The sequence below is a fragment of the Podarcis filfolensis genome (assembly GCF_964270895.1).
Source record: "Podarcis filfolensis genome assembly, chromosome: 16".
Classification (NCBI taxonomy): domain Eukaryota; kingdom Metazoa; phylum Chordata; class Lepidosauria; order Squamata; family Lacertidae; genus Podarcis; species Podarcis filfolensis.
The window spans coordinates 3,266,365-3,376,522 of NC_139620.1; the positions used below are offsets into that span (position 1 = coordinate 3,266,365).

The 110,158-nt window shown below is 47.8% G+C and overlaps 2 protein-coding genes and 3 long non-coding RNA genes across 5 annotated transcripts; 2 read left to right on the forward strand and 3 right to left on the reverse strand.

Annotated features, from left to right (window-relative positions):
• The first annotated feature begins 23,663 nt into the window (after positions 1–23,663).
• On the forward strand, positions 23,664–31,633 carry LOC310752040. Its single transcript, XR_014542815.1, has 2 exons — positions 23,664–23,710; positions 28,460–31,633. It is a non-coding gene; the product is annotated as an uncharacterized lncRNA (long non-coding RNA).
• On the reverse strand, positions 31,393–39,177 carry MCL1 (MCL1 apoptosis regulator, BCL2 family member). Its single transcript, XM_083591442.1, has 3 exons — positions 37,389–39,177; positions 33,304–33,551; positions 31,393–32,865 (listed from the first exon to the last, which is right to left on the reverse strand). The coding sequence occupies exons 1-3, from the start codon at positions 38,149–38,151 to the stop codon at positions 32,749–32,751; spliced, it is 1,128 nt and encodes a 375-aa protein (XP_083447568.1). The 5' UTR covers positions 38,152–39,177; the 3' UTR covers positions 31,393–32,748.
• A 3,371-nt stretch (positions 39,178–42,548) lies between these two features.
• Positions 42,549–46,784, reverse strand: LOC310752028. The gene is made up of 2 exons (XR_014542803.1): positions 46,587–46,784; positions 42,549–46,544 (listed from the first exon to the last, which is right to left on the reverse strand). It is a non-coding gene; the product is annotated as an uncharacterized lncRNA (long non-coding RNA).
• Positions 46,785–51,746: 4,962 nt separating this feature from the next.
• On the forward strand, positions 51,747–56,096 carry LOC310751996. The gene is made up of 2 exons (XR_014542771.1): positions 51,747–52,443; positions 52,711–56,096. It is a non-coding gene; the product is annotated as an uncharacterized lncRNA (long non-coding RNA).
• Positions 55,902–70,837, reverse strand: ENSA (endosulfine alpha). Its single transcript, XM_083591642.1, has 3 exons — positions 70,522–70,837; positions 61,466–61,594; positions 55,902–60,888 (listed from the first exon to the last, which is right to left on the reverse strand). The coding sequence occupies exons 1-3, from the start codon at positions 70,582–70,584 to the stop codon at positions 60,718–60,720; spliced, it is 363 nt and encodes a 120-aa protein (XP_083447768.1). The 5' UTR covers positions 70,585–70,837; the 3' UTR covers positions 55,902–60,717.
• Between the last annotated feature and the right edge of the window lie 39,321 nt (positions 70,838–110,158).

Below are 110,158 nucleotides of genomic sequence, written 5' to 3' on the forward strand. Positions count from 1 at the left end.
TGTTTAGAAAAAATAAGGATAAGACAAGAATTTGTATTGTTTGTTTTTCTGTTTGTGTTGTTTAGTTGTGTTATAAAATGAATAATTTTTTTTTTGAGAAAACAAAACAAAAGCTTAACAGAGCCCCCATGGACAGGGGCAGTACACCTGCAAAGTCGGCAACATGTCATAGCATTTCTGCTTGTCATGTCACTGCTCGGAGCTTTCCATCGGTCAAGGGGAGTTGCCTGCGGCTGGACTCAATTCTGGTGCTGGAGGAGACTCTGGAGAGTCCCATGGACTGCAAGAAGACCAAACCTATCCATTCTGAAGGAAATCAGCCCTGAGTGCTCACTGGAAGGACAGATCCTGAAGCTGAGGCTCCAATACTTTGGCCACCTCAGGAGAAGAGAAGACCCTGATGTTGGGAAAGATGGAGGGCACAAGGAGAAGGGGACGACAGAGGATGAGATGGTGGGACAGTGTTCTCGAAGCTAGCAGGATGAGTTTGACCAAACTGCGGGAGGCAGTGGAAGACAGAAGTGCCTGGCGTGCTCTGGTCCAGGGGGTCACGAAGAGGCGGACACGACTAAGCAACTAAACAACAACAGACTCAAACCCCACTTTGTAAGAGTGTAAGAGGAGCCCTGCAGGATCAGGCCCATGGCCCATCAAGTCCGGCATCCTGTTCTCACAGTGACCAGCCGGATGCCTGTAGGAAACACTCAGGCAGGATCTGAACACAAGAGCTCTCTCTCTTGCCTCCTGCAGTTTCCAGCAACTGATATTCAGAAGACCATCACTGCCCCAAACTGTGGAGGGCAGAGCAGAGCCATTGCGGCCAGTAGCCACCGATTAGCCCTCTCCTCCTCCATAAACTTGTCCAATCCTCTTTTAAAGCCATCCAAGTTAATGGCCATCGCTGCCTCCTGTGGCAGGGAGTTCCACAGTTTAACAGGGCCCTATGTGAAGGAGGGATTTCTATGATCAGTCTTCCAACATTCAGCTTCATTGGACGCCCAGGAATTTCAGTGTCGTAACAGGGAGGAAAACGTCCTCTATCCACTTTCAACACGCCATGCGCCGTTTTATAAAATTCTATCCTGCTACCTCTCACGCTGGCCTTTTCTCTAAACTAAAAAGTCCCCAGATGCTGCGACCTTCGCAATGTGGCAAAACGACACACAAAATGAATTATAACCTTTGCCACCCACCCAAAAAATGGGTCTGGGTTTCCCCAGACTGGCCTGATTTAAATGTGTGTGTGTGCGCGCGTGTGCGTGTGTGTACGCACACACCCACACCCACAAACACCCACCCACAAACACCCACACCCACAAATGCAGGGCTTGTTCTGCCTGGCAACAGAGACCGTTATAGCACGCATTTCGGAGAAACCCTGCGTGTCGGTTCCTCTGCGAGAAGCCGCAACTAGTTTCACAGTTTCCTTGCAAAGCAGAAGAAGTTTTGCAAGACATCCTGCATTTCAGCACAGCTCTCTCTGGCCTGCCACCCCATGTCCCCTCCATGACCCAGCCCTGCTACCCCAAGACAAAGCCACGTGGACTTTCCTGGCACCTTAAAACGAGCAGTCAGATTTCTCCATCAAGGAGACCTTGGGATAAGGAGAATGCCACAAACAACTGTTAAACTGATCCATTTCAAAGTGCAACATTTTTTTTAAAAAAAAGAAAATAACCTCTCCAGGCTTTCAGGCAAGGGACAACCCCAGCTTGTTCCTGGAGGTGAAGCCAGGGCATTCTGTTGTTGTTGTTTAGTCGTTTAGTCGTGTCCGCCTCTTTGTGACCCCCTGGACCAGAGCACGCCAGGCCCTCCTGTCTTCCACTGCCTCCCGCAGTTTGGTCAAACTCATGCTGGTAGCTTCGAGAACACTGTCCAACCATCTCTTCCTCTGTCGCCCCCTTCTCCTTGCGCCCTCCATCTTTCCCAACATCAGGGTCTTTTCCAGGGAGTCTTCTCTTCTCATGAGGTGGCCAAAGTCTTGGAGCCTCAGCTTCAGGATCTGTCCTTCCAGGGAGCACTCAGGGCTGGTTTCCTTAAGAATGGAGAGGTTTGATCTTCTTGCAGTCCAAAAAGAATACTGGGAACTGTAGTTTCAGGGTGTCCTGCAAGGGCTTAAACTACTCAGTAGTGATGTACGGAAGTGAGAGCTGGACCATAAAGAAGGCTGATTGCCGAAGAATTGATGCTTTTGAATTGTGGTGCTAGAGGAGACTCTTGAGAGTCCCATGGACTGCAAGAAGATCAAACCTCTCCATTCTGAAGGAAATCAGCCCTGAGTGCTCCCTGGAAGGACAGATCCTGAAGCTGAGGCTCCAAGACTTTGGCCACCTCATGAGAAGAGAAGACTCCCTGGAAAAGACCCTGATGTTGGGAAAGACGGAGGGCGCGAGGAGAAGGGGACATCAGAGGACGAGATGGCTGGATAATGTTCTGGAAGCTACCAGCATGAGTTTGACCAAACTGCGGGAGGCAGTGGAAGACAGGAGGGCCTGGCGTGCTCTGGCCCATGGGGTCACAAAGAGTCAGACACGACTAAATGACTAAACAACAACAGTGTGCTTTTAAAGTGCAGTGGGTGCACAGCCTTAAACCACCACCTGCCTGCGGAAGAGGCGTCAATAATACACAACGCCGCAAGTAAGATTATTTCTCAAGGCCGGGCTCTGCTATCAAAATGTGCTCTCGATAAGCCCTCCGGAATTGGCATCATTCACAGACACAAGGAAACAGGCCATTTCGAAGCCAGCTTCCTGCAGCCGAGACAGCAGCGGTTCTAAACCCATAGGCGACAGGCGGAAACACTACAGAGACCTCTTGACTACCCTGAAATACCTTCTCTCTCTCTGAGGGCTGAGCTCTGCCTCACATTGCCTCAAAACCGCTTATTTTCTGCTGCTCAGCTGTTGTGGCAAATTTAGAATGTAACCTCACTGGGGCAAAGAACACTTTTCTGGGTGTGTAGCTTATAGATATATCGGCGGCCTTTTCTCTCCAGAGCTGCTGGTTGCTCACGTAATCCTCAACCAGAATCCTTCTGCCTTTTTTCATATTCCAAAAAAACCAAAACCAAAAGAAAACAGTATGGTAGTGAGCTGAGGGGCCATGCCAGACCAGTGTTTTACTGGGGACGCATCCTGCAGCGTGCTCTTGGCCCAGTAAGAGTAGTTCAGCGGAGGATTTATTCCACTTTTTAGGGGATGTTCTGTGCAGCTTCCCAAACGATTTATACAGTGCCATCACTGTCCGGAGGAGCGACAGCACTAGAAAAGCGGGACAAAAATTCTTCTTCTTCTTTGGCGATCCCTCGTAGCCGAGTAAGATTGTCTTCCATAAACACAGTTTTAACAATGAGTCTGTAAGTGACTGTGGAGGCCAATTCTGGATCCACACGTCTTTCCACAGTGGGGACATTGGTTACCGGGCGGGAGTTGGTCACGGTGTGGGTTTGCCAAGCGTGCCTTCCTCCTAGCACATTTCTCCCTTGCGTCCTGAGTTCGAGTGTCTTCAAAGCCCACGACACCTTTGGTAAAGACTGTTCTCCAATTTGAGCACTCGCAGGCCAGTGTTTCCCAGTTGTCAGTGTTTATACTGCATTTTTTAAGATTTGCCTTGAGACAGTCTTTAAACCTCTTTTGTTGACCACCAGCATTACACTTTCCATTTTTAAGTTTTGAAGAGAGTAGTTGCGTTGGAAGCCAATCATCAGGCATGCGCACAACATGACCAGTCCAACAAAGTTGACGTTGAAGAATCATTGTTTCAACACTGGTGATCTTTGCTTCTTCCACTACATTGATAAAATAAAGCAGAGCTGTTGTGGTACGAGGCACTAAGAGATTTCAACGGGAAGTTGCAAGGATATTTGGGAATGAAGCTGGGTAACCGCCCCAAACCCTTTGCCTCTCAGGGATGCAGCGGGCAGCATCGGAAATGTGCAAAGTTGTGCTGGCTAGCCCGGTCCTTTAGGGGCTCTGTTGAAAGTGGTGGTATGGACATTTAACCTTCGTCCACACAGATGATGATGCTCCAACTCCAATCATCCCTGAATATTGGCCTTGCTGACTGGGGCCGAAGGGAGTCTGGAGAGAGCGATTGATTGATTGATTGATTGATTGATTGATCGATCAATCAATCAATCAATCAATCAATCGTGAAGGGCCACCAGGCTCTTGCCCCTGTTTCCATCCTGCCTTCTTTCCCTCTTGGCTTCCTCTCCACCCCTTTGGCAGGCATATATGTTTGTCTACTCTAGAGGGAGGGCGGGGTGAATAAATCATTGCTTCCCCCCCCCAAAGGGCTCTTTCATCCCTCCTCTCCCAGGGTCAGGGGCGAAAGCTCTCGCTTTCCCAGTAGTGATGTATGGAAGTGAGAGCTGGACCATCAAGAAGGCTGACCACAGCCAACTTTCACACTGTAGGTTGCAGCCTGCCAGGATATCAGGCTCCAGATTTTCCCCTAAGTCAGACTCTTTGCCCACCAAGCTTAGTACTGTCTGCACTGACTGGCAGAAGCTGCCCAGGGTTTCAGACAGGGAGTTCCCCCCCTCAGCCTGCTGGAGCTCTACCACTTAGCAACAGCCTGTCCCCAATAGGAAGTGGCTTTATACTGAGCACGAACCATGTCCATCCTTACTCCCTTTATTCATTTTTGTTGTTGAGTCGTTTAGTCGTGTCCACCTCTTGGTGACCCCCTGGACCAGAGCACGCCAGGCCCTCCTGTCTTCCACTGCCTCCCTCAGTTTGGTCAGACTCATGTTTGTAGCTTCGAGAACACTGTCCCACCATCTCTGTCATCCCCTTCTCCTTGTGCCCTCCATCTTTTCTATTAGATTTCTTTCTCACCTTTCCTCCAAGGAAGTGAAATACTAGCTCCCCCTTGTATCCTCACAACAACCCTGTGTGGTAGGCTAGGCTAAGAGACATAGACTTTTGGTCCTGGGCCAGCTGTGTTAGCATCCAGCCCTCACCTAACCAGACTGAGGGGCATCCCCCTGGCTGTCCGCTTCCTGCTGGCTAGCCTCAGTGTTGCCCTTGTGAAACACAGCAGAGACGAGGAAGGAGAGGAACGGAACGGGGCTACTCTATGATTGGGGAACATGGGTGGGCCGTGGGTTAAACCACAGAGCCTAGGACTTGCCGATTGGAGAGTTGGCGGTTCAAATCCCCGCTACAGTTGACCTATTCTTCATTTTTTAAATAAAAATGTCTTGCTCTTTCCGGATCTGAAATGGTAAAACAGAACAACTGTGTGGGAGGAAAGGTCTTTTGTCTGATCTGTATTGTTTTGCTTCGCTTGTCTGTTAAACGGAAAAATTATTTAATATTTTTTTCCAACAGAGATGGCACAAATGCGTACTTTTGAAAATGGAGCTTCACCTCAACATGCCATTGCCAGGAACAAGCCCCAAATATTAGTACCTAATGGAAATTCTCAGTTCTAGATCTGAGTCACCCTCACATCAGCCGCAAGGGCAGGTGATGGGCGCATGGCTGTGGGTTAGCGAGTCAGCCGCTGATGACTCAGAAGGACACCCTCATAGCCAGAGACTCTGTGAGGAAACTCTGGACAGATGTGGCTGTGAAGAGGGAATAGAGAAAAGGTCAGAAGAGCCTTCCTTGATCAGAGCAAAGGTCCTTTGAATCCCAGAAAGGAAGTAAAGAAGTGAACCATGCATCTTAACGACCTGGCATTCCCCAAAGAAGACCCTCGTGGGTCCCTTCCAACTATACAACTATACAACTCTGTGGTGATGTGTTGCATAATAGAATATTAATTTCAGAGGGGCTACTCTATGATTGGGGAACATGGGTGGGCTGTGGGTTAAACCCTTTTTAAATGTATAGCGCTGACCTGTCCTGGGTATCGGGGTCCCCCATGCAGCTGATATTTACCCCCCCCCCTTGGTTAAGGGACGTGGGTGGCGCTCTGGGTTAAACCACAGAGCCTAGGGCTTGCCGATCGGAAGGTCGGCAGTTCAAATTCCCGTGACAGGGTGAGCTCCCGTTGCTCGGTCCTACTCCTGCCCACCTAGCAGTTCGAAAGCACGCCAAAGTGCAAGTAGATAAATAGGTACCGCTCCGGCGGGAAGGGAAACGGCGTTTCCGTGCGCTGCTCTGGTTCGCCAGAAGCGGCTTAGTCCTGCTGGCCACATGACCTGAAAGCTGTACGCCGGCTCCCTCGGCCAGTGAAGCGAGATGAGCGCCGCAACCCCAGAGTCGGCCACGACTGGACCTAACGGTCAGGGGTCCCTTTACCTTTACCTTTGGTTAGGGGGTGAGAGGACTGCGCAGGGGGGCAGATAAACACCGTGTGGTGAAAAAGAAGTTTAGAGGCAAAGTGCAAAAATAAAAATAAAAATCAGAACCAAAGAGCATTGGATTGTTCTTTTGACTTCATAATAAAGTCTTGATGAAACCAAAACCCAAAAACTAACAGACGCGAGCATGTGCAGAGCGCACTTTCCTTGCCAGTGATGAACCTCTGTATTAATGAGGGGATTCCCCAAGGAAACCACATTTCTTCTTTCTTTCTTTTTTTAAAAAAAGAAAGAAATATTTATTGTCCTGTTGTTAGGAGAGGAGAGGCGCAAGTTGCTTGGAGACTTTTCACAATGAAAGGGCAACAAGAAAACATAAGAAATCAGGAAATGGGGAGGACGGAACCAGAACATCACGAAAACACGCTATAAAGCTTTACATAGCGATCGTAAATAGAAAGTACCGGGAGGGGAATAAGAACGTAGGCATTTCTTATCTGTTACGATGCCTCGTAATGACGAGTGAGGATCAACAAACGCTGATCGCACATTGCTATTTCTTGTCTTTATTTCATTTTCGTTCCTAGGGATTTGGGATTTGACACAGCACACATTTAATCGGGAGGATGGCACTACTCCCCCCCAGAGCTACAGTTCCCAACACCCTTAAACTACAGTTCCCAGCTGCTTTCAATGTGCTTTAAGTGTATGGTGTGTGCGTGCAGCCAGGAAGGATAATTTGGAAATAAATGGTGGTTTTTTTTGCAAAGATGGGACTGCCAGCCTCCTTTAATGTCAGCTGTTCTTATGACTCACTGGTGCTGTGTCAAGAATTTGCAAGCCTTACATACACTGACTCATGATGTTTATGGATTCCCAATTTCCGCAGCCTCTAGAGAAGAGGCAGAATACGGGCACTGTCCCCCCCACCCCTTTCAAGCCCCAGCAAAATTTTACTTTAAATTAGAATACAGAATTTGAAGGAAAGCCTAGGACGATCGGGCAAACAGCATCGACAGAAACCTGTTGTTAATCACGGTTACTATAATTAAGCTAACGTTGCAAAAGAACACATATAACGCAGCCTAACAGGTTTACGGGGAAATGGGTATTTTTTGTAATGTTTTGGAACGACCGGTTCAGCGGTAAAATGCAAACCTATGCAGCTTTCAACCTGCTGTAACAGTAGTTCTTTTACTCCTTATCTTTGATTTATTTTGCTTATTGTTGTGGAAACTTTTACTGTCCAACTCCCTGAGGGATTCCGAGTCCTCCTAAGTCCAGGATCGGTCAGAGAAGAATGGATGGAGGCAGGAACCGGTCAAAGCAAGGCAGATCTTCATTTTTCTGTTGCAACAGAGTCCACCCACCTACCCACTCTCCTTGCAAGGAGGCAAGAGACCAAGAACAAAGTGTGCAGGAAACTTTGAAGACTTTAGACATCACCAAAGACCACCCTAAGAGCATCACACTTACATCACAGAAAGAGGTGGTCTCCTGAAATTTGAGCATGTGGCTTCTCTCCTGTCTGTCAACATAGCTGAAAATGTTTTACCGATTGCATTACGTGAGCAGTCTGGCCATACTTTTGAGATGGCAAATACTGAAGTTCTTGAATCCAGGTCACAGGCCCACCCTATTCCTACACAAAATATGCCTTTAAGACAGGAATTGTAAGTGAAAAAGAAATAATGGGAAAGGTGTCTCCAAGATATTGCCTTCTGGAGAGTAATTAGGAGAGCCAATATGGCTTTTTTTGGATTGTTCTGTGTGCTAAAATAATGTGTAGTTTTCTCAGGGAATATTTCCTAAATTTTGAAGGGTGAAGGACTGGTTTTCTGTGGAATATGTGTCTGCTATGTGTGTGTGCCCTAAAATTTTATATTATTAATAAAATACAATTTATTAAGAAAAGAAAGAAAGAAATACTCTGTTAAAACAGAAAAACTCATATTATAATGACAGAGTAGGATTCTCTCCTTTCCTATAACACAGCACCAAAACTTGGATGGGAAATAACAGTAAAAGCTGAGCTATAAAAAGTAAAATGGCAGCTATAGAAACATAAAAGAAAATGATAGTCATCACATGTGTGGATTGTAATGCAGTTGAGTTCACACCCTCGCATATCTGTGCTTAGACACAACCTCGCATCCAGAACATTTCAGCTGTTAACGTAAAAAAAAAAAAGACGCAAGTTTCTAGACCTCATGGTGACGAAGAGGCAATGCCTGAGGCAAATGTGATGATGATGATTCCCGTAGTCCACATACAAAACCTTAAGAGGGCAGTGCAATTGAGGGCAGCAGGATTGCTTATGGGGCACAGAGGGCACACAAAGCTCTGTCCTTCAGCACCTCAGTGGGGCAGATAGAGAAGCCTGGAGTTGGGGGAACAGGTCTGAGATTCACCACTTGCGAAGTGGAGGGATAAAATACTTGCTCAAGGCCACAGAAAGTGAGGAATAAGCTTTGGAGCAGTTCTGATCAGTATCTAAGATAGGGGTCAGCAAACGTTTTCAGCAGGGGGCCGGTCCACTGTCCCTCAGACCTTGTGGGGGGCCGGATTATATTTTATGGGAGGAAATAATGAACAAATTCCTATGCCCCACAAATAACCCAGAGATGCATTTTAAATGAAAGGACACATTCTACTCATGTAAAAACATGCTGATTCCTGGACCGTCCACGGGCTGGATTTGGAAGGTGACTGGGCCGGATCTGGCCCCCAGGCCTTAGTTTGCCTACTCATGATCAAAGAAGCCAAGAGGCCTTCTACTTACCCACTCACCTCCAACCCGCCCCCCCAACTCCTTCTAAATATGGTTTACGGGTCCACTTTGGAAGAGAGAAAAAAATCCAGCCCAATCAGCACCCCAAGATGTCAAAAGATGGGGGTGCCATTTCTACGAGGCGGGGGTCTCCTCCCGCCCAATATGAGACGTAGAACAAGATTACTTTTGGTTCCAACCAAATTGGGATTGCCGCCAGTTTTATTTTCCAGAAGCAGGCTGGTCCGGACAGCCTTTGGTCAAATCACACAAGTGGAGATAACCAAAGGGAAAACATTTATCTCAGCCACTTTTTGTTTTCTGAAATCTGGAAAATGTCAAGAGCCCCCACTCCCCACCCCGGACACAATGAGACACACTTTCCTGAGTGCCGCTGTAAGATCTGGTCATAATAATAATAATATTATTAATAATAAATAATAATAGAAGGTCGCTTCTGCCTCTGAAAGCATACATCAACATCATCCTAAAGCCAGACCCTTGATGGATGAAGGGCACGTGGCTTAACTAACCTTGTTTTGCTTTCTCACCAGTTCTGAATTCTTCCCTTTAAACACGTACACAAGCTGGGGGGGGGGGGTGGAGGGGAGAGAAAGGAATGCAGCCTCCCCTTTGTCCCGAGGGCTGCGGACGTGTGGTGGCGCATGATTTGGGGTGGGGTGGGGGGCTGTGTGTCCGTGCTCTGCGTGCGGAGGGAAGCTCCAAATCCAGACAGGGCAGGGCGCTGTGCTAAAGGTGTGTTAGGCACTTAATCCCCTAAAAAAACCACCAAAAAACCAAGACTGCAGAGGGTCAAGCCCTAGCCATAAAATAAAAATAAAGAGTTTGGTACCCTGGATGTGGTTTGCCTGGCTGTAGTTCCTCAAGCACGCGGGGACATTTTTACTCTGTGCATGATTTGGAGCTCGGGTAGCCGGCGTCGTGTCATCCGAATGTCTCGCCCGTCACAAAATCGTAGAGCTGTAGAGTTGCAAGTTCAACCCATCACAAAGTGGAAATCACAGCCAAAGCGTCCATGACAGATGTCCATCTAGCCTCTGCTTAGAAACCTCCAAGGAAGGAGAGACCACTGCCGTCCTAGGGAGTTCATCATCACTGTCGTCCCTGACCATTGGGCCATGCTGCCTTTGAGGTTACGGGAAGCTGGGGTGTGCTTCCTCAGTGGCTGCGGGAGAAACTCTCTTTGCACATGCTCAGAGGTATCTGATCCGGGGGTCCATGCTTCCATGTATCTAGGGACTGAGCCCCGGCACTGAGGGCTACTTCCGGTTTGCAGCATCCTTCCCTAGGTCTTTGGATTATCAGCAGTCAGCAAGGTTTATCTTGCCTGGGCCGGATCAGTCCCGCGGAGATCCCTGCATGGGCCGGATTTTTGGCATCTGCGCAGACGCGATTTCTGGTGCCACGGAAGCAAGTCCCCGCACCGCACTGCGCCGATTTAGCGCATCACTCGCGCAGGCATCTCGGTTCAGGGGCAGCTCGTGGGCTGGTCAAATAATATAATAATAATAATATTATAATTTATTATTTATACCCCGCCCATCTGGCTGAGTTTCCCCAGCCACTCTGGGCGGCTCCCAATCAAGTATTAAAAACAATACAGCGTTAAATATTAAAAACTTCCCTGAACAGGGCTGCCTTCTGATGTCTTTTAAAGATAGGATAGCTGCTTGTTTCCTTCACATCTGAAGGGAGGGTGTTCCACAGGGCGGGCGCCACTACTGAGAAGGCCCTCTGTCTGGTTCCCTGTAACCTTACTTCTCGCAATGAGGGAACCGCCAGAAGGCCCTCGGCGCTGGATCTCAGTGTCCGGGCTGAACGATGGGGGTGGAGACGCTCCTTCAGGTATACAGGGCTTTAAAGGTCAGCACCAACACTTTGAATTGTGCTCGGAAATGACCTTCGCGGGCCACTTCCGGCCCATGGGCCTTAGGTTGCTGACCCCTGGATTATGCCGTCCATCTGCCTTGGCAGCCCAGACTGGCCAATGGTCAGTGAGTGAGGACAATGAGAGTTGGGAGTCCAGCAAGAAGTTCTCTATCCTTGCCTTCTTGCAGCCAGACCACTTGATGTCCACACGAACAACGTGGTCCTGGGCGGAGCCTCACAACCGCACTCCTGGAACGGAAAAGCTTGCCTCCTAAAAGCACCAACAGCTGGGGTCTAGCTACGCGACAGGAATGGTGTGGGTGAGACACTTTGCACGTGCTCAGAGGCACTCAACTGGTCTTTTCACATTCTGGTTGTTTGAAATAAGAAGCAATGCATGTGTGGTTTGGGAGCTGCACAGCCAGGGAAAAAACAATGCTGTCCAGGGTTGTAAAGACTGCAGAGAGAATAATTGGGCGCACTCTTCCCACCTTAGATCAAATCTATGCTGTCAGGTGCCATAAGAAAGCGGCAGATAGCGCAGGATAGTGCGCACCCCGGAAATGATCTCTTTCAGCTTCTGCCTTCTGGAAGAAGGTACAGGGTTTTAAAGACCAGGACTAGCCGCCTGAGAAACGGTTTCTACCCAAATGCAATTCTGGTTCTAAACGCAGCATAAGGGGTCTCTATAGTATAGTGTATTTTAAAATGGGGTTTCAGAGTTTTTAGGGGGTTTTGAATGTTTTATGTAGTTTTTCAATTTCATTGTTCTGCATGGGACAATGACAATAAAGATATCGTATATCATATGAGAGGACATGGAAACCCTTCTTGAGGCAAGAACTCTATTGTCAGGGAAGGGCCCAAAGCTCAGCGATAGAACAACTGCTCTGAATGCAGAAGGCCCCAAGTCTGACCCCCAAAGGTAGAGCTGGGTACGACCCCTGCCTGAAATCCTGGGGGGCTTCTGCTGACCAGTGTTGGCAATACCAGATGGACCAAGGGTCTGGAAAAGACATCTTCCTCCCCTCCTATTTTCTTCAGAACCATGAGGACTGGAACCTTACTATTGTTTTTAACGGCTGCAGCTCAGGGACAGAGCATCCGATTCGCCCGCAAAAGGTCCTTGGTTCGATCCTTGATGGCAGATCGTCCCTTGCCTGAAACCCCAGGCAACTGCTGCCGGTCAGTGTCGACAATACTGAGTTCTGCCTAAGGCCACTTCCTAAATCCTATGCAAGGTTGTTGTGTGCTCTCAGCCCACCCCTCTCTCCCTGAACAGGCCTGAGCCAGCTGTGCTCTTCGGCAGGGTTCGTTTCCACCCAGGGAGGGGAGATCTAATCGGCTCTGTCCTGGTGCCAAGATCCTTGAAAGCTGAGGGGCAGACAAAAGGAGCAGCTGCCGCGGAAAGAGCTTTGGGGCAAAAGGGCCTTCGGAGGAGCAGATGCAAAGGACCAGATGGCAGAGCGGGGGCTTCGTCATATGTTTCTCCCCCCCCCCCAGCCGCTCTCAGCTTCCTCTTGCCAACTGCAATCTGGCTTTGGCCAGCTCTCCCCAAAATAAGCTCCTTTTGTTCTGCTTTCTATTCGCTCCCCTCCTGGGTTTCGCCAGATCTTGCTCTCTCGCTCTCTTTTTTTCAAAGCTCCCAATTAACCGCTTTCCTTGCAGGTGGGTGGCCAAAGCGGGGAAGGACGCAGCAGCGAAGGAAATCCGGAACAAGACCAAAAAAGGATTTTTTTTCACCCGTCTGGTGGTGGGAAACACAGAACCAAGGCAGTGGCAGGAGTGATCTCTCAGGTTGTCTCCAGCTCCCTTCTGCCCAGAGCAGAAACCCACTGAAACCAGCCAATTTAAGTAAGCCGTGGACATTGATTTCGGTGGGTCTACTCTGGAGCCTGTTGTCTTTGTCCATGGAGTTTTCTTGGCAGGGATACTGGAGTGGCTTGCCAGTTCCTGCTCCAGGTGGATCACGTTTGGTCAAAACTCTCCACTATGACCTGTTCATCTTGGGTGCCCTGCTCGGCATAGTTCATAGCTTCTCTGAGTTACTCAAGCCCCGGCAAGGCAGTGATCCATGAAGGGGATCACTGCCTTGGGAAAGGAGTATGGCAAGTGTGTATATTGTCTCCCTGCTTATTTAACTTATATGCAGAATTCATCATGCGAAAGGCTGGGCTGGATGAATCCCAAGCTGGAATTGAGATTGCCGGAAGAAATCTCAACAACCTCAGATAGGCAGATGACACAACCTTGATGGCAGAAAGTGAGGAGGAATTAAAGAACCTTTTAATGAGGGTGAAAGAGGAGAGCGCAAAATATGGTCTGAAGCTCAACATCAAAAAAACGAAGATCATGGCCTGCTTCTTCGGAGAAAAGCAATGATAAACAGCATCTTAAAAAGCAGAGACATCACCTTGCCAACAAAGGTCTGTATAGTTAAAGCTATGGTTTTTCCAATAGTGATGTATGGAAGTGAGAGCTGGACCATAAAGAAGGCTGATCGCCAAAGAACGGATGCTTTTGAATTCTGGTGCTGGAGGAGACTCTTGAGAGTCCCATAGACTGCAAGAAGATCAAACCTCTCCATTCTGAAGGAAATCAGCCCTGAGTGCTCCCTGGAAGGACAGATCCTGAAGCTGAGGCGCCAAGACTTTGGCCACCTCATGAGAAGAGAAGACTCCCTGGAAAAGACCCTGATGTTGGGAAAGATGGAGGGTGCAAAGAGAAGGGGACGACAGAAGACGAGATGGTGGGACAGTGTTCGCGAAGCTACCAGCATGAGTTTGACCAAACTGTGGGAGGCAGTGGAAGACAGGAGGGCCTGGCGTGCTCTGGTCCAGGGGGTCACAAAGAGTCGGACACGACTAAACGACTCAACAACAACAACACTCTGGAGCAGGATTCGGTCAGATAGCGACGTAAGAAGAGCATGCTGGAATGAGGCCAACAGCCCATCTAGTCCAGCCAACCAGATGCCCCAAAGAGAAGCCCTCAAGCAGGATTCGAACACAAGAGCAACTCTCTCCCCTCCAGCCGTTTCCAGCAACTGGTACTCGGAAGCCTTCTTGCCTCCGTCCGTGGAGGCAGAGCCCAGCCATCGCGGCAAATAGCCATTGATAGCCTTATCCCTCCACCAATTTATCCAGACCTCTTTTAAAGCCATCCAAGTTGGTGGCCATCACTCCCTCTTGTGGCAGGGAGTTCCACAGGGCTTTATCTGTCTTGAGTCTTCCCAGCATTCAACCGCATGGGATGTTACACTCTCGCTCTGGGGTTGCGAGGGAGGGAGAAAAAACTTCCCTCTATCCGCTGTCTCCATGCCGCGCATATTTTTATGCGCTTCTAACATGCCACTCCTTACTCACTTTTTCTCTGAACTGAAAAGGCCTAAATGTTGCAACCACCCGCCGCATGCGGTCCAAAAACAGGCTTCATGAGAAAACCTCAGTTTCGCCCTCTGTGAAATGGGAAGAGGTCAAGGCAGTTCCCCAACGTGACTCATGAGGCCCTGTTGCAAGAGTGTGGATTCCGACTCCGGTGTCTAGCCAGGAGGGAAGTGACGCAGAGTCACACCTCTCTCCTTTCCTGTCCGTGGGGGGCAATAAACTCTACCCAACTCCCAATAACACCCCATGTACGAAGCACAGGGAAATCAGCAGAGTTGCTTCTGCACACATCAGGCGGAATGTCTCAGCACAGCACTGCACCACAACTTGGGGCAATTCGGGGCAATAATGTATGCGCTGTTTTTTTTAAGCATTTGGACGCTGCGATTTGCTCTGCTCTCAACTGGTGCGTTTTGTAAACTCTCTCTAAGCAAACAAGGGGTTTTCCAGTTGCCAGCTTTTTGCCTTTCGGATATTGCTGGCCTGTGGCGGACCTACATTGGGGGGGGTGAAACATGGAATGTTAGGGGGTGTTATGAGAAAAAACTGCTCCTTTTCCCTTATGGGGTACCCAAGAGCCCATATAGAATCCTTGTGTAGGTTCCCTATTGGTAGGAGAAGATAACAGAGGCCAACCAGAGAATATTGAGAAGCAAAGCAGCTAGTAAGCCTGATCTTTATTAAAGCTGTTGCAACAAGGTGCTCCCCACACACACGGAGGGGGGGACCCAGAACAAAGGTGTGCCCACCCTTATATAGACTTTTAAAATTGCATACCCTCAAACTCTACACCACCCCCAGAAACATCATACATACATCACAGGAGGGGCGGACTACAGAAATCTGAGTGCGTTGTTTTTTCTCTCTTGTCTGCTAGGTTGCCTGATTGGATTACCTGGGCATCCTGGCCACTCTCTTGTTACTCAATTCCCCGCCACAGGGTGAGCTCCCATTGCTCGGTCCCTGCTCCTGCTAACCTAGCAGTACGAAAGCACGTCAAAGTGCAAGTAGATAAATAGGTACCACTCTGGTGGCAAGGTAAACTGCATTTCCGTGCGCTGCTCTGGTTCGCCAGAAGCGGCTTAGTCCTGCTGGCCACATGACCCGGAAGCTGTACGCCGGCTCCCTCGGCCAATAAAGCAAGATGAGTGCCGCAACCCCAGAGTCGGCCACGACTGGACCTAATGGTCAAGGGTCCCTTTATGACAGGATATGGGAAAGAGACAATGTGGAGATTTCCCATTTCCTTCGACCTTGCAGAGAAATATTTGAGGTCATTTTGGGAGAGAGAAAATGGTTTCAGGACTTTTCTGTGGGTTTCAGACATGTGGTTTACATTTTTGTATGTGTTTGCTTGGTACATTTATGAACATCTATTTTATATATATAAGACCTTAAAATTCTTATAACAGGGGGGTGGGCCTTTCACAACCAGCAATGAGGTCTGGGGAGCTAACCACTGTTATTGTTACCCGAGAACTGGCCATTGCGTGTACCTACCCCTCTTGCCTCTAAGGTGTCAAATCAATAAAATAAATGTTCATAAATACACAGGGTGTGTATGCATGAGCCACATTCTGAAATGGTCTAGGTGAGCAATCCTGAAGCTGTTTTGGCTCTCCCAAATAACCCAAAAACTTTTATCTGCAGTAGAAGGAAGGAAATGGGCAATACCTTTCCAAATTGTCTTTTCAGTTGCAAATCTTGGTAATTGCTAAACTGCCTGGAATGCAGGGATGCAATGAGGAAGGGTATACGGGTTTGCTAGCTTGCCTGCGGCCGGATGTGTCCAGGAGAATTAAGTAAGGAGCAGAAGTGGAAAGGAAAGCAGTTATGTCGGAGGAGCATAGGAAACTCGCCTTATATCAAATCAGACCCTTCGTCCATCAGTTCACACATCAGAGATGCGTTTTAAATAAAAACACACATTCTACTCGTGTGAAAACACCGGGCAGGCCCCACAAATAACCCAGAGATGCATTTTAAATGAAAGGACACATTCTACTCATGTAAAAACACGCTGATTCCCGGACCGTACGCAGGCCGGATTTAGAAAGCGATTGGGCTGGATCCGGCCCCCGGGCCTTAGTTTGCCTACCCATGCAACCCCTCTCTATCCTCCAGTCAAAGAAGCAAAAGGGATAAACAGAGTTCCAGGACACATTCCAGCCAGGCAAAACAAAAGGGGGGCAGAGAGACATGGGCGTAGCCAAGATTTTTTTGGGAGGGCAGGCCTTTTGTTGGGGAGAGGAAGGACCTCTATATACCTGTATACCTGAAGGAGTGTCTCCACCCCCATCGCTCTACCCGGACACTGAGGTCCAGCTCCAAGGGCCTTCTGGCGGTTCCCTCATTGCGAGAAGTGAGGTTACAGGGAACCAGACAGAGGGCCTTCTCGGTAGTGGCACCCACCCTGTGGAACGCCCTCCCTTCAGATGTGAAGGAAATAAGCAGCTATCCTATCTTTAAAAGACATCTGAAGGGAAGGGTTCAGGGAAGTTTTTAATATTTAATGCTGTACTGTTTTTAACACTTGATTGGGAGCCGCCCAGAGTGGCTGGGGAAACTCAGCCAGATGGGCGGATGGGCGGGGTATAAATAATCAATTATTATTGTAACCTCCATTTGCTGTGTATTTTTGTTCATTTTTATTGATTTAGGGAGGGGGCAGCTGGCCTTCCCTGACCCCCCCCCCCCGCTACCTCGATGGAGAGAGATAAAATCTAGTTGGTTTTTAGCACCATGAGTCTGCATTCAGTCTAACCAACAGACTCTGGTGAAGAATGCTGGAGGCTGCTGCAAGCCTGCACACAGCTTTGCAATGTTCCGGTTGGCCTAATTTTTGCTTTGTTTTGTTTTGTTTTAAAGCCCTGATATGGTGTTTAGAATTTGACTTATGGGCTGTCAACACTTTGGGGTGTTGCTTTTTGAATTTCCGTCTCTCTCTCTCTCGAGTCAGCATGCCGTTTTCGGCTGCTACCCACAGGCGTCAAACCAAAGGCCAGCCCCCACTTCCCCCCACTCTTGGTGTGCGTGGGGCTGATAAGATTCCTCGGTGGTTTTTATCTCCGCTGTTCTGCGAAATGAAAGCCCAGTTCCTTGAGCTCGGTTGGATTTCGTGTACTGCATCCGCCCCCCATTTCTCCGTAATGCAGTAAATGTTCTTTTGGCTCATCGCAAATTCAAGGAAACGCTATTCGCTTGCACCCGAGAGATTTGATAGCAGAAACAAACAAGCCAGCTTTGAAAGATGATGTGACAGCTCTCCCTAGAAACTCTCAAATAAATGCAAGGCCACACATCAATTCCTCAGTGTGCCCCCATTCTGTACGCCCCCTGGCCCCCTGGCAATGGCTGAATCCTGAAAACCGAAAAGGGCCAGCCAATATTTTTAACACCACCCAACCACAGGTAGCCCTTTAAGCATGGGAACAGGTTAGGACTATGCTACATTTATCATTTAGGATGCTTGCACCCTGATCTTGCAGCCAAAAAGGCTCTAAGAATGGCTTCTGGACCAACAATCAGTTAAAACAAGGAGAGCCTGCAGATTTGCTATTGAAAAGACACAACAGAAAAGGGAAAAGGGACAGAAAAAAGGGGGGGCAAGCACAGGAACTAAATCTTAATTTTTTTATGATCAACTGGATTGGGGACTGTTTGAGGGTAGAGACTGCCCTATGGATCTATGGATCTAGTCTTTCAGCAGAGCCAGAGCTGATAAAACTTACCTCTCTGTTTTGCCTGCCTTGACTTAAGCCACATCTGAGCTGGAAATTCAAAGCCACTATGATTGTAAAAGCTATGGTTTTCCCAGTAGTGATGTATGGAAGTGAGAGCTGGACCATCAAGAAGGCTGATCGCCGAAGAATTGATGCTTTTGAATTCTGGTGCTGGAGGAGACTCTTGAGAGTCCCATGGACTGCAAGAAGATCAAACCTCTCCATTCAGAAGGAAATCAGCTCTGAGTGCTCACTGGAAGGACAGATCCTGAAGCTGAGGCTCCAAGACTCTGGCCACCTCAGGAGAAGAGAAGACTCCCTGGAAAAGACCCTGATGCTGGGAAAGATGGAGGGCACAAGGAGAAGGGGACGACAGAGGACGAGATGGTGGGACAGTGTTCTCGAAGCTACGGACATGAGTTTGACCAAACTGCGGGAGGCAGTGGAAGACAGGAGTGCCTGGCGTGCTCTGGTCCAGGGGGTCACGAAGAGTCGCACACGACTAAACAACTAAACAACAACAACATGATTGTTTCCCTCCCCAAAAAGGACCCTGGGACATGTAGTTTTGGGAGAGTGAAGACTGTTTTCTAACTTGGACTCCCAAGCGCCACTTCAAACTGGAATTCCTAGAGATCGTTGGGCAAGAAAGACTTTCCAGTGAAACAGCCTGACGTTGATGATGATTATGATGATGATGCCATGGACATGATGGAAGGAAAAGTGAGTCAAGAGCGTTAAGGGGAATCAGTTCTTCAACTGATGCAAAGCAGATCTGGGAGATGTCTGACTGATCTGATGGTTATTAGACCAGCCAGCTGTGTCAAGAAATTGTGGTAAGTTAAAACGCCTTCAGGGCTCAGCTGAGGAATCACCCACATGTATATGCAAACACACAGTCTCAAGACATTGCCTCCTGAACTCCCAGCCCTGCCCGGTATTTATTTGTTAAATGAATATCCTGCCCTTTTCCTTCCAAAGGAACACAGGATATCCAACAAGAGATAAAAGAATAGCAGACATGTTAAACATCCTAAAATGATTCCAGCACAGACGCGGTTTGGGAAAGATCTCAGCTTTAAAGGCTTAGAAGGTCTTCAGCAGGTGCCGAAAATACAACAGAGATGGAGCCTGTCTGATATACAGTGGGAGGGAGTTCCAAAGGACAGGGGCCAACCCGCTAAAGGCCCGCTTCCTACCTTGTGTGGAATGGACTGCCTGATAAGATGGTATCTGCAGGAGGCCCTCAGTTGAGTGATAGACTGGTCTGTAAGAGGTAAGGTACCCTGGTCCCAAGCTGTATAGAACTCTTTACACCAGGACTAGCACCTTGAACCCAGGCTTGCCTGTAGCTAACTGGCAGCCCATGCAATTCTTTCAGCCCCAGCAAGCAGTCAGTGACAACAGACGATGACTCCATCCCTGTTTCTGACAGTCTTCCAAATTCATCATTGAGACTTCATCTTTCAGGATGAATGACTTGTCCTCCTTTTCGGATGTTTACAGGGGAACTGACATTTGCAACTCAGCTGTTCTGCACAAGGTTTTGCCACAGTTGGTCAACTGTAGAGGACAAAGTACTCAGATAACTCTTTTTTGAGACGCTGTGACCTATGTTTCCCAGTCTCCAATTTCGACGAGACTTTAGCAAAAGTCCGCTGGTTCAGCAGAGAGATGTCAGCGCTCAAGATTTGTGGTGAATCCACTCAGCTCTCCGGAAGGTGAAGAAATTCTGGGATCTTTACGGACCTGTTTGGGCTGTGGGAGGGGCAGAAGAGACACTAACCTCCTCCTTCTCACCCAAGAAAACCCCAGCAGCAACTCAGAGCCCCTCCAGACTAGTGTTTTATTGTGAGTGTGTTGTGCTCTGCAGGCTGCAAGTCGAAAACTTCACGCTCCCTGCCCCACCGTGGACGGGAGGAAAAGGCAGTGAGCAATGGATTACAGTCATACCTCATGTTATGTTTGCTTCATGTTATGTTTTTTCAGGTTGTGTCCTGCGGTGACCCGGAAGTACCAGAAAGGGTTCCGGGTTTCGCCGCTCGCGCATGCGCAGTAGCGCTACATCACGCCGCACACCTGTGCAGATATGGCGCTTCAGGTTGCGGGCTTTTCATGTCGCAAACGGGCCTCCGGAACGGATCCTGTTCGCAACCAGAGGTACCAGTGTAATAAACACAGAGGGGGAAAGTCCAAATTTCAATGATGCTTCTTCTGGAAAGAGGTCACCACATAACCAGCCAGTGAAGAAATCCAGAGGAAAAATTATAACAGAATCTGAACTAAAAGCAGGAATACAAGCCATTGTAGGGGCTTCTCTGGATTTAGGAAATGGTCTGCGTTGTAAATACCTGTTTAATTGTGACCAGAGAGGCAGTATCAAACTATCGTTTTAGGATCCAGATGTATGGCATAAATGTTGGGTTTCCAATTCTTACGTTTGTTGACAGGCAGCTGTTATTAGAATTGAAAGGTTTCCCAAATAACCCCCACCCGCCCAATGGCAATTTAGAAATATCCATTCCCTGTACCGGCTATTTATTTGTTTATTAGATTTACGTACTTGCCCTTCATCAAAAGATCTCAGTGTGGTTCCCCAAGATAAAAATACAAGATAGAAACGCAAATAAGTTATTAAAACGAAAACTACCAAACAATAGCCCCCTCCCACAAACACATGGTTGAAGAGGGACATTTCCCCCTGAAGATATAGAAGCGAGGGGAGAGCATTCCACAAATGGGGGGCTACTGCAGAAAAGGCCCTATTCTCATGTTGCCACCCTCTGGAAATCTCTTGGAGGAAGCACACGAAGGAGGGCCTTAGACGGTGAATGCAGAGTTCGGCTCAGTTTATACGGGGAGAGGCGGTCCTTTAGGTACCGCCGTCCTGAGCCTTACTAGAGAAAAGGAACTGCAGTCTGGAAGTTCCTGCTGAAAGGAGCAGGAAGTTCTCAAGCTGTAAGACTCATGCCTTTGTCACATATCCTAATAATGTCTGGATATGCTCCAACAGATAAGAAGGGAAGATTGGCCCAAATGCAGGTGTTGGAATAAATACGTTCTGGTTAGGGGCCCAAAATTCCTACCCTGCTAGCAATCTATTTTCCAGAAATCAAAGAGATTATCCATTAACAAATGCTTATGATAAGCCCAGGCCTGTGGGAGAAATTTCAAATTGCCAACATTGAGTGCAGACTTCTGTTATTGATCCAAGAAGTATACAGGGTCAGAATAGGTTTAAAAGGTGGTGTGACTGGTGCTTTTAAAACACTGTTTTAAGCCTTTACTGAGCTGCATTTCCAAGTGATGTCCAACACAGCCTTGGATGGGCCACTACAACAAGGCCCCGTATGCAGACAGATTTTGTATTTCCGTCCAACCTCAGGTGGGAGACATCACTCATTATCTGTTAGCCTGTCCCTCAGATAGAGACCCAAGCGATCCCTTTCTGAAACCTTTGATCACACAAGGAAGCAGGTACGCCCTGGCAGAAATGGTCCAGTTTCCTTTGAATGACAGCAGTAGCTTCGTAACACAGGGTCAGGAGCTAGATAAAATCGCTATAAATTGTTGTGGTGATTCAGAGGTTTAAATGAAATCAAGGTGAATTTGAGTTTGTCGGTGTCTCTGTAACATCCCTATGACATCAAGGATGTTGGCTCGTATTATGGATCTCTATCATTTTATTGGCACTGTTGCTGTGGGCTTGTCATCGCCTTTGGCTGGAACAATAAACTTATATGGCTTGAATGAATGTGTTCTTGATCTAGCAATAGGGCTGCCAGGTTAAGAGCATCCCAGACCCTGAGATTTCAGGGTCTAAACCTGAGTCCTAGGGGTGGCCCCTGGTGATGCAATGGGGGCAGGGCCTGGTGATTCTTCCTCTGCACTCTGTCCCCCTACTGCAGGGGTAGGCAAACTAAGGCCCGGGGGCCAGATCCGGCCCAATCGCCTTCTAAATCCGGCTTGCGGATGGTCTGGGAAATCAGCGTGTTTTTACATGAGTAGAATATGTGCTTTTATTTAAAACAAAAATTTTTTTTTTCTGCCAGTAGCACCTTAAAGACCAACTAAGTTAGTTCTTGGTATGAGCTTTCGTGTGCATGCACACTTCTTCAGATACACTGATGCATTATTTAAAATGCATCTCTGGGTTATTTGTGGGGCCTGTCTGGTGTTTTTACATGAGAAAAATGTGTGCTTTTATTTAAAATGTACCTTTGGGATATTTGTGGGGCATAGGAATTCATTCATTCCCCCCCCCAAAAAAAATATAAAATATTCCCCCACAAGGTCTGAAGGACAGTGGACTAGCCCCCCTGCTGAAAAAGTTTGCTGACCCCTGTCCTACTGAGTCCTGGAGATGGAGATTAATTGGAACAGGAAAGAGGGAGGGGGGAGGACAACTCCCCCAAAGCCTTTGCAAAGATTTAGAGACGGAGGTTAATTGGGAGGGGGAAGCAGCAATCATTTGCATCTGGCTCTTACCAGGATGAAGCCTGCAAGCTGCATGCATAGTCTTCTTAATTTAAAAAATTTGAAGGCCCTCTCAGCCACCTGGAGATTCAAACCCTCCCCTTGCCAATTGGAGGGGGCCAGTCAAATCTGGAGATTTCAGGTCAGCTGCAATTCAATCAGATCCCAATGCAGCAAGGGCTGATGGATGTCACCTCAGGATCCAGAAAGCCCAGAAGCCACTTTTATGACACCTTGTGTTCTGTGATGGGAAGTCGGAATACAAATGTGAGACAACTAACAAATAAATAATAGCCATATTGGGGGAAGGCAATTAACATGCAAACAAGGGTCCTGCCTGCATATGAACTATTTTATTTTGCTTTTTAAATGCAACAGCTGCTTTGTCATCTAAAAAAGCAAGGAGCGTAATAGGAAGAGTCGCCGCAATCCCTGTGAAAGAAGGAAAACGGCTAAGGTTCTTTCTGAAAAGCCCAGCAACTACTCAGACCACCAATTATACTGAGAAAAACAGATTTTCTTTCTTGGGGGGAAAAAAAGAGAGAGAGAGCTGTTCTCTTTTCAGACCTGGACAGGACCCAAGAGTGAATTCATGTCAGTGGAATGCCTGTCTCCTGCTGTCTGCTGAGAAAACTCGATCGAGACTCTGGCAGCCTCATTCAAGGCCTTTTCCTACATGCCCATAGTGCTGCTTCAGGCCTTACTATCGCTGGAGATATGAAGACTCCTCCTTACCCTTCCGCCAGTTTCAATAGGGCCTAGTAGCAAGCCAAGAGGTCTCGGTCCAATGCAGTTTGATTGACATGACTCCAATACAACAGCGACAGTCAGGTGGCAACCCATGCCTGGCAAATAGGATCGGTCCAGTTGAGGTGGAGGGGCAGAGTTACTCCCCCCTCACCACACACACACAGATTTGCACCTTGGTCCTACCACCTGAAGGGAAGCCCAAAGAGAATCCAATGCATAACAGCTGTCATTTTTCGTTAACTCTGTGTGGCAAGGTCAACTGATGCCACGTCCGTAGCAGAAAATATTTCCGATGCCAAGGCCCCGCAAGAACTTGATTTGGAACACAGAAACCATCGTTTGTGCCTTCCAACCCTCTGGTCTGGGATGAGGAAGGTTCCTCTGGAGGGTCACTGCCGGCCAGAAATAATTGATACTGAGCAAAACAGATCAGTGGTACGGACTCAGCAAAACGCAGGTTCATCTGTAACCACTTTGAGCTGGGTTGTTTGTTTTTACAGTCAAGTTGTAGATTCATTTATGAAATACATGGAGCTTTGTCCCTGCTAGCTCTGCTTACCAGCCCGCTAGAGCAGGAATCCCCAAACTCAGCCCTCCAGATGTTTTGGGACTACAACTCCCACCATCCCTAGCTAACAGGACCAGTGGTCAGGGATGGTGGGAACTGTAGTCCCAAAACATCTGGAGGGCAGAGTTTGGGGGTACCTGCGCTAAAACTTCCCCTACCCGCCCCATGCAACCACTAAACTCACCTTCCACCTTCCCAACCCCATTTCTTCATAAAAGCCAGGACTGCGATGAAGCGCGGCATATCCTCCAACGGGGGCTATGGAATCACAGCTGTACATTTTTATGTATATGGGAGGAAATAATAAATGCATGCCAACACATGGTTGCCCCCAAGGACTGGGGGTGGAAAGCCAGGTGCATGTTATATATCTGAGTGCAGGTAACTGCTTTGGTGTCCTATAACCTCTGGAACAGAAGTCAAAACTGGACCGGTCAGCTTGGATGCCAGTGTGCTGAAGTGGCTCAACAGAAGCGGGCAACCTTCAGCCCTGCGGTCACATGAGGCTTAATTTCACATAGCCCTCAATCTTCTTCCAAAAGCCCTATAGAAGCAATGATCTTCCAGAGCCACTACCAGGCAGTCAATCCCATCCTCCTCTCTGAGTTCTCCAAGGGGGAACCATACACAGAACAGACCTCTTTGAGGTATATACATCTAGGGCAGCCAAGTGAGTCTTCCATGACAGCTGCTTGGCCATTTGAAACCTCTTCTTGCTCCCTCCTTGGTTTCACGAGAGGCACATATGCAAAAGGGCTTTCAGTCTCACTTTCAGATTTCATCGGGGCAGCAGATACTGCAGGAACACAGTTTGGAACTGAAACGGCAGTCCCTGGGTGTTTCATTCGATGTTTTAAACACGCAACTGAGCTTATGGAACTCAAAGCAAGACGGTATTTGGAGTGTGGGGGATCTGTAAAAGGAAGTACTGTTAGCCATACCAGTTTAGTGGTTAGAGATGAGATGCTTCTGAAGAGCAATTGCTGAGGGAGGACAGCAGAAAGATGCCCCTGGGAAAGGACTTGCAAACGGAAGGCTGACCAGATGGATGCTTAAATCTCGACAGCGCAGAGCAACTATGGAACTTGCTCTCCCAAGAGGCAGCGATTCCCACCAACCTGCTTGGCTTTTAAGGGTCGACAAAATTCATGCAAGATAAGGCTATCAATGGCTAATAGCCACAATGGCTATGCTCTGCTGCCTCCACAGTCAGAGGCAGCAAATGTTTCTGGAAACCAGTTGCTGGAAACCACAGAAGGGGAGAGTTGCTCTTGTGTTCGAATCTTGCTTGTGGGTTTCCCACAGGCATCTGGTTGGCCCCTGTGGGAACAGGATGCTGGACTTGATGGACCACTGCCCTGACCCAGCAGGCTCTTCGTATCTCATCCAACAGGACTATTGCTCCATTTTTACAATAGCTGGAAACAGAACTTCCACGTTTAGTGGTAGTATATCTTTAATATCGGGTGGCGCTGTGGGTTAAACCACAGAGCCTAGGACTTGCCGATCAGAAGGTCAGAGGTTCAAATCCCCGTGACGGGGTGAGCTCCCATTGCTCAGTCCCTGCTCCTGCCAACCTAGCAGTACGAAAGCACGTCAAAGTGCAAGTAGATAAATAGGTACCACTCCGGCGGGAAGGTAAACGGCGTTTCCGTGTGCTGCTCTGGTTCGCCAGAAGCGGCTTAGTCCTGCTGGCCACATGACCCGGAAGCTGTACGCCGGGGACACTTGGCCAGTAAAGCGAGATGAGCGCCGCAACCCCAGAGTTGGCCACCACTGGACCTAATGGTCAGGGGTCCCTTTACCTTTAATATCAAGATGAGGGAAGGAATTAGAGGAAAGCTATTGCTTTCGTTTCATTATACTGGGCTTCTCTCAGACGTACGTATCTGGTTTGCAGGAGATTAGGAGTGGCTGACTGGTGGCTCTCTAGATACTGTTGAGCTTGCAACTCCTATCTGCCCCAGCCAGTGCGTGGCCAACGGTCAGGGATTACAACATCTGGAGGGCAGGCAGCCCCAGACCAGAGGAACATTCAGCCTGATCCAGTTGGCATCCACCAAGCAAGCCCTTTCAGGTGCAAAAGCAACGGAGTCCTCTGGTGGAAAATCTGTTGGTGCCTCAGCTACCCAAAGTTTGGGGGAAACTGCCTGCGTATCTGACAAACACACTTCCCCAAATACTGCAATTAAAAAGAAAATGAAAGTGTTGTGTGCAAACATTGACAAGTACAAATAACTGAGAGGAAGGCACACTAGCAAAGAGTGCTTTTCACCTCGTCAGGCCTGTGAAGGAAACGCTGCCTGTCTGCTCGCCTGGATAAAAGCTTCCCTTTCATTTATTTATTTGCAAGGCCTCTTATTACAGGAAAAGCCACAGCAATGACTTCACCGGGGAGGAATGGCGTTAACATTTGGATGGCTTTATTTTTTGCTTTCGCAACCGAGAGCTAAAAGCAGCTGCATTAAGTTAGGCTCCACGGAAAGGGCTGGATGGCTTTATGAATCAGCTAGATCCCAGACAAGGTAGGCAAAAGAGAAGGAACAGCCCAAGGCAGGGATCCTCGACAGACTCTGCCGAAATCCCTAATCAAGCAAATCGAAGGGCTGCTCCCTTTTGGAGTCTTTCCTTGAGACTTCGGTCAATTGTTTCAAAGGAGTCCAGCATCCTTTGAAACAGATGATGCCCTTGACAGCCATCAACTCATGTTGTTTGCAAATGAATCACAAAAAAGCCTAAGAAATCCATTTGCAAAAGGCAGCTGCAGTTGGGTCACCATGGACCTCTGAGAACCCGACCTTCGGAGTAAGCATCTAGTCCCCATGGTTACAGGAGGGCACTTTGAAACATGATAGCTATGGTGGTAAACTCTGGAAGTAAGAATAACTGGAACTACAAGAGAAGACTGTATTCCTAATCCAGATTCTCCCCTGACCCCCATTCATATCAACACAGACCCTGGGCTGGATCAATGCCACACAGTGAAGTTGATATGTAAACAGAGAAGGCTGATACTCAGTGCTGCTTGCCATTATTTGCCTAAACAATTCAGCCAATGTTGAAGTGATTCTAACAGGCAAAACTGATTTTCGTTTTTGGCAAGAAAGACACACAGTTTAGTTGAGACCCAGTTTTGTTTCCCTCCACAGGAATATCATTGTGTGTGTGTGTCCTTCCCTTGGGTTTTTGTTTTTCTAAAAAAGCATGACCTCCTCCTTTGCTTTGAAGAACAAGCCATTGAATTAAGCACCACACCCAACCTGATTTCCAAAACAGCCACCTGTGTGTATTGCAAAACTGAAAAAAAAACATTTGCTCAAACTTACAAAGGCCTGCTTTTGGGGAAAGGTGCAAAAAGAACTCCCCTGTTAACTAGTCTGGATCAATCAAGGCTGGGAAATTATGACTATGTGCTTAAGGGCAGAACATATTGGGCTTTGTTTATTTTTTGATAACTGGGAATTCCCTGGCAAAATACCCACAGCTACTTTTTATCATATGTTACGAAGAATAAACCCTCCCCAGGGCCTTCTCGGTAGTGGTGCCTGCCCTGTGGAACGCCCTCCCACTAGACGTCAAGGCAATAAACAACTAGTTTATTTTTAAAAGACAACTGAAGGCGGCCCTGTTTAGAAGTTTTTAATGTCTGATGCTGTATTGTTTTAATATTTGGTTGGAAGCGGCCCAGAGTGGCGGGGGAAACCCAGCCAGATGGGCACGATATAAATAATAAATTATTATTAGGAGTTATTATAGTTTAAGATGAAAATGAACTCCATTAGGCCCAATTGTTATGTAGTTTCACTGCATTTTTTCACAGGAGATTCATGGAGCCCTTCCCACTTTAACACCTTCATAGCAGGGCAGAATGTTTCTGAACTCCAGCAACTATTCCTGTGGGTGGGCATAGGCCAGCGGGCTGCATTAGGTAACCATTTCAGTGGTGTATTTATGCTTCAAGTCTAGTACCATGGAAACAATGCATTCACCCACCTATTAAAAGCAAATGATCTTGACATTATTAACCTTCCAAATGGCAGGGAACGGATCTTCTGGGGGGTGGGGCAGGGCGGGATCTTCTGGCAGACACAGCAATTGTGAATCACTCTTTCTAGAGAGAAATTATTTCCAGGCTGAACATACCAAGCTAGCAGAAACCCCAAAGGTAAACCCTGTTAGGTAACAGGACTACCCAGCAGCAGCAGCAGCAAGCTTATGAGCAAGAATTCACTGCTGGTTGGCTGGAGATGTTTGAAACATATGAAGAAAATGTGGGCGGTTCCGGAGCAAATATGTTTGTAATGCTAAAGGATGCACAGCAAGGTTAGCTGAACTACAAAGCTTCCTTCCAAAGAGGAATTCTGCTGAGAATAGGGGCATTTTAGATCCTGTCCTATTCTTATGATCAGGTATGGGGTATGCCTGGATTAGAGAATACTGTGGCCCTACAGGTGCTGTTGGACTCCCCAACTTCTATCACCCCATGGCAGCATAGTCAACGGTCAGGAATGATGGGAGAACTGGGAGTTCCATCATTTGGAGAGCTAGATTCCCCATTACTGACCTAGATCACAAGTAGAGGGGTCTGTGCTGAGGGATGGGGAAACTTTGGCCCTCTAACTGTTCTTTATTTTCTAGATCCATTTCAATCAGGGCTTTGGTCTGGAAAGTGCCCAAGGCGCCATATATGATAACCTCTGTCAGGAGAGAGACGGGGCAATGTATCCGTTAATCCTAATTGAACTCTTGGCGACTTTCAATACCAATAACCGTTACCATGACTGGGAGCGGCCGCCGAGACCATATAACACTGGTCTTGAAAGACCTACATTGCCTCCCAGTACGTTTCCGAGCACAATTCAAAGTGTTGGTGCTGACCTTGAAAGCCCTAAACGGCCTCGGCCCAGTATACCTGAAGGAGCGTCTCCACCCCCATCGTTCTGCCTGGACACTGAGGTCCAGCACCGAGGGCCTTCTGGCGGTTCCCTCACTGCGAGAGGCCAAGTTACAGGGAACCAGGCAGAGGGCCTTCTCGGTGGTGGCGCCCTCCCTGTGGAACGCCCTCCCACCAGATGTCAAAGAGAACAACTACCACCAGACTTTTAGAAGACATCTGAAGGCAGCCCTGTTTAGGGAAGCTTTTAATGTTTGATGTATTACAGTATTTTAATATTTTTTTGGAGTGGCTGGGGAAGCCCAGCCAGATGGGCGGGGTATAAATAATAAATTATTATTATTATTAACCACTGTATCCTCCTGGAAAGGCTTTCTGAGTTGTGGGTGGGCAACACTGCTTTACAGTGGCCCCAGTCCTACTTGGATCGTTGTCTTCATCAGCTGATGCTTGGGGAGTGTTTTTCGGCACCACGGGGTCTTCAATGTGGGGTCCCTCTGGGCAGTTCTATCCCCCATGTTGTTTAATATCTATATGAGGCCGCTGAGTGGAGTCTTCCAGTTTTGGAGTGTGTTGCCAGCAGTATGCTGATGACCCACAGCTCTATTTCACCTTTACATCTGCAGGGGAGGCAGTGGGTGTACTAGACTGGAGCCTTGCCTAGGTAATGGACTGGTTGGGAGCCAACAAACTGAAGCTCAATCCAGGTAAGATAGAGGCACTATTGATGGGTGGTCCCCTAGACCGGATGGATGGGAGATTGCCTGCTCTTAAGGGGGTTACACACCCTCTTAAGGAGAAGGGATGTATCTTGGGGGTGCTCCTGGATCTATGGGTGTTGCTTGAAACCCAGGTGGTCTTTTATCAGCTTTGGCTGGTGGCCCAGCTATGCTCGTATCTGGACAGGGATGAACTAGGTTGAATTACTGCAATGCGTTACATACGTAGGCCTCTGAAGATGGCTCAGAAACCTCAGCTAGTACAAAATTCAATGGCCAGATTGCTCACCAGAACAAGACTGTTTGAGCATATAACGCCAATCCTGGCCCAACTGCACTAGCTGCCAATTTGTTTCCCAGCCCACTTCAAAGTGCTGGTGTTGAACTATAAAGCCGTACACGGTTCAAGACCTCGATACCTTGGGACTGCCTCTCCCTATATGAACAGACCGCACTTGTCATCCATGGCCCTCTTCTATGTACCTGCTTCCTTAAAGGTTCAGAAGGGTGGCAACACAAGAGCAGGGCTTTTCTGTAGTGGCTCCCCATGTGTGGGGACATGCTCACCTGGCACCAGCATTACATGTCTTTAGGCACCAGGCAAAAACATTCCTCTTTACCCAGGTCTTCAGCCATTAAGTAATCTATGGCCTGTTAAAGGGATCTGTTATTAAGATTATTTTATTATGGCATTATTATGCTTTGTATTATTATTATGCTCTGTAAAATGTTGTCCATGGCCATGGGATCTTTTGATATAAACTGGTATATAAACTGAAATAATAATAATAATAATAATAATAATAATAACAACATCAGCCCCAGCTAGCACAGCCAATGGCCAGGGATATGATGAGTTGTATTCCAGCACAGGTTTCCCTCTCTGGCATTAGAAGCATGAAATGCTTGATTTTCCTCAGGATTCCCTTGAAACAGAGCACAGGGAATTGGCTTTTGTCAACTTTTGCCAAGTGCAAATTAGCAGAACAGAGTCCAATGAAACATCTAGAACTGTGTTTAAATAGTTAAGTGAAGGGTCTGGTTATAAAAACCCCTCCCTCTACTTTTGACAGAGAGATTTCCTGTTATGTGAAATAAGTTGCTTCAGAAATTGCCTGATCTACCCTAACCAGGGAGGATCCACCTTTGACACAAACACTGCACCACTAACTAGAAACAGAACTTTGCAGAAGGTGCAGATTTGCATATTTCCAGGGCAAAGCTTTGCATAGGGCCAGAGTGCACCACCAGCGCATTCAAAGGCATTGCAAAGTTGGTGTGGAGGATCGTGAAAATGGTTTCATACCTCTTGTCTTAAGAGTCACAGCACTTAGAAGGGGAAGACTGCTTCTTATATAAATTCAGGACCCACCCTATTCCTATGACTGTAATCTGTTTTCAATTCTGAATTTTAAATTGTTGCAATCTACCTTGAAATCTGCTAGTTAAGGGTGGGTGGTGGTGGTGGTAGCAGTAATAAAAATAATAATGTAAAATACAGCACTTAATTTCAAAGAGACTACTGCAATATTGCACTAATATAACTCTCACCTTTTTTTAACTACCGTTGAAAAATGCAGTATAGGCATAGATATGCTAAGAGAGCTATGGATAAAGGCAGTGCAGTAGGGAAACTGAAGCACTCCTGATGCTGTTTGACTGCAACTCTCACCAGCACCTAAGGTTATAAACTTCACCACCACCGATACAGGGATACCAGTCATGGCAACCCCAGGGGCCTAATCCAGGACCCAGCAGTAACTGGCTATTTTTCACAAGCCAACCAGGGGCGCTCCCCTCCAGAGCCAGCTGCAAGACTGAGTGACAAAAAGGAAAGAAGAGAGGCAGCAAATGGCCAGGCCTTCCAGTAGAGTTTGGCCACAGAGAAGACAGGATGCATACAAATATAGCTTCAATTGTTTCATGTTTCTGCCTTAACAGAAGGCACACACTGCAGCCACCTGTGAATTGTTTTATTGGACAGTTTATGTAAACAAGAAAGTCTGACCATAGCACCATGTTGAGTCTATGCTTTGTTTTAGGTTTTCACATCTGCCACAATCTGGTCTAAACAAAGCTAACAGTACAGCGAAGACTAAACGCAATCTAGTCAAACTGCAAAAACAACTTAACCTCTTGCTCCTATACTGAACCCTTCCGCCTAATAAAGGGTTCAAGAAACCCAAGTCTACAAGCCTCTCTCATATTCTCCCTCAAAGATTCAGATTTATTCCGTGCATAGGCCATAATGTCTTACATTGCTAACTCATGTGAGAAATTTTATTCTTAGAGACAAGTATGACATTCTTTTGTAAGTTTAGCATAAAATAGTTGGCTTTAAAGAAAGCAAGAATCAAAATAAAGAAGGTAAAAAAACTTGATTTGTGGAAATGCCTCCCCTGGCAACCATGAAGAAAGGAAAACATTTTAAAGAACAAAAAGGAAGGCGCTCAGCTGTACTTAGATGGTTGTTCAGTAAAGTCACCTGGCAGAACCAAGTTGTTATTGAAGTACATAGAAAGGTAGGCCCAGATTATGTGACATTTAGAGGGCTAAAGAATAAAGAGCTGCAAAACCTGAATCTAATTACATTAAAAAAAAACTCTTTTACAACCTTTCCCAAAGATAAATCTCTTTTAAGAGTATACACTTTGTACAGTTTCAGCTACAAATGTACATACATTTCTGCTGACTTCCCTGTGAAGGTTTATACATATTTACACTATTGCGCTCCATGTCTTGTGATAACTTGGGAGCTATGGCAGTGTACGCTTCCAAGGGGAGGGCAGAGGAGAACAGGAAACAAAAACTGAAGGGAGTACATAGAACAGGATCAGCCCTTGATGCAATGAGATGGGTTCAGATTTTGGAGTTTTCTCTCTCCACAGCAGACACAACACACACCTGTGCCAGCGAACAGATAAGGCATTTGCAGTGTTAGATACCCCGTTTGGGTGTATGGTCACAGTTCTGTGCAAATAGAACACTACCTAGCACATCCAACAGTTCTTATAAGCCCAATGTGGCTGTGGGTTCATAGTCCAAGCCCAAGACTGTGCTCAGGTGGGCTTCAGTCCTCTTAGCTCCACCACTGGAGGAAGCGGAGTGCGTGTTCCTTGGCTTGAAGGATCTACTCCCAATTTGTAAAGACATCCTTGTTGGTGACATTCTAAAACTGACAGTTCATACCAAACTTTCCATGGGATTTCGAGGTGTTTTAATTCTCCCGTCAACTTTCAAAGAACGGCTCAGTTTTCTAGTCACAGTAGAACAGGATAGTCCAAGCTAGCTCCTCACTGGGAGCACTCCTTGACTCACCGGATCATGTAAGCCAAACCTGCTCCTATTCCAGCCACGCCTGCAAAAGCCATCAGAACGCTTCTGATGCTGCCTTCTACGTCCTCTACATGGAAGAAATTAACAAATCCCTCCTAGAAAAAAGAATTGCATTGTTAATTGCTTTTAAGTACTGGCAGCCATGTGTGTCTGACTGCTTCAAAGAGAATTCGCAGCAAGAATGGAAGGTAAAACCATGTACTGAGCAAAGTCCAACATCCAGCAATTCTGAGTCCAATCCACTCCCCATTTTCAACAACCGCAACCACGCACACACAAACAATGTTCCCTTTGTGGGAAACCAATTTTAGCGTAGCTCTTTTAAACATCTCATGACAGATATTCACTCTATTTATGGAGAGTTAACACAGGGAGGCAGCCCTAAAATCTGATGAAGCATGCATTCACTTCCAGAAAGATCAGCTACAGGAAGGTATTGGGGTCTCCAGGTTTGGATTTTGACTGTGAAGAGTTACAAGGGAAAGGGGCCGCACAACAACATCTACCATTCAGCCCCACCATGACTCACTTACCCAGGCATTATTGTTGAGGATCCATTCCCGCTTGTCTGTAACCAGAACCTCAGTGATGAGCTCTGCCAAACGACCGATGGCACTCTCCTGATTGATGCGCTTCAGATGTTTGGCAACAAAGGCACCAAAAGAGATGAGAGTCACAATTCGACCCCAGTTTGTTATGCCGTCACTGAAAAGGTGCTTTGCAACTTCTGACACAGTCTTCAGGTCATCCTCTTTCTTTATTTCAATCTTCCTAAGCATTCCTGAAGAGGGGGTGAGCAATAAGCAAGGAACACAGGTGAAAATACTGAAAATTCCACATTTAAGTGTGCAAGAAGTTTTAACAATCAAAATCATTAACAAAGCAGTTTAGTTTTCTCCCCCTCCCCCACTCTTTGCTCTTTGTTTTTGGAAGGATTGAGGTTGTAGTACTTGGTTGAATGAGCAATGGATGGTGGGTGGGCACTGATGTTTAAAACTCAGGGTCAGAGCCTGAACAGATGGAATGTTGATGGGATAAGCTTGCTCAGAAGTCTTATTGGCAAGAGCTTCCCCCTCCCCAATGAGACAGGGAGTGTATGTGCTGTCCTAGGTGGGAGGCAATTATTACTTACTTGATTCTGGAGCTATATGAGTTTTTATCTGGTCAGCTGTCTTTGTCGTACAAAGTGATTGGTTGGGATTTTGTAACTGTAGGCTTTTATTTGATTATTCATATACTGTATTGCATTTGATTTCTATTTTGTGCTGTTTTAAAATTCTTTTGCATTGTATTTGCTTCCCATGTTGTACATTGCTTTGAGACTCGTTTAAATGGTTTTCACTTCCCATTTTGATGTTCTACTGTTTTTTTTTATTTTGACTATCACTTTATGAATTCATTTGAATACAAAGTGATTGTCTGAATAAAAATAAGTTCTAGCACTTCCTGAGAAGAACATTAAAATGTTCTAGAGCTGCTTTAGACTTGCAGATCAGCAGCTGCCTGTTTCAAAGTCCAATACTCAGACAAACTTAACTCCTACTTACAGCCACTGATATCTGCAGCCCTAGACCAAAGCCCAGCTCTAGCGTCTAAGCAAGTGCTGCTTCAACTATTTTTAATACAAAACAAGAAATCCAGCAGTCGTCATGCTTTGAGCTAGTGGTTCAAGACTTGAATCCTGGCAGTAGAATTCTGTCCTTAAGGGTTAAGCAGCCTTCAACTATTAGCCACTGATACTTAAAAGAAACTTGAGGAAGCTGAAATCCAGAAGTCAACAAGGAAGTGACTATAGCTAGTTCATTTTCATGATTCAGGAACAAGGATGCTTGCATCCGCATTTAGGAGTTGCCCCAAAGCAGTCTCTTTATTGTACTGTGGAGAGGCAATGATTCAGAAGACTTAAAGCAAACCATTAAACATAAGTCTAATGAAATTTGTTCTTATACACTAGATGAGTGAGCCAAGTCCTAACTCTTCCTAACCCAGAAAACAAACAATACCTCTGTGGGAAGTCTGTGCCATTGTGACTTCAGTATATGCAGGACGTAAGGAATGTTCTACAGGACATCTCACAAATGGCTACTGTCAAAGCTTTTCTTGCCCATCCACATTACAAAAACCTGAGCAGCTCAGCCACAAGGGTAGCTGGGAGGGGATAGACAACTGGAGGACACTGACTTAGAGGTGGCAAACCATAGAGGCTCTCTAGGAGTGTTCAAAATACTGGTGGTTATTTTAAGGCTACTTCCCAACTCTACATAGTCAGTGCCCTAGCTAATGTAATATACTAAAATAAAGTCAAATGAGAATGGCAAAGTGCTGGTAAATAGCAAACCTGCTCCAAAGCAACTCAGAAGGAAGTTAGTCGTTCACAGCAGGAGCCAGCTAATCTTTTATCATCATGTTTACAATGAATTATATTTCACTTGCTAGGCAGGAGCAGGATGTCAGCAAGAGCTAATCTGTACCCAGATTATCTTCTGCCTGCAAGAGTTTCTCCCCACCCCGTCAAGCGAACTAAATTCAGTTTCGTTTCTGCTGGGCTTGGTGCTTTCACAATGACTCCTTGCAGAAAAACATGGTGGGAAGGCAGGCTGGGCCACCCACAAACCTCTGGCTGCCAGGGTGGCCTCTCAAGAAGCCTGAACTCTACTGGAGATCAGGAATCTGGCCCAAACTGCACAGAACTGAAGTCAACCAACCAGACTCAAATGTGCAACCTTTCAGTCCACGGACACATCAGGAACTTTCCCTACAACATCCCTGTTTACTCTTTTTAAACTTTGGACACTCTTCCAATTCTTTTTCGTAAGAGCCCCACCATTTCTCCCCTTTACTTGCCCCTCCAACACATTCCCCCTTCCACCCATCAATTTCCTTTGCTACATTCCCATCCCAAGGACACCCTGATCCACTATGTTTAGCTCCTCACCTTCACTTCCCCCCCCCTCAGGCCACCTGCTTTCCTCCCTCCCCTCTCCCAACCCCTACTCTAGAACTTCACCAGCCCTACAGGTGCTCGCTTCCACTTCCATTCTCCCCTTACAGCTGACACCCCCAACTTTTCTTTGCCCCACACAAGCTCCTTTCATGCTCTTCCCTAAACACACCTTAGTGAGTGCTTCCCGTCCTCCTCCTTCCCCAGTCCCTTTCCACTTCAGTACCCTGCTGCACTTCCTACTTCCTGTTTTTGCTTTTTTATAACAATAAATCTTGTATTAGTTTTTTGTGAACCACCTTGGCTGCTTTAAGAGAAAGGCAAGATACTAAAATGTCAGTAAATGTGAGATGCTGATAGTTTCCTCCTCTCCACACCCCATGACTTAAGCCCCCCATCAGTTATTACTCCTCACTGTGTCCTCCCAAGCAAGCAAACACCCCCATTTCCTTCCCACACTCATTCTAAGAAAGCCACACCTCAACTTCAGTGCATGTAATTAGAATAATTTTATTTTAAATGTTGCTTTTCTCTTCAGCCACCCAGGAAACATTGCTGGGGAGCGTTCCAGTCTGTCAGCTTGCCTGACTGACTTCAACTAGCAATCAGGCACTTGGTGTCATAGGTCCCAGGCAGTGGGGTACACTTCCAGAAGATTAGGCAGGCATCCTCTTGAAAAACTGTTTTATGCCAACGGGCCTCTGCAGAGGCTTTTATATTCTTAAAATGAAGCAGCCATTGTTATGGCTATTCTGTATTTTTTATCTCATCCATAAATGTTGTTGCATCTGTCTCTGGTATTTTGTATCTGTAAATAGTTCCCACAAAAAGGCTGCCCAAATGTGGCCCATGGCCTTCTGCTTCGGGCTTTCCTCACAGGATAAATGGGTCTTTACCAGTCTGTTAGGCCTATGGTCTTTGCTTGCATGTACTTCCTGTTTTTTTGTATATGTTTATCATCTTCATTGAAAACAACTTCTGTTTCATTTATTTAATGAGGCATCATCATAGCTCAAGGACAAATTCCAGCCAGGCAAAGAACACTTAAGCATGCAAAAGTCAGAGCCTGGGAAAAGGGGGTGTGATCTCAAGAAAAAGCACAATCCCCCCCCCCACTTCGCATCATCATCATTATGGACAGAAGCTAGCTTGGGCTGCTTTGGGGGCAAGTTATAATCCCCCCCAGCCCTTATTTCTTCTTCTCTTGCCCTTTTTCCATCCCCAATGTAGAGTGTCAATCTGGGATGGAGGGGGCGTGGCCCCCAGAAAAGACTCTTCCCCCACTATTCATTATTATGGCTGTCTAGAATAAGAAATGATTCATCATTTCTTCCCCAGCCCTCTTTTAGGGACCCCTTCCATTTACTCATTCCCCCCCAATTATGACCCCGTAAAAGAGGGTGCCAACCTGGTCCCGTCGAGGGCGGTGCGCGGCCTAAAGAACTGGCACCACGCCCACCTCCTGCTGCTCTTGTAAGCCGCCCTGGCCCTTTTTAGGGGGCGGCTTGCAATAACCTCGACACAATGATTAAACGACGAAGAGGCAACCCTCTTGGCCCTCGTCTCCCCACTTCCTCCAACCTCCTCCCACCTTGGCCCAACTGCGATTCCGGCCCCGAAGGGGGTTGGGCTGGATGACCTCGGGGTTCCCCTTCCCATTCTGCCCCCATCACCCACCTTGGAAAGCCAGCTGGTGCTTGTCGAGGATGTTGTCCCCGACCCGCCGGAGGGTCTCCAGCGCCTGCGCGGCGCCCGGCGAGGCGGCGGCGGCCTCCTCCTCCTCCTCGTGGGGGGTCCCCAAGCGGCCCAGGAGGCCCTTCAGGATCTTCTTCCCGCCGCCTCCCGACGGCCCTTTGGCGTCGCCGTCGCCCGAGGCGGCCTCGCGCAGGTACCGGCTCACCAACTCCAGCGTCACTTTGCGCAGGTCGTCCGGGGCGGACGCCGCCACCGCCACCGCCACCGCCGCCGCGTCGTCGTCGTCCCCCTGCGAGGACGGGATGGACTCCAGCGAAGGGGTGGGCGAAGGCAGGTCTCCGGCCTCCGCGGCCTCGGCCTCGTCGTCGCAGCCGTCCAGCTCTCCCTCAGGGAGCGCCAGCGCCAACGGCCGCGCGGCGCCGCCGCCAACGGCCGCCGCGGCGGGGGAGCCAATCAGCGCGCGGGGCGCTACTTCGAAGGGCCCAATCCGCGCCAGGGGCCCCCCTGAGCCAATCCGCGCCAAGGGCCCCTCAGGGAAGACGCTGGCCCCCCAGCCGCGCCCAATCCGAGGCGAGAACGGGCCGGCGCCCTCAGAGCGGCCGTTGGCGGTGAAGACGGCCGCGGCGGCTGGGGCTCCGCTGCTGCTACTGCTGCCGCCTCCGCCGGCCCCCGGGGAGACCGGCGTGGCGGGCGCCATGCTCGGTGCGCCCCCACAATACAACACCACCGACTTCTTGTTAAACATGGCGGCCTCCTCGCAGCTTTCCGCGAACTCCGAAGCTCGTCGCGCAGAGCTGTGAGAGGGGAGCGGCGGCGGCGGGGAGGGTCTTATAAAGGCTCTGACGCGCTGGCGTCAGAAGGGACGTGGCATACGTGAGCTTGAGGCAGTGACGCGGAGGGGAGGGGCGTGGCTAAAACAGGCCACCATAGACGTTTAAAGGGTAGAAGAAGGAGCCGGCTTTTGTATAGGGTGCTTCTTGGGTGCTCCATTGTTCAGGCGCGGGCAGGTGGGGGCCGGGTAGTAGTAGTAGTAGTAGTAGTAGTAGTAATAATAATAATAATAATAATAATAAAATAATAATAATAATAATAATAATTTTTATTTATACCCCGCCCTCCCCGGCCAGAGCCCGGCTCAGGGCAGCTAACACCAATAAAATTACAGTAAAAACATAATAGGGGGGAAAACCCAATTTAAAATACAGGTTAAAATGCAATTTAAAATGCAGCCTCATTTTAAAAGTAGTCCATAGATCAAAACCATAAGGGGAAGGAAACATAAGGGTCAGACTGAGTCCAAACCAAAGGCAAAGCAGGCGTCAGGGTGGTTTCCCAGGAGATTGGCCCCTTTCCTTCTGATGGTTTGTTCTTCTGTCCCCTTGCCAGTCTAGTCCAGCATCCTGTTCTCACAGTAGACAGGTCCCCTAAGAGCAGGGAGTGCATCTGAGACCCGTGGCCAAAATTTTGCAGTTCGAGATTAGGGTTTTGCCATACTAGATCAGGTGGGTTTTTTTTGCGTTTCTGTATTAGAGGTGCCTGGCGTGCTCTGGTCCATAGGGTCATGAAGAGTCGGACACAACTAAACGACTAAACAACAACAACAAATAATAGAGGTTTGACATTTTAGATGAGGGTATTGCAATCCTGCATTAGGGCATTGCAATTCTGGATTAGAGTTTCGTAGCCTTAGTTTATGGGCTTGCAGTTCTAGATTAGCATTTTCCATTCTTGATTGGCAGTTTGCCATTCCAGATTAGCGGCTTGCTGTTCTAGATCAGGCAGGGCAGAAACCAGGAGCGGATGTCTGAGCAAAAAAAGCTGAGGCTGAAAGTTGAGTTCTGAAACCAAAAACTGGAACTGTAAACAAGATTCCTGGGCTGAGCCGTGTTTGCTCTCCCATATGTACTCTTTACCCTCCTTCGATTCCAAGAGTGCGTCTGACCCGTTCAGCCACTGTGCAAACACTTGGCTCCGGTTTCTGGATTCTGGGAATCTGGTGGAAACAAATCTCCAGAGCATGAAATCTGCCCAGCCATGCTGTGGGCACCGAGAGAGAGAAAAAGCCAGATTTCAGAGCAGCTGTGATTTGGGATACCAGGGAGTCTACCCACAAACCATTAGCAAAGAGAAAACAAATGGAAATAGCCAAGCAATTACCCTTTAAAAACCTCTGTCTTATTTTGTGTGGCATGTGTAATTTTTAAATGTGCAGCCCATTGCCCATATATTTCAGGTGGGCTTACAACGCCCCTGCTGTGTAGTCCAGCATTGCAAGAACTTGGAAAGGGAGACAAGCTTACAACAGTCCTGCAATGTTGTCTATTGCTGTGACTCCCATATTGCAGATTGGGGTCTTTCTGTGCTGCTGCGACTGAAAGAGAGATCAGTTTACAACAGCCCTGCAATGCAGTCCAGTGCTTAAAAATCGCAAGGCTCATCTGGGACTGGATATGGAGTTAGGGGACAAGACCACCCCTGTAAAGCACCCCCTCAGCTTGCAGCAAAGTCTTTCTCTGTTCAAACTACCCCGGGGTGTCTTCCTCCCTGGGCCAAGTCCAGCGCTCGGTTTCATGCAGAAATGTCATCTTTAGTTGACTCACTTTGAAACTGACAGGTTGCAATGACCTGCTGATATGAACAGGTTTTCAACACTGAGGCTGTAACCCTTATACAGATTTGTGTGGGAGTGAGTTTTATTGAGGTGAGTAGTGTTCACCTCTGAGTAAGAACAGGAAAGAGGCTTACAGCATCTTAATGGAGTTAACCAATTTTTATTATGGCATTAGCTTCCGTGGACCAGACCCCCCTTCCTTCAAGTGCTGTTGTGCTCAGGTCATGCTTGAGGGTTTTGCATAATAGGCATCTGGTTGGCCACTGTGAGGACGCTGGGCCCCCTTTGGCCTGATCCAGTAACCAGGCTCTTCTGATGTTCTTATGGAATCCCCAGGTTCAGAGGCAGTCTATCTAGATTCCTAGGTTCTCTGCAGCATTTGGCCACTGCGAGGACAGGATGATAGACTTGACAGGCCCCTTTGGCCTGATCCTGTTGCGGGGCACTCCAATCCACAGAAGCTGATGCCATCATAAAATGTATCAGCCTTTAAGGTTCCACGAGATCCTGTTGTTTTTGCTGCATCAAACCACCATTGTCCAGAAACTGTTTACTTTGAGGAGATGGGTATAGGACGGAGCAATAAATGCCACACTTAAGACCTGGGTTAGGAAGAGGAAGAGCTCTTTCTAACATGGGGTAAGGTAAAGGTAAAGGGACCCCTGACCGTTAGGTCCAGTTGTGACTGACTCTGGGGTTGCGGTGCTCATCTCGCTTTATTGGCCGAGGGAGCCGGCGTACAGCTTCCGGGTCATGTGGCCAGCAGGACTAAGCCGCTTCTGGCGAACCAGAGCAGTGCACGGAAACGCCGTTTACCTTCCCGCCAGAGGAAGACCTATTTATCTACTTGCACTTTGACGTGCTTTTGAACTGCTAGGTTGGCAGGAGCAGGGACCGAGCAACGGGAGCTCACCCCGTTGCGGGGATTCGAACCGCCGGCCTTCTGATCGGCAAGTCCTAGGCTCTGTGGTTTAACCCACAGTGCCACCGGCGTCCCGCAGTACTCCTATAAATCCATGGACTCAAAAGTTACTCATGGCCACCATTTATTTCAGTGGGTTTACTCTGAGGAGTACTTGGGTCTTCTTTTTAACAAAGTCCTCCCAACACTAAGCAAAATTGGCCTACCAGAGCAATTACAGCCCATTAGCCAGTGTGGTGCAGTTGTTAAGAGCATCAGAGTAGGACCTGGGAAACCTGGGTTCAAATCCTCACTTGCCCATGGAGCTCACTGTGGGTGACCTTAGGCCAGTCACCACCTCTCAACCTGACCTACCTCACAGGATTGTTGTTGGGGTAAAATGGAGAGAGTAGGAGAACTGTCGCTGTTATATGAATTTTTAGGTCTTATATATCTATAATAAATGTTCATCAATGTACCAAGCAAACACACATATAAATATATAAACCACATGTCTGAAACCCATAGGAAAAGTCCTAAAGCCATTTTGACTGTTTCAGTCACCTCAAATATTTCTCTGCAAGGTCAAAGGAAACGCAGAAACCTCCCCATTGTCTCTGTCCTCACAAATCCTGCCTTAAGGACACATTTAAGGTGAGCCTGTGACCTGGCTCAGAAATTAAGTATTATTTTACAAAAGAATGGCCAGGCTCCACAGGTAATCCAGTCAAGTGACCATTAACAGGTAACCTGGCGGACAGGGTAAAAACAACACACTCAGATTTCTGTTGTAGACCGCCTTTTCTGTGACGTAGGTATGATGCTTCTGGGGGTGGTCTTGGACTCCAGGGCGGGCAATTTAAAATGTCTATATAAGGGCAGACAGACCTTGGTTCTGGGTCCTCCTCCTTCTGCGGGTGAGGGGAGCACCCTGTTGCAACAGTTATTAAAGATCAGGCTTACTAGCTGCTTTGCTTCTCAATATTCTCTGGTTGGTCTCTGTTATTTTCTCCTACCTACAAAAGGACTCTATATGGGCTCTCCATAAGGGAAAAGGAGCAGGTTTTTTTTTACTTATATCAATCACCTTCGGCTGCTTGGAGGAAAGGTAGTTAGAAATGTAACAATAAATAAAATTAAGGAAACGAAATAAAATGTTGGGAGTCCCTCCCCCACCGGTTGAGTTTGATGGGTAGCGCTCACTTCTCCCTCCGCCCACCCCCCCCAAAGAAAGAAATGGTTCAGTCTACAATTTAACATATCTGTGTTGAACACTGAAGCAGCGAGGCTACAGGAGAGGTGGGAAGGATCAACAGCTCCATGGAACTTAATGGAGGAAGGCGGAGCCAAGCTGGAAAGGGAGGAGTATCTGTTTGGGGGGTAAAAGCTCAATGGGTGAAGGATTTGGGTTTTTCCCTCTCCCATCAATGGAAAGGCGAAGAGAGATCTTGAAGGAGAATAGGAAGTATCTGTGTGTGTGACTCACCCCTGGAGAATGCAGAATGCTTTGTTATGTAACACTTTCTCAAGGGGAGGCAGAGAGGAGAAGGGAAACAAGTTTCAAAAAGAGGAAGGGGGGGGGAACTTCCCCAAGAGACTGAAGAGAAGAACAAACATTGGAAACTTCCAGCAGCTTCCCGAAAGCTTTATTTTCAGCACCCGATAAAAGGAAATGATGCATTTTAAAGAAAAGCGCACTTTAATGTGTGTGTCATGGGGTCTTGGTGGATGCAAGATCCTCTAAGACTACGAGGGCATCAGAAGAGCACATCCCACAGTCCCTTACACTCCAGCATCCTGTCCTTTGCACTTGGGATCTTTGAATTCTACTTGAACAGGTGTGCTGACATCTCCCTTACCTGAAACCATGGAGAGCAGCTGCCAGCCTGTGCAGGCGTTACTGAGGCAGATGGACCCATGGTCTGACGCAGTGGCAGGCCCCTTCCTTTCCCTCTGTTTAAACCGGCTCTCTCTATCTCTAGAACCATGAGGACTAGAACCTTATCTTTAGGCCAAGGGCTGCAGCTCACTTGGTAGAGCAGATTAGAGCAAGCCGGGAGCACGCAGGTTCAGTCCTCAATATCTCCAGGCAGGGCTTGGAATATCCCCCACCTGAAAGCCCAGTTGCTGCCATTCAGTGTGGACAGCCCTGAACTCTGTGGATCTGAAGTCAGCCCTGTTTAGGGAAGCTTTTAATGTTTTAACAGACTATTGTATATTAATATTTTGTTGGAAGCCGCCCAGAGTGGCTGGGGAAACCCAGCCAGATGGGCGGAGTATAAATAATAAATTATTATCATTATTATCATTATTATTATTATTATTATTATTATTATTAGTCTGCCTCGGTATAAGGAAAGAAAGAAGCAGCAGATCAAAAGGGAGCTTGCGCATTGCTCATTGCCACGGGCACCTCGTCACCATAAACAACAGAGGTGCAAAGCGTTTTCTGGGGATTTGTCAATGTTTCATTTATGACTGAGGTGGATGTGAGCTGGCTTCAGTGAAAAGGGTTTGACGAAACCCACCCACCAGATTTTAGCATAAGTCCATTCCCCCCACCCACCCAAAGTCCAGCTCGCTCTGCCCTCTTTCCTGATTCTGCACCGAGCATAACAGGATGTCACGTCTGCGCTGGAAAGTGGTGCTTTTTTTTCCACCGGATGTGCATTCCCCCACTGCCGACTTCTGCAAAAAAAAGCACCAGCTGATTTTGCAGAAATATTGGTCAGGAGGTAGAGGCACCCCAGACAAGCCTGTTTGTCCCAGATGACGTCTGTGTCTCGTGGAGGGCATAGGGTTTTCCGAAGCGGTCATTGGAACCAGCAAGGTTGTCGCCGTTCAGCTGATTGTCAGGGCTTGCAAAAGGGCAGAGCGGCTGCTCTGCATGCAGAAGGCCCCAGGAGAGCAGCTGCTAGTTAGTGTTGACAATATTGAGCTAGATGGTTGGCACCAGTCTGTCTCGGGAGAAAACGGAGGAGTGCGCCTTTGGAGGTGAAGTCAAACCGTTGGAGACTTACAGCACCTGCTGTGGCTGTAGAGACCGATACGGGAGAGACATGTTTTGTTGCAGCTGGGGCAGATGAAGGCGTCCGGTTCTGCTGCTGCAGATGCACCACGACGTTTCTTCTCTCTGTACTGCTCCCAGCGGTCATTCCTCCCCTGGTCACTGCTATGAATGTCCGACCTGTCTGTCTCTAGGCACTGTGGTCATCTGCAAGGGATTCCCACATGGCGGTGTCGATGCTGCCAGCCTTTGTGTCACATTTGCAGACATCTTTGTGACACAGAGCTGGTCTCTCAACGTCCTTGGGGATTCTGCCATCTTCCAATCTGTGCCCATGGCCAATCCAGCGCTGACGTCACCGAGACAGAAGCGTGATCATGCTCAGAATGTAGGCTTGGGAGAGCACATCTTCGTTTGAGACTCTGTCCTGCCATGTGAGGCCCAAAACCATAGCCTAGCTTGGTACAAGTTTCCTATGTTCATATTTAAACCAGCTCTTTATTCAGAATCACGAGGAGTATAATATTTTTAAGGGAAAGACTTGAAACCATGGACAGCCACTACCAGTAAGCATCAACAATACCGAGCTTAGATGAGCCATTAGAAACAAAAATACATTTAGTATTTATTTTAAGGCATTTATATACCACTCAGTTGTTTAGTATTTCTAAGCGCTGTGTCTAAAAATGAGCCATACAGAGAATGAACTAAAAAAATAATAATCATAAATGCCCAAGAGACACCTGCTAGAATAAGGAAGTATTGTTGTGCAGCTGAAGTTCAGCATGGAATGTACTGTCAGGTGAAAGGGAGTTCCACAAGCTTGGGCCAATGAGACCAACTGCAGATCTTCTAGTAGTTACAAGCCATGCATCTCAGCCATGGGTGACCATCAGCAGAGACTCCCCCCAAGATCTCAGTGATCAGGTAGGGATACAAGGGATCAGGTAGTTGTCAGACCAAAGGCCAGGGGGAAATGTGTGAATATTATGACTTTTCTGGAACCTAGGGTTGGTGCTCAGCTCCCCATCTCTCAAAGGGACAAAATTTGTTGCCAGTTGGAACAAAACCTCAGCAAAGGTGAGAACCAGTGTCTACCTCACTTTGCCCCACGGCAGAGCCAGCCCTGGGCAGCCCACCCTGAATTTCAGTTGCAACTGAAACTGGCAGAGGTGACACAGAGACGAAACTATTTGCTCTGCGGGCTCTGAGGACTCTCTTTGAAAGACATGCCTGCTCTTATGTAAGCAGATTTAACAGGTCGCTGGAGATTGCATCACCGCAACCCTTTTGTGGGAACATACCTGGGGAAATAAAATAAACACCAACGCACACCTATTTTTAAAAAGTACATGCCGTATTCAGATGTCACAAAAATGACGTATGACATGCCCAAACCTGTCCTGAGTTGCGCTTAGGGACTGCCAATCATCATTTTTTCCCTTTCTATTTTGAGAAAGGTGCAACTAGATTAGCAAAACACAGTGTCTGCCTCCGCCTCCTGGGAAAACCAGAAAAACTCACCTCTCTATTAAACAGCAACAATTGCTCATGGATCTGAGCTTCATCAATACAGGGTGGGGAGCAAGTTTCTAGCCCTCATTGTGGCAGGAAAACGCTTGATGCCAATGAAGGGTAATAGCCTCAGCAAGCATGGCCAAAGGGTGGAATATAGTGAGGGACGTGGACGAGTATCTGTAGAAAGTAGTCTTCTGTACAAGACATAGCTGTCAACTTACAGATTTGAAAATAAGGGACCAGCAGCCTCGAAAATAAGGGATCAACAATTACTTTGATCAAACACATATTTTGTTGCGTGCAAATGGCTTTAGATACCTATTAGGTCCATAAATTACCATATAGCATATATTCAACACAAAAAAACAGCAACAATTTGTTGTTGACAAAGGACAGCTGGACATAGAAAGGTCCCCAGTACCTTCAGCAGCTTATTTAAGGGACATCATCCATAAGGGACAGCAGCGGGACATGGCACTGGGATAAGGGACTGCCCCGCCAAATAAGGGACGCTTGACAGCTATGGTACAAGGGCAACATTTACAAAATTCACAAAGTGTGTCGTTCCACAAACTTTTGCCTCTGGCCCCTGGGAGGTTGCTCAGAAAAGAATGCGGCCCTCAGCCTGCAAAAGTCTCCCTGCTCTTTTCTTGACAGCCTGGCTGAGTCATGCACTGAAGAAGCCCCCGAGAAATCCGGGATCTTGCAGGGTGAATGACGTCCGCCTGAGACTTTGGCCCTGAGATAACAGAATTCTCATGTATGACTCCCCATAAACTTAATCATCAGACCAGCCTCAAAGTCCTACACATAAAAAAGAGGGCAAAGTCTCCAGCAATAACGTTCCTAGGAGATAAGAGTAGACCTTTGACCGCAGAGATATCCTGGGGGAATCTGCACCCTGACTTGGGTGGGGAGGGACCCCAAACTCCACACAGAAACCACACTGCGATGGAGAAGATTGAAATATGCAGGAAGTCAGGATAAACGTAGCTCAACCTTGCCCAACCTGGTGCCCACAAGACATTTTGGACCACAACTCATATGTGGGGCTATCCTAGACCCTGGGCCAAAGTCTCCAGCTGGTACAAAGCTCTATGGCTAGACAGCTCCAGCACATAACTCCAGTGTTCAGAAGCCCACACTGGTTGCCCCTATGTGACCGAGCCGGGTTCAAGTCCTTGTTGTGATTTACAAGGCCTTGAACAGCCTGAGTCCAGGATACCCCAAGGACTGCCTGAGCCCTTAAATCCCTGCCCCATCACTGAGGTTTTTTGGGAGTTAATGTTATCACTCAGGCGCACAGTTCTGATCACCCATAGATTGTAGAATTGGAAGGGACCACGACCTTGCCTTTTTTTGCGGGAAATTCCCTTATTCCAGAGCCATTTCCTGCTGCTTCCCGCTGCTATCTCAGATTGTTAGATATCCCTTAGACTGTCCCCGGGACAGGTGAGGCTGCTGATCCCTTATTTTCAAGGCTGCTGATCCCTTATTTTCAAATCTGAAAGTTGACAGCTATAGCCCAACCCCTTGCAATGCCCAGCTAAAAGTCTCATGCTCTACCGACTGAGCTATCCCGAAAGTCGTCTGTTTTGTGGGCCCAATTTTAAGAAACTCCCTGCTAGTTCAGGTCTGGCATGCCCACTTTCCCTGTTGCACATCGTATTTTCCCTCCTTGTCCTGTGGGGCTTACAATGTAAAACTGAAAGTAGGGAAGAGGACACAGAGCTGACTGAAGATCGGGTGAAGACTGAGCTAATTTTCCCTACCCCTTAACTCGAAAACAACAGAGCGATTCAAAGATCCTTCAAATATTTTGGGGGGAATCTCAAGAACAGCGGAACCTGAGGTGCACCGCTGCAAATCTCTTTGGGGAACGGCTGTGACTTTTAAAATCTTTTAAACTCTTGCTCTCTGGCATACAGCTGGTGTCTTCACTATATGGCTTTGGGTGAATGCTGAAGACCAGGGGTCAGCAAACTTTTTCACCAAGGGGCTGGTCCACTGTCCCTCAAACCTTGTGGGGGGCCAGACTATTTCTTTTTTGGGGGGTGAACGAATTCATATGCCCGACAAATAACCCAGAGCTGCATTTTAAATAAAAGCACACATTTTTCTCATGTAAAAACACCAGGCAGGCCTCACAAATAACCCAGAGATGCATTTTAAATAAAAGCACACATTCTGCTCATGTAAAAACACGCTGATTCCCGGACCGTCCGCGGGCCGGATTTAGAAGGCGATTGGGCTGGATCTGGCCCCCGGGCCTTAGTTTGCCTACCCATGCTGAAGACACATGCTGAAGACCTTTGACACCTGAGCTGTGTTGCTTCAGAACCCTCCCTATTCCTGACTGTAACATTTTTTACTTGTGATCTTTGGGTGAAGAGTGGTAATAGATGCAATCATCATCGTCATATCCAGAGCACAGCCCAAGAATCTCCTGACTCAGGCTGAGTGGGCAGAAACAGGAGTGGCTGCACTTTGCTACCTTGAAGGGTCGGTTTAACCTTGAATGCAGAGCAACACCTGAAGGCAGAAAACATTGACCTGGCGTTTTGGGCCAGGCTCATTTGACGCAGTCCTTGACATGCCCCTTTCCTTCGCCACAGAGTCACATCCCCTCCCTGGGTGACCTCCCATGGTATAGGCGGGGCCAGAGGCAAAAGTAGGCGGGGCCAGGCAGGTGTGTCTTACCTTTGTTAGGACAAGCAAGAGGCACAATCACAGGTCAAGGACACGTTTTAACTTAAGTTTAAAAATATTATTATTTTCATCCAAAATTTGGGTAATTCCATACTGACATAACACGATGTTTTGGGAAGAAGAAAAAGAAACTCTGGGAAATCATCTTTAAAATGATAGCAGAGCATGTTAACTCTGAAATGAAAAATGAATCTGTAAGCTGACATTTTCATGGAATTGCCCAGTTCTGTAACATACCGTATTTTTTCCGTATTAGAGGTTTTTTGACTGAAAAACAGTGTCGAAAAACTGGGGTCGTCCAATACACGGATATTGGCATGGGGGGGGGGAGAAGCGGTGCCCCCGCCAGTCAGCCAGTTGGCAGGAGCGCAACTTCCCCCGATGCCGCTGTGTGTGGGAAACGATCTAGGGAGTGTTTCCTGCTCGCAGCTGGGGCGGGGGGAAAGCTCAACAACTTTGGGCCATCTCCCCTCATTTTCTTAAAACTGAGTCCCCAAAAATTATGGGGGGTGTCTTATACATGGGGGTGTCTTATAGATGGAAAAGTATAGTGTGTGTGTGTGTGTGTGTATATATATATATATATATATATATATATATATATATGGGAATATATATGTGGGAAAGAGAAAGAAAAACAAGGAAGTGAGAATGAAACACACACACACACACACACACAACATATCTGGCCTTCGAAGAACCTAGTTTCCCAACCATGACAGTGTGGCATAGTGGTTAGCGCAGTGGACGCTCGGGTTGCGAACATGACCCTTGCGAGATGCACGTTCGCAACCTGCAGTGTTCACAATCCGCAGCGGCGTTTCTGCGCATGTGCAGGCTGCAATTCGGCACTTCTGCACATGCGCAAAGTGCGATTTAGTGCTTCTGCATATGCGCGACCGCCAAAAACCTGGAAGTAACTTGTTCCAGTACTTCCGGGTTTCGGCAGGTGCGTAACCCGAAAAACCGCAACCTGAAGCGGCTGCAACCCGAGATATGACTGTACCTGGGAGACCAGGGTTCAAATTCCCACCGGTCATGAAGTGATCTTGGGCCAGTCAGCACCATGCAGCCTGACCTACCTCACAGGTTAGGATCTCTCTGTCCCAAATCTTCCACCATTCGGCTTCATTGCATGGCCATGAGAGAGGGATGCCCACTTTCTTCACCCCCTGCATTATTTTATAAACTACCATCATGCTCTTCTTACTTGCCTTTTCTCCAAACTGATGTCCCAAACGCTGCAATCATCCTTCGTAGGGGAGTCGTTCCATCCCCTTGATCGTTTTGGCCGCTCTTTTCTGAACCTTTTCCATATCCGTTTTGAGGCGAGGTGCCCAGAACCACAGTATTCCAAATGTGCCTCTCCCCCGCTTTTTTAGACAGACAGCAACATTTGCGTAAACTGCTTCACATATTTGCTTCGGGAGGGCTTCAGGTATTTGCCTCCGTTTGCCTTTTTGAGATATTTACTTGCAATTTCTTTTTTTCTTTTTGCATCTATTAAAAATTAACCCAATAGGATTCTTGAACCCAGTTGGTTTGTTTTTGCTTTTTATATGCAGTATTATTCTACAAAGATGGGCTTGAGGTTTTCCAGGCGTGTCAAGTTATTTTTCTGCTGAAGAAATTATATGAAATAGAGGAATATATGTTAGATGAAATGCATGATGTAATCGAGGAATATGCATTCAGTGATAAGTGGGGTAGTGACGTGGGTAGTGCTGTGGGTTAAACCTCAGAGCCTGGGACTTGCCGATCAGAAGGTCGGCAGTTTGAATCCCTGCGACGGGGTGAACTCTCGTTGCTCGGTCCCTGCTCCTGCCAACCTAGCAGTTCAAAAGCAATTCAAAGTGCAAGTAGATAAATAGGTACCGCTCCGGTGGGAAGGTAAACGGCGTTTCCGTACGCTGCTCTGGTTCGCCAGAAGCGGCTTAGTCATGCTGGCCACATGACCCGGAAGCTGTACGCCGGCTCCCTCGGCCAGTAAAGCGAGATGAGCGCCGCAACCCCAGAGTCGGCCACAACTGGACCTAATGGTCAGGGGTCCCTTTACCTTTACTTTATGCAGTACAGTGGTACCTCGGGTTAAGTACCTAATTCGTTCCAGAGGTCCGTTCTTAACCTGAAACTGTTCTTAACCTGAAGCACCACTTTAGCTAATGGGGCCTCCTGCTGCCGCCGCGCCACCGGGACCCAATTTCAGTTCTTATCCTGAAGCAAAGTTCTTAACCTGAAGCACTATTTCTGGGCTAGCGGAGTGTGTAACCTGAAGCGTATGTAACCCGGGGTACCACTGTATATAAAAGGGATGACTATAGAAAGTTAGTTATGAAAATCTTAATAATAAAAACCTTAATAATAATAATAATAATAATAATAATAATAATAATAATAATGTTATTTTTCTGTTTAACCTGAGAGTTGACTCAAGTGTTGCTTTTTGCGCTGTGATTTATGGACAAGAGCCTGGAGTCAAAAGCGCCTGACGTTGGACAATGCATTGCAATCAAGTTATTTTGGGATTAGGAGTCAGCAGATCAGAGAAATAAGTTTCCTTTTCCTGGGACAATAAAGAGGGAACTTGCAGCCAGCGCCTTTCCTGCCCCCTGGCTGCCTCCCAATGCCAAAAGCGGAATCTTTCAGAATTCGAAGGCTCCCGAGAACTGATATTGTGGTAGAAACAGACGGCGCGATTCACAGAACAGAGGAAGCTGGCTTTACCATTGCTCCATCTGGCTCAGTACTGCCTGCACTGGCTGGCAGCAGCTCTCTGGGGGTTTCAAGCAGGGAGCCTCTCTCAGCCCTACCAAGAAATGCCAGTGGGGACTGAAACAGGGACTTTCTGCAGGCAAACTCTATGCTTTGCTCCAAGTTAGGGCCCTTCCACTAAAACAAAAGCAAATGCCCACATCCCCATGGCTCTGATATAAAGGGCTGGTTCCAAGAGGAACCCAGGAAGCTGCCTTTTACTGAGCCAGACCCTTGGTGCAACTGACTCAGTGGTGTGTACACTGGCTGGCAGCATCTTGCCAAGGTTTCACATTGCAGTCTCCCTTGGCCCTAACTGGAAAGGCCAGATACTGAAGGTGGGAGCTTCTGTGTGGAGAATGCCGTCCCTTAAAAATACTCTGGGCCTCATGATTCTCAGCATGGAGCAGATTAGACAGAATCATGGAGGAGGAGGCGGCTATCAAAGGCTAGGAGCTAATAATAATAATAATACCCCACCCATCTGACTGGCCATAAAAAGGGTAAAAGGACCATTAGGTCCAGTCATGGACGACTCTGGGGTTGCGGCGCTCATCTCGCTTTACTGGCTGAGGGAGCCGGCGTACAGCTTCCAGGTCATGTGGCCAGCAGGACTAAGCCGCTTCTGGCAAACCAGAGCAGCACACGGAAACGCCGTTTACCTTCCCGCCGGAGCGGTACCTATTTATCTACTTGCACTTTGACGTGGTTTCGAACTGCTAGGTGGGCAGGAGCAGGGACCAAGCAACGGGAGCTCACCCCATCGCGGGGATTCGAACCGCCGACCTTCTGATGGGCAAGTCCTAGGCTCTGTGGTTTAACCCACAGCGCCACCCGTGTCCATGTTCTGCCTCTATTCTCGTTTTCCCTCACCTACGGTGACAGCTTCTGAGTTTCCTCCTTCGGAGACTGCGCTGGAATTATTCAAAATCTGACGAAACCTGACTCACGGGGCTTTCCGGGTCGATTTGGGTACATTTTGACTGTGCTGCTTGTTTTGGTAGAGCTATATTAGGATTAACCAAACCATTTTAAAATTCTTGTTTTCATGACACAATGGCTATAAAAACACCCAGCAACTAATTTTGCTGTAAGCAGCTTTGTGAGGGTTCTGTGGCGGAAGAGCGACGTCATTCAAATAAACACTTTCACCACAAATTTAACCCTCACAGGCGGAAATTGACATACGCCGTTTTTAGGGTGAATTTTTCAAGCCCCGAGTGGAATTCCTCTGCAACCTGAGGCAGCCCAAAGAAAGCCACGTGGCAGGACCTTTTCGGTGGCTGCTCCCTCCTTGCAGAACACCCTCCCTCTTTACTGACTTTCAGGAATAACATAAAAACATTCCTGCTCACTTCAGGCTTTCTGATGGCAACGTTGGAATTATTAGCTGTGAAGGTCACAGTTTTTAAATGTTTTTTTGATGGCGTTAATGTTTCAAACTTTTATTTTTTAAATGTATTGTTTTACCAGCTTTACCTCCCGGGTCAACTTTGAGAGGAAGAGCAAGACGGAAATTCCTTCCTGTATTCATAAAAATGTAAGTTGTTGTCACCCTCTGCAGGCAAGCTGTTGAACGCAGGGCGGAGGCACTATACACAGCGGTTTAGCAAGCTGCTGTGTGAAGCTCCTCCCCCTTTAAAAGGGGTGGAGCTTGGGATGGTGGGAGGGGCTTGGGTGAGCTGTGGGTGGCTTGGCGAAGAGGGATGGGTGAGGTGTAAAGGAGCTGGGAGCTGGTCCGATGTGGGCGAAGGGCAAAACAGGAGGAAAGGTTGGCAGCCCCTACTTAACTGCATCATGCCAGAAGAACCAAAGAAGAATGTTGAATCGAAGAAGAGCACTTTCGTCTGTTTCCCTGGACCAGTTTCTGCTTGAGAAATCACATGGGACTTTGGTTGTTGTTTCGTTTCACAGCACGAAGATACTGAATGGAAACTACAAGTGGCAGCTTGGGAATTTGGGGACACACACTTTGCTACCCCAAGCCAAATTCAAACGTGTCTCCGCATCCGGGGCTCAACAAAAATGTAATTTACTTTCGATTGTTTCCATCAGGCTCCGCTTTCACTGGCCGGCCTAGAAGCAGCCATTCCATCAGGCGACAGGAGGAGAGAGAAGGAACCGCGGGGCTTCCTTATCGGCTCAGCGGAGAGATCAGCAAGTTCCAGCTTTTTCCTCTCCTTCAAGCTTGTTCCACTCCAGCCGGTTGTCACAAGACCCTTGCAGTGAAGAACCGGTGCCCAATTTTGCTTTGCTCTCCCTTCCTATTTCCCCATCACTTTTTCCTTTTGTGCTATGTCTTTTAGATAGCAGGCCAGAGTGCAAGGGTTATTATCACAGAGATCGCTTTGCCAGCCAGCTCTTTTTGAGGCTTGCCATTTTTAACTGTGCTTCTCATTTGGCAATACATTTATATTAAAGCAGAGTTTATAAATACTGAAATAAAAAATAAATAAATCGGAACGTTGGGTGGTACAATTTTTTTCCAACCCGCCCAGCGTTCGGTCTACTTTATTTTTGCAGCGTTGATAGTGCCGTTTTTGCAACCCTCCTGAAATCAGACCTGCAGCCCTGTAGTAAGCTCTGGCCCGTTGGCTGAAGACTGATCCTTTTTGAAGGGGTCTGTTGTGGTCCAGATCCAAAACTTTACCAGCAAACCTTTCCTCCCTCCCCGCTGCAGTCTCCCCCTTTTGCACCAGGCAAGTGATGTTATCCCTTGCGTGACACACTCCCAAGTTAATCACAGGGTGCAGGTATGCACCTGGGGAAAAAGAAAACAGTGATTATATCTTTGAAAGCAAACAGGAGAGGTTTATTTTTAAACACAGACGAAGGAGGGTTGCTCGTCCGGCCCAGTCACGCTGACTGCTAGAAGTCCAGACCATTGGAGATAGGAACAAATATCAAGCCAAAAACTGCATAGGTTTCCTCCAACTTCCAGATCAGGACTGGGGACCTTTTTCACCTCGAGGGCCACATTTCCCTCTGGGAAGTTTTTTAGGGGCCGCGTGCCAGTGGTGGGCAGGGCCAGAGGGAAAAGTGAGTGGAGCAACAACTGTGAACATAAACTGTGTAGACTAGGCAGGTTTCTACAGCCACTCACATATCCCCTTTTCCAACCACGGTTGGAGTTCAGGGATGCATCCTGACCAGGCCAAAAGCACTCCAGGAGGGTGCAAAGCAGGGCTATTGAGGGGGTGTCCAGGGGCCAAACAGAAGAGCCTGGAGAGCCACACTCAGTCTGAGGTTTCCCACTTCAGTTCTAGAAGCAACAGTTGGTCTTCGATGACTCTCCGTTGTACCATCAGCAAAACAGGCCAACGAAAGAGATCCTGATTTATTTATTTCAGGGTGAAGAGCCTGATGGGGTGTATTTGTTTCGGCAGGGGGAGAAGGCAGACTTGGAAGAAGTCTGAAGATGCTTCCAAACTGGGGCTTCTCCTCAAATTGCAAATAAACAGGAAATTCTAAGGAGTTGGTTCCCATGGTTTGCTGGCCTTAAACCCCCCTGCCCCCAGTTGCTGATCATTTCTTCCCACACTTCCCGGAGGCGAATGACCTAAACCTTTGAAAATGCAAGGCAAAACTCTGGCCTCTCCTTCCCTTATTTGGGAGCGATTCGCATTTAACCGGCTTCATCCGAAAGTCTCTTTCAGCCTCTGCCGACCAGAAGGAGAACTGCAACGGCCCTCCCTTCTGACGTTCTATCGGATCTTATTTTTAAACCAGTATTTTGGTGGGGAAAGGGGCCTTCGGACGGTTGGCCCGATTATTACTGGCATGTCACAAGGGACTACATTTGTAGTCGTTTAGGATATTTTTAAAAAAGATTTGGTCGGTTTAGAATATAATCCAGCAACAGGGCAGACTATCCATACTTTAGGAGTGGCTGGAGTGTGTGTGTCCTTAGCTTTGGCCTGATCCAGCTATGGGGCTCTTCTGGTGTACATATGGAACCTCCAGGTCCAGAGGCAGTCTACCTAAATCCCTAGGTTCTTAAGGGCTTTGGTGAGAACAGGGCAAGTCCCCTTTGGCCTGATCCACCAAGGTTTCTTAGATCCTTCTTACGTCCTCCCGATAGGGCTGGGAGAGACCGCCTGCCAAAACCCTGGAAAGCCACTGCTGCCAGTCAGTGTAGACCAGCTTAGATGGACCAATGCCCCCAACTCAGTAGAAGGGAGCTGATAACTAATCCATTGCAATTGCAACCTGCAACTGCTTCCAGTGTTCCTGTCTTAAGTCAACAGCTTTCTTCAGAACCACAAGGACTAGCGTTTTAATTTTTAACTGCCCTGTGATCTTCGAAGAAAGGGTGGTGCAGAAATTAAAAAAGGAAATAAAAAGGTAAAGGTAAAGGGACCCCTGACCATTAGGTCCAGTCGTGACCGACTCTGGGGTTGCGGCGCTCATCTCGCTTTATTGGCCGAGGGAGCCGGTGTACAGCTTCCGGGTCATGTGGCCAGCATGACTAAGCCACTTCTGGCAAACCAGAGCAGCGCACAGAAACGCCGTTTACCTTCCCGCCGGAGTGGTACCTATTTATCTACTTGCACTTTGATGTGCTTTTGAACTGCTAGGTTGGCAGGAGCTGGGACCGAGCAACAGGAGCTCACCCCGTTGCGGGATTCGAACCGCCGACCTTCTGATCGGCAAGTCCCAGGCTCAGTGGTTTAACCCACAGCGCCACCCGCGTCCCAAATAAAGAAATACTCCCCCTTTAAAGGAAGAGCTGTGGCTCAGGGACAAAGCAGAACGTCCCAGTTCAATCTCCAGGTAGGGACCAGAGCGACTCTCTGCTGGAAACTTAGCTGCCTAAAACTGTGAGCAGGGAAACCTAAGTAACTTAACAGAACGAAGTTTGGGATGCCATGGAAGCAAATGCTGCAGCCATCGCAGGAGAGAACCAGGAATCAAAAAGTCCACGTCGACACGAGCCGGACGGCATTTCAAAGTACTTTTTAGGTACTTTTAAGAGAGCACAAACTTCAAACCTATGGGTCGAGACAAGGGTTACTTTATTTCCACACATTTTCTCTTTAATTCTCTTTCGCACCCACCTCTCCCTTCCTTCCTCTTTCTACATCATCAACAACAACAACACAGTCATCTGCAATTGCCCAACAGGACCCGGACGAAAGGAGGGTGCCAACACCCCCCTCCCCATCACCTCCCCCACCGCTACAAGAAGCAGCAGCTTCAAAACTCCAAAATCTTGGCTGCACCAGAGGCCTCAGTGGAACGGCTGACAGGCGGGCCAGTGATGTGCGACAGATATGGGGTGGTGCGCTTTTTGCATGTTTTTTAGAATGCGTCTTTTTGACTATTTTTATTTTTATTTTTTTAGAAAAAAAGCAAACACCAGAAGATAGAGATGAAGATGATGTAAAAAAATTATATATATATATGTATGTATATATATATTTATATATATATGATTCACATCTATTTACAGTATGGCTGGGAGGCGGGGGGAGGGGAAGTATAGGAACCGGAGGCTAGAAATATATCCATGTTGTGAACTGTTAGCCTGCAGGCCAGAGATGGCCCAAGAGCCAGATTTGGACAGCCCAGCCCCCAGCTCAATTTACCACCGCTGCCCGTTTGCAAGGATGCTCTGGGGTGTGTACTGGCCACACGCCCTTCCATCGCCACTGGCCTGCAGCCCCCCGATGGCTCTCAAATGGCCCTCGAGCCCCAAAAGAGGGTGTTACGTCACCCCTGCCGTACGGTAGTTCATCTGGGAGAAACGGAAGCGAACTTTGAGGGGAGAAGTCATTTGAAAGGGCAGAAGGGAAGGAAACAAGAACCTGCCTCCAAGTACAGCCAACCGCCAAACGCAACCCGCTCTAAAACGCCCTGCCGTTTCAGTCCCACCCAGGGAGTGGGCATAGTGGGCAGCAGAAAGGAAGGGACAGTGGCTACACAGATACCTGAACACGGAGGAAACGAGCCTAGCTCACTCCTGAGAGTCCTCCGTCCTCACTGACCAGCTTGTGCCAAGGTAGGCACACCCCACAGGCTTTCTAGCCAACGAAGCCTTGCCGATGGCACCTTTTTCTGCACTCATCTGACAACTGTGACAATTTTGAGCTGGTGTCGACTACCCTCAAATCAAGGTGGGCTTTGTTTTCCCCGCTGGGCCTGTAACCCCTGAAGCATCAACTGGCAAGACAGTGAGAGGAAGTCGGAGGTCCAACCGGTCAGATCATTCGTCAGATATTTTGCCCAGTCTCTGCCACCTTGGCCTGCCAGCTCCTCTTGAAAAGACACAAGACAGAGAGACACTCGGATGGTCACTGCTCAATTTTTAAAAATAATAATATGTGAAGCCATCCATCTTAATTTTTACATTGCCCTTTGCTCCCATTGTCTGTACTCCAACCCATCTGACGGCCCCAAATTCTCTTCTCAGCCCAGAATGACAGAGGCAGAGGACGACAAAAGATGGGAGTGGCACATTCCTGTGTCTGAAGTGCAGGGAGAAAACTCCTGGGAGCAGAGAAAGGGTAGTGGGATGTGTTTTCTCCAGGAGATGCACCATGGTAAACAAATGTTTTTAAATGCAGGCTTGCAGAGGTTCTGGGATCTCGGCGCCAGTTCGGTGGTGAAGCAGAGGACCAGGCAGCTCAAACATGCAGAGCAGCGTGGATTTCAGGCGTTGGCAGCAGAGCAGGGCTTCCGGGGACTTCCAGCTTTCCCGAAGTTTCTAGCCTTCTAAGACCACAGGATCAGCATTACTAGCAAGGAATGCTTGGTGAAATCCCTCAAGCCAAGAGATGAGGCGGGACAAGATTGCCAGAGGTCACAGGGGGAAGAGGCTTCACAAAAACACTCTGCTGCGTTTTTCTTGCAGCACTGCCCCACCAAAGAGCTGTCAACTCAAGAAGGCAGAACATTTAACAGGTGGGGGTCTCATTCTATGGAAACTGCAGAGAACTTTCTCGGGTGTCATCGAAAGGCAAAGCCCAGGACAGTAGCTAGGACCGAGGTTCCCCCTGCTGCCATTTTTTACTTTCTCATTCGCCCTCACAGCCCTGTAACAAATGGAGCCAAATTAATTATTACAAACTCTGTTGTAGGCTGTGAGGACCCACACGGATGGGTGGGGGAGAGGCAATATGCTAGATTTTGTTTTTAAATCTTTTCAGCAGCAGCAAATTAATCTTTTGTGCTTTTTCTTTTAGAGGAGAAGTTCAGCTCTGCCAGTTACTGTGTGCAGTATTATTCCAGAAGCCTCAAGGACAGCCATCGGGAAAAACTTGCTCCTTGCTACAGGATTGGTTTCCCTGACCCAGCTGTCCTCAACCTGCTGCCCTCTGGCTATTTTGGACTACAACTCCCATGAGGCTGCGCTGGCTGGGGCTGATGGGCTTTGTAGTCTTGACGCATCAGGAAGGCCTATTTGGCAAAGGATGTCCTGAACACAAAGAGGCAATAAAATCCTAATTTGTTGAGGGGGTGGAGAACCAGAGATTTAGTGTGGGTGACAGTGGGAAATCAACTAAAGGATGAGAGATTTCATTTCGAAGTCCGCCAGAAGCTGAGCCAACTCTTAAGGTCAAGCTAACTTGGCCGTAGCTCATCCCACTTAAGGCACTGAATTTTGTTAATTTGAAAATCCAATTAATTTTTTTTTGGGGGGGAGTCAAGGGATTGGAGGTGCTGGGTGGCAGAACTCAGCTCAATATTTTTTAAGGAAAAGGTTTTTCACACAACGAGACCCTGGGAGGTTCAAACAGAGCTGAGCATCGAGGTATATGGATGTCTGTGGAACCAAATGGCCACTGCCAAATAAAACCCTCAAATTTGTCACCCGAGACCCAGATGCTTGAATTCAAAGCTAAAAGATTTCCATTATAGTGATCATGATTCTCTTACCAATTCTCTTTTCTCAAATAGAAATCCGACCTGCTTTCCTTAGGCATAAAAGTTATTTTATTATGCTCACCGACTGCATTGGGGATGAATTTGTGTCCATTTTCTAAATGCTTTTTTTTTTTGGGGGGGGGAGTTAAAAGTTGTCAAGAACAACATTGGAATCAAGGTCACTTCCAAACAAGGCAGCATCACACCCCGTGAACAGAATACCTTGCAGTTTGGTAGAGGGCAGCGATAGAGAGGGAAACTCTGTAGGTCAAGGATTTCAGCACCCCTTTACAAACTAAGCCAAGGCCCTAGTCCTTAAGCCTCAAAAGGACAAGGGCAATATATTTTGCTGCAATGTCAGAAGCCGAGCACTGTCGGATCGGCTGAGATCTCTCCTTCCCAATAATCAGGACTGAGAAGCAGCAAACATCTCTGTGGCCCCTACAGTTTCCTCGACTGATCCAGATAACCGACGCTCTGCTTCCATTGGCACAGAATTTCATGTTGTGGCTTTTAAAAAATCCACGAGGGGAAACACAGCCATTTGGGGAGTGGGGTGCTGGGACTTTGAGCCACCCGCGGCCACTCTGTCAAAGGGCCCTCGAGGAAAAGCTAGATGCCGACCGGTGCGACAGTGGCGGCCTGCCTGTTTGCTGAAGAGCCGTGTGAAACTTAAAACTCCACATTCTTTACACCTGCCTAAAGTTGGTCTGACGAAAACGCTTTTCAAAACTCTTGCTTTGAAATGAACACGACACCCCGGATCCTCTGTAAGTTGAGAACGGACCGTCTACCCCTTAAGAGCCACATTGGGCCAAAAGTCGGCTCAGGCAGCCTTTGGGGCGGGAGGTGGAGCTCCGTGCAAAGATGCCTGCCTCCTGCCCCTCCTCAGTTTGCCAAAGAGACACAGCGTCCACCAAAACCCTAGCTCACCCACAAGGTCATGGACCAAAGCCCATCAAGCTTTTGCCATCTTAGCTTAGAATATATTGAAATGAAACAAAAAATCCTGTTGGAACCAGCCCTTCCCCAACCTAGAGCCCTCTCTAGATGTCTTGGACTACAATTCCCATCAGCCCCTGCTAGGAGGGATGCTGAATGGCACCCTCGGACGTGCCAGGTGTTGGGCTCAGAACACCGGAGCCATGATGCTTTAGACCCCAGAGGGAAACAACATGCGGAACTGGCTGAATCCTTGGTCTAAAAACCAGCAGGGTTCCTCTTATGACAGCTGGCAGAGCGATGAGGCTCAAGAAACTGTGCCGTGTCTCAAGCAGCCCCCAGTTCTAATCTCACCCCTGTAAATAGCTTGTCTCTCTCGGCCGCAAGGCCCTGGCTCACCACCTGCCACGGGGGGGCAAGCATCCTGGACTACAATGGCTGTATGCACCTGGGCATGTTATATAAAAACGCTTAGTGTTATTCTTAATTATGATCCTGCTCTGAGGCTTTCTCCGACGCCACCGGCAGTTCCGGATCTCGCTTTCAGAGTTCACAGCAGGGGGATACTCACAGGTGGGGCTGGTGCTATTCCACTGGCCTTCCGCAGCATCGCAGGAACAAGCAACAGCAGCATAGAAAAATCTGGCTTTGGCCCGGCAGGACCCCCCTCCACCCCACTTGAAAGTGAGGTTCTTAACTCATCCTGGCGGGTGAGCGAAATTTAAGAACCTGTTTTCAGTGCCCATCAAGAGAAAGGAGGGCGGGGAGGAAAGGATATCAGATCAGAACTGCAAAGAATAAACCACGTCCACGTGCCAGGCTCCTGGTTTGGGATTTGTATAAATATTTCCGACGGCTAAAACGAGTCCTGCATTATCCCAGCCTTATGATACAGCAAAGTTCAATCCATCTGACCAAAAAAAAATATACATAATAAAAATAAATCAAAAAAACCCCAAAAGGAAAAAAAAAGAAGAAAACTCATCGGGAGGCGGAGGAGCGCAGGTTACCCTGCCAGCTTGCTGGTCACGAGGGAGGATTTCCTCTGCGGGAGATCTTGCGGCGTCGGGATGTGGTCTCCCGTCACCAAGTTCTTGTCGGTCCCTGCGGTTGGCAGCTGCTTGTTCTTGATCTTGGCCTTCGCCATGTTGTAATCCCCGGAGTCGAAGTACTTTTGCTGAAAAGCGGGAGAGACAAATGTGTATGTTTAGAATCTGGGGCTACCTTTGAAGGTGACCCAGAAACTATAACTAATCCAGAATGCGGCAGCTAGACTAGTGACTGGGAGCGGCCGAGACCATATAACACGGTACTGAAAGACCTACGTTGGCTCCCAGTACGTTTCCGAGCACAATTCAAAGTTCTGGTGCTGACCTTTAAAGCCCTAAACGGCCTCAGCCCAGTATACCTGAAGGAGCATCTCCACCCCCATCGTTCAGCCCACTGAGGTCCAGCTCCGAGGGCCTTCTGGCAGTTCCCTCATTGCGAGAAGCAAAGCTACAGGGAACCAGGCAGAAGGCCTTCTAAGTGGTGGCGCACACCCTGTGGAAAGCCCTCCCGTCAGATGTCAAAGAGATAAACAACTATCAGACTTTCAGAAGACATCTGAAGGCAGCCCTGTTTAGGGAAGCTTTTAATGTTTGATCTTTTATCGCTATTGTTATTATTAATATTCTCCACTGCCCCTGCTCTAGCCCTTTGCAGCCGTGCTGTAAGCTGTCAGAACTGAACTCTCTCCCTCTCGGCACACATACCCCCTTCTGGAGTCTTTTCATTAGGAAGTCGGAGCCGCCGGGTTTCTGGAGTCCTAAACTGGGGTATTTGGCTTTGAGTTTTGCCTCCTCCGCTCTCTCGGGGATGACCGCTTCCTTCTCCTGTGAGTCCTGAAAGAAAGAAAAACCCGCAAGCAATGAAACCCAGCCGTTTGAGCAAACAGAACTGCTTTGGCTCCTCTCTGACTGTGAGCAGCGCTTCCCTGAAAAGCAAAAAGTGCGCTTTTGAAGTGGGGACTCCAGGTTGGGGCGAACCACCCTTCACATCTGTGCCTGTGAAAGGTGAACAAGGGGAGGGGGCTATTTGCTTGGGCAAGGAGAGGTGTGCGCTGGGAAGAGCAGACGTTTCCAATCGGCAAACCAGCTTCTCTTGCAGACGGGGAAGAGAATGCATGTTTCTCCTGCTGATTATTTGCATAAAGATGCACAACTCCCCTTGTCTCAATGCCGAATCATTTCTCAGAGCAGTTACATTTGATTTGGGAGTCCAGCTGGCCCAAAAGATGGGTGCCCCCCAACGCTTGCCAAATATAGGAATCATCCTGGGACCAGTTGCAGCAGGAGAGCAGGGCCCGGGGGCTTATATAGAGCTTGTTCCAGATCCTTGCCCTGCCTTAATGTTCACCTTGGTGTCAGTCACGCCCTTTCAGCCTAACCTAGCGAACAGGGTCATTGCGAGGAAAAAGGTGGACCTTCTAAATTGCTGAGATTTTCATCCTCTGAGTTAAGTTAAATTAACCCTCACCTCCTTCATTCATTCATTTTATTTCTCATACAAACAAAAAGTCACGCTCACAGTGGCTTACCACAAGAAAATGAATGCATTTCAAAAACCAAACAGTGCAAAAACGATTTCACAATGACATAACAAAACAAAACACAACACAACAGCATATATAAAACACCCTTACTGTTATTACTACAATAGCAACAACAGTATTTACTACAATAGCAACAACAGTATTTGTGGTTTAGCTAAGGTGTTTTAATCTGTGCTGCGAGTTTTGTGTTTAATCCAAGTGGTATCTAAATTGTCAAAATAAAGATGTATGTAACCCTGACCTCCTTTCGAGGAAAGTTGGGCATACATTAATTTTAATTGTTATAATATATTTTTAAATGGTTACAACTCAACCTAGGACCTCATGCAGGTAAGAAATCTGATTGACAGTAACAATGCCAGGATATAAAGGAGTAATATAGGGGCAATGCTAGTTTTTGCTTTGCTCCATTAAAGGAAGAGAGAGAGAGAGAGAGAGAGAGAGAGAGACTGCGTGTGTGTGTGTGTGTGTGTGCAGATATGAGCAAGCACGAAAGAGAGATGGGGAGAGAGGTAGGTTCAGCCTTTATTGACTTCTGCTGAGTCCCTGTTCCATTATAAACCTCCAGGCCAGGATGCCCTTTGTTGAGTCACGAGCACCATCTGGAACATCCGACTATTTTCAGACCAGCATGTGCCAGAGGGCAGCCATGCTCCCGAATGCACTGCCCTTGTCCCGTAAACCCAGCTCGTTCTAACATCTTTAGGAAAATACACGCCACTGCGCCTCAGTTTTAATTGGGAGTGGGGGGCGGGAAGGGAGGGAACACTTTTGGGAAATCTGCTGCTACCTGTCAGGAGGCTTTGGGATGGAAATAAATCACAACTGCACAGTCTAGAAGGAAAAAAGAGAAGTTACACCCCAGCTCTCTTATTGACCCGAGGAGGAGACGGTACAAGCCAGGTCTGTAAACCAAGGAGGAGTCGGGGAGACCCAGGTTTCTCTGCCAGCAGGCTAGAAGCCGTTCCGCTTGGAAAGAAGCCAGCCTTAACTACTATGCTAGAGATGTGTGAGGCAAGCTGGGAATCGTAGTGCGGCTAAATATCAACTTTCCCATAGATTTGGGCCAGAAGGTGTGAGATGAGGGCCCCCCACACCTTCCACAACCACTGAAACGCAGAACTGGGAGAGGCACATCTAGATCTTCCTTGGAGGTTTTTAAGCAGAGATTGAATGGCCACCTGTCATGGATGCTTTAGCTGAGATTCCTGCACTGCAGGGGGTTGGACTAGATGACCTTTGGTCCCTTCCAACTCTACAATTCTATGATTCTAGACCGACCTCCCGAACAACTGATGCAAGGGAGGTGGGCGCCACAAACCTTGGCAACGGATATTACATCACTGCAACACAACAAGGCCAGGCGTGTGGTTTTTTGAAGGAAGAACCTGTTATAAAACAAATCAACCCAAGTTTCTAGTCCTTAAGGTGCTCACTTATTATTTACTGCTTAAGAAGCATTTCTGAGAGGTCCCATGCTTTCATCCCAGTCATTATCTTGCTCATCCCCATGGCAAGAAGTCTGCAGGCAGAGTTCCTTTCTCTCTTTGCTCGGAGCCTCCACACCCGGTGCTGGAAGCTGCTGAGCTCAGCTCAAGGGCCTCTGCCACCAAGTTGGAAAACCGCACTTGAATGTCAGAGCTCAGCAAAACTTTGGAAGGCCACCTCAGGCTCTCCTGACACACACTTCCTAGCAGAGATCACTGGAAGGAGCACTGGGTCAGAGTTCAGATCCCATCACCGGCCATTAAACCCTCACTGAGCAGGCAGGGTCAGAAGTCCTGCTTTTGTGGTGCTTTGTTGTTGTTTAGTCGTTTAGTCGTGTCCGACTCTTCTTGACCCCCCTGGACCAGAGCACGCCAGGCACTCTTGTCTTCCACTGCCTCCCGCAGTTTGGTCAAACTCATGTTAGCTTCGAGAACACTGTCCAACCATCTTGTCCTCTGTCGTCCCCTTCTCCTTGCGCCCTCCATCTTTCCCAGCATCAGGGTCTTTTCCAGGGAGTCTTCTCTTCTCATGAGGTGGCCAAAGTCTTGGAGCCTCAGCTTCAGGATCTGTCCTTCCAGGGAGCACTCAGGGCTGGTTTCCTTCTGAATGGAGAGGCTGGATCTTCTTGCAGTCCATGGGACTGTCCAGAGTCTCCTCCAGCACCAGAATTCAAAAGCATCCATTCTTCAGCGATCAGCCTTCTTTATGGTCCAGCTCTCACTTCCATACATCACGACTGGGAAAACCAGAGCTCTAACTATACGGACCTTTGTTGGCAAGGTTTTAGTTCATCATTTTAATGTTCGAACAAGAGAACTCACAGCCAAGAGGCCTATCCCTCAAGACTCATCCATATGTAAATTCAACACACCCCTTTCCCTGTTTATACAGCTTCCCGCCAACAGGCCCTCCCGGGCCTGGGTTCAGTTCTTCCTCCACCCCACCTTTACATGCCTTGCTCTCACTCTTTTCCTCAGGCACCTGCCTTACTTAACCTTCCTTCTCTCAAGTCCACAGCTGCCCACCTTTATTTACTTTGTTCCTCCTAGCTTTTAAGGAACTCCTATTTCTCCACTGTGCCTGCCCGCAGCAAAATCACATTTCGCTCTCTTCATGGCCTGTCAATATCCTGTGCCTGACAGATGCACTCCATGACATCACAGCATTTCAGCCAATGGTGACGGGCCTTCACAGCTATTTTGTTTTTTTAAAGCCCATCATGAAATCTCTCTGCAGGAATAACTTTCTGACAGAGCTGCTTGACAGCGGAGTGGACTGCCTGGGAAGATGAAAAGCTTACCCTCATTGGAGGTTTTTAAGCAGAGGCTGGATGACCACCCATCAGGGATTATTAATTATAATTCTTGCACGTGGGGGCCGCTTCCAACTCTACAGTTTTATGATTCTATGAATGCTCTGTACTATCTTTTTTATTATTATTTTAAAAAAGCCTCTTTATCTTGTGCATTAGGAGGAAGCAAACACTCCGTCTCTGGGAAAGACAGAACGCTTGAATGGTTAAATTGCCAGGCGGTAGCTAAGAGCAGAATCTGTGGGCAGCGTTCACAATAAGTGGATGACTCAGGAAAGTGGATGACACAGGAAAGGCAAAACAAGGGGCGAAAATAATACTTGTGTGGAGGAATTATGTGGGATGAGCGAGAATGGCTTTTGGTACTGTTATGTCAGCGCAGCAAGCGATCCTCCGCTCAGGGTGGGGGGGGGCGATGTGCGTCAGCGCAGCATTCAGTACTAAGCCTCCAGGGCAGGGCTGCTGCCTCTCCCACTTTTGAACTGGGTCTAGCGGCTAGTATAGATGCATTATAAATAAATCTGCAGCTAATTCTGCTCTTTGGATTGCAGCTTCTGTGACTCAGATTTAAGCTGACAAAAGGTTCTTTTTTAAAAAAAGAATATAAGAACACAGCATCAATCCAAGTCCTGTTTCCAATGCACTTTTCTTTAACGCTGTCTCTGTACTTCAGGGAGAGTTGGTAATGATGTTATTGTGTAAATAGAAAAATAAATTAATACAGTAGTACAGTCATACCTCATGTTGCGTCCGCTTCAGGTTGCGTTTTTTTCGGGTTGCGGACTGCCAAAACCCGGAAGTACCGAAACGGGTTACTTCTGGGTTTCGACAGTGGCACATGCGCAGAAGCGCTAAATTGAGCTTTGCACATGCACAGAAGCGCCGAATCGCAACCCACACGTTGCAAACGCACATCCCACACAGATCACGTTCGCAACCTGAGCGTCCACTGTAATAACAATAATGTAAAAGACAGTACAAGAACAGTTGTGCTAGGGCAGGGGCGGTACCTCTGGCTGGGGGACACATGTTCCTTCTGGGGTAGGTTGTTCATCTTTGGCGGTCCCCACCCTGCACTCAGCTCACCTATGGCTCCAAGAAGCTGTCGGCATGTGACAGAGGCCACACCCCAGGAAGCAACTTCAACTGCCCAGCTAAACCAGGTAAGGTGAGGATAGTTGATGGGTCTCAAATCCTGTGAGTTAGTGACTTCCCCTGCATGTGAATACAGGCTCTGAAAGACTTAGCCGGCAAGATCAATAGTGGGTCCGAATGTCAAGAAGCCAGTTTCTGCTCGTGCTGTAGAGGGAAGTGAGGGGCAGGTGTGGCTCATCAGCCTGGGGAGGGAGTCCATCTAGAAGGAAAACTCTGATCCTAAACCTCCACTGCCTTGCAGGATGTCTTCAGGAGAAGAACTTGGGACTTTTTCAAGCTTCTCCACGAACTCAAAAATCCCATTACAATTAAGAGGAAGGTACAGGATCAAGGGGACAAGGGTGGCGATGTGGTCTAAACCACTGAGCCTAGGGCTTGCCGAATGGAAGGTCGGCGGTTCAAATCCCTGCAACAGGGTGAGCTCCCGTTGCTCTGTCCCAGCTCCTGCCAACTAGCAGTTTGAAAGCACCCCAAAAAGTGCAAGTAGATAAATAAGTACCACTCTGGCGGGAAGGCATATGGCGTTTCCGTGTGCTGCTCTGGTTTTGCCAGAAGCGGCTTAGTCATGCTGGCCACATGACCTGGAAAAACTGTGGACAAACATCAGCTCCCTTGGCAAGTAAAGTGAGATGAGTGCCGCAACCCCAGGGTCGTTCGCGACTGGACTTAACTGTCAGGGGTCCTTTACCTTTACAGGATCAAGACCCTCAGCTTGATAAATATTGTTCTTCTTCAAAAAGCAGCAACACAACCTAGATCTCACCCAAGCCAACCTAATTATGTCTGCAGAGCCCTGCAAAGTCATGTCAACAGAGATCAACAGACATCACTTATCTGGGCGATGCCAAACTGGATGCCCCACCGGTGATTCTTGCTTCCTAAAATTCTGTCGCTCTGCTAAAGCTTTTCCCCATGCCAATCTGAGCTTGGCAGAGACACCAGTCCTGAGCCGTTTATTTGGGGCAACCAGTAAGCCAAGCTTGATGTGCCCCATCAGGTGGGAGATCACACACACCCTTCAGCTCTGCCTGACTGGCTTTGGAGGCAGAAATCCCAATTAACCACATAAGGACGAAAAGGGGTCCTCGGTTGAAAATGAGAGGGGCCAGGTTCAAATGGGTGACTTGTTCCACCTTTGTCAAGAGACTCCTTTGCATACTCTCAGACAAGCTGCTTGTCTGAGCCCCAGCACCCTGCCTCCAACTGTGACAAGCAGAAAGAGGGGCCTAGAGCTTAGGGGTAGAGTGTATGATTGACTCACAAAAGCCCCCAGGTACAATCTCCAGCTCAGGGCTGGGAGTTAAAGATTTCTGCCACAGACCTTGGTGGATGACGGCCAGGCACATTAGACATTGCAGGCCATCCCAGATCAGTGGTCTCGGACTCTGAATGATGCAGCTGTATTGGAAGGAGCCCTCAGTAATAGCCCTAATAGATGGTCACCCAGCATCTAAATAAGTCACCAGTGAGTAAGAGCCTACCAATGTCCGAAGCAAACTGATCTGCCATCGAACAGCTCATTCCACCAGGAAGTACTTTGTTCAGCCAAAACCCCTTTCTGAACCTGCTGGGATACTACCTTCCTGGAGCAACAGAAAATGAATTTGCTGCATCTTCTCGGACTTGTCCCTTTAAATGCTTGGAAATGACTACCGTAGCATTTCTCAATGGTGCATTCTCCAGGCTAAACGTGGCCAACCACTCCACCTCTACATTTCCTCATAGGATTTTGATCTCCAAGTCCCATGCCAACTTTGTTACCCTTCTCCTGACATGTTCCTGCTTGTAAATATCCATTGTAAAATACCAGAAAATGTACTGTCTTGGAACCACAAAGGATTTGATCTCATTATCCTTCCCGATAGGAAATTCCCTGCAGACGTCAATTCCGCCTTTGAAATCCCGGTAATGTCAGGGGAAATCCAGATGTATGGTGGCCCTACTTCTTGACGTACCCGTAACTTTATGTTCTCTTTGCTAATTTTGAAACCACATTATTTTGAGCAAGGGGAGGAGAGAAATCTTGCCTGGAAATATGAAGGGCTGATTTTATCTGAGCTCCATCAGATATTTATTTATTGACTGTACTTCTATCCCAACCTTTTTCCTCCAAGGAGTACAAGGTGTATACATGGTCCTCCTCTCCCCATTTTATCCTAAACAGACCTGTGAACTAAGTTAGGCTGAAAGAAAGCGACTGTTCCAAGGTCACTCAGTGAGCTTCAAGGCTGAGTGGGAATTTGAATTGCCCAGGCCCTAGTCTTAAAAGCATGTAGGGCAGCCTCTCTCTCAACCTGACATCTTCCAGATGTTTTGAACTCCAACTCCCAGCAGCCAACATGGTCAATTGGCAGGGATGATGGGGGCTGTGTTCTGAGAATATCGGGATGTTTCCCACTCCTGTTCTATGATGAGTGACAGGTCCCACAAGCCTCGCCATTCTATTTCACACCCACCAGCATTGGCGCAGTAGCAGTGCAACACAGTCCTAGTAAGATTGGCCAGTTGGAACAGAAATTCACAGAAAGCATGTCTGCAAATGGGTATCACACAGTTTCCTAGCATCTAAGGTTGAAAACCAGCTTTACAGTTGTTCCCCTTCCCCAGTTCCTAGCTCAAATATGTCCCCCCTCAATGATCCAAGTTCAAGAGCATGGAATCTGTACCCCATGATTCTCTACTTTAAGAGCTGAACCAATTCCCGTTTTTCAAGATGTAGAGCTAGGAATTTCTTCTAGTCACTCACCATCCCAGTCCTTAGTGAAACTTATGGAAAATAAGGCTATATTAGTGGCTACTAGCCATGATGGCTAGGCTCTGCCTTCGCACTCAGATGCAGCAATGCTTCTGAAGATGAGTTGCTGGGAACCATGGGAGGGGAGAGAGAGTTGCTCTTGTGCCCAAGCCCTGCTTGGGGGTACCCCGTAGCAGGCATCTGGTTGACCAATGTATGAAATGGATGCTGGACTAGATGGGTCCTCAGCCTGATCCAGCAAGCCTCCTCTTATGTTCTTCCGGTTTCAAATGGAACTAGATTGCCACTCAAATGTAAAATCAGTCAGAATGCATATTTAAGGCAATGCCAAGCTAACCAGGGCATCAAAAGTTTTCCTGAGCTCCTTACTCACATGTGAACATTACTTTTAGTAAAGGTAAAGGGACTCCTGACCATTAGGTCCAGTCGTGGCCGACTCTGGGGTTGTGGGGCTCATCTCGCTTTACTGGCCAAGGCAGCCGGCGTACAGCTTCCGGGTCATGTGGCCAGCAGGACTCTGGCGAACCAGAGCAGCGCATGGAAACGCCGTTTACCTTCCCGCCGGAGTAGAACCTATTTATCTACTTGCACTTTGATGTGCTTTTGAACTGCTAGGTTGGCAGGAGCAGGGACTGAGCAATGAGAGCTCACCCCGCCGTGGGGATTTGAACCACCGACCTTCTGATCGGCAAGTCCTAGGCTCAGGGGTTTAGACCACAGGGCCACCCGCGTCCCCATTTACTTTTAGTAGGCGAGCTCATGAGAAGAGAAGACTCCCTGGAAAAGACCCTGATGTTGGGAAAGATGGAGGGCACAAGGAGAAGGGGACGACGGAGGATGAGATGGTGGGACCGTGTTCTCGAAGCTACCAGCATGAGTTTGACCAAACTGCGGGAGGCAGTGGAAGACAGGAGGGCCTGGTGTGCTCTGGTCCAGGGGGTCACGAAGAGGCGGACACGACTAAATGACTAAACAACAAGGCCAGCCTAAATGTTACAAAATAGCGTGCAAGCGAAGCCCCTCAAAACTCCTCAGCGGGAAAGCCATATGCAGGAAGAGTCCTGCCTTTCACAAAAGCTTGCACGCTCACGAAGAGATCTGGGAAACCCAAAAGCTTGCACAGTTTTGTGACATTTTGGTCGACTTAACGGCAACGCGCTCCCAGCAACGGACAAATCCCCTCTTCCCTTTACAATGTCAACTATGCATTTCTTTAATGCATAATTAAAAATAGTGGCTTTTTAACCACAGAGATGCCAAAATGAGAGAGAATCCGGGTGGGGGGGGGTGTTGCTGAAAAAAGCCGGAAGTTCAGAATGAATCTCTATGGTTCCAACGGCCTCCAATACCGGAAAGGGCACCTGCCTGGAAGGCGCCAACCAATGAGCGCCGAGCATCGCTCGGGAGCGACCAATCGGAAGCAGCTTCGAGAGCCGGCGGACCAATCAGGACTCAGACCCACACACCAGAGACAGAGCTCTCCCTCGCTCCCCCTCCCCGACCTCACCTGTTTCTCCTCGCCTGTCTCGTCAGAACGGGCGTCGCCGCCGCCGCCAAGCGTGTCAGACATGACGGGGCCTTGGGCTTAGAGGCAGGCGGGCGAGACGGTGAGGCGCTGGGGCCAGGCGAGGCCGGCGCTCCTGCTCCGGCGCCCTCTTCGCCGCTCTCTCCCGTCTCTTCCACAGCAGAGCCAAAATGGCCGCCGCCTCCACCGCCCCCTTTCTAAAGCTTGGCCCCGCCCCATCCCCCGCTCTGACGTGAGCGGCGGACCTCGGGCCCAATCAGGAGCCGAGTCCCAGGCGGCGGGCGGCGTCTCAGCCGACCAATCGGGTGCGGCTTTGTCCGACGAGTGACAGGACTGCCGAAAGAACAAGGAGGGGGGGAAACGAGCGGGAGGCGAGACGTTCGAATTAGACGGGCATCTTTTGTAGCCAATAGAAATAAGCGAAGGGCTGGTTGGGCCAATGAGGGAGCGGCCGGTTATGACCTCGGGAGGGATCAATTGGCAAGAGAGCCAATCAAATCGTAAGAGTTGATTGGAAAACCAACGGGCGCCTGAGGAAAGAGGTGACTGAGCATGCGCAGAGTGTTTTTATTCGCCTGCCCTGAAGGACAGGATTACTTTCATGACAAAATCTCTCTGTGCGTGTGCAGAGTGCTAGTTAATAAAATACTTCTTGGCCAAATGCTACTTGGGATTTACAGAGTGCCTTACATCGGGTCAAGGTGCCTCTGAGCCCGTGCAGAGTGTTCGTTTCCAGGCAGCAGAATTAGTGGTTTAAAAAATAGAGCTCAGGCCCAAGTGGATCTGAGGGTGTGCAGAGGGCTTGTCCTCTGAGTAGGTCGAGTTTGTTGGAATAACCTCAGGACTCCAGGGGCCTCTGTGAACATCTAGAGATCATGTTCCCCTCAGAAGGAGATTTAGCAATGACCTCCGAGCTAAATGCACAGACCAAATGTGCTAAAAGTAAATGTGTCCAGGGCGGCTAGCTAGCCGCTCCATCTGGTACGCAGGATGAGACCCTACCTGCCCGTGAACTGTCTTGCCAGAGTGGTGCATGCTCTGGTTATCTCCCGCTGGACTACTGCAATGCGCTCTACGTGGGGCTACCTTTGAAGGTGACCCGGAAACTGCAATTAATCCAGAATGCGGCAGCCAGACTGGTGACCGGGAGCGGCTGCTGAGACCACATAACACCGGTCCTGAGAGATCTGCATTGGCTCCCAGTACGTTTCTGAGCACAATTCAAAGTGTTGGTGCTGACCTTTAAAGCCCTAAACGGCCTCGGTCCTGTATACCTGAAGGAGCATCTCCACCCCCATCGTTCTGCCCGGACACTGAGGTCCAGCTCTGAGGGCCTTCTGGCAGTTCCCTCACTGCGAGAAGCCAAGTTACAGGGAACCAGGCAGAGGGCCTTCTCGGTGGTGGCACCTGTCCTGTGGAACGCCCTCCCATCAGATGTCAAAGAGAAAAATAACTACCAGACTTTTAGAAGACATCCGAAGGCAGCCCTGTTTAGGGAAGCTTTTAATGTTTAATAGGTTATTGTACTTTAGTGTTTTGTTGGAAGCCGCCCAGAGTGGCTGGGGAAACCCAGCCAGATAGGCGGGGTATAAATAATAAGTTATTATTATTATTATTATTATTATTACTACTACTACTACTAATGGTGCCTCTAAGCCCGTGCAGAGTGTTCGTTTCCAGGCAGCAGAGTTAGTGGTTTAAAAAATAAAAAGAGGTCAGGCCAAAGTGGATCTGAGCATGTACAGAGGGCTTGTCCTCTGAGTAAGTCAGGTTTGTTTTAATAACCTCAGGTCCAGGTGCCTCTGTGAGCATGTAGAGATCATGTTCCCCTCAGGAGAAGGAGATTTAACCATGACCTCTGGGCTAAATGCACAGACCAGATGAGTTAAAGTAACCTGAGGTCAAGATGCCTCTGATGCATGTGCAGAGTGCCCAGCAGACTAGTCTCCACCCCCCCTCCGACCTCAGGCCAAAATGCCTCTGAGCATGTATGCAGAGTGCTTGTCCTCTGAGCATAACTCCCTCCTCAGAGAGACACCCACTTTGCCATCTTTACCTCCGCATATTTCTGCATTTAATCACTGGCTCTGCTGCCTTTGATTTGTCTGAGAAAAGAAAGAAGCTTTTATAAATATCTTCAGACCGACAGCGCCATGAAGAAGCGGCCTTGGAACATACTCCGGCTGCATTTGCCACCCTGTTGCCACCCAGTTGAAGCATTTCAGCCAGGTGGGGAATGAGAAGAGAGACATCACTCCAAGCTTAATGATCCATCCTCGATGCAACACTTATGTATTATTGTTCAGGGCAAAAGGGAGACCAGAAATTATGCAACTACCCACAGCCAAACTCAAGATTTCTCAAGCCTTCTGTTTTGCATTCAGTTATGTACCACCCAGGGAACAGTGAAATATAAGAATATGTACATAAAGCATAATCCATTAATATACACCCCCAAAGAACGCCCCAAAAGAAACAGTTCAAGCATCTTTACATCGCGGATCTTGATTTGTGATGATTCAAGAACCCTGAAATGAATGATTAGTACAGAACCCCACCCCAAAGCAGTTCAGGTTCAAAGCAGCTTCTGAGAAAGAGAGAGGAGGCTGCTCGCTGTGTCTCTGTGTGATTTCCTCATTCTAGCCTTGGTCCCTCCCAGACCAGGTATGTCCACCTGGTTATGTCAGTTCTGATTCAGAGATGCTGTGTTTAGTGGCCCTCAGAGGAGGGTATTGGTTGTCTCTCAGCATGAGTCGCTATTCTCTAGAGGCTGGGGAAATGTTGCAAGTAGTGACCTGCCTGTGCATTTGGAAACATGGCCATGGAGATGAGACGACAATGCATAAGTACAGTGGTACCTGGGGTTACAGATGCTTCAGGTTACAGACTCCGCTAACCCAGAAATAGTACCTCAGGTTAAGAACTTAGTACAGGTTAAGGATGAGAACAGAAATCGTGTGGCGGCAGCAGGAAGCCCCATTAGCTAAAGTGGTACCTCAGGTTAAGAACAGTTTCAGGTTAAGAACGGACCTCCAGAACGAAATAAGTTCTTAACCCGAGGTACCACTGTATTGGTTTGTGTTTGTTGTAACTGGTAGGGGAGATGGCCAGGAGACCAACAGCAGGGGGCGCCAGAGCCAATGACAGGCAGAGCTAACTAATTCTACTTTTGTGCCTGTCCTCCCTGCTGAGTTCTACAAGGACAACAATGAGACTCAGGTGGAGAAAGCTGGCAGGAAGGCCACCCCCTGGGCTGGGTGTAAGCAGGAAGGCACTCAGGGGCTGAGGACATACTGAAGTTGGTGGGGCAGTGCCCCAACCGCCAGTACTTTCCTCTGGTTCCCCACTGGCCCCATTTTGCCTCCAGTTCTGTCGGTGCTGAACAGCCGAGTTTGCTATTTGAGGGAGGTTTGCCCAGTATAACAACGTCAACTTGAAACATACAAACACAAGTTCTCCTTACAGCAGGCATGTGCAGCTAAACTAGCAAAATTTGCCTGATGTTTACTGATTTTGCCTTGAGTAACCAGGAAGTGTGCTCCCAATTTTATTTTATTTTTTGTTTTTTTTAAAAAAAAGGTTCAATGAAATTTCATCAAAGGAACAGCCATAGCTGTTGGTCCCAGGTTCAATAGCTGACATCTCTAGGTAGCGCTGCCTGAAACCCCAGGGAACAACTGCTAGTGAGTGTAGGCAATTCTGAGATCGATGGACCAATGGCCTGACTCAGGCAAATTCTTTAAACCAGCCCTTTGTCTGGAACCATGAGGACTGGAATCTTGCGCTGTTTTAGGGGGAAGGCCCACCACTTACTGACAGAGCATCTTGGCATCACCTTGCCAACAAAGGTCCGTATAGTGAAAGCTCTGGTTTTCCCAGTAGTGATGTATGGAAGTGAGAGCTGGACCATCAAGAAGGCTGATCGCCAGAGAATTGATGCTTTTGAATTCTGGTGCTGGAGGAGACTCTTGAGAGTCCCATGGACTGCAAAAAGATCAAACCTCTCCATTCTGAAGGAAATCAGCCCTGAGTGCTCACTGGAAGGACAGATCCTGAAGCTGAGGCTCCAAGGCTTTGGCTACCTCCTGAGAAGAGAAGACTCCCTGGAAAAGACCCTGATGTTGGGAAAGATGGAGGGCACAAGGAGAAGGGGACGACAGAGGAAGAGATGGTGGGACAGTGTTCTGGAAGCGACCAGCATGAGTTTGACCAAACTGCAGGAGGCAGTGGAAGAGAGAGGGGCCTGGCGTGCTCTGGTCCAGGGGGTCACGAAGAGGCGGACACGACTAAATGACTAAACAACAACATCTGCTTTGCACGCAGAACATCCTAAGCCTGGTCCCTGGCATCCCAACCCTGCAGAGCTTCTGCCAGTCAGTGTAGACAATACTGAGCTACCATCTGAGTTGTGTTATGAGGCAGCTTCCCACGTCCGCCGTGGCAGCCCTTTTCCTCTTCAGGGCTGCAGCTGGAGGATGCTCCACAAGAGGGAGCCAGCATCCTTTTGGAAAGCCGGGGTTTCCCGTTGTCCAAAATGAGAAACTTCATCCTCCCGGAGTTGAGACAGACACAAATTAAAAGGCATCTATTAGTGGGCTACCAGGCAAGCCCAACCAGGCAGATAGAAAGTGGAGTTAATAATTCAGGGCAACGTTGAGTCAAGCGGCTAAACAGCGGCTCTGCCGAGCTCCTAAATTTAGACTCCTTCAATAATTCGAAGCAGGCAGGGATCTCTGCCTGGGCTTTTCGCTTTAGCTCGATCTGTAAGTGGAGAGAGAGAGAGAGACAGAGAGATAGAAAGGGGTCCTTCACTCCCCAAGCGTGAGGTCAGCCTCCCTCTGTCTCGGGGGCAGGAAATCTTTTCCAGCCTGAGGGCCGCATTACCTCCCCAGGAACCTGCTGGGGGCCACATCTCAGTGGTGGCCGAGGCCCAGGGTAATGGATGTAAATACTACCACAGCCTGGTTTCTAGATACACCCCTCTGTATCCCCCCTCCAGGGAAGCAAGTCATTGGAGTTGAATTGGGGGGGCTTCCAAGCCAGGCAAAGTTTCTGGTTGCAAAGCAGGGGGCCACTATGTGCTAGGGGGTTAAGAGGAGGAAGGGGGCTTGCCTCCATGCGCAGCTGTGTGGGGGGAGGTCCAAACCGAGGGAAATATTTGGGGAAACTGCAACGCTGAACTAGACGTGCCTATCGCTCTCTTTCAGATCCTCAACACACATATTATTATTTTAGAATTTTATTTATTTATTGAAGTTCTTATGTTACATTGGTAAACATTATCATATTATATCACAAGGCTTATTATACTATAATTTTCAACATGTTTACAAAGTTTATATACCAAAAGAAAGAAAGAAAAAACAAGGGCAAAAAACTATTCCAAAATCATAGCTATACCAACACTTTCAACTTCCTGTCTATCCCGTTGTATATTCCTTTTTTTACAAATGAATGTACTCTTATTATTGTATATTTCTTTTCATTTTATCTAATACATTCCTATATCAATATGTACCCTTGGTCTTATTTCTCAACTCAGTCTCTCTCCAACGTCAATCGAATGCTAGTGTAGATAGCGAACCTTTACTGTATTTCTGAACATATATCTTATATCTGTCTCACTTTCCCATAATTTTTTGTTTCGAATTGCCTCTCAGGCTATTTGTTAACTGCGCCGTTTCAGCAAATTCTTGTAGCTTGTTATGCCGATCCATTATTGTCACCACACATTAAAAGCACATGATCCCTCCCCCCAAAAAGAATCCTGGGAACTATGCTCACTCCCTTGCAAAGTGGCAATCCGGGGTGTAGCTAGGTTGGCCCCCACCAAGGGCGTAGGCCAAGGGAGGGGCAGAAGAACCATGTCTCTCCATTCTTGCTTGGAGTGGTTAGGAGTCGGCCAGCGCTGCCTGCGCATTCCCTTGGCGGAGGCATCCAGTCACCGGCACAGGCTATTGCAGCAACTCTCTGGCCCCCCTTCGCCAGGCTTTAGATGACGGCTTTGTTGTTTAGTCGTTTAGTCGCGTCCGCCTCTTCGTGACCCCCTGGACCAGAGCACGCCAGGCACTCCTGTCTTCCACTGCCTCCCGCACTTTCGTCAAACTCATGCTGGTAGCTTCAAGAACACCGTCCCACCATCTCGCCCTCTGTCGCCCCCTTCTCCTTGTGCCCTCCATCTTTCCCAACATCAGGGTCTTTTCCAGGGAGTCTTCTCTTCTCATGAGGTGGCCAAAGTCTCGGAGCCTCAGCTTCAGGATCTGTCCTTCCAGTGAGCACTCAGGGCTGATTTCCTTCAGAATGGATCGGTTTGATCTTCTTGCAGTCCATGGGAGTCTCCTCCAACACCATAATTCAAAAGCATCAATTCTTCGGCGATCAGCCTTCTTTATGGTCCAGCTCTCACTTCCATACATCACGACTGGGAAAACCATAGCTTTAACTATACGGACCTTTGTTGGCAAGGTGATGTCTCTGTTTTTTAAGATGCTGTCTAGGTTTGTCATTGCTTTTCTCCCAAGAAGCAGGCGTCTTTTAATTTTGTGACTGCTGTCACCATCTGCAGTGATCATGGAGCCCAAGAAAGTAAAATCTCTCACTGCCTCCATTTCTTCCCCTTCTATTTGCCAGGAGGTGATGGGACCAGTGGCCATGATCTTCGTTTTTTTTGATGTTGAGCTTCGGACCATATTTTGCGCTCTCCTCTTTCACCCTCATTAAAAGGTTCTTTAATTCCTCCTCACTTTGTGCCATCAATGTTGTATCATCTGCATATCTGAGGTTGTTGATATTTCTTCCGGCAATCTTAATTCCGGCTTGGGATTCATCCAGCCCAGCCTTTCGCATGATGAGTTCTGCATGTAAGTTAAATAAGCAGGGAGACAATATACAGGCTTGTCGTACTCCTTTGCCAATTTCAGGGAGCCAATGCATCTCCTTGCCAAGGTGCAAATGAGCTTAGATACACCTCTGGCAACAATTCCCAGCTCCCTTCACAAAGCACAGTTCCCAAGGTTCCTTTGGGAAGTCATGTGCTTTAAGCACACGTTGGATGCTCTTTGAACGCACCACGTGGATCTGCCCTCAGACTATTTGTCCATCTTCTACACTGACCAGTCGGGATGGCTCAGTTGGTAGAGCATAATAATAATAATAATAAATTTTTTTTATTTATACCACACCCTTCCCGGTTCAGAAAACCGGGCTCAGGGCGGCTAACAACAAACTTAAAATACTTAATTGATGCTACAAAAAACAGCATAAAATATGGTATAAAACATTAATACAGTGGTACCTCGGGTTACATACGCTTCAGGTTACAGACTCCGCTAACCCAGAAATAGTACCTCGGGTTAAGAACTTTGCTTCAGGATGAGAACAGAAATCGTGCTCTGGCGGCAGCAGGAGGCCCCATTAGCTAAAGTGGTGCTTCAGGTTAAGAACAGTTTCAGGTTAAGAATGGACCTCCGGAACGAATTAAGTACTTAACCCGAGGTACCACTGTAACAATTAAATAAAATCAATTTAGGGGGGAAATCCATCCAATAAACATTAGATGGTCACCAGGGCTAGCTGGCTAAATTAGTCCTATTTGGGCCAGCGAGGAGACCAGGGGAGAATTAGCTGTGGGATCCTAGAGTGGGTGATCTTCATAAAAAGGGGAGGGGGAGGGAAGGAAGGAAGGGGAATAAAAGATCAGGCTAAGTTCAAGTTGAAAGCCAGGCAGAATAGTTCTGTCTTACAGGACCTGCGGAAGGAAGTGAAATCCTGCAGGGCCCTGGTCTCCTGGGACAGAGCATTCCACCAGGTCGGAGCCACCACTGAGAAGGCCCTGTTCCTGGTGAAGGATAATCTAACTTGAGCATGAGACTCTAAGTCACAGGGTTGTGTGTTTGAGCCCCACGTTGGGCAAGAGATTCGGGGTTGGACTGGATGACCCTCGAGGCTCCTTCCAGCGCTACAGTTCCATGACTGGCAGAGTCTCTCCAGGGTTCCAGGCACGGGTCCTTCCAGGATTACCTGGAGTTTCTGGGGATTGAACCCGGGACCTTCTGCATGCAAAGCAGGTGCTCTAAGCAACGGGAACGGGGAGAGGCATTTATTCGGGATTAATCGGCGCAGAATCTGATCTCTCTGTGTGGGCGAAAGCCTTGCATAATTGGCCTAAGCTCATCCTTTGAACGCCTCCAGCTTCTCCGCCGCCTCGCATCCCAGCTGACTTCGAAGGCCCCTCTCTGGATGGCTCTTGGGAAAGTGCGGCGGGGGAGGCTCTCTCTGGCTGCTGCTGCCAGCCACTCCAAAGCTGAGGATGGGTTTTTAATGTGCAGCTCGTTATTATTAGCAACATCGTTAGCAGCCGCGTAGTCGCTGGGAGGGAAGGCGGTGGAGGCAAAGCACAGGGTTTTTGGCAGAGGCAGCAGCAAAAAGAGAAAACCTTTGCAGGGAAATCAGCGGGCAAAGGGCAGGGAAAGGTGCGACGTATTTTGGGACCCTCTGAGGCATCCCCTAGGTCAGGGGTCTGCAACCCGCAGCTCTGGAGCCGCATGTGGCTCTTTTACACCTTTGCCGCGGCTCCGGGGCAGATACTAGCGAGGGGAGGATGCGCATTGTGCGCCCCGACACTCCCCACTGTGTCAGGCGCTGTACTGGCTGTGACGTCGCATGGGGGCGGTGCGTGCGTTAGTCACGCACCGTCCCGACGTCACCTTCCCGCCCGCCGGCTACATTGTAAGGGGCATGTACGCTGGTCACTGTTTTGAAGGGGAGTGAAGAACACACACACACAAAAAGGTAACTTGTTAATTTAACGTTTATTTCTATGAGGAGGAGTAATTCTGAGGGGTCAAACAAAGAAATAATAAAGTGACAAAAAAGTTATTTTTATAATGACGAGTTTTGCGGCTCCCAGTTTTTTTTTTCTTCGGAAACAGGTCCAAGTGGCTCTTTTTGTCTTAAAGGTTGCAGAGCCCTGCCCTAGGTGGAGTGCTTAATCACCCCTGATTTAGGGTGCAGCTTCTTTTAAGCCCCCTACCTAAGCTGGTGCTCCACCATCGAGCTATGGCCCTTCCCTTAAGGTTCCAGTCCTCATGAAGTTCTGAAGAAAGGGCTGATTTAAACAGAAACAGAGGCAGCTCCTCCCACAGAGGAGTCAGATTGTCTTCACTGATTGGCAGTGGCTCTCCAGGGTTTCTCCTGGAGATGTTGAGAATCAAACCTGGCCCCATCGTTCTGCCCGGACGCTGAGGTCCAGCGCTGAGGGCCTTCTGGCGGTTCCCTCACTGCGAGAAGCCAAGTTACAGGGAACCAGGCAGAGGGCCTTCTCGGTGGTGGCACCCGCCCTGTGGAACGCCCTCCCATCAGATGTCAAAGAGAACAACAACTACCAGAGTTTTAGAAGACATCTGAAGGAAGCCCTGTTTAGGGACGCTTTTAATGTTTGATGTATTACAGGATTTTAATATTTTTTTGGAAGCCGCCCAGAGTGGCTGGGGAAGCCCAGCCAGATGGGCGGGGTAGAAATAAATTATTATTATTATTATTATTATTATTATTATTATTATTATTATTCTGCATGCAGAGCCTGTGCTCCACCAGCGCAACCCTCCCCTAGAAAATAAAGCAAGATTCCAGTCCTCATGACCCTGAAAACGCGATTCTGACACGTGGGTCTCTGTCAGCCCTACCTGCAGTTGAACCCAGGGCCGTCTGCAGGCACCGCAGGCGTCCCACCACCAAACTACACACCCCTTCCACGGAACGCTTCTAAAACGACACCCCCGGCCCCCAAAATTTCTCTACCGCCAGGCCCAAATCGCAGGTGTGGGATCTGCCTCACTTCCTTACCTAAGGTGATAGCAACACAAAAGAGGATTCTGGGGGCGAGGGGGGGAGAGAGGGGTTGGGATGGTAATGGCGGGGAGGGGGGTGGCAGGAGAGAGATCGGGCGGTATTGATTGGTGTCTGTCAGCTTCCCGGGCACAATGGCTGTGCTGCATGTCCAGACACCGCACCATCGCACAGATCAATGGGGGGACATCAATACACCCGGAATTGCTCTGCAGCTATGGCAACGGGAAAGACAAGAATTAGGGCTGTTTGCTAGATGGCTCCAAAGTTCTTGGCTGCTGGGGAGCGCTCAATATATATATATATGTGTGTGTGTATAATTTTTTTTCCTTTGGAAGAAAAAAAATCCAGCAACACAGAAAAAGACAAGAGAGATCTCCCCAGATGAAATAGGGTGCCTTTTGTTTTTCTAACCTTCCCATGTCTCAAGCAGAACTCATTCCTTTTTCTGCATGGAGTTTCTGTGCTTCTAAGCCAAAATTAAGGACGCTGTTAAGATGGGGTGGTCAGAAGGGACGAAATTTCTCTGCACAATTGTGTCCCCAGCTGCTGCCTGATGATTCCGCATTGTAGAAAATTCATCTTGCATGTGCAGAACCACCCTCTCTCATCTGTGGTTCTGCCCAGATACAGAGAAAAGCCCTCTGAGCATGTGCAGAGTATTTTTCCCTCACCAATGAGCAGCTCCCCACCTCACATAGGAGTAAAGAGTGATTCCGATGGCAACCACCCCACGCAGATCAGAGCCACAATATGACCCTCCAAGTCTCTCTGTTCGGCCTTTGAAACTGTCCCCAAGCCCCGCCTCTTCTCAGGTCACACCCCTTATGGATCCTGCTCCGCCCCTTCCTTGTTTTTGCAGGGCAGAGGTGTGTCCTTGAGCTCTCTGAATGCCTCTCGCTTGCCCGGGTGGAGGGCAGAGAGAGGGGTGTGCGGCGGTGTATGTACAATTTGGTCTCCTGTGCAAAGGTAAAATATATCTTCAATGCTCCGCCCACTTTTGCCTCTGGCTCTGCCCCCATAGGTATGTGGCCCCAGAAAGGAATGTGGCCCCCCCCAGTCTGAGAAAGGCTCCCCCACCCCTCACTTAATAGAACCATTCCATACCACCGCTAAGATTTATGCCATTTCTAACATAAGAAATGGCATAAATCTTTGGTGACAGCAGTTACGAAATTCAAAGACGCCTGCTTCTTGGGAGAAAAGCAATGACAAACCTAGACAGCATCTTAAAAAGCAGAGACATCACCTTGCCGACAAAGGTTCGTATAGTTAAAGCTATGGTATTCCAAGTAGTGATGTACGGAAGTGAGAGCTGGACCATCAAGAAGACTGATCGCCGAAGAATGGATGCTTTTGAATGATGGTGCTGGAGGAGACTCTGGAGAGTCCCACGGACTGCAAGAAGATCAAACCTCTCCATTCTGAAGGAAATCAGCCTGGAGTGCTCAATGGAAGGACAGATCCTGAAGCTGAGGCTCCAAGACTTTGGCCACCTCATGAGAAGAGAAGACTCCCTGGAAAAGACCCTGATGTTGGGAAAGATGGAGGGCACAAGGAGAAGGGGACGACAGAGGACGAGATGGTGGGACAGTGTTCTCAAAGCTACCAGCATGAGTTTGACCAAACTGCGGGAGGCAGTGGAAGACAGGAGTGCCTGGCGTGCTCTGGTCCAGGGGGTCACGAAGAGGCGGACACGACTAAACAACAACAACAACATTAAGAAAAGCCTGCTGGATCAGGGCAATGGGAGCCCATCTATTCCAGCATCTTCTTGTTCTAGCGCTCATGTGCCCCATAGAGCCTAAGAATCTAGATAGACTGCCACTGGACCTGGAGGTTCCATAAGAACAGAGCCCTGCTGGATCAAGCCAATGTCTCATCCAGTCCAGCATTTTGTTTTCACAATAGCCAACCAGATGCCTGTGTGAAAGGAGCAAGGAGGACCCAAACAGAAGAGCACTCTCCTCTTCTGCGCACTCTTCCCAGCAAGTAGTGCTCAGGACCACTGCTGCCTCCGAACATGGAGGCAAAACACTGCCTTCGTGGCTTGTAGCCGTCAATAGCCACCTCCTCCATGAATTTGTACATCCCTCTTTTAAAGCTGTCTAGGTTGGTAGCCATCACTGTCTCCAATGGGAGTGGGTGCCATAGTTTAACTGTGTACTGTGTGTAATTGGAAAAGCAGCAGCGTTCCAACTAAAACAGACTGGTTATCTAAAATGATGGAATACTTCCATATTGGGACGCGGGTGGCGCTGTGGGTTAAACCACAGAGCCTAGGGCTTGCCGATCAGAAGGTCGGCGGTTCGAATCCCCGTGACGGGGTGAGCTCCTGTTGCTCGGTCCCTGCTCCTGCCAACCTAGCAGTTCAAAAGCACGTCGAAGTGCAAGTAGATAAACAGGTACCGCTCTGGCGGGAAGGTAAATGGCGTTTCCGTGCACTGCTCTGGTTTGCCAGAAGCAGCTTAGTCCTGCTGGCCACATGACCCGGAAGCTGTATGTCAGCTCCCTCGGCCAGTAAAGCGAGATGAGTGCCGCAACCCCAGAGTCGGTCACGACTGGACGTAATGTTCAGGGGTCCCTTTACCTTTGCCTTACTTCCATATTGCCGAACTAACTGGGAGGATAAGAGGAGAAATGGTACAAAAAGTGAATAAGGAGGGGGCTATCTTTAAGGAACACATCAAATTTTATGTGGAAAAAGTAGAATTTCTGACAGATACTGAGTGAATCCAGAAAATGGTTAGATTGAAAGGAGAGTAAAGTCAAGGTAGAAGAAGAGATTAAAGAAATAATGAAATGTGTTTAAGCTAGTTGGAAAAATAAAGTAGCATAACAAGAATGGCTGGAAGTCAAGTCACTTGGTGGGTGTCCGTGTGATGGTAGGTATGTAGGTATGTTGATATGTATAGTATAGGTAGGTATTATATAGAGTAATGTAGGTATGTTTTATGTTATGAAAATAAGGTAGTGTGTTGTGTACATGTATTGTGTAAATGTATATGTATGTGTTTTATATGTTAATAAAAATCTAGCTTGGAAAAACAAAAGATTTTCTTTTATCTGTCGTGAAGCTTCCAGTGTTCATAACACTAGTTCTATTCTTATGAGCAAAGAGTAAGTTCTTTGTTCCAAGACGTACCCCCCTCACATACAGAATGTTTTGCGTGAGGTTTGTACATAGTGACAGAGGTGAAATCTGATTTGTTTGCATCATAATGAGAAACTACCTCATTTGCACTTCTCAACCCAGAACACAGTTATCCTTTGAAATCCACACTTCTCTGAATTTTGTAATGCACTTAGCCAACCAAACACCATGTGCAAAATGTATATATTAGTGGGAAACATGAATGAAAAGAATACGCTACTGGGAATAATGTACAAGGATCCAGTCTATTGGGGAAATTGCAATAATGTGTGTATCAGTCAAAACTGCATGCAAAAATGTGTTTGTTAGGAGAAATTTGCACCAAAACAGTGGCAAATTTTCAGAAGAATTCTTTTCCACTGAGAATTGCTGCAGGAAAGTGGAGAACTGAGTTTAAGACTGGAGAAATGAAAAACTTAGTAAACAGAACATGACAGATTTATCCATCCTTACTTGTATACATGGGAGTTTGTGTGTTGTTTCTGACATGGGAGTGTGTTTCCTTCCATGTAGGAAATCGTAGCATGAGTTTTGAAACAGATGAAAAGTGAGACCGAGAGATAGACTCACCAGGAGACCTTCGGCTGAATCTAATCTGGTCGTTTGTTTCCCTGCTTTGCAAACACGCAAGCGCTGCGGACTACTACAAATTTTAAAAGAGATTGAGGGCCCAAATAAAAACTGTCAGGCGTTTTAAGATCCTTGGGGGTGAGATGGTTTGGAAGACTTGCTTGAAATGGCTCTTTAAATCAATACAATTGGGGTGGGTGGGAAATCTATCTATCATCTCGGAGGAGTTTTCTGCTGAAATCCTCCGCCCAACACCCTACAAGGCAGGTGAGATGTGTGAGCCAAATTTATCGCTGTGTTGGTCAAAGGGCCCCATTTTGCAAAGAAGAATAAACGACCTGTTATTACAGTATTTTAATATTTTTTTGGAAGCTGCCCAGAGTGGCTGGGGGAAGCCCAGCCAGAAGGGCGGGGTATAAATAATAAATTATTATTATTATTATTATTATTATTATTATTATTATTATTATTAATTATTGAGTGCTTGTTTGCTGGGAGATCGGACGACACCAACTATTGCATAATAATTCATTCCAGTTTTTTTGTGGGAGATTCTGATATCTGACAAATTTCTGTCAATTTTAGCTTCTCTCAATTTTTCACTCTTTTAAAGTTCAGCTCTCCACATTTCCCCATCAGTTTGGAATTTATTTGTTTTTTAATTCTCAAAACCAGCATTTCAGTGAAGATTTATCATGATGTACATTCCCTACCCCCCTGGTCAATATAGCCTGAGAGACATACCTTTGGAAAGCTGTTTCCCCAATGCAACGCATTTCTGTAATTTTATTTTCTTTAATCTACACATTTATATGCACACCCCTGTATTTGTACTTACTGTACATGTTGCTTCTCTGGAGCACTTGCATTGCAAAATTCGGAGAAGCGTGAATTTCAAAGGACGGCTGTATTTTGGCTCCTGTATTGATTTGGTTTATTACACGTTGCTTTTCACTCAAATGAATCCCAAAGCAGCTTACAAACAACAAATAAGAATAACATGGTAGAACATACATAGAAGATCCAAATACAATACAAATCATACAGAATAATGAACAAATCACCAGTAAAACAATTACAACCTATAAAATGCTATTAACAAAGCAACAAATAAAACGTAAGCTAAACATCACAATTAAAGGAATAGTCACATAATATGATTAATGAATCAAGACAGCATTTATAATATATAAAACAATATTAATGGCATTAACAAAATAGCAACCAAAAGATAAACTAAGCACCGTTAAGTTCATACAAACACTCTTGTTTTCAAAAGTGTGAATTAGGTTAAGTGTGGTGGGAAAATGTGCAGTGGATCACATTATTCTCCCGCATGGGGATCCCAGAGATTTCTATGGGGTCTCCTGCTGAACATGCTCCCTGCGCTGTTGGGCAGACGTGGTCGTCACACAGGCAGTACTTGAATCCAGCAAGCTTAAGCTGGGGGAGGTGGGATCTTTCAGGGTTCCTGTCTCAGACTCCTTCCCAGCTGAGTGATATTTACCTTGCTCCTCATTCTCCTCCAACTGAAAGACAAAACTGAAAACCTACAGCTAATCCAGAAAGTGGCAGCTAGACTGGTGACTGGGAGCAGCCGCCAAGACCACATAACACCGGTCTTGAAAGACCTACACTGGCTCCCAGTACGTTTCCGAGCACAATTCAAAGTGTTGGTGCTGACCTTGAAAGCCCTAAACGGCCTCAGTCCTGTATACCTGAAGGAGCGTCTCCACCCCCATCATTCAGCCCAGACACTGAGGTCCAGCTCCGAGGGCCTTCTGGCCGTTCCCTCATTGCGAGAAGTGAGGTTACAGGGAACCGGGCAGAGGGCCTTCTCGGTGGTGGCACCTGCCCTGTGGAACGTCCTCCCATCAGATGTCAAGGAAATAAACAACTATCTGACTTTTAGAAGACATCTAAAGGCAGCCCTGTTTAGGGAAGTTTTTAATGTTTGATGCATTACTGTATTTTAATATTTTGTTGGAATTCGCCCAGAGTGGCTGGGGAAGCCCAGCCATATGGGTGGGGTATTAATAATAATAATAATAATAATAATAATAATAATAATAATAATAGTAGTAGTAGTAAAAGGGCTTGGTTCCTTAAGGTCCACAGTCTTGGGGCCATGAGGGTGGAGCTTGGGAAAGGGCAGGCTGTCACACTCTCCAGGGAGAAAGTGTCTCTCTCTCGGAGCTGTCCATGGTGCTTGCAGAAGAGGTGCTGGAGGCCTCAACTGACTTTCCAGGGCAAACGGGAGGAAGCAGCTTCCTTGGAGCCATCCGTGATGCCGCAACCTCAAACAGGCCTTCCTTAACACCTTGACTTAACAATGGACGGGTCAGGGGACATTGACTGATTCTCTGGTAGGAACAGACAGAGCCACCAAAGTCTGGCCCATCTCAGTTATCAGAAGAGATGGAACTAAATCCGTCTTGTTTTCCCAGTGGATATTTAAAAGGGAAACACCCCCTTTTTAAAGTATGTCTAGAAGCACACATTACCAACATTTAAAAACAACTTACAAGGTGGTTGTACACTGTTCCCCCATTCCATTTCCCTAAAACCTTCAAAATCCAGCCACTGTATGCCTTGAAGAAGGAAAAAACTGGTGTCAAACACTATCTGGGGGGCACGAAGCTGGACACTTGAGTATCAGGCAAAGTCTGGGGAGACCCAAGTTCAAACCCCCAATGAAGCTTACTGGGTGAGCTCAGTTCAGTTACTTTCTCTCTGTTTAACCTACCTTGCAAGGTTGTTGTTAGGAATAAAATGGGATGGGGACAGAGAGAACAATGCCATCTTGATGGTCTCCTTAGGGAGGAGAGCCAGGGTATAAAATAATATGCTGTTTTAATGGTGCCCCAGATCCGCTGTGCAGTGTGAGGATACAGCCCTTGCTGGGATAGAAGGGCCTACACTGCTCACATTTGTGTCAATTAAGCAGACTCCTGTTTGTCTGGGAATTGTGGAAGCGTGGATTATTATTATTTCTTCCCAGCATGGGACCAGCACGTCTCCAAAAACCAAAGTGTTCCCTTGTCATCTAGAGCTCCATCTCTCTCTCTCTCTCTCTCTCTCTCTCTAGGCATGCATATGGAGTGAGTGAGTGTGTGTGAGAGAGAGAGAGAGAGAAAGAACGAGAGCGAGCGTGTTCCAGTGTGTACCACATGGGTGAATCTCCTGCTCGGCTTATTGATTGGGGCTGCATTGATCTGCTAGAAGGGGATGGGGTGGAGGGGGGGGCAGAATGAAAATCAATAACCAACCCTGCAATATGTTTCTGGGTCTCGAAGATTCACTCGCTCGCACGCATGCCCCACGCCGGAGCTGTTTTAATTTGCCGGGAGGACCAAGTGAGTGAGTGTGTGTTCATGTGTCTGCGTGTGTTTAAACATTAGGGTTGGTTTTTTGTTTTTTTATGAGTGGAGATGAACCGGCAGCCTAGCCTCGTTGCCGTATATAAGCTGGATTCTCTCGGTCCTCGGCCTTGTAGCCTTCTTCTCCACCTGGATCCTCTGCGTATTGTCTTCCGCCAGCCAGTCCCACGCTGCTGAGTCTCCTTCCAGGTTCATCCCAGGCCCAGGTAGGTGGGTGGTTTTCCAGGGGTGACAGGAGGGGAAGGGGGGCTGGCTGAGCCACGTGAATTAAACTGCGCCGTGTCAGCATCCTTGCATAGTTCAGATGGTGCACGCCCTCGTTTCTTCTTATTTTCTCTTGGTATGTGCGGCTTCACGGCTCCTGGGATCACATTCACAAGTGCTGCTGTGGTAGGCCTTGTGGTGAGAGAGGTTTTGCCTGTGGCCGTCAGCAGGGGGCGCCCTTCTTCCTGCTGCAAGAGCCGCTGATCTATTTGCAAGCGAAAACCCCCCAAAACTTTGCAGGGGTTGCGTGAAGCCAGGTTGCCCAGAAACAATTGTCCTGCGAGGCCTGGTTGGGATAGAAAGTTGTTGACAGAGGGAGACACTCAATCTGCAAAAATCCAACAGAGGAACATCATCATCATCATCATCATCATATTTATATATCGGTGGCATCAAACATTAAAAACTTCCCTAAACAGGGCTACCTTCAGATGTCTTCTAAAAGTCAGAAAGTTGTTTATTTCCTTGACATCGTGCCTATGGGGGAAGGTAATGCTTCAGCTGTGAAATTTCAGGCCATTTTTAAGATTTGAAGTGCAGGGTAAGGGGGGGGGGAATGGTAGCAACATGAGGCTTCTATGGCATCTGGTATATTTACTTATACATCTCTCTGTCTTTCCTACATTTTTGTGGGGACATATTATTGGGGAGCAAAGCTACTTATTTCCTCAGCACACACTTTGGCAAACCTATATGTGATTTAGCACCTCGAATACATACTTCCAGGGGTGCTGAGCGGTACTGGGTGGGTATCTGCACCCAGCAACTGGGGTTGATCGCTAGTACGTTGTCTGATTTTGAAATTTCGATGGCATTATTATCACAGAGGCTCAAGGCCTATCGCAATGCAAGGCTACGACGCTTAATCGGTCAGAGTAAACGATATATTAGGTATGTGTGTATGTCAGCCGAACCTGCCTCACAGGGTTGCTGTAAGGATAAAATAGGGGGGGGGGATTTTGTCCGTCACCTTGAGTTCCTTGGAGAAAAAGAGGTGGAACATAAATGGAGGAAAATAAATATGTGTGTGTACAAACACACCTGCTTCAAGGTGTGAAGTGTGATACACAGGTGATTTGCGAATAAATAGCAAAAAGTTAAAACTCTTTCAACAAACTTGAAAGCTGCTTGAGATTAAGTAGGTGGTGGGTCTGAAAAAACAAAGTACACATTTTTCTTTTTAAACTGTATTTTTTTAAACAACCTTCCACCACGACCAGTAGGAAGGCCTCTCCTGATACCATCTTATATTTATGGAAATATATGCAAACGTCTGTCTCTCTTAAGACTTTATAGAACCTTTGTTCTCAATAACGATGGAACTCACAGGTGAAGAATCCATATATATATATATATATATATATATATATATATATATATATATTCTTATTATTTGTAAAGGGAATATTTCCACGAGTTAATACTTGATTATCCCTGTAGAGCTGCGTCCCATGTCTTTGTACTTTTGTCCTTCCTGGCCGTGACGCTTTACATTTTTTATTCTTTGTTTTCTTTCTTTTTGCTATGTTTGCAATTTTTTATGTGGCCAACGAATCGATATTGTTTTAAAAAAGGAAGCGGTAAACAGAAACAAAACAAAAAAAGGGCAGAAAGATCCCTTCTTCCCGCGGACATGAGAATGCCTCTTCCAGTACCATTTTAGAAGAGGTATACGCCTCTACTCTGCCACACAGGTAGAATACCTTTTGTTTTTTAAAAAGAGGTACCGTATTTTTTGCTCTATGAGACTCACTTTTTCCCTCCTAAAAAGTAAGGGGAAATGTGTGTGCATCTTATGGAGCGAATGCAGGCTGCGCAGCTATCCCAGAAGCCAAAACAGCAAGAGGGATCGCTGCTTTCGCTGCGCAGCGATCCCTCTTGTTGTTCTGGCTTCTGAAATTCAGAATATTTTTTTTCTTGTTTTCCTCCTCCAAAAACTAGGTGCGTCTTATGGTCTGGTGCGTCTTATAGAGCGAAAAATGCAGTATTTCCTTCCCTGCCTTCTCTCTCACACAGGGGACAATGCCTCTTCCACAACGATGGTGGGTTTACTCTCCTTTTTCTTTTGCAACAGATGCATGCATGATAAAAGAGCAACAAAACCAACCTCTTTCCTTCAAAGCCTCGCCTTTCACCCCCCTGTGCAGTTCTGCAGACTGCGCCACATGCGGTTGATAGGCTGAGATTTATTTAACCGGGTGCAATCTCAAATTGTGGCATTTTAAAATATGAGTACAGTTGTTGCAGATTACTGTTGATTCCTAATAACGGGAGACGCTCAGGGCCTAAGTGCGCATTATGAGGAATGTGTGCAAGGCTGGCAGTGTTAAAATAAATACAGTGGTACCTCGGGTTACATACGCTTCAGGTTACACACTCCGCTAACCTTGAACTAGAGCTTCAGGTTAAGAACTTTGCTTCAGGATAAGAACAGAAATCGGGCTCTGGCGGCGCGGCAGCAGCAGGAGGCCCCATTAGCTAAAGTGGTGCTTCAGGTTAAGAACAGTTTCAGGTTAAGGACAGACCTCCGGAACGAATTAAGTACTTAACCTGAGGTACCACTGTACATAAATAAGTCCTGCCCCCTTAAGTGCAATGGGGGGGAGGAGTTTAAACTCCGCCGCCCCGATTGTGACCCCCACGAAAACCCCACCCCCAAAATCTGGCAATTACCTTTTAAAAAGTTCCCATTGTAGCCCACAGAAGCTTTCTCCCTGAGAGTAATCACAGAATGCGCAGGGGGGCGTTATGAGGATCTGAGGTGGGGAGGCCCCACTGCAAGTCATCCCCTCACCTCCCGCTAACTTAAAAAAAGCCCAAATCGTGCTGGTGATGCAGATCCCTTCCCATTAACATCCATTAAGCTTTTAAAGAACCACTGTGACCAAAACAGTTCCCTAAATACTGACCATCTCAGATTGCTCCTAGCAGTGACTCATTCTCCTACTCTAAAAAGATCCCTGTTGGTTCAGGAGGAGGGTCTATCAAATCCTGGAGCCTTCCCTACAGCCCACACGCCACCCCCCAAAAAAGTGCCCAACCAGATGCCTTCAGGAAGCGGACCAGAAGGGAAGCAGCCCCTCCCTCTTGGCTGTCCCCAAGCATCTGGTCTTCACTGCTATACTGCTCCTGAGCATGGAGGTTCTATGCAGGAAGCACGACCAGTGGGAATGGGGGAGAAAAATGAGTTCCTGCCTCATCTGCACTCCTCAAAATAATCACTGATCAAAATCTCGGTTATTCCTTCAAGATTTGCCATTCTCGGAATTTTGCACTGCAGTTTTACACACATCCCGAAAAAATGTGTACACAAACAGCATCTCTTAAGAAGTGTGTACTAAAATCCACAAACATTAATGAAAATAATGGAGTCGTGTTAGGGGAAACCAATGGCAAAAATGGTGTGTGTTAGGCAAATCGTCACCATCATTGCAAATCTTTGTAGACCACTTTGAGGGTCTCCCCAAGTGCTATGTAAATAATAATAATAATAATTTATTATTTGTACCCCGCCCATCTGGCTGGGTTTCCCCAGCCACTCTGGGCGGCTTCCACAAAGACCAAAAATACACTAATATGTCATACATTAAAAACTTCCCTGAACAGGGCTGCCTTAAGATGTCTTCTGAATGTCAAGTAGTTGTTCTTCTCTTTGATATCTGGTGGGAGGGCGTTCCACAGGGCGGGCGCCACCACTGAGAAGGCCCTCTGCCTGGTTCCCTGTAGCTTAGCTTCTCGCAGGGAGGGAACTGCCAGAAGGCCCTCGGAGCTGGACCTCAGTGTCTGGGCTGAACGATGGAGGTGGAGACGCTCCTTCAGGTATACTGGGCCGAGGCCGTTTAGGGCTTTCAAGGTCAGCACCAACACTTTGAATTGTGCTTGGAAACGTACTGGGAGCCAATGCAGATCTCTCAGGACCGATGTTATGTGGTCTTGGCGGCCGCTCCCAGTCACCAGTCTAGCTGCTGCATTCAGGATTAGTTGTAGTTTCCGAGTCACCTTCACCTAAATTGAAGGAAATGAATAAAACAAACTGATGCAGAAATGTGGAGAACCAAGTTTCACTTGGTTTCCATTTCTCGCCTTTCCAAGCTTCAGTTAAGCTTGGAAAGGTGAGAAATGGAAACCAAGTGAAACTGACCACCCCTGAGATGAAATTGACCACCCACTAGAGATTTGCCCATTCCTGAGGTGACAGTCATGGACAGAGCAATCCTTCCTGCCCAGTCCTCTTTCAATCCATGCCTCAAAGTTGAGGAGCAGCCACCCCGATCGCTTTTGTACGTGGCTGCAGAGTTTGGATTTTGCACTTGCCTATAGAGTCTCCCCCAACTTAGGTGCTCCAATCAAGTGAGGTGGGATAGCAGCTTTCAAGGCCAGGGGAGCACACCTCCTTGGCAAGCTTGCATCCCGCTTGAAAAGTGTTTCCCTTTTTTAGAAGCTCAGGCACCAACCAGCATTATGTCTAGCTCGGGATACAAATGGGCAAGACTCTGGGCCTCCCAGGATGCTTGTTGCAGGTCGTGACGAGGAGTTCTGTGAAACCCAGAAGCTGATGTCCTTTGAACCCCCAATCTGAAATGGTTATATATTCTTTGACCTATATCACATGAAGCAGAACCAAAATATATTTTAAAAATTCAGTTTAGGAATGGGGAGCAGAACCCACCCAAAAATCATTCACCCCCCTCCCACTCTTTCTCCCTATAGCCTGCTTCTTGCCATTCATACAAACACCTGTCCTTAAGGAATAGGGTTCTTTGAGAAGCTTGGATGAAGCTTCTCTTCTCTGCCTCCTCCCCCCCCCACCCGCCCCGCGGCCTTTCCTCTCCCCACACCTCCATTACCCACACCCCATCTCCAGCCCTGGGTTTCCATGGTTACGACTGATGTATTGGGCTATTGATCAGCGCAGCCAAAGCCTGCTGTCCACTCAGGACTCCGCGGCAATTTCACATTCTTCCTCCTAACCATAGGCCTAAATCAATATCAGACACTGTTTATTCCGGATGAGTATTCCTTCTCTCGCTGGTTCATTCCCCTCTTTTCATCATGTATTTTCTACCCTACAACACCCCCCCCTTTAACTCTACAGAGCTTCAGGCTTTCGTTCAGATAACCTCACCCGCCACAGGGCGAGGTTAGCCATAAGGGGGTCTCTCGTTATCCTATATGCATATTTCAGGATCAGCCGCAACGCTGCGGGGCTGCAAAGAGACTGTAACGCTTGTGCAGTTCCTCTGCTGCAGCGCAGGAGTCCGCAGAGAGTACCCGTCATTCAAGTTTCTAGTCCCTATGAGCACGGATATTTGGGCTGCAAAAGTGAGGCCTGCTGGTCAACACAGATGTAGGAGGAAGTAGGGCTCAAATCACGAGACGATAGAATGGGGTGTAATATAAAGGTAAAGGGGACCCCTGACCGTTAGGTCCAGTCGTGGCCGACTCTGGGGTTGCAGCGCTCATCTCGCTTTACTGGCCGAGTGAGCTGGCGTACGGCTTCCAGGTCATGTGGCCAGCATGACTAAGCCGCTTCTGGTGAACCAGAGCAGCGCACAAAAACGCCGTTTACCTTCCCACTGGAGTGGTACCTATTTATCTACTTGCACTTTGACGTGATTTCAAACTGCTAGGTTGACAGGAGCAGGGACCGGGCAACGGGAGCTCACCCCCTTGCGGGGATTCGAACCGCTGACCTTCTGATGGGCAAGTCCTAGGCTCTGTGGTTTAACCCACAGCGCCACCCGCGTCCCTGGGGTGTAATATAAGAGCAAGCTAAATTTGTCCATGTAGCTCAGCTTCTCTGCGCTGACTGCCAGCAGCATTCCAGGGTTTCAGGCACAGAATCTTTCCCAGCCCTAGCTGGGCATTGAACCCGTGAACTTTAAATGCAAGGCAGATTTTCTACTAACTGAGCAACGGTCCCTGATTCTGCTACCTCGTTCTGCTACATGTGTAGACTAAGCCACATCTCCCTCCCCGAAACTCCTCCTGTCTTTGTTTTTCTTCCCCACCCCAAGTGAAATGTAAGTCTCTAGCCCTCATGGTGGAATTATTATTATTTTTTGCAAGGAAAAACAAAACAAATCTGTAAGCCGGCCTTCGCCAACCTAGTGCTGAGCCAGCCGTGCTGGCTGATGGGTCTTGTAGTCCCAAACATCTGGACTGCCCCAGGTGGGCGAAGGGGTGAGTCTCCACGTCAGCGATTTTGGTGCTGTGCTGAGCTCACGCAACATTTCGGTGCTGTGCTGAGCTCACAGCCCTTTCCACCCCAGGCCTAGAACAAATCAGGAAAATCAAGGGTATCTATTGCAGAGATGCCTATTACGGATAGCTCAGAGCGCTGACACTGACGTTGCCCAGTGCTGAATTTAGTTTCCTCTTATGCAGAGTATAGCTATATTTACACAGGCTGGCTTGTTCCCTCTTAAGCGAGCGAGGCTTTTTGTTATTATTAAAAACCCATGTGTACACGGGCGCACGTAGAACTGATTTTTCTGTCTGCAAGTTTTAGAGAGTCAGAAGAGTCAGGATTATTTTCACCTTGGAGTTGGGAAAGAGAGAATCAACCCATTTCAGTTTCTTGTTTTTCCACTCTTAAACTCAGCTCTCCACATTTCTATATCAATTTGTGATTTATATATATTTTTAACGTCCTTGTGAAAGTTGGGTTTTTACCACGAGGGCCCAGTTGTTAGACTTTTAGTCTTGCTTTAAATGTATTTGTTTTCGAGATTTCACCTGCTTTTTAAAATTATCTTATTGCAAATCTCCTCGAGACAGTGGTCTGGAAAGCAATGAATAAATCATTGATGGCGATGATGATAACAATCAGGACTTTAGTGTGAATTTCTCCTAACATACTCATTTTTTTATGCATTCCCCCCTAAGACATACCTTTCCTTTGCAAAACAATTCGTTCTAATGCAATGCACTTCCTGCACAACATTTTCCACCGGTGTAGGCATTTATATGCAAACTTCGAATATGTTCTTTTACATCTCCGCTGGAGAACTGCATTGCAAAATCTGGAGGCGTGCAAATTTCGAAGGATGCTGCCTATGTCTTGCTTTGAAAAGTATGACTTGGGTGAAGTTTGCCTCTCAGTGCAAGCTGAACTTAATTCCTTCCCCTGTCCTTACATAATGCACATGTGATCTGTGGCGCTGATGTCCTCTGGATACTGGTGTCTCAATTCAGCTTTGGAAAAGCACAGACGTTTTTAAACTTTTTGAACATTATCTCTCTCTTTCACACGCACACAAACGTGTCACCTCCTCGTTATTCCCCCTCCCTCTGAGCAAAAGTGTGCCTCTAATTAGCTCATCTGGTGGGGACTTTTGGGCCCTTGCAGCAACAGAAGGGACCACTGATCTTTAACCTCGCAGCGACTCAGAGGTCACAATCCCTTTGGCTGCTGATCGATTGGGCAGTCGCAGCTTCTTAAAGTCACAGGTTCTCAATATGCTCGTTTGCTTTTAAACTGCAAAATCAGGAGACCTTTTTTTGGAAACAGGGATTGTCCCCCAGCAAAACTGTGCCCAGTTAGTACCACCATTGTGTGTGTCTGAAATTTATCAGATTCTACCAAGCTCCTCCCACAAAGTCCTCACACACACAACGCTCCCAAATTTTGTCAACATATCCGCCACCTCCTCACCAGATCGTGTCTCAGCCTTCCAACAGCCAGTGCAGCCAGCTCCTCCCCCCGGCCAACCAGAATCTTCCGGGCTCTGCATTGGCTCCGCCTTCATTGCTTCCAGGGCTGTCCCTTGTCAACGGAGACAGTAGACTGGGGAGCCAAAGTGGGAAACTCTGAGCAGCGGGCGGGAAACCGCTTTGAGCAATTAAACACTTTCATTACTATTATTTTTTAAAAGGGGAGTAATGGCGCAATTAAACATTTTCATAGAAAGGGTGAAAACGAGCAGCATGCAAACTTGCCTCTGAGCATGTGCAGAGGAGATCCTAGCAACTAATATTCAACAGTATCCTGCCTCCGACTGTAGATGCAGAACATAAGGCAATGGCAATTCCATATATATATATATATATATATATATATATATATACACACACACACACATATACATATACATATACATATACATATACATATACATATATCCTGCCTTTCTCCCAAGTTGGGATTCTAGGTGGCTTACAACATTGAGAAACGCATTTTTAAATGCAAAGCTAAACAAAAAAAACTAGTTGAAATACATTAAAACACATTTAAAGCCAGCAATTAAAGTACAGTTTGCCCTCCCAGCATTGCCTGCACCTCAGTTTCCAAAGGCCTCTTTGAAGAGGAAGGTCTGGGCCCGTAGGTGGAAGGAGCACAAGGAAGGAATCAGGCAAAACTCTCTTGGGAGGGAATTTCATTCAGAAGCAGCCCCGGAAAAGGCTCTGCCTCTCTTGTCACCCCAAACTGTGCTTCTGATGCTTATGGGACTGAAAGAAGGCGTTCACCTGAGGATCTTAGCACCTGGGCAGGTTTGTCGAGGCCCCCAAACTTTTTTCAAAGAGGGCCAGATTTGATGAAGTGAAGGGTCGTGGGGGCCGACCAAAGTTGCTGACCTTTCATTGAGCATTTTTTAGGGTTGGAGTTGTTGAGGTTTTTTTAGGATTTCACTCCAGGAAATAAACTGCCACAGGGGCCAAATTAAACTGACCGACGGGCTGGATTAGGCCCCCGAAATGGACTTTGGACATTGCTGGATACGATCTTTCAGGTATCCTGGACCCAAGCCACATAGGGCTTGGCAGGTCATAACCTGCACTTTGAATAGTGACTGGAAATGGCCCCACAGCCAACGATGCTCTTTTAACAAGGCAAGCAACATGTTCCGCTTAACCAGGGGTCAGCAACCTTTTTGAGCCGTGGGCCGGTCCACCGTCCCTCAGACCATGTGGTGGGCTGGACTATATTTTGGGGGGGGGGGGAAATATGAACCAATTCCTATGCCCCACAAATAACCCAGAGATGCATTTTAAATAAAAGCACTCATTCTACTCATGTAAAAACACACTGATTCCCAGACCGTCTGCGGGCCGGATTGAGAAGGCGATTGGGATGGATCTGGCCCCCGGGCCTTAGTTTGCCTACCCTTGCCCTTAATGGTCCTAAGCCAGCAATCAGGGGCCAGCTGAAGCACCCAAAATCCTTCGCCTGGAGTTAACAGGATGCTTTGGTGGCAAGGGAACAAGCAAGCATCGGTCCCGACACTCTTGCCACTATCGCAAGGGGCCAGGGGGTGTCCGTGAAGAGCAGGCGCTGAGAAGGGATGAAAAAAACTCCAGGGAGGCAGCAAAGGAGACAGAAAGAGACCTCGAGAGAGCAGGCGGAAGAGAGAGCGCCTGATTGGGTGGCCTCTCTGGAAAGCTCTTCAGAACAGCCACAAAAAAGGCCTCTGAGAGGGCTTTGTTCTCGAAGGGCAAGTTTTGATGTTCGCTTCGCCTTCGGAGCCGGCTGAAGTGGGGCCTTGAAGTGGGCCTCGTGCCATTTTCCTGCAGGCGAGGAGGGGGGGGCACGCTGTCTTTTTTCTCCTGAGCCGTCCATTAGCTTACCTTTCTGGCTGCCCCTTTCATCTCCAGAGTGCCACTCTGGGCATATGCTTGGGGGCCCCTTCCTCCCCATATCACCCCACTCCGGGGCTCCGACACCCCCCCCCGGTGGCGAGGCCTAAATGGACGAGGGCTGCTCATCCCCACATGGCAAATTAAGTGCTTAGCACAGTCCTTTTCTTCCTTAATGGATCGTGTAGCAGCCATTCCCCCACTTTCGGGGCGAGAAGCGACAGGGCCACTAGTTGAACAGCTCTGGGAGGCAGCCAGCTCATCAGGAGAAGGGGAGAGAACCGGCTTCATGGAGAGACCAGAGCGGCAAACATTTGTGCCACGGCCCCGTCAAAGATTTCTTCCAAGATTTATCCTCGGTCATCCTGATCCCATATAAATGATGTGCCAAGTTACAGGGAACCAGGCAGAGGGCCTTCTCGGTGGTGGCGCCCTCCCTGTGGAATGCCCTCCCACCAGATGTCAAAGAGAACAACACTTGCCAGACTTTTAGAAGACATCTGAAGGCAGCCCTGTTTAGGGAAGCTTTTAATGTTTGATGTATTACAGTATTTTAATATTTTTTTGGAAGCCGCCCAGAGTGGCTGGAGAAGCCCAGCCAGATGGGCCGGGGTATAAATAATAATAATAATAATAATAATAATAATAATAATAATAATAATAATGTGTCCTGCCAAGGAGGCTGCTCTCTCTTGGGTTTCTAAAGAGGGAGGGGTGATCTGTAAAGACGATCAAGTCCAGGGTCCAAAATCGCCAAACTGCTCCACCGGCCAATGGGAGTTGTAGTCGCTGGCATCCGTCTGTCTCACGAGCCAACGAAGGAGTGTGCCTTCGGAGGTGAAGTCAAACCATTGGAGTTACAGCGCCTGCTGTGGCTGTAGAGACCGATACAGGAGAGACATGTTTTGTTTCAGCGGGGTGCAGATGAAGGTGTCCGGTTCAGCTGCTGCAGATGCTCCATGGCATTTATTCTCTCTGCCCTCCTCCCAGCGGTCATTCCTCCTCTGGTCACTGTTATGGATGCATGACCTGTCTGTCTCCAGGCACTGCGGTCATCTGTGAGGGGTTCCCACACAGTATGGTTGATGTTGCCAGCAATCACGTCCACCGAAACCTTCAAAAGCCACCTGTTCTCTGTCCCTGCTCTAGTACAGTGGTACCTCAGGTTAAGAACTTAATTCGTTCTGGAGGTCCATTCTTAACTTGAAACTGTTCTTAACCTGAAGCACCACTTTAGCTAATGTGGCCTCCCGCTGACGCCGCTGCGCAATTTCTGTTCTCATCCCGAAGCAAAGTTCTTAACCTGAGGTACTATTTCTGGGTTAGCTTTCTGAGTCTGTAACCTGAAGCGTCTGTAACCCGAGGTACCACTGTAATTGGGCCCATAGGAGCCCACATGAGATGGGGAGAAATCTGATTTATTCTGCATTTAAAGGCAGTTTTACCTATCACTTTCTGAAGCGATATATAAAACCAAAACACAGCCATCCCTCAAAATCTGGATTCTGCAGTGCTGTTCTCCATCAATAATGGCCAATAGTCCTATACTTTCCTTCCACTGCTGCAGTAAATAATATCAGTTGCTGAGAAGCACAAGTGGGAGAGTTGATTGGGTCTTGCTTGTGGGCTTCCAATTGGGGCAGCTGGTTGGCTGGACTAGATGGGCCCTGATCCAGCTCCAAGGCTCTTTTGATGCTCTTATGGAGCCTCCAGGTCCAGAGGCAGTCTACCTAGATTCCTAGAGGCATTTGGCCACTGTGAGAAGCAGGACACGCCTCTGGTCCAAATCCGGCAAGGCATTTTTAATGCCTTCCGCAGCCTCCGTGCTCCGGTTCCCAAGCATCTCGCAGACCCTCCGGATGACCTCTGGCATCTCCTTGAGACCTCGGCCTACCCGAAACCTCTCCCTCCCTCGAGCTCATAAAGAGTTAACCCAATTACCTCTCCTCCCTACACAGAGGATGAAAAAAAACACCTCCCCGAGACTCCATCAAAGAGATTCACCAGAAAAAGAGTAAAAAATGGATCAGAGGTAGCCTGGCTGTTTGGAAAGGGGCACGTCGCTGGCTGTCCATTTATTATCTTGGCAATCGATAGGGCGGTCCTTGGAGCCGGCCGGGGTCAGATACGGTTGCCTAGGCGACCGCTGCATCGAGGATGGAGGGGCAGCCGATTGGGCGGGCAGGCGGGAGACCCAGAGGTCACTGCCACTGGGATTTGGGTGGTGTGGGGAGAGAGGCAGAGGCCAGGTGGGGCTGTGGTGGTGTAAGCAGAGGTTTCGGTGGACAGCATCTGGCGGGGGGCTATTAAAGCCCCTTGGCCTGACCCGTCCTCTTGAACTCTGGACCCCCAGGCCAGGAGAGCTGGAGGAATCCTGGAGGCGGAAGCAAACAGATGGGAAGGGGGGGTCCCTAGAGGGATCTGTCAACCCACCACACCAAAGGACCCCTGTGCATTGCCTAGGATTCTGTGGGCATGCAGCCCCCACCCGAGGCTCTCTGAGAACTAGGGCCACAGGTGTGGCAGGGTGATGGGTAACCAGTCCAGGTAGGGCAGCTCCCTGTGTTCCTATTTAAAACCAGCCCTTTATTCAGAACCATGAGGACTAGAAACCTAGGTCAGCAACAAGCATTCTGCAGGCTGAAGGCCACTTGTTCAGTCCCCAGCATCCCCAGGTAGGACAGTCCGGGAGAGTCTCCCGCCTGGAAACCTGGAGAAGTGCTGCTGGTCCGTGTTGAGAATACTCAGCTGGTGAGGCTGATTCATGGCTGATTCCCTTTGGAACTCCCCGCCTCTTGACGCCAGGCAGGTGCCTTCACTGAACTCTTTTCAGCACCTGCTAAAAACCTTCTTTAGGCAAGCCTAACTACATCTGCAGGATGAGGTCACGCGTTTTAATCTGGTTTTCCAGCTTATCTTTGATTTTAACTCATTCTGGAATGTATTAAATGGTTGCTTTTAACTGGCCTTTTTTATTTTAAACTGGTAATTCCATCGTTTTACTCTTTTTGTAGACCACTTTGAGGTTGGGTTGGTTTGCTTTGAAGTTTTCTTTCAGCAAAGCGGTATATAAGTGATCAGAAATAAATAACAATAAAACCCGGGGCAGCCTTCTTCCCGAAATGTAATTCGTTTGTGGAACTCCCAACCACAAGATGCCAGCCCAAATTGCTTTCAAAAAGGGAATTAGGCGGTTATTCACCTTGGAGGCCATTGTGCTGTATGGAACTTCCATGCTCAGGGCAGTCTATCTGAATACCAGAGGGTGGGCAGCACCAGTGGAGAGGAATATTGCTGGCCACTGTGGAAACAGGTTGCTGGGTTATGATGGGGTTTTGACCTGATCCAGCCGCAGAGCTCTTCTTACAACATCACTCCATCCAGTTAGGTCTGCCACCTGGATAAAAGCCTTCAGGTGCGTTCTTGACAGGTAGATGGACATTTGGGTGCTTGGTTCTTAACCAAAGAACCACAAGCCAGGTTTTCTCAATAAGGAGCAAACCACTCTCCATTTCGACGAACACTTCAAAATCTGAGTTTCAGATTAAGTATTGGATGCCATGGTGCACGTTGCCTTGCCGTTTTACGGCAAACTCCCCCTTCCCCCAAAATAAGAATGCTTTTGGAATTTGAAAGTTAGCAATATCCAAAATACCAAGTCCAACAGGAGCTAGTAAAGGTAAAGGGACCCCTGACCATTAGGTCCAGTCGTGACTGACTCTGGGGTTGCGGCGCTCATCTCGCTTTACTGGCCAAGGGAGCCGGTGTACAGCTTCCGGGTCATGTGGCCAGCATGACTAAGCCGCTTCTGGCGAACCAGAGCCGCACACGGAAATACCGTTTACCTTCCCGCCGGAGCGGTACCTATTTATCTACTTGCACTTTGACGTGCTTTCGTACTGCTAGGTTGGCAGGAGCAGGGACCGAGCAACGGGAGCTCACCCTGTGGCGGGGATTCGAACCGCCGACCTTCTGATCGGCAAGTCCTAGGCTCTGTGGTTTAACCCACAGCGCCACCCACTAGCGCTAGGCTAAAAGAAATGCAAAGCCCAATAGCAGTCCAGACCCACCCCGAGTCAATAAAAGTGACACACAGGCAGAGTTGCTGTTGGTAGACATTGGACAGGCAGAAATCCAACAGGTACACTTCCCTTTCCTTGGAGCTCCACCTGTTCAATCTTGCACAGCTCCTGTTTGTATCAGTGGGGCTGCGGTGCAGATCTGTCATTCGGGGCGGCTTCTACCCTCAGCCCTAAGGATTTTACCTGTGGTTCCTTCGTTGCATGGGGTGGGACTAGATCCCTCCCAACTCTACAATTCTGTGAGGCCACGATTTGAATCTGGGGCCTTCCGCATGCTTTGCCACTAAGCTAAGGCTTTTGCCCACACGTTGACGTTGCCTGACACCCACACACTTCTGAGCAAAATGCAGGCGATCACCTGCGTACGCAAGTTGTGTCTACCTGCCTACCTGTATTTGCGATGCCTGGAAACACCTGCATGACCACATCCCCAAACTAACAGGAAACAAAACTCACCTTTCTCCTCGCCAAATACCGCCAGGCAGAGGAGGAGGAGGAGGAGCAGAAGGAGAAGGGTGAGATGAATGAATCTCCCGGCGTTTCCACTCTGGAAATGCTCATATCTGGTTTAGGGAATAATTAAATTGGCTTGTCAAATGAACCCATCAAGAGTATTTGTTTTCATTAGCTGGTCGCAATGGAGTGAGCGGAGGGTGGGGGGGGGCTTTGAGGGTGGGGGGAGGAGAGGGGAAATGATAGACAGCAAGCATCATATCTTCTTGCTTTCCTGATGGAAACTATTAATTAGGACAGCTTCTCGTTAACATGCTGATGAGCCAGAAATGATTGGAAGTGAAGTGTATTGTAGTGTGTGTGTGTGTGTGTGTGTGTGTGTGTGTGTGTGTAGAAAGCAGGGAGCTTCACAGACTGTGGGGTTTGCTAGTGATCTGGATCTATCAGGACAGGCTGGGGTTCATTTCGCCCCCACTGTTAATTGCAGTGCTATTATTTTTTAAATGCATTTCGCTCCAGTGATGTATAGTAACCGTGGAGCTGGGCAGAAACCGCACAGGTTCATCGTCTGCCTCTCCAGCCCAAGGCAGGGATTGGGCGACCTGTGGCTCTTCGCATGTTGTTGGACTCCCAGCAAGCAGCGTGGGCCAATGGTCAGGGACGATGATAGCGCAGCACATCGTTAAACAGTGGAACTCTCTGCCACAGGAGGAAGGGATGGCCCAGCAACCTAGATGGCTTTGAAGGAGGATTGGACAAATTCATGGAAGAGGAGAGGGTTATCGGTGGCTACCAGCCACAATGGCTATTCTCTGAGTCCATATCAGTTGCTGGAAACTGCAGGACCTTGTGCTCAGGTCCTGTTGTGGTTTTCTCTTTGGGGCAAGAGCTTGGGTGTGACCTTCAACACCTCCCTCTCCATGGAGGTGCAGGTTGCAGCCACAGCAAAGGTGGCATTTTTCCATCTCCACCATATTAAGCAGTTGGTCCCTTAACTTTCTCGCCCTGATCTGGCCACGGTGATCCACGCGACGGTCACCTCCAGGCTTGATTATTTCAACTTGCTCTATGCAGGGCTGCCCTTGCAGCTGACCCAGAAACTCCAGCGGGTGCAGAATGCCGCAGCGAAGCTCCTTACGGGGTCCCTGCCATGGGATCACATTCATCCAGTGCTTTACCAGCTGCACTGGCTCCCGGTGGAGTACAGGGTCAGGTTTAAGGGGCTGGTTTTGACCTTTAAAGCCCTACGCGGCCTAGGACCCATGTACCTACGGGACTGCCTCTCCCTGTATACCCCGCGGAGGACCTTAAGGTCCACAAATGACAACGCTTTGGAGGTCCAGGGTCACAAAGTGGTTAGATTGATCTCAACTAGGGCCAGGGCCTTTTCAGTACTGGCCCTGACTTGGTGGAACGCTCTGTCCCAAGAGACCAGGGCCCTGCAGGACTTGACATCTTTCTGCAGGGCCTGCAAGACAGAGCTGTTCTGCCTGGCCTTTGGTTTGGACTCAGTCTGACCCTTATGTTTCCCTCCCCTTTATGGTTTTGATCTATGGGCTACTTTTAAAATGAGGCTGCATTTTAAATTGCATTTTAACCTGTATTTTAAATTGGTTTTTGTTTGTTTGTTATGTTATGTTTGTTATGTAATTTTACTGGTGTTAGCTGCCCTGAGCCTGGCTCTGGCCGGGAAGGGCGGGGTATAAATAAAATTTATTATTATTATTATTATTATTATTATTATTATTATTATTATTATTATCTGTTTGGCCACTGTGAGAATGGGATGCTGGACTAAATGGGCAATATACCTGATCCAGCGGGCTTTTCTTATGCTCTTATCTGGAGGCCTGCACACACACCCCTTTCCCCCCCTTTAAATCATTGGACCACAAATGAGACACAGTTAAAACACCTACTGAATTCAGCATCAGTGGAGCTTGATAGTGGAAGGGTCTCTGAGCATGTCAAAAGCTCCTTTCACTCATCACTTGAGTCATTCCACTCAGATTTGCTCCCTTGACACAGAAATCCACTTTCTGGATTTGGGCTGGTTCCTAGGGTTGATTATAAACGTGCTTCCATTCCTCTTCCCCAGTCTCTCTCTCACAATGGGTCAAGAAGACCCATCACCCTACAACATGGCTGGAGGCTGGTTGCATTTTTCCAGCAAGAGAACAAATAATCCCCTTTGGCAAAGCCACAGTTCAAGGGACTTTGCGTGCAATCTCTGACTGCTTCTCGCGACAGGACAGGTGTCAACCATATATCTCACCAAACGAAAAGCAGAGACCTGAATGGGAGGAAATTCAGTCTTCCACGCTACTGGTTGTGTCTGTTTCTTCTGGGGATTTGCAAACCTCTCTCACACTGAAGAAAATCCTGGGCTTTTTGCAGGATTGGGAAGTGTCCAAAAATCTAATTCGGCACTCATAAATGTTGTGTGTGTTTTTTTGGTCCTATTGATTTCCCTTGATGATCCATTTCGACACGATTGTGTGTGTGTTTGATGAAATTTCCCCAGCCAATCAGGGTTCGGATTACACGGTGCCAGTCATAGTGCATTCAAATACAATTAAATTAATTTCCAGGCAGGGTTTTATTTTCTTTTTTTCTTTTTGCATTAATAAAATCTTCGGAGAGGGAGATCATTGATAGACAAACAGATTGACTTGCAAGAGGCAGGAAAAATCTCCCTGCTATTGAGAACTGAAGCATTGGAGAAAAATTGTCATATTTTATATTCAGCCGTCGATACATTGGGGCTGACCTAATCTGGTTTGAGAGCAGGGTGAAGAATCAAGCATCTCTCCCATCCTTCTGCAACAGCAATAAACTCCTTTAAAATTGGTCAACGTGTCTTACAATACAGAACACAGACTGGGCTGGGTCCCCAAGCTGATTGCTCCAGAACTGTATACAAATGAATTCTACCCATACAGCAGACCCATGGAAAATGAGTTGTGTTCATGGGTCTACTTTGTGTAGGGTTAGCACCGGATCCAACTCTTAAGATAGCATCCCTTTAATTTGTTTCATTATCTTGTAGGTCTCCTTTAGAGAAAGCGAACAAAGAGAGGGAGATACAATCTCAGTCTCTCTCTCTCTCTCTCTCTCTCTCTCTCTCTCACACACACACACACACTTTCCTCCCAGCTCATCCCTAATCAACAAGGTGATCTCTTCCAAGAAATTCTACCTGTTTCAAAGCTCATTCTGTTACTTCTGCCCACCCACCTTATCCCACCCAAATTGGTTTTCTAAAACAAGGCCATATTTTATTAGTATAATGTGCCTCCTCCCTTTCTGCAGAATCTGTGAATTAGCTCGTGGGGAATCACTAGTGCTAGTTGTGATTTGGCGTTTATAATGAGTGTGCAAATGGATGGATGACTAGAGGGCCAGCCAAGCTCACCTAACAGCGTTTTATGGGTGGAGACAAGGCTAGCAAGCGTTTTACAGCGCTGTGGCTGAATAATACCTTCTGATTGATCTGTAAATAAACAAAGCTGGCATTTTTAAAATGTTGGTTTAAAAACGGGGCTTCAGAAAGGTGAGGTTTGTGGGTTTTTTAATCTGTGCGTAACACAGATTCATATATACACTCCTTTCAAGTGACTCTTGATTTAGAAAGGGAGAATTGTCTCTCTCTCTCAAACACAAACACACACACACACACACACTTACATTGAAAGGGAAAGTGGTGTGTTTGTGGGTGAGAGTTATAGGAACTCCCTTTAAATTGCTCCTGATATTGAAAAGGGGGAGTCGTTCATTTCTCTCTTGCATGCAGAAACTTGCGGAAAGGAAAACACTTGGTGTATGTGAGTTAGAAATTATAGACATCATACACACACCCTTCTAAAATTACTTCTGAGGTAGAGGAGAGACAGGGCCCCTTTGCTGCTACTTTGTAAATATATCCCAGAGCCTCCTCCTATATGTAACTTCACGCTGCCTTAACAGACACCTCCTTCCTGTCTTCTAATTGGGGAGATCTCAAACGCTTTTAATCAAATTATCTTTTTTCTCCTCTGCCCAGTGTGTGTGTGTGTGTGTGTTATGCACACATTGCAATCAATAAAAACGAAGGAGATAAATGCAGGAAAACAAAAAGGTACTGAACAGGTTTCTGACCTGCCAGTTTGGGGTGGAAAAAAGAAAGGTGGATATGAGCTACGGAACCTACTCAGATCCTCTTTTCCCCTTAAGACACATATTAAAAGCACACCTGTTTCAGTTATTCAGGGCTTTAGATAGAGAAAGAGGTGTGATGCTGTGGCTCAGAATCCTGCGCTTTAGGTTGCAACAAGACATGAATATAGTCTACTCAGAAGTAAGGCTCACTGATTTTTGTGGCACTTGCTCCCAGGTAAGAGAAGGGGAGATTCTTACAAAAAACAAAATACCTCCAACCAAAATTTAAAATCATAGCAAAGCAGAAAGACCTATTGCAGATTTACTCGGAAGAAAACCCTGAGCAAATTCAATTAGAAGCCCAGGAGAATTTCCTCCCTCCTTTCAGTTACAGGCTGCAAGCCTAGCTCTGCTTCCAAACATATTCATCTCTTTTTTTATTATTAAAAAAAAAATCCACAGACAAAATTAGAAGCGTAAAGTCCTTGAGATGTGAAGGTTTTGTGCTTTAATATGTGTTTGTGTGTGAGAGAGATACACCGGAGAAGCCCATCTTGTGAATTAACCCCCTCCCCTTATACTTAAAGCGGGGGGAAACTGATGGGGGACGCTCCTTTTTTTAAAAGTCAACTTTTAAACTCCCATAAGAATCGTGGATCTCGTGTGTGTGTGTGTGTGTGTGTGTGTGTGTGTTGGGGTGTGGAAATACACCAGCAAAAAGTAGGGGAGGGAGAGAGCTATCCTACGGGACTGCCCAGTGGAGCACCTTGGACTCATCTTCCTCGTTCATTTCTCCTTCGCTCTTTTGCTAAAGGGAGATTGTTAATTTCACCGCTTACTCAGCACCTTGGAGAGCGCCTACGGCGGCTGCGGAGGGACCAAGCCGACTCTCTGCAAAAATCCGTCCCCCTTTGCAAAAGGCGCTCGCGGTTTTTAAATGCAAAATGATTCACAGCCGCTTCTCTCTCTCTCTCTCTCTCTCTCTCTCTCTCTCTCTCTCTCCTTTCCGCCTGTCAAGGCGTTGGCAAACCCAGGGATTTTAATTCAATCTCCCTTTCTTCCGTTTCCTTTTCTCTGCGAGGGAAACTTCATGGAGAAGATACTTCTGGGAATAGGTTGAATAATGTTGATTAGGTTTAATCAGGTTTAGATATTTTTATTATTATTATTTTCTCCCTCTTTAGAAACGCGCGCGCCCGCGCCCGCACACAGAGACACAGACCAGCCACATCCGTCGTTCTCCGAAGGTTTAGGAGCTGTGAAAAATTTTCTCCCGGGCTTGGAGATAATTTATTCCCCTATTTGATTAAGGCTTCTTAAAAAGGAAAATGGGCGTTGCTATTTCCGGACTTGGTAATTCTAGATGGTAAATCACAGCGCCAGGCTGCGATCCTAAGCACGTTAAATAAGGGAGGAGGTCTCCAAGGCATGCAGTAGCAACCTGCAAGCAAGTATACATAGGATCGTGCTGCGCTACGTGGCGATCCTATGCATGCAAACTCAGAATTCCCACCAAATTCTCTCCCCATATGTTTGTACAGGGAAGCACCTCGGCTGGCAAAACTGCCACCACGCCCCAGAAATTCCCCATAGATTTAAAGGAGATGGGCAAATTATTCTAGTTATGAGGGGTGTCGGGGAATTTGATCGGTAGCGTTAAGCTATTTCTATACAATGTGAAATGAAATTTAAAATATTTACCAAAAAAGGTATGATAAAGGGCAAGCTCAGATCAATGACCCGAGGCCAGACTCTGTTTCAGCGTCTTCGTCTGCGCTGCAATGGAAACGAATTATTGTTGCTGTTAATAAAGGGTCTACCTTGCAAGGCTTAGGTTCTTACCGGATCTATGGCGTGCTTGGAACTTGAGATAAACAATAAAACGGGCTCATCCATTATTTCGGAGTACATGCAGTATTTTAAAAACATCCAGCTAGTTGGAATCAGCGCCAAGCAAAGACAGTCCTGTCTCCGCGGATGCGCGTTGTTGGCAAGGAAGAGTAAGCAAGCTTCCGGGACGCACAAAGCTCTTTCTCAGGTGGGATCCAGTTCCCAAATTAAGCAACGCAGGCCTATAAAAGCCAGCCAGCCAGCAGGCCAGCCCCCCTACCCACCACCCGAATTTTTTAGGAGCGGATTTCTCGCCCCCTCCCCGGTTCAGAAATCTCTCTCTTACTCGAGGTGTTGGTGATATCCAAAACTCTTTGGGAGACGGGGGAAAGGCCATGTTAATAAATGCCATTTTTTCCTGAGTTTTGTTTCATTCTGACCACGCGGTTTACACGAAAGCCTCAGCCATCTCTCTGTCTGTCTGTCTGTCTGTCTGTCTGTCTGTCTGTCTGTCTGTCTCTCAAACCAAGTTAACGCTCCCTGCGTCCGAGGAAGCCCTGGAAACGTAATAGCCTCATAAAATGCGCCAGCCTTAGGGTTAACACAAGGCTCTTCGTTGCTTCTGCGGCAACCAACACAGCGACCCCCCTCTGCCAAGTCCTACAATGTAAGTGCATTGGCTTAGGCTGATCGCCTCCCCTCCGAGTTCTCCCCCTGCTGTTTCAAACGACTGTAGGCGTTGCGGGGCGAGGACCTTTGCTGCACCATCCACGTCGCTCCGTAAACCGGCGCTGCGTTTGTCAGTCAATATACTGAGTTGTAGCCAAGCGAGTTCTTCCTAAGAGAGGACCCTTTGAAATGACTGGGCCTAAGCGGATCGTGTCCATTGATTGCAACGGGTCTCCTCTGAGGAGCAGGACAGTCACTGGATTTAGCTATTTATTGCATTCCTATCCCATCTTTTGCTCCTCCTCATCTGATCTCCACAACAGCCCTGTGAGGTAGGAGAGGAAAAGCGGCTGAGCCCAGGTCGCAGGCAGGGAACTTCACGGCTGACGCTGCTTTCTCCCAGGTCCAGTCCTGACACCTGCACAACCTATTAATAAAAATATATTGTGCTTGGTATCGAATTTGATATTTGCAAGGGGAACCCTAATGAGTTAGTGTAAGAGATTACGCTATAGCACAATGTGTCTTAAATATATGTATTCCGCCCTGCTTTTAAAGCAAACCCAAGAGCAAATTGCCTTCTTACTGTGTAGGGCAGCGGGGCAGAGACCGCGGCTTCCATCTTAGGCTGCCTTTCTTGGGAGTAACCCCCACGGATCTCAGTGGATCGACCTTTCTAGGATGGCGCTGAACAGAGTTCCCCGCTGCCCAACTCAAACCCTTGCGCGCTTAAATATGCCCCGAGGTCCTTGCGGTTGTTTACTCGGGAGTAAATCCGAATCCGTTCCCATGGGTCTCCCTTAAGGGGGCCCTGGCAGCACCCGAGCCGAAGTCCTGAGCGCACCCTTACTCGGGAGTAAGCCCTTGGACCGTCGCCCAGGGGCTTACTCCCGAGTAGACCCCATTGGACAGGCTTACCCCCTGTGGGGAGAAAGAAGGCCTTTCCTCCGTGGCGGATCTGTCGAGGGAAAGATGTACCTCGGGGTGGCTGTTTGAAACCCACCTGGCTGGGTTTATTTCCGAGTGAAAACATGCACGGGTGGATCGGGGGCCTCTCTCCGTAATAAAACCGAGGCGTTATCGATCTCTGCTTTTATTGACTAGTCAGGATTGGAGGGTGTTCAAGTAACTGATGTGTTTAAACTGCCGTATATAATGCAGAGATAAGCAAATCTCGACCACGCGTCTTGTAAATAAAGCAGACCCGCGTGGACTCCCCTGGGAGGAATATTAAGATTGTAAGCGGCTAGAGGCAGAGACCTACTTGTATCTAATAGATAGAGCAGGTCCTTTGAAATGAATGGACTCCAGCTGGTCACGTCCGCTCATTTTAATGTTTTGGGGGTTTTTTTTGTCAACCACGTTCCAGAGCAGTGCTTCTGAAATCAACCAGGTTACTTAAATCCATTTATTACAGTGGGTTTACTCTGAGTAGGACTAACATACCGTGAAAGTGAAGGGGGAGCTATAGTAATGAATGAATCAGACGAGTTATATCTGTGTCCTTAAAATCGGGACCTCGAAATAACCTTAAAATATATTTTTTTAATCCCAAAAAACTAGATAGGTTCAAAAGCAGGACGCTTACGAACAATTAACTCGCTTTAAAGGGTGGGGGGGCTTCTAAAAATTAAAATAAATAGATTTTGGACTCTACT

Coding starts and splice junctions, on each gene's coding strand:
- MCL1 (XM_083591442.1), bottom strand. CDS start 38,151: ATGTTTAACAAGAAGTCGGTGGTGTTGTATTGTGGGGGCGCACCGAGC. Junction 33,552..37,388: donor GCACCAGCTGGCTTTCCAAG/GTGGGTGATGGG, acceptor CCCCCTCTTCAG/GAATGCTTAGGAAGATTGAA. Junction 32,866..33,303: donor TCCTCAACAATAATGCCTGG/GTAAGTGAGTCA, acceptor TCTTTTTTCTAG/GAGGGATTTGTTAATTTCTT.
- ENSA (XM_083591642.1), bottom strand. CDS start 70,584: ATGTCTGACACGCTTGGCGGCGGCGGCGACGCCCGTTCTGACGAGACA. Junction 61,595..70,521: donor AGACAGGCGAGGAGAAACAG/GTGAGGTCGGGG, acceptor TCTTTCTTTCAG/GACTCACAGGAGAAGGAAGC. Junction 60,889..61,465: donor TGAAAAGACTCCAGAAGGGG/GTATGTGTGCCG, acceptor CCCGCTTTTCAG/CAAAAGTACTTCGACTCCGG.